This window comes from Bubalus bubalis, chromosome 7 (assembly GCF_019923935.1).
Source record: "Bubalus bubalis isolate 160015118507 breed Murrah chromosome 7, NDDB_SH_1, whole genome shotgun sequence".
NCBI classification, from domain to species: Eukaryota; Metazoa; Chordata; class Mammalia; order Artiodactyla; family Bovidae; genus Bubalus; species Bubalus bubalis.
The window spans coordinates 1-133840 of NC_059163.1; the positions used below are offsets into that span (position 1 = coordinate 1).

Sequence of the window (133840 nt, forward strand, 5' to 3'; positions counted from 1 at the left end):
CAGAAGGGATGCAAAGCATTCTCATCCTGTGGTTCTCATCTGACTGCTGCACTATATTCCAAGGGACTCTGAGCTTCATGTATCTTCAGCCCAAATCAAACCATTCCCTTGACACAGACAAAATGGCCCCTGTCTTCTACACAATAGTCATTCCTATGTTGAATCCCATGATCTACAGCCTGAGGAACCAAGAGGTAAAAAATGCCTTGAGGAAAGCCTTTGAAAAATGTTATTTCCTGTCTCTAATAAACATTAAAATGTATCTTGTAACACTGACTGTCTTGGAACTATGCCACACGCAGATGTGTTGTTTTTATTATCTTTGATAGGTTAATTTTATTTCTACCATTTTTATATGAGCAAAATGACTTTTCACATGTGTTCTATTTTTCATATAATTTATAAGTAAGATAAAAGGTTTAAAAGATTATAACGCACATTTTTAACAAATTGCTACTATTTGCATCTGTGACACTTGATAGTTTTGGCCTGGATAATTTCTATTTAACTGATAATAAGATTTAGCCGCTGCTTTCAAAAATGCTTCTATTTTATACATTGTGGAGACAGAAAAAGGGAGGTGGTAAAGTAAATTTCTTGTCCATCCCCATGTCATTCCATGCAGTAGCTGTTCCTCAACTGCACCCTGTCTGCTAAAAATCATTCCTCTCTGCTTCTGACTCCCACTAGATTCACTGTCGGTCACTCTCTGTAATTCCATGGTTCTCGTGTTGTTTGAAAAGATGTCATTTTTAGACATGCAGATCTGGAAATCAGGGTCAGCTTTTGGAAAGTCATACTCTCTTTTTGTATCAAAACAAAAATGCAGACATACCGCTATATTCCCTCAGCAAAGCTTAAGATCCTTTTATATTTAGGGATTTGAAGAAATTACAATGGTTTGACAGGAAGCGGTAGTTTAAACCAAGTTATAAACATGATTGCTGTCAGATGTCAGGAATATTGTTCTATGTTGGGGTGGTTGTAAAGTGATGCAATCTAAGACCCACTTAAACCATCAACTGGAATTTATTTTTTTAATTCAGATTCAAATGTTTGGTGTCTACCATGGGGGTGATATTGTGAGCTATTCTCATAGGGCAAAATCAAAAACCATTCCTGATATGCTGAATAGTCTGCTATTTTGGAAATACTGGCAAAAAATTGATTGTATAAGTTATTTAGAAACAGTTTAGCTTATTTTATCCAAGTTATCTTAGTAACATTTTATTGTTAAATTAGGTTTCACATTTATGTGAAGACATCTATATTGCCATGTTAAATTATTATGTTAAACTTTATTTTAATATATGCATCACCTAACCTCAACACCATTATTGAAGCAGCAACAAAGGTGTTTTAAGTGGATGTAAACTGTACAAATTCTGAAGAGAAGCAATGAATTGCAATCCTGATTTTCAAGTTCTTAAATCAACTTATTTTGGGGTCAGGGAGTACAGTTGCAGAGAAATTAACCTTGGAAATCATGATTGTCAATTGACAAAGATAAAACTCAAGAGAGGAGAACATCTTTGTTGTTGCTATTTTTAAAATAATTCCAAAAGTATAATTTAAATAGTTAAAAGCAAAGCAGCGAGCTTCTATAGTAAACTACAGATTAAGGGCTGAACCTGAGATTGGCAATGTGAGAAGGGTTTAAAGGTTAGTGAATCTTTCTAAAGAAATCTGGTGCCCCTTCTGGATGGCACACTGGATTCAGGGGAGGTTGCTGCAAAACCACATGTTTACCAAAGAAACTTCAGATACATTTGAAGAGCTCTTAGAGCAGAAAGGATGATAGCCTGGGAGACTAAGAAAAGCTAAAGTAAAACCAAAGTTCTAACATTTAAACGATACTGTAAAGAAATATATTAGTTTCATCAGTCTACATTAACAAAGTACCACACACTCATTGACTTAGAACAACAAAAATTTATTTTCTCGCAGTTCTGGAGCCTACAAGTCTGAAGTCAAGGTATTATTGGAACCAGGCTCTCTATGAAGCTCTAGGGGAGGTTCCTTCCTTGTTTTTTCCAGCTTCTCATGATCCCAGGCATTCCTTGTCTTGTAAGCATCTTTCCAGTCTCTGCTGTCTTCTCATGGTCATCTTCCCTCTACATCTGTGTCCAAATTTCTTCATTCTTGTAAGGACATCACTTACACTGGACTAACGGTCCACCTTACTTCAGTATGACTTCATATTAACAATTGCATCTTCAACAACCCTATATCCAAATAATAACCCTATAACCCAATGATTCTATAACCAAACTCTGAAGTTCTTCAGGTTAGGAACTTAACACATCTTTTGGGGGAACAATTTCACTCATAATAAGTGCATGTAAGTGTGTGCGTGCTCAGTTGTGTTCAACTCTGTGTGACCCTATGGACTGTAACCCACCAGGCTCCTCTGTCCATGGGGTTTTCCAGGCAAGAATACTAGAGTAAGTTGCCATTTTCTTCTCCAGGGGATGTTCCCGCAGGGATTGAAATCATGTCTCTTGCCTTGCAGATGATTCTTTGCTGCTGAGCCCTTGGGGAAACCCCACTAATAAGTAAGGACAGTTAAAGATGTGCTGGCTCAAATGTGCAGACAAAAAACAGCTGAGATTTCCTAAGCTTAAGAGACTTGTAAGTACCTAAAAAGGCTAGCGAAATGGCCTAGATGACGGGTCAAAAGGGATCCAAAACCAGTTAATGTGACAACTGGAGTCTTAAAGGTCATAACAAGACCAAGGATTCATCAAGTAGTTAGGACAAAGGGATATATAACCTAATATCTAATATAGATCGGAAGCTTGAGTTTTTCTCCTTCTGGTTAAGACAGAAGACAAGATGCCCTTCTCTCAATACCAGAATAGTTTCTGAAGAGACTTGATCATTCTCAGATAAAAATTATCCTGGTGAGTGGTAAGATGCAGAGGTGAAGTGCCAAGGATATGTTTATGGAAAGTATTATAAGGGCAAATATAGCACTATGGCTAAGTGAACTCCCAAGATGCAGTAACTTAATAAAGTAATTTATTCCTTTCTCAGGCAGCAGTATGAGTTAAGGGGTTTGGGAAAGGCAATTAGACCCTCAATATGTGGTTTCCATCTTTGTCTAAAAAGTGGTCATTTCAGTGGCAACAGTTTTAAGTGGGAAGGAAGAGAAAAAAGTCCATATCTAATGGCTTTAACATAGAGAAGGTGGTCTCTAGGTTTCAGGCACTACTTTCTACTGACGGCTCATTGCCAGGACTTGACAGCATTCTGTCTCCCACTGACGGGGGCGATGGGGACGTGGTGAGCAGCTGGATGACAAAGGTTTTACTTATAAAATAAAACATAAAACAGTGGACACTGAGGTCTATGTCTGCCATAAGGATCACAGAAATGTGATCTTAAAGGGTCAAGTTATAATGATCTCTGTCCGTATGATTGTTTCTTGAGCAGCCTATCGTTTCATACTTGACACCAACTTGTTAGAAGCAAACTCGGGTGATTTGAAAACATTAAAAAAAATGTTAATGTAGTTTCCAATACTAATCAAATAGTACTTTTTCTTCCTGCTCAGAACCTTAAAGTTATGAAAAAGAACCCTCCTCCCACCATCTGCTTTTTCTCAGAACCAATCTGAGGGAATGTGGCTTGTGGGCAATTGGTAAATTAGCCTGAGTAACAATACTTTCTGTGCTTAAATGAATCCATCTTTCCCGTGATACTACCACAAGTAACTGTTACTTCTCAGAGTCTTTCTACACACGTTCAGTTGTGCAGCCCTTTTAACTGGATTAGCCCTTAAACAAGAATAAACTGATTCATGAGAAATTACTTCTGCTTCTGATTTGCTTTTATGCTGGTATTATTAGCAAGAGTCAACAAGGACAAAAAATGTATTCCACTTATATTAAGAATGAAGGTAGATTAAGTGGACACCAATCAACATAAATTGAATTGCAAACGTGTAATCAGATCCCAATGGATACCAGTTTGAGCTGTGCTGATCACATTTTAACACATGTCCAGTGCAATGACATTTGGTTTCACACAGATTCTTATCTGGTTGATCCACTCTAGTTATTAAAAGCTTGACTTAAGGAGCTAAATACGGACCTAAGAATGTAATGTTAGTGACAAGAATTTGGAATCAAACAATACCTTCATCATAGCAATCAAATGTTTAATAGGACATTCTTCTGATCAAAAGTTAGATTTTAAATGACAAAAATCCATACTGCTTCATCTTTTTAAACTATAAGAAGGACATGATAGGCTTTACTCATAAATTTTTCACCTATTTAAATTAATGAAGAGAAAAACAACTAGCCAAAATCCAAACCAAAGAGTAGAATTACGGTGAGTCAACAGATTGCTTGAAACACAAATAGTGTTAATTATAGAGCAATACATACTGAGAGCTAACCTTCTGATTGATTCATGACACTAGTTGAAGATTATGAATACATTTTTGTTTTCAAAAGTCCATGTATGTATGAATGTTATTGAAAGGTTTTTTGGTAAATGAGGATCCACCAACTTTTATACTCATGGAAAAGTGATGAAGTCTTAATTTTTTCTCATGAAATTATGTATTACTTATAAAACAAGTGAAAAGCAATTATATATAGAAAATATCCTAAAGAAAGCATATTAAACTCTTACAAAGATACCTCCAAATTAACATGTGCTTGCTGCTGCTGCTGCTGCTGCTGCTGCTGCTAAGCCGCTTCAGTCGTGTCCAACTCTGTGCGACCCCACAGACAGCAGCCCACCAGGTTCCCCCGTCCCTGGGATTCTCCAGGCAAGAATACTGGAGTGGGTTGCTATTTCCTTCTCCAACATGTGCTTATGCAAATGTATTTATGAGTTATCCAATGACTACACCTAGCACAATTTTACATACACTGTGACTAACAGTAATAGGTCAGGGTTAGTATGTTTGCATATGTAGATAAAGGAGGCTTAGTCCTGAGAGTCCATTCACGGGGTAAACCATCACTGTGTTAGACTGGACCTCTTAGTACATTTAAATGTTGCCTGTATACAGTCTATTTTAAACAGGGAATTTATATGCCTGGACATTTATAGCAGGAAGCAGCATACACGGAATTAGGTACTGCAGGTTCACTGCCTCAAGTCTGCTTTGACGATTGCTCTGTTGACCACCTCTTTCACATCTTTGTTTCTCAAACTGTAGATTATGGGATTCAGCATGGGAATCACTGTGGTCTAAAACACAGCCACCATCTTCCCCTGCTCCACAGACTCTTCAGTGGGCCTCCTGAGATACATGAAGAGGAGAGCCCCATAAAACATGGTAACAGCTGTCAGGTGGGACCCACACGTGGAGAATGCCTTCCTCCTGCCATCGGCAGAGCACATGTGCAGCACGGCCGCTATGATGAGTGTATAGGAAATGAGAACCACTGAGAGGGAATATGTGAAATTTATCCCAGCAATAACAATCATGGTGCATTCTTTAATGTGGACCCCTCCACAGGCAATCTTGATAAGAGCAGGGTCAGCACAATAGAAGTGGTTGATTTCAAAGTTTTCACAGAAGCACAGGCCATATGTCCACAGTGTGCAGATTAGGCTAACAGAGAATCCATAGATGTATGTCACAGAGATGAGATGAGCACAGACAGTCCTGGACATTTTACTGCCATAAAGCAGAGGGTTGCAGACAGCCATGTAGCGATCAAAGGCCATCACAGCCAAGATATATACTTCCACGTGGACAAGGGCTGTGAAGAAGTAACACTGCACCAAACACCCCCACATAGGAAATGGTTTTTGTTTGATAGTAAGTTTTCCAGCATCTTCAGAGTGACATTGGAGGAGAACCACACATCCACAAAAGACAAATGACTCAAGAAAAAGTACATGGAGCTGTATACCTGTGGCGGATTCATTTTGATGTTTGGCAAAACTAATACAATTATGCAAAGTTTAAAAATAAAATAAAATTTAAAAAAAAAAATTAATTAATTAAAAAAAAAGAAAAAAAATAATCATACCAATGTTCCCTATCAGAGTGATCGTGTAAACTACTAGAAACACCACAAAAAAGAGAACTTGAAGCTCCTGATGACTGGTCAACCTCAGAAGAACAAATTCTGTCACATCTGTGAAATTTGGCATTGCCTTCACTTAGACCCAGTCTTCATTGCCTATGGACAAATTAAAAGAAATGAATGGATTTATTTTATTCTTGAAAATTTTGAGTCATGTTTATCAGTATTCTACTTCATATAATATAAAAATCAATGTAGACTTTGCACAAAGTTTAATATGAGTATATAATCACATTTATTTCCTTTAATAGGACTTATAGGTAATTATTACAATATTTATTAGTTTCTTAACTCTAGAACAGACAATTACATTCATATACTACTAGTATTAGACACTTATTTTTGCTAAATTATTTCAATGATGCTAACATAATAGAGTGCTAATAGAAGTAAAGCTAGACTGAGAGTCATCAGAGAATGACCAAATCGATTTCAACAAATTGTCTTATAGGAAATGACTTGAGACTCATAAATGTAAATATTCAATAAGTTCAGACAACTACTTTGTACTGAACAGGGAAGTAATAAGAGTGAATCATTGAAATTCTATTTCCATTGAATACTATTTGTGTGTATGATGGTAGCCTCTCATTTTCTATACTAATACAAATGCACATGTAATATTAACTTACTCATTTCCCTATGACTGGAAGATATCCTTTTTGAAAAATGTATTTATTTATTTTTGGCTGTGCTTGGGCGCCTCTTGGTTGGGGTGTGTGGGCTTCTCACTGCAGCGGCTTCTCCTGCTTTGGAGCACTGACTCCAGGTGAGCAGGCTTCAATGGTCGTGGCTCACAGGTTCTAGAGCGCAGGCTCAGTAGTCGTGGCTCTCGGGCTTAGCTGTTCCATGGCATGTGGAATCTTCCTACAACCAGGGATCGAACTTATGTCTCCTACATTGGTAGGCATATTCTTATCTACTGAGCCACCAGGGAAGTCCAGAAGATATCTTCTTATATACTGGATTTTATGGGATGATTGTCTTAAACCTTGGTCTTACAATCTAGTCATTGACATAGTTTTCTACATTATGCCAGCATATGATGTAAAAAGCTTTAAACTTATGAAAACCCTAGTCATGTTTTATTTTATTTAGCTATATATTTCACTTGCTTGATTACTGCTGCTTGCAGGATGAGGTAAGCAGTATTTAACAACACAGACTGTATCAGTTTAACAGTTATCTCAGAAAAGTAAACCGCAAGTAGATCAATCACCATATCAAAATTATATCAATAGATAAGTTCTATATACATATAAAATTCAGGTGCCATGCTTTTAAAATTATTGTCTTATTTCAGATTCTACTGCTTTTCAGCAACAATCCATTTTATGTATAATTATTTATTTTCAAATGCAATGTCATTGCAATTAAAATGTCCACAAGGAATGTCTTCTCTGTTTAATACACTTCCCCAGATAAGTCTTCTGAGAAGTAAACTGCTCTGAGTACTTAGGGATGCATCTGTAGGATTAACATCATCTCAGGAATTTAAGATCCCCATAATAATATTGCTTGAAGGGAATATTATGACATAAAATGGGCTGTAGTTCTAATTCTTATAAGAATTCCTTTACAAACATCAAAATCAATGTTATATCAAATATATTTGCTATATTATATTTATTATTTATTACATTATATCTAGAAGTAGTCTAAGTTTTGTAATATGAAATTGAACAAGCTACACGGGATTTTGGTTTGCATCATAATTGATTCTTTTTGAAAAGGAGTGAATGAAAAATACAGAAATGAGACAATCTAGGGAATGGAACCACTGTGAGATGAAAATGGAGCATGCTGATAAACACAGAAATAAGAAGAGGCAGGATGCACACAGAGTGGTCAAAGATCTCTTTGAGGATGTGACTTTTCAGTTACGGGCAAGTAGCCAGTTATGTAAAAGTATTGAGGAAAAAGAAAATAAAAATACAAAAAGTTAGAAGAGGAACTATTTTAAAAAGTGTATAAACTCTGATTGTATCATGGCTCCCTCCAACTAGTAGCAACTCACAATTTGGAAGTTGATTAATCTCTGTAAACACTCTTCCTACCCCTGAAATTATTCATATGGGAATTAAATACACCATAGAGAAAATGATCTGGGCACGTAACATAGTCACTGATATTTCAGTTCTGGTCTGGGTTCACCTGTACCCTATATTTTCATGATCATAGATCTTCTGGCTTCTAAGTGCGGATAAACTAAACCAGATGAGAGTTACTGATTTTGACTGGGAGATAGAGCTAAGACCAAGAATTTTCGTATATAAAAACTCTTACCTCTGCTTGGTGAACCCATAATTACCTAATTAACAGAGTTTGATTTAGATTATTGGTACAACTAATTATAAAGGATGAGATCATTAGATAGCATCACCAACTCAGACATGAGTCTGAGCAAACTCTAGGACATAGTGAAGGACAGAGGAGCCTGGCATTCTGTAGTCCATGGAGTCTCAAATAGCCAAATATGACTTAGTGACTGAACAACAACAGCAACTAAATATATATAAAAAATAATCAAGGCACCTAAGAAACATAAAGTAATACTACTTCTCCAATTTCCCTTCCTGTGTGATATGTGGGTTTTCCTCTACTTTTCATAATCATTAGCTCTGTGATAGTAGAGTTTGTCTCATTCATTTTAGAACACTTCAAACTGACTACATTATATTACTGACTACGTTATATATTGTAGACATTCAGGGATATTCACACGTTTTTTAAGCATCCTGATCTCCAGATCAGCTTCATAGAATGCATTACTGTGTCCATAACTAATAAAATCTCTATTTAAAAAATTGTTCTAGTGGCAACAGTCTCAGTTTTAAGGTAAGATAATAGCTAACTTTTGTTGAATCCTTACACAATCTTTTATAAATAAAGGTCCCATGAGAGAGGTTCTAATTAGCATATCTTTCTGAAAAATGAGAAAACTGAAGCACTGACAGACTAAGAGGCTCTCCTTGGATCCAACATCTGCAAACTGGCCAGATGGAAATGCAAACCAATTAACTGAACTCTAGGGGTACACTCAATAACTTTATATCACTACTGCCTCTTTGATAACTTTTTCTAATATTCTATTTCTCTACATTTAAAATGCAGTTTGATTATCATCCAAAAAAGGGGAAAAGTTATCCTTTTGATAATTCATGCTTGATGAACCAGAAGAGCTTGACATGGCTATAGAGCCTGAAAAACAGAGTTCTTGGACCACCATTATCTATGCCTCTCAAGGTTAAGTGATCCCATAGTCCTAGGGCCAGATGACCAAAGTAACTTCTCATAGACAGCCACTTTATTAGACAACTGTGCATCATCTCTTAAAGCAATTAAGCATATAGAATGTATAATTTATAAATTTTAAAAAATCACTTTCATTAACTTTTCAGGAATTTTACACACACACACACACGATACAGCAAAGGTATAATTATTTCTTCAATATAGTGAAAGACAGGGAAGCATGGCATGCTACAGTCCATGGGATGGCAAAGAGTAGGACACAACTTAGTGACTGAACTGAGAATAACAATCATTCCCAATGACACAATACTTTCAATTCCATTCAGATACATTTTAAAACACAATGTGAAAATCACTGGGTTTGTAGGGAAGACATAAAAGGCAAAACCTAAAGAGCAAAAATTCTTGTAAGTCCCTATGGTAGCAAGATATTCTTATGAATTTTTATATCAACTATTAATATAAATAATAATATTTCCCAAGTATATAATTCCAGACAATAAAACACTGTGATAACAAATAGGTCCACAAGTAAGGTCTTAGTCTCTTCTTCAAAAAAGGGCTAAAAATTAAAGATGTGACTGCATTAATCTCTATTGCAAAGAGTATAAAATTTGCAGACCTGCCTTGAGCAGCAACAAGAAAACGATGATAATTCCTCACTATTTATAATAGAATCTTGAACACTGCACACATTGAGAGCATCTCCCCAAGGAACTATCCAGATAATGATGAAACACATTATAATTAAAATTATAGAAACATCTCAGGAGTAAGGGAAGTTAAGGACGTTTAATCAGAAGAATATCTTCTGATAACATTATGTGACCAGTATCCTTAATATCATGGGTATAATCTCTCCCATCTTTACATGGTATAATATCTGCCTCAGGAAGCACTTGCACCTCAGGAAACATTCTTGGTTTGCATTATACAATGTTGCTCAGTCACTTTGTTTTCTATTGTGCTTTTAGTTCTAATAAGCATTATCTTTCAGGCCAAACACAGCAATGCACACCCTATGCATCTCATGGCTGTTGAAGAGATCCCAGGTGCCTCAAAAGTACAGATCACATAGAAACATCTAGGGAGAATGAGTACAAGTAGAGGTCATCAGTGGAGAAGTTGACTGTAGTAGAACAATTTATCAGTGAACTTGGGCTCTTTTTGGAGTCAGTAGAGCATCAACTTCGATGTCAGATCGGAAATAAAATCTTCACTCTGCACCATAATTAACTGCCTGTCTTTGGAAAAGTAAGGATTCTCAGTTTCAAAGTTCATGTGTAGAAAAAGAAAACTGCTGTCTCACAGTGAGGTATGCGGATCGCAGACAACATTGGGAAATTCCTAGCACAATGCCTGTCTCTGATGAGGCAGTCAAAAAATTGAAATGGGCTGTGAAGTTTCACCTATTAACAGTTCACAAGATCTCGCCACCTATTTGTGATCGTGATCACTATTATCTCTGTGTTGAAGGGTAAAATAAAAAAAAAATTTTTTTAAAACCTATGTAAAATAATTCTGAGGTTCAGTTTCTTCACAAAATATGGATAGTAGGGGCTTCCCTGATGGCTCAGACTGAAAAGAATCTGCCTGTAATGCAGGAGACCCAGGTTTGATCCCTGAGTCCTGAAGATCCTCTGGAAAAAGGAATGGCTATCCACTCCAGTATTCTTGGTGCTTCTCTGGTAGCTCAGACATCAAAGATAGCTAGCAGATTAAATAATCTGAATGGAAACCAAGATTGTTCATAAATTCCCATTTGTACTACCTCAATTTTGCTGGAAAATCATGGACAGAATGATACTCAGGCCAAGTTTTCCTCTTCAGTGCCCAAGGATCCCAGACTCCTCCTTAGTTCCTTCTCACCTTTTATGGAGAAGCTACATAAGGCAAATTCATTGGCACCAGATTATTATAACTTAACTTGCACTCCCTCGAGAAAAAGGGAATTTAAAACAAGAAAGCATTGTGTGTGTGTGTGTGTGTGTGTGTCTGTATGTATGTGTGTGTGTGTTAAAGAGGGAGAGAGCAAGGAAGAGAGTCAAGGTTAAATACATTTTATACTAGAGATGCTTAACTATAAAAAAATTTATATATATATATATATATATAGGTATGAATGAGATCTATTTTTTAAAGTGCTTTACAGAACTATCCTGAATTTTCTGCAAATAGCAAAATTGCTTTAAATTCTCCAAAAGAATCAAGATTTGGAGAGATTATGAGCCAGAAGTGATCTTGGAGGTCAGATAATTCATCCTAAAAATTAACTGGATGAATGACACAAAATGAGTGGTTCAAGGTCACCCACAAATTGTTTTGAAAATTGGAAACTAAAACCAGGAACATAACTTAACCAAAAACCTTGACATCATCATTCTTCATGCAACACTGAAACAAATCTCAAAAAAGTAAAGAAAGTGGTTCATTGAAAAAAAAAAAAAAGAGAGAGAGATGACAAATATTATCCAAATCCATTTGCCAAATTCACTTGCTAAATTCAGACTTAAATTGGAGAAGGTAGGGACAACCACTAGACCATTCAGCTATGACCTAAGTCAAATCCCTTACAATCATACAGGGGAAGTGACAAATAGATTCAAGGGATTAGATCTGCTAGACAGAGTGCCTAAAGAAGTATGAACGGAGGTTCATGACATTGTACAGAAGGCAGGGATCAAGATGATACCCAAGAAAAAGAAGTGCAAAAAACACAAAATGGTTGTTTGAGAAGGCCTCACAAATAGCTGAAAAAAGAAGAGAAGTGAAAATCAAAGGAGAAAAGGAAAGATCAGTTCAGCTCAGTTCAGTTCAGTCACTCAGTCATGTCCGACTCTTTGCGACCCCATGAATTGCAGCACGCCAGGCCTCCCTGTCCATCACCAACTCCCGGAGTTCACTCAGACTCATGTCCATTGAGTCAGTGATGCCATCCAGCCATCTCATCCTCTATCGTCCCCTTCTCCTCCTGCCCCCAATCCCTCCCAGCATCAGAGTCTTTTCCAATGAGTCAACTCTTCGCATGAGGTGGCCAAAGTACTGCAGTTTCAGCTTTAGCATCATTCCTTCCAAAGAAAACCTAGGGCTGATCTCCTTCAGAATGGACTGGTTGGATCTCCTTGCAGTCCAAGGGACTCTCAAGAGTCTTCTCCAACACCACAGTTCAAAAGCATCAATTCTTCTGCGCTCAGCTTTCTTCACAGTCCAACTCTCACATCCATACATGACCACAGGAAAAACCATAGCCTTGACTAGATGGACCTTTGTTGGCAAAGTAATGTCTCTGCTTTTGAATATGCTATCTAGGTTTGCCATAACTTTTCTTCCAAGGAGTAAGCATCTTTTAATTTCATGGCTGCAGTCACCATCTGCAGTGATTTTGGAGCCCAAAAAAATAAAGTCCCTCACTGCTTCCACTGTTTCCCCATCTATTTGCCAAGAAGTGATGGGACCAGATGCCATGATCTTCGTTTTCTGAATGTTGAGTTTTAAGCCAACTTTTTCACTCTCTTCTTTCACCTTCATTAAGAGGCTTTTTAGTTCCTCTTCACTTTCTGCCATAAGGGTGGTGTCATCTGCATATCTGAGGTTATTGATATTTCTCCCAGCAATCTAGATTCCAGCTTGTGTTTCTTCCAGCCCAGCATTTCTCACGATGTTCTCTGCACATAAGTTATAAGCAGGGTGATAATATACTGCCTTGACGTACTCCTTTTCCTATTTGGAACCAGTCTTTTGTTCCATGTCCAGTTCTAACTGTTGCTTCCTGACCTGCATACAAATTTCTCAAGAGGCAGGTCAGGTGGTCTGGTATTCCCATCTCTTTCAGAATGTCCCACAGTTTATTGTGATCCACACAGTCAAAGGCTTTTGCATAGTCAACAAAGCAGAAATAGATGTTTTTCTGGCACTCTCCTGCTTTTTTGATGATTCAGCAGATGTTGGCAATTTGGTCTCTGTTTCTTCTGCCTTTTCTAAAACCAGCTTGAACATCTGGAAGTTCACGGTTCATGTATTGCTGAAGCCTGGCTTGGAGAATTTTGAGCATTACTTTACTAGCATGTGAGATGAGTGCAATTGTGCAGTAGTTTGAGCATTCTTTGGCATTGCCTTTTCTTTGGGATTGGAATGAAAACTGACCTTTTCCAGTCCTGTGGCCACTGCTGAGTTTTCCAAATTTGCTGGCATATGGAGTGCAGCGCTTTCACAGCATCATCTTTCAGGATTTGAAAGAGCTCAACTGGAATTCCATCACCTCCACTAGCTTTCTTCGTAGTGGTACTTTCTAAGGCCCACTTGACTTCACATTCCAGGATGTCTGGCTCTAGGTGAGTGATCACACCATCGTGATTATCTGGATCATGAAGATCTTTTTTGTACAGTTCTTCTGTGTGTTCTTGCCACCTCTTCTTAATGTCTTCTGCTTCTGTTAGGTCCATATCATTTCTGTCCTTTATCGAGCCCATCTTTGCATGAAATGTTCCCTTGGTATCTCTAATTTCTTGAAGAAATCTCTAGTCTTTCCCATTCTATTGTTTTCCTCTATTTCTTTGCATTGACGGCTGAGGAAGGCTTTCTTATCTCTTCTTGCTATTCTTTGGAACTCTGCATTCAGATGCTTATATCTTTCCTTTTCTCCTTTGCTTTTTGCTTCTCTTCTTTTCACAGCTATTTGTAAGGCCTCCCCAGACAGCCATTTTGCTTTTTTGCATTTCTTTTCCATGGAGATGGTCTTGATCCTTGTCTCCTGTACAATGTCACAAACTTCAGTCCATAGTTCATCAGGCACTCTATCTATCAGATCTAGTCCCTTAAATCTATTTCTCACTTCCATTGTATAATCATAAGGGATTTGATTTAGGTCATACCTGAATGGTCTAGTGGTTTTCCCTACTTTCTTCAGTTTCAGTCTGAATTTGGCAATAAGGAGTTCATGATCTGAGCCACAGTCAGCTCCTGGTCTTGTTTTTGTTGACTGTATAGAGCTTCTCCATCTTTGGCTGCAAAGAATATAATCAATCTGATTTCCGTGTTGACCATCTGGTGATGTCCATGTGTAGAATCTTCTCTTGTGTTGTTGGAAGAGGGTATTTGCTATGGCCTGTGCATTTTCTTGGCAAAACTCTATTAATCTTTGCCCTGCTTCATTCTGTATTCCAAGGATAAATTTGCCTGTTACTCCAGGTGTTTCTTGACGTCCTACTTTTTATTCCAGTCCCCTATAATGAAAAGGACATCTTTTTGGGTGTTAGTTCTAAAAGGTCTTGTAGGTCTTCATAGAACCATTCAACTTCAGCTTCTTCAGCGTTACTGGTTGGGGAGGGCCTAGAGGAGCTATTCCACGTTCAAGGTCAGAAGGGGTGGTGATGAGGAGATACCCCTCATCCAAGGTAAGGAACAGTGGCTGCACTTTGCTGGAGCAGCTGTGAAGAGATACCCTGCATCCAAGGTAAGAGAAACCCAAGTAAGATGGTAGGTGTTGCAAGAGGGCATCAGAGGGCAGACACACTGAAACCATACTCACAGAAAACTAGTCAATCTAATCACACTAGGACCACAGCCTTGCCTAACTCAATGAAACTAGGCCATGCCCGTGGGGCCACCCAAGATGGGCAGGTCATGGTGGAGAGGTCTGACAGAATGTGGTCCACTGGAGAAGGGAATAGTAAACCACTTCAGTATTCTTGCCTTGAGAACCCCATGAACAGTATGAAAGGGCAAAATGATAGGATACTGAAAGAGGAACTCCCCAGGTCAGTAGATGCCCAGTATGCTACTGAAGATCAGTGGAGAAATAACTCCAGAAAGAATGAAGGGATGGAGCCAAAGCAAAAACAATACCCAGTTGTGGATGTGACTGGTGATAGAAGCAAGGTCTGATGCTGTAAAGAGCAATATTGCATAGGAACCTGGAATGTCAGGTCCATGAATCAAGGCAAATTATAAGTGGTCAAACAAGAGATGGCAAGAGTGAATGTCTGCTGGGAGCCAGCATGGGAGTTCCCACCCATGACAAAGGTCATGTGGAGAGGATCTGACATGCAAAGGCGAATCAGAACTCGAGAGGCCCCCTGATCCTGCCCGAGCATCTACCCCAAAACCAAAATCTTTCTGTTTTACTATTTCATGACTTTCACCAACTCCTCTGACATTAACAGGGGGCTATCCCCGACCACCTTTCTCTGTAAAAAAGTCAATTTAAAACTCTAGTTAATAAGTCTCCTGGGCATAATAGGAGTGTTTCCATTCAAACCCCTCTGATGACTTTCTAGCTTGTCGGACAGGTTTGTTCAGATTCACAGCCTCCCAACCACGAGAGGCACGGGAAGCTTAAGATATTCTAACAATGCAGAGCTTCTCAGACACTTAAAATTGTTAAATAGAACTAGTAGAGGATTTCTTTGTTGAGCTAATGCTTGCTGCCAAGTTTCCATATCCCTTACCTACTGTGTCCCTGGGAGTGTATTGGTTAATATAGTTGGTGTATAGAAATGCAAGTAGTAGTTTTAATGTTTGTAACCTTGGACCCTTGAGTTAATTCTTTTCTGTTATAGCCCACCACGCTTTTGCCCTATAGGAATGCAACTTTATCTAATGCTTTCGGAGGGTGGCACCTGACTTTAGAATAATCACCTTTAGAGAAAAATAAGTTTTCTGAAGAAAGGGTCATAAAATGTTAACAGGCCTCCTGGCCAAAAGATGATGTAAATCACCTAAAGCTTTTGCATATGATAAGTTTGCAGAAAAAAAGCCTGGCTTCGATAAGGATCAAGGACTGCTGACATTGCATGACTCTTCCCCCATTATCCTCTATGCACAACTTAAGGTATAAAAACTACTTTGGAAAATAAAGTGCGGGCCTTGCTTACTGAAGCTCTTTCTCTTTCCTTTTCTTTTTCAGGCTGATTTCCCTGGAGTGCAGGGGCTCTCTGCATTCAGTTTCCTGCCTGAGCTTCTAAGACCCACTCAAGAAGGTGCCTAAGGTGGGGCACCTTCCGCGATTCGAGAGGGCGCCTGCGGCCTACGTGAACAGAGCAAGTCCCGTGCTGGGGCTTTATTGGCTTTCTGCATAAACCAAGGAATATAAGCCTCTTTTCTCTCCTCTATTTTCTTAACTGCAAAATTATTTCCTTATCTCTTTATCTATTCTTTTGCCAACGCCGTCTTCCGGAGGGAATCCCTGGATCCAACTGGGGCTGGTCCCCAGTAAACATCGACATTCTAGGAATCAGCAAACTACAATGGACTGGAATGGTTGAATTTAACTCAGATGATCATTATATCTACTACTACGGGCAGGAATCCCTCAGAAGAAATGGAGTAGCCATCAAGGTCAACAAAAGAATTTGAAATACAGTACTTGGATGCAATCTCAAAACGACAGAATGATCTCTGTTCATTTCCAAGGCAAACCATTCAAAGGAAAGATATACCCATTCAAATGCAGAGTTCCAAACAATAGCAAGGAGAGATAAGAAAACATTCCTCAGCCTTCCTTGGCAAAGAAATAGAGGAAAAAAATAGAATGGGAAAGACTAGATATCACTTCAAGAAAATTAGAGATACCAAGAAAATGTTTCATGCAAAGAGGAGCATGATAAAGGACAGAAGTGGTATGGACCTAACAGAAGCAGAAGATATTGAAAAGAGGTGGCAAGAATACACAGAAGAGCTGTACAAAAAAGATCTTCATGACCCAGATAACCACGATGGTGTGATCACTCACCTAGAACCAGATATCCTGGAAGGCGAAGTCAAGTGGGCCTTAGGAAGCATCACTGTGAACAAAGCTAGTGGAGGTGATGGAATTCCAGTTGAGCTATTCCAAATCTTAAAAGATGATGCTATGAAAGTGCTGCACTTAGCATGCCAGCAAATTTGGAAAACTCATCAGTGGCCACGGAACTGGAAAATGTCAGTTTTCATTCCAATCACAAAGAAAGGCAATGCCTAAGAATGCTCAAACTACCGCACAAGTGCACTCATCTCATTTGCGAGTTAAGTAATGCTCAAAATTCTCCAAGCCAGGCTTCAGCAGTACATGAACTTCCAGATGTTCAAGTTGGTTTTAGAAAAGGCAGAGGAACCAGAGATCAAATTGCCAACATCTGTTGGAAAAACATTGAAAAAAAAACAAGAAAGTTCCAGGAAAAAAATCTATTTCTGCTTTAATGACTATGCCAAAGCCTTTCACTGTGTGGATCACAATAAACTGTGGGAAAATTCTGAAAGAGATGGGAATACCAGACCACTTGACCTGCCTCTTGAGAAATCTATATGTAGGTCAGAAAGCAACAGTTAGAACAACAGTCTGGTTCCAAATCGGGAAAGGAGTCTGTCAAGGCTATCTTGTCACCCTGCTTATTTAACTGATATGCAGAGTACATCATGAGAAACACTGGGCTGGATGAAGCACAAGCTGGAATCAAGATTGCTGGGAGGAATATCAACATCCTCAGATATGCAAATGATACCACCCTTACGGCAGAAAGTGAAGAAGAACTAAAGAGCCTCTTGATGAAAGTGAAAGAGGAGAGTGAGAAGGTTGGCTTAAAGCTCAACATTCAGAAAACTAAGGTTATGTCATCTAGTCCCATCACTTCATAGCAACAAGATGGGGAAACAGTGGAAACAGTGATAGACTTTATTTTTGGAGCTCCAGAATCACTGCAGATGGTGACTGCAGCCATGAATGTAAAAGACACTTACCCTTTGGAAGGAAAGTTATTACCAACCTAGACAGCATATTAAAAAGCAGAGACGTTACTTTTCCAGCAAAGGTCCATCTAGTCAAGGCTATCATTTTTCCAGTAGTTATGTATGGATGTGAGAGTTGGACTATAAAGAAAGCTGAAAAAATAAAAAATAAAGAAAGCTGAGTGCCGAAGAATTGTTGCTTTTTAACTGTGGTGTTGGAGAAGACTCTTGAGAGTCCCTTGGACAGAAAGGAGATCCAACCAGTCCATCCTAAAGGAAATCAATCCTGAATATTCATTGGAAGGGCTAATGTTGAAGCTGAAACTCCAATACTTTGGCCACCTAATTTGAAGAACTGACTCATTTGAAAAGACCCTGATGCTGGGAAAGACTGAAGGTGGGAGGAGAAGGGGACAACAGAGGATGAGATGGTTGAATGGCATCACCAACTCAGTGGACATGAGTTTGAGTAAACTCCAGGAGTTGGTGATGAACATGGAGGCCTGACGTGCTGCAGTCTATGGGTTGCAAAGTGTCGGCCACGACTAAGTGACTGAACTGAACTGAGTAGAATTTACTGATAAAAACATGGGCTATGGCATGAACTTGTTGAATTCCCATTCTGGCTTTAACAATTTTGATCCATGCACTCTGGACAATGTTTCTTAATATTTCTGGGCTTCATCTTTTTTTTTTTTTTTTTTTTGGTCAAAATGGATTCCTTATATGGGTAGGTTCATTTTGAGGATTATGCAACAGAAAGTATGCACTATGGAACGTACAGTTCTCCATACATGTCTGTGTGTGTTTGTGTGCATGCTCAGTCATTTCTGACACTTTGTACATTCATGGACTGGGCAGTCATCAATAAATGGTAGCTACGAGTCATTAGGAGACGGCAATGGCACCCCACTCCAGTACTCTTGCCTGGAAAATCCCATGGGCGGAGGAGCCTGGTGGGCTGCTGTCTATGGGATCGCACAGAGTCGGACACAACTGAAGTGACTTCACTTTCACTTTTTGCTTTCCTGCATTGCAGAAGGAAATGGCAACCCACTCCAGTGTTCTTGCCTGGAGAATCCCAGGGACGGGGGAGCCTGGTGGGCTGCTGTCTATGGGATCGCACAGAGTCAGACACAACTGAAGTGACTTAGCAGTAGCAGCATGAGTCATTAAGTAAAGAATCATAGAGAATGGCATTCAATATATTCCTTACCATCCACCTAAATGACTCAAAGAATTATATAAGTAATAGTACCTAAAATAGTAAATATCCACATTTTTCTCATCATTGGTATTTGCTTTTTCTTTCTTGTCATTTATGAATCATAAGTCTAGTTTTGGCACATGATTGCCCAAATAAGAAAGCAGAGTTTTGATGGTTATAAATAAATGTATAATACAGAAGTCTACATACCTTTGAAGGAAGAGCCATTTTAGAAAGAGCATCAGTGTCATGGCTCTTCTGCTGAATAATGCAGGCAGGATTTATATATTTGTAGATTAATGCCATTTCCTTAAGAGATTATACATATAGGTGAGTATTAAGTAATTGCTTTGTTAGACAGTATTTTGCACTAAATGAGTTCTCTGGAGAAATAACAATTGGGTACAATGCAGATTTGCCATGGGGCCCAACTGGTTTCTAGTGCTTTTCTTTTTTAGATTCCGTGTCAATATTTTCCTTCACACATTAGGAAGTCTACATCATAATATTGATGTCTGCCATCGATACTCATGCTATATTCTGTTACCCATAACATTTGCTTAATCCAATTTAACACAATTTCTTCCACACAATTATCATAACTTTGTGCCACAACCTATTACCATCTCACTTTGGGTTATGGGTTGAAAAGTTTATTTAATATCCACATATCAAAATCTTGACTTCCAGTACTTCTGAATATGACTGAATTTGTAGATATAGTTTTTAAAGAGGAAATTAAATTGGAATCGGTTCAAATAGTGCATCCTAACCCAAGATGACTGGTATCTTTTTTAAGAAAGGAGATTAGAACACAAAAATGCACACAGGAAACACTGTGAGAGACACAGGAGGTGATGGGTGTCTATAAGCCAGATAGAAGCTTCAGAATGAAACCAACCCTACTAACATTTTGATCTTGAATTACTATCCTCCAAACTGGAAGGAAATCAGTCTCTTTTGTTTAAGCCACCCCAGTCTGTGGTACTTAGTTATAGCTGCTGCTGCTGCTGTTGCTGCTGCTAAGTCGCTTCAGTCGTGTCCGACTCTGTGAGACCCCATAGACGGCAGCCCACCCAGCTCTCCCGTCCCTGGGATTCTCCAGGCAAGAACACTGGAGTGGGTTGCCTTTTCCTTCTCCAAAGCATGAAAGTGAAAAGTGAAAGTGAAGTCTCTCAGTCATGTCCGACTCCTAGCGATCCCGTGGACTGCAGCCCACCAGGCTCCTCCATCCATGGGACCTTCCCCGAAAGAGTACTGGAGTGGGTTGCCATTGCAGCCCTCGCAAACTAGTATGTTCTGCCTTCAGTAGACAAAGAGACTGCTTTCATATTCAAAGGAGGTTTTGCTTCTTTGAAGAGTAGTATCATTTTAAATATATTTCAAACGTTTACAGTACACATTCAAAATGTGCACAAAACATAAGTTAACAATTTATTGAATTTTTTCAAAGTAAAAATGCCTTTATGACCAAACTTCTACACCAAGTAGAAGACCAACACTACATCAGACAAACTTCTCCTCTTCTCTCTGAGTCAGTATTACTCAAGTTAGAGGAATCTTTACTTTTAGCACTCTACAAAGTTTGTGTCTTTTTCTGAATTTTACACAAGTGCAATCTAACAGAACACATTCTTTCATGTATAGTCTTCTGGTGAAAACTGTTGATATCTGAACATTATGTTAATGATTGCTTTAGCTTGTTTGGGCTGTTATAGTAATTATAACATAAGCATTTATTTATCACTGTTCTGAAAGCTGGAAGTTTAAGATTGGATTGGGTTATGATGAAAGCATTCTTCCTGGTTTGTAGATGGCTGTCTTTTTGCTGTGCCCACACATCACATGGGGCAAGGAAGTGCCCTGGGCTCTTTTATGAGGGCAATAATCCAGTTCATGGGCTTTCCTAGTAGCTCAGAAAGTAAAGAATATTCCTGCAGTGCAGGAGTCCTGAGTATGATCCTTGTGTAGGGAATGTTCCCTGGATCAGGAAATGGCAACCCACTCTAGTATTCTTGCCTGGAGAACCACATGGACAGAGGAGCCTGGCGGGTTACAGTCCATGGGGTCACAGAGTCGGACATGACTAAGCATGAGCAGGCACTAATTCAGTTCATGAGGGCAAAGCAAAGCCTTCATGACCTAATGACTTCCCTAAAGCCCCCGCATTCTAAATAGCAATGGTTCTTTTATTACTGTAAGTGTAGAGATCAAGCTGACAACATTCACTGAATCATGGAGAAATCAAAGGTGTCCCCAAAAAAATCTACTTCTGGATTGTACTCCAATTATACCAAAAAATCTGGAACAAACAACCTCATTAAAAATGTATAAATCTGAACACCTGGCCAAAGAAAATATAAAGATAGTAAATCAGCATATCAAAAATACTCAAAATCATATATCATAAGGAAATTACAAACTAAAACAACAGTGAAGTAGCACTGCACACCTATTAGATCCAGTAAACTCAAAAAAGGGGGGCACAGGGTGGGACTTCTCTGGTGGCTCAGTGGTAAAGAATCTGCCTGATAATGCAAAACACTCAAGTTCGATCCCTTACCCAGGAAGATCCCACATGCCACAGAGAAACTTAACTGGATTTTTCCTCAGCTAAACAAGGCTCACCTGTGACCTGAACACTACATGTCTAGTACTTAGTAAACAGCTTTGAAAAAATGTCCAGACAAAAATTATCACACAATTATACACAGGAGCTCTACTTCTAATAGCTAAAAACTTTCAAATATCAGGATGTCTTCGGTAGATGACTATGTAAGCAAACTGGGATACATCCAAAGTGAAGGGGAGCAAATGCTACCCCAAAATATACCCCTTCAGTGTGAGAATTAGTTGGACTTAATTAACTTTTTTTTTAAAGAGGGCACATGATCACCTCTGAAGCCCAAGTTCAAGATGGCTCTTCTGAGTCACATTTACAAGAGAAATCTCATTTCTAAGGAATTCTCTGTATATATCAGATAGAAGGATGACAGTCTTGTGAAACTCTTTTTTTTATCAATAGGGAAAGCTAACATGTAAATCTGTACAACAACCATACCCTTCCTTTCCTTTGGTTTTATTTTTTAATATTTATTTGTTTTTTTATTTGGCTGAGCCAGGTTGACCTTCATTGAGGCAAGCCAGATATTTAGCTACAGCATGCAAACTCTTTGTTGTGGCATGGGAGATCTAGTTCTCTGATCAGGGATGGAACCTGGGCTTCCTTCTTAAGGAGTGTCCAGTCTTAGCCACTGGACCACCAGGAAGCCCCTGTTTTGTTTTTAGATGAAGACGGTATCTAAGGTGATATCTTGGGCCATTTCAGTCACTGACTCAGTTTCCTGAGTTTCTCCAAAGCATGTACAAGGTGCACATTATTAAACTGGTTTGCAAAACAAGTAAAGGTAGTTCATACTACAACACTGTATGCTTACAAATATGTAAATGGTAAATGGCATGTTATTTATTTTTAATTACTATGGGGGAAAAGAATGTAGTATTGATACATGTTACAAAATGAATAAACATTAAAAACATCTTTAGTGAAAAAAATCCACATAGAAAAGGCCACCCAGATCCCATATTCACCATGTCTTCTTTACATCCACCAAGTTTGTCCAAATGTCTGAAAATCTCAGTAACAGTCTAAAAAAAAATTGGATGAGGATGGGAAAAAAGATACATTCATACAATTGGGCAATTGCTGAAAGTGGAAGTGGGGCTGTGGATTACATTATAATGTAGAAACTATATGACTTCCTGATTTTGGAGATTATGTGCTGGTTCCACAGGAGAATGCACCCGTTTTGGGTAAAACACATGGAGTATTTAAGGTGATGTGGCAAATGTGAGTTTTTCTTTTACCATTATTAAGAGTTTCCTGCACATTTTAAGTTACTGCAAAGTAAATTATTTTTCAAAACAACCATATCAATACCACAAAAGGAAATCAGATCAGACAGGCTTGAAACTTTCTTATAGAGGCCAAGACTTACCCAGACGAAGTTCAAGGGAAGTTGTGATGTTCATTGCCCTTGAAGGAGTCCAAATGGAATTTACAAATAAAATTTCCCGCATAACTTCACAAAAAGTTGTTAGAATACATTCAGAAAAGTTGAATACTTTGGGATCAATTTACAATCATATAAAATACTATAATTTACCATCTGAATCAATATACGAAAATCAGTTGTGTTTCTATACACTAATAACAATCAGAAACAAAAATTAAGAAAAAAACTTAACCAAGGACATAAAAGACCAGTAGTCAGAAAACTAGAAAGCACTGATAAAGAAACGAAAGAAAACACAAATATTCCATGCTCATGCACTGGAAGAATGAGTTATTAAAATGTCCATTCCAACAAAAGCCATCAGCAAATGCACTGCAATCAAAATATAATATCCAACGGCATTTTTCATAGAAATATTCATAGAATATTCCTAATAATATTCTGCAACAACTAGGGACCCTGAACAGCCAAAAAGACTCTGAAAAAGAAGAATGAACCTGGAGGCATCTTCCTCTCTGACTTCAAACTACATCATGGAGCTGCAGTAACCACAACAGTGAGGGACTGGCACAAACACAGGCACAGGGACTCGAGGAAAGAATAGAGAGCCCAGGAATAAAGCCACATGTTTGTGGACAGTTCATGAAAAGCCAAGAACGTGTGAAGAGGAAAGGACAGTCCTTTCAAGAAACAGTGACAGGAAAACTGGCCACCTACACCAAAGAACATCACTGGCCATCCTCTAGATCATACAGAAATCTAACTAAAAACCCACCGTTTTGCACATGGAGCTCTTTCCTTCCTGAGTCCTCTGAGATGGACCTCCAGTCAGCATTCAGCTGGACACAGGAAACGTCTACTTCGTCCTCATTTTTCCCTCTTGCGGTGTTGCTGGTGGGCACTGAGGCAACCCCGCTCCTCTCAGCCTGGACGCAGCCCCGTTATCCAGAAGCCTGAGCCCTGGTGGTCCTGAGGAGACAAAGCTCCCGCCAGTTGGTCACCGAGCCCAGTCTGAAGGCAAAGCGTCCTGTGCCCACGGGTCAGAGCGGGGGTTGGCGCCCCCTGCGGGCCACCAGAGAAGAGTGGGCAGCCCCGCGCTCACAGACCTCAGAGGGCTCACCCAGAAGCAGCTCTGCTGTGAGCGCTCAGACTGAAAGCCCAAACTGAAACGGAGCCAAAAATCTCCAAGACACTGCTCAACACACGGCCAGGGAACAATTGATTAAAAACCATACGGAATGAAAGGAACATAAACACAAACTTTGCAACGGACACCACATTTCAATTAAAAACTATAAACATTTTAGAAAACAACAAAAGATCTACATGGCCTTGAGACTGGTGATGAGTTCTAAAACACAACAAAAAAGCCAATATACAAAATGTTTTAAATAAATTAATTAAAACACTGACTTTTAAAAGTGTATACATTCACTCCCTTACTCAAGAAAACCAAAGGACAAAGTGTTAGGGGAACCACTAACCAAAACCACCCGCCCATCCTTGCCAGGCACCAGAGAAACCACTTGCAGGAGTCATCTTACAACAGGAGGTCCTGGGTAAGGAACAAGGAACTAACAAGCTACCACCAACCAGAAGAATTCAGGAAAGGTCAAAGGAGATAGGAGACTCCAATCTGTAGGTCTTACCAGCCTCCCAGGATCTTCCTTGCCATAATCCACCTTGGATGAGTGATGCATATGCCACCAGGAAGGACCCCAATTCAGAATGACTGGCCAGAGACAAACCAGAAACTAATCCAATGCCCATAAAGCCTGAGACTGTGAGCCACGTGGCAGAGCAGTTCTCTCAGCTTCCCTCACCCTCCCGCCCTCCACCCAGGCAGCCCTTCCCAATAAAATCTCTTGCTTTGACAGCACACATCTCCTCAGACAATTCATTTCCAAGTGTCAGATAAGAGCCTGCTCTCAGGCCATGGAAGGGGTCCCCGCTTCCTGCATCAAAACCACAAACCAGGAGAAAATATCTTCCAAATGTGTATCTGTGCAGAAGGAAATGGCACCTACTCCAGTATTCTTGTCTGGGCAATCCCATGGACAGAGGAGCCTGGCGGGCTACAGTCCAACAGCAGGGCATTTTTGAAAAGAGGAAACAGTCCCAGGAAATTTGAGGAGCTTACCAAAGGCCCCAAAGCTTTCGATGGCACAGCCAGAACTGTGGCTGAGCACCCCCAGCTCCCAGGCCTCTTGATACTGGCCTCTCTCATCAGATACAGGTGTGGCAAACTAGAATCTAAAACACGGCTGAGGGCTTCCCTGGTAGCTGAGTATTAAAAATCTTCATGCCAATGCGGAAGACGCAGGTTGGATCCCTGTGCATGCTGTGGAGCAGCTAAGCCCACGCACCGCAACCACTGAGCCTGTGTTCTAGATCCCGGAAGCTGCAACTACTGAGCCCATGAGCCCCAGATCCTGTGTCCCACAACAACAGGAGCCACCAGTGAGAAGACCACACACCACAACCAGCGTAGCCCCTGCTCTCCATAACTAGACAAAAGCCCACACGATGAAGACCCAGCACAGCCAAACATTAATAATTTTTTTAAAACAATGCATATCTGATAATTTGTACTCAAATTATACCAAGAACTCTAGAGCAAACAAACCCATTAATAATTAGTAAAGACTGAAACAGAAACCTGAACACAGAGGGTACACTGATAGTAAACAACCATGAAAAAACATACTCAAGATCCTGGTGGGATGCGTGCACAGCCACCTTTGGAAGACAGCCTGACAGTTTTTTCCAAAGCTAAACAGACTCATCTTAGGATGCAATGCTACACCTCTTGTATTTAGACAACAGCTTTGAAAAACTGTTCAAACAAAAACAAGCATAAAATAATGCACAGTAGCTCTATTCTGGGTTAAAAATTGGTTAAAAACTGAAAGACATCAGAATGTTCTTCTGTAAATGAATTCATAAGCAAATTAGGGCACATGTACATCAAGGGGAGCAGAATATGCCACCCCAAGTTGTGTCTTTTTGATATCAGGATCATTCTGTACTGACATTTAAAAAACAGCAGATTCAGGACAATGTTTGAAAATGCCCTTTTAGGAATTAAATTTATATTTATTAGGGAAATCTCCATTTGTAAGGCTGTCTCCACCTGAGTACCAGAAATGGAAGGATAACGAAGTCTTAAGAGAAGCGAGTCCATGGAGATGGCTTGGATGTAAATCTGCATACTATCCAGACCCTTGTTTACTGTGTTTTCCTTCCAAACCTCCCAAATCATTCCGTCTCTCCCACCAATATCTTTCTTTTGTTCTTAGCTAAAAACAGCATATAAGTTACAGGCTTGGGCCATTTCAGGTTTTCCTAGGTACCTTACAAGCATATAGGGGGTAGGCATGGTAATAAGCTTCTGTTTTCCTCCAGTTCATCTGCCCTTCATTGCAGGGGAAGGTCTCAATGAGGAAAAGAGAAATATAAAGGGAACATTATTTTTCCTCCAACACACATGAATAGTATTCAGAAATATAATGGAATTAACCGTCAAACCAAGCAAAAACCATGGATGAATCTTACATGTATATTGCTAAGTGAAAGAATCCAGTCTACACACTAATGACACCATTTATACGACATTCTGAAAAAGGCAAAACAGACTTAGAACAAGATTATGAGGTAGGAGGTTCAATATTCCATCTGATACATTACAGATGAGATGGTTGGATGGCATCACCGACTCCATGGACGTGAGTTTGAGTAAGCTCCAGGATTTGGTGATGGACAGGGAAGCTTGGTGTGCTGCAGTCCATGGGGTCGCAAACAGTCAGACACGACTGAGCGACTGAACTGAACTGACATTACAGATGAATATCTACCACTGTGCATTTGTGTAAACCCATAGAACTTTAGACCTCAGTTAGTAAATCATAATCTATTCAAATTTAGTTATTTAGGATATTAGAGTGTCACAGAATGGAACACAGAATGCAGCAGAGTCTAAATGACTCAGAAATGCATGGAAAAAACTGACTCTTTGTTGGTGGCAAGGACGGCATAGGCTGACAAAAGTAAACTTTGGAAATGAACATAATCTGCTGGTCAAAGGCAATCTATACCATAGATAAACAGTGCACTCTGAATCCTTTCCCAAGGGAAACAGGAGCTAACAGTACTGAAACTACTGTACCAATAATCACATGGAACAAGCACTGAATACAATCCATGACAAGTGGTGGAAGCCAGGCTTCTTACCACTGGAATGGGAAGTTACAGATAAACAAAAAGATTACAATATCCATGTCACAATGGACCAGGTTGGAGACATCTTCATAAATTACCTTTAGCTGAATACTTTTAATGATAAGCTGGAATGCATGTATATATTTCCATTAGGTTTAAATGTCAGCTGAGTACATTAGGTCCTATATGTCTGTTTTTAATATCATTCTCTAATAAAAGGGGAACAGGAAACTTCCCTGGTGGTCCAGTGGTAAAGAATCTGCCTACCAATGCAGGGAACACGAGTTCAATCCCCAGTCCTAGAAGATTCCACATGCCCAGGGGCAACTAAGCCTAGGTGTCACAACTGCTGGAGCCTGCAGGCTCTAGAGCCCAAGCTCCGGAACAAGAGGAGCCATCGCAATGAGAAGCCCAGGCACAGCAAACAGAGAGTAGCCTGTGCTCACTGCAACTAGAGAAACTCTGAATACAGCCACAAAGACTCAGCATAGCCAAAAATAAATTAATTAAAAAAAAATAAAAGAAGTTCTTTGAAGAAATGACTGAGACTAGGACTAAGACTAATTATATGAGCCAGAATAATCTTAAAGTATGAGAAAGTAAAGAAACACAAAGCAAAGAAACCCACAAAGAGAAATGTTAAATGAAAACAAGAGGCAATGGAAGTAGCTCTCAAAAGCCAAAACAAGAACAAGTAACCTAATGTACTGCTGGATTGTCACCAAAAGTTTAAATGAACTGTTAAGTTTTCCAAACTGATAAACATAAATGATTACATAGTTTTATCTGTATACACCAGCAAGTAATAATCAGAAAAGGAATTTAAAAAACAATTCCCTTTCAATAATATCAACATTAATAAAACAATTTCAAATAGATTTAATAGGATGCCAAGACTGGCACACTGGAAATTATACATGATTGCTGAAAAAAAAATCCTAAATAAATGTAAAGATATTCCAGTGATTGAAACACTTAAGATGGCAATAATGTGTAATGCAGCTTCAATCTGAAATGAAGATTCAATACAAAGATTCACTATGAATTTTAAAAGGTCTTTAGGAAGAAATACACAAGCTGACCCTAACATACAATTAAAGGAATTAAAAGGGACTCCAAAGAGCAAAAACAATCACATGAGTCTACAGTGCAAAGGTCCTCTGTGTGTGTGCTAAGTAGCTTCAGTTGTGTCTGAATTTGTGACCCTATGGACTATAGCTCACCAGGCTCCTCTGCACAGGGCATTATCCAAACAAGAATACTAGAGTGGGTTGCCATGCCCTCCTCCAAGGGATCGTCCCAACCCAAGGATCAAACTCTTACCTCTTCTGCATTAGCAGGTAGGTTTTCACCACTAGCGCCACCTAGGGCAAAGGTGCCTAAATGGAGATTGGAAGTGAAACTGAAGTCGTGTCTGACTCTTTGTGACCCCATGGACTGTAGTCTACCAGGCTCCTCCCTCCATGGGATTCTCCAGGCAAGAGTACTGGAGTGGGTTTCAATTTCCTTCTCCAGGGGGTCTTCCCAACCCAGGGATCTAACCCGGGTCTCCTGAATTCCAGGCAGATGCTTTAACCTCTGAGCCAAGATTAGGGAAACCCAGTTAAGAGAAGGGACTCAGTCAGGATCAGGAAAGATCCTGATAATTCATTCCTGGAACCCAAGCCTCTTGATGGGGAGGGGAAATATCCCCCAGGCCTACTCTAAGGCCTAGATTACAGACCAGATTAAAACAAAAACATGTCATTGCTGGTTTTCAGTCAAACAGACAGGTATAATGAAGGAAGCAACCCCTAGCCTTGCAGGATTCGTCTGGGACCTAGTCTGGGAAATTCTTACACATCAAGACACGTATCTGAACTGGATTTCCACAAAGAAGAGTATCCCATGCAAAGGACAACCCCGCAGAGTTCTGTGCCCATCAGACACAGGAAGAGACTGGCTGCAGGCTCCCAACAGCTCAGCATTTACAAGTGACCTCCCGGGGCCTTTGCCAGACTGCAGGGGCACCTCTGGGTTTTCAGCTTCCTTCCCTTTTCTGACTCTTTTCTCGAAAAACGCACACCTCTTAGAATGCCACAGTGGTAGGAAAAAAGGCCTTCAATTTTTAGACCTCAATTTACAAAAAACTGAGAAGTTCTAGGGGTTTTGTTTTTAAATTAAAGGACCACATAATTTAGAACTTTTAAACGTTCTAATTATTCAGTTCCAAGACACCAAACTCATTGCACAGAGTCTCCCCATGGAAAGGACCCTGTCAGCAGGACGGCCACTGATTCCACAATGAAAGAGCAGGAAACTGCCGTCCTCCCCTCTCTTATGCCCGGGTAACCAGGGTTTTTTAATCCATGCCAGGCTAAGGTGCAATCCTTCCCTTTCCCATTCCATCAGGTGGCCAAGGGCCGGCAGGACGGCAAAGGTGCAGGAGGCAGGGCTGGGCCGGCCGGCCAGAATGGGGGTTGGGGGTCCCAGCAGGTGACAGCACCATGCAGGATAATTCCCTTGGACTTCCCACAGGCTAAAGGTGACTCAGACCAACCGCTCTCAGGTTCTGCTTGCAGAGACCTCGCTGGATGCAGTAGAACCGTGAGAGACTGAGCTTTTTGCGATGGAGTAGGTTCGGGAATGTCCTCAAAGCCTTTATTCCAAAGGCGAGCCCTTCCTGCGACCGCCAGGTTAGGGTTAAGGTTAGGGTTAGGAAGCTTCGGGACTGTGCCAAGGGAGGGTGTAATACGAGTTTCCCTGCTCCACCCTCCGCTTACCTGCGGTCCCCTTATCTGTGGTCCGCACCCGACCCTGCTCCGCACACAAAAGGGGCGCTCCCAGCCGCCTGGCTCAGGCTCCCAAGACCCCTGCCAGCACGCTGGGACCCAAGCTAAGAGCTGGGGAGAGGCGCACCAGGTGCGCTCCGCCCTGACGCCCACTTCCGGAAGAGGCCCCGGGCCTCGCTGCTGCGCCCAGGTGAGCCACAGCCAGTGCGAGCAAATCCAGCCCCGCCTGGGCCGCGCGTCCAGGTGGAGCCGCAGATTCCCCACCAGGGCGCCTGGGGCCTGGAGGCCCCTCTCCTGCAAGAGCCAGGGAGAAAGTGCAGCCCCTGCAACGCCGCTAGCGCCCCCCCCCCCCCCCCCACCGATCCCCAACTCCCGGTGCAAGGAGACCAGGCCAGGCTGGACTCACCAAGATCAATGCCACCAAGAGGACTGCCTAGCGGACCTGACTTGGGCCAGGGGGTGCTGCAAGCCCCTGTAAACAACTCAAATTTTCAAATGCAAAAAGAACTTGGATAGACCCTTCTCCAAATAAAACACAAATGGTCAACAAGCATGTAAGAAGTTGAGGTAGATGGTGAAAATATGTGTACAACAATGTGATTGTAGTTAGTGCCATAGAACTGTACACATGAAATGGTTTCCATGCTCAATGTTTTGTATTTTTAATTGCAATGAAAAATGAAAGAAGCAGTAATACAGGTTACAACATGGATGAACACTGAAGACATTAGGTCAAGTAAGTCACAGAAAAGGCCAACCAGGTCATAATCATCCTGTGTGCTTTTAATCCACAAGATTAATGGGGATCACTATGTCTTGGGTGCTGTGGAAGACATGGTCATAGTGGAAATTGGAATATCTGGAATCTAGTTTTCCACATCAAGCCAGCAAACAACTGTTAGAATACATGGATTCGGTAACTCTGCCAGGTACAAAAATCAATACACAAAAATCTGTTGTCATTCTATACACTAATAAGGTGCCATTAGAAAGAGAAATTAAGCACTTCCCTGGTCAGTGGTTGAGAATCCGCCTACCAACGCATGGGAAGATTCCACACGTCACAGGGCAACGAAGCGCCTGTGCCGCAAACACCAGCACCTGCACGCTGGCGCACACGCGTCTCACCTATTTAGGTGGAGCACACGCGTCTCACCTATTTAGGTGGAGCACACGCGTCTCACCTATTTAGGTGGAGCACACGCGTCTCACCTATTTAGGTGGAGCACACGCGTCTCACCTATTTAGGTGGAGCACACGCGTCTCACCTATTTAGGTGGAGCACACGCGTCTCACCTATTTAGGTGGAGCACACGCGTCTCACCTATTTAGGTGGAGCACACGCGTCTCACCTATTTAGGTGGAGCACACGCGTCTCACCTATTTAGGTGGAGCACACGCGTCTCACCTATTTAGGTGGAGCACACGCGTCTCACCTATTTAGGTGGAGCACACGCGTCTCACCTATTTAGGTGGAGCACACGCGTCTCACCTATTTAGGTGGAGCACACGCGTCTCACCTAGGTGCACCCCTCACACAGCTGCAGCACGCACGCACACAAAACCCAGCACAGCCAGCAGATAAACAAAATGTTTTAAAAGAAAGAGAAACTAGGAAAACAATCCTATTTACAACTGTATCGAAAAATACCTTGGAATAAATTTAATGCAGAGGACTTCCCTGGTGGTCTAGTGGTTGACACTCCATGCTTCCAATGCAGGGGGCCTGGCTTCCATCCCTGGTCAGGTAACTAGGTCCCACATGCTGCAACTAAGACCCAGTGCAGCCAAATAAATAAATAAAAATAGATATTAAAAAAAAAAACAAACAAAAAAAAACTCAAAGCCCACAGGGCCTCCAGGCTGGGAAGAAGGCTTTTTAAAACTAAATAAATAACTTTAACTGAGGCCGTGAAAGCACACTGAAAGCTCTACGACAGGGATGAAAGAAACTTCACAGACACATAAATGAAAACTATCCTGTGCTTAGGGACACAAAGACAATTGTTAAAATACTGTCAGGAACCCAAGTTCAGTCGCTCAGTTGTGTCCGACTCTTCGCGACTCCATGGGCTGCAGCACGCCAGGCCTCCCTGTCCATCACCAATTCCCGGAGCCTACTCAAACTCACATCCATCGAGTCAGTGATGCCATCCAACCATCTCATCCTCTGTTGTCCCCTTCTCCTCCTGCCTTCAATCTTGCCCAGCATCAGGGTCTTTTCAAAAGAGTCTGTTTTTCACATCAGGTGGCCAAAGTATCAGAGTTTCAGCTTCAGCATCAGTCCTTCCAATGAATACTCAGGACTGATTTCCTTTAGGATGGACTGGTTGGATCTCCTTGCAGTCCAAGGGACTCTCAAGAGTCTTCTCCAACACCACAGTTCAAAAGCATCAATTCTTCAGCACTCAGCTTTTTTTAGAGTCCAACTCTCACATCCATACATGACTACTGGGAAAATGATAGCTTTGACTAGACAGACCTTTGTTGGCAAAGTTATGTATCTGCTTTTTAATATGCTATCTAAATTGGTCATAACTTTTCTTCCAAGGAGCAAGCATCTTTTAATTTCATGGCTGCAGTTACCATCTGCAGTGATTTTGGAGCCCAAGAAAATAAAGTCGCTCACTGTTTCCATTGTTTCCCCATCTATTTGCCATGAAATGATGGGACCAGATGCCATGATCTTAGCTTTCAGAATGTTGAGTTTTAAGTCAACTTTTTCACTTTCCTCTTTCACGTTCATCAAGAGGCTCTTCAATTCCTCTTCACTTTCTGACATAAGGGTGGTGTCATCTGCATATCTGAGGTTATTGATGTTTCTCCCAGCAATATTGATTTCAGCTTGTGCTTCATCCAGCCCAGCATTTCTCACAATGTACTCTGCGTATAAGTTAAATAAGCAGAGTGACAATATACAGCCCTGACGTACTCCTTTCCCGATTTGGAACCAGTCTGTTGTTCCATGTCCGGTTCTAACTGTTGCTTCTTTACCTTCACACAGGTTTCTCAGCAGACAGGTCAGGGACCCAAAGAAATATTCAGATGCAAAGCAAGCTTCGTCAAAGCTCCAGTGGCATTTTCCACAGAAATAGAACAAACATTCTGAACACTTGTGTGGAAACACAAAGGACGCTGAATAGCCAAAGGCATCGAGAAAAGAGAGCAGACTGGAGGCATCTCCCTCGCAGACTTCACATGACATGATGCAGCTAGTTCACCAAGAAAATGTGGAATCGGCACAAAAATGGACACAGGGGCCCAAGGAACAGAACACAGAGCCCAACAACAGCGCTGGTCACATCCTCTCCCAATTTCTAGTAATGTCCCTACATTCAAGATTTTTCTTTTTGTACCCCCCAAATTCTATCTCTCAGATCTGCATTTATGCCAAATAATAAATATCTGGTAAGTTACAATTATATTAAACATTCCTGCCAAAACTTTTCTCATCTCCAAGAATTAGAACACGATGAAGCAAGAAGAATGGTTGTGATTTTAAATGATTTCTAGACCCTCTTAAAAAAATTAAACTGAGAACTTCTAGCACCTTTCAGTTCAGTTCAGTTGCTCAGTTGTGTTCAACTCTTTGTGACCCCATGGGTCGCAGCACACCAGGCTTCCCTGTCCATCACCAACTCCCAGAGGTTGCTCAAACTCATGTCCATCGAGTCAGTGATGCCATCCAACCATCTCAACCTCTGTCATCCTCTTCTCCTCCTGAAAGAGGCTACACGAGTATGTACAGGCTGATACATACTTAAGTAGATAGCAACAAGTTGGTAAAGTGTAAACAAAGATGAAGCATTTATCTTTTTCTCTATATCTGATGCTTCCAGAACTTGGCTTCTCCAGTTGGCTCTCCTACAGGTTTGATGGTTTATTGTGACCAGATTTCAAGTAATTATACTAATCATTGCTTTGATTTGTTCTCCTTGTTTTAAAATTTTTAATGCTTTCTATCTCTCTCTCCTGAAGCATGGTTTGATTAATGTTACTAGCTGTAAGACTTATGCTATCTATTTTATAAGACTGTCACTTGAATTTTGCAATGTGTAACCAGACTTCCAGCAAAATGAATGATGATTAAAAGTCTTGAGGCAGTTGATACATTTATATCTATATGTATATAGATGTTTATAGTTAAATGTTTAGAGATATTTAGAGCTTTTCTGGGTGGCTCAGCAGTAAAGAATTCACCTGCAATGCAGGAGATGCAATTTCAATCCCTGGGTTGGGAAGATCCCTTGGAGGAGGAAATGGCAACTTACTCTAGTATTCTTGCCTGGGAAATCCCATGGACAGAGGAGCCTGGTAGGCTACAGGCCATGGGGTCACAAAAGTTCAGACATGACTTAGCAACAAAACAACAACATAGAGATATTTATATCTTTATGTATCAGTTCAGTTCAGTCCCTCAGTCGTGTCTGACTCTTTGCGACCCCATGAATCGCAGCATGCGGGGCCTCCCTATCCATCACCAACTCCCAAAGTTTACCCAAACTCATGTCCATCAAATCAGTGATGCCATCCAGCCATCTCATCCTCTGTCGTCCCCTTCCCCTCCTGCCCCCAAACCCTCCCAGCACCAGAGTCTTTTCCAATGAGTCAACTCTTCACATGAGGTGGCCAAAGTATTGGAGTTTCAGGTTCAGCATCAGTCCTTCCAATGAACACCCAGGACTGATCTCCTTTAGTGTGGGCTGGTTGGATCTCCTTGCAGTCCAAGGAACTCTCAAGAGTCTTCTCCAACACCACAGTTCAAAAGCATCAATTCTTTGGTGCTCAGCTATGTTCACAGTCCAATTCTCACATCCATACATGACCAGTGGGAAAACCATAGCCTTGACTAGATGGACCTTTGTTGGCAAAGTAATGTCTCTGCTTTTGAATATGCTATCTAGGTTGGTCATAACTTTCCTTCCAAGGAGTAAGTGTCTTTTAAATTCGTGGCTGAAATCACCATCTGCAGTGATTTTGGAGCCCCAAAAAATAAAGTCTGACACTGTTTCCACTGTTTCCCCATCTATTTCCCATGAAGTGATGGGACCAGATGCCATGATCTTCGTTTTCTGAATGTTGAGCTTTAAGCCAACTTTTTCGCTCTCCACTTCCACTTTCATCAAGAGGCTCTTTAGTTCTTCTTCAGTTTCTGCCATAAGGGTGGTGTCATCTGCATATCTGAGGTTATTGATATTTCTCCCAGCAATCTTGATTCCAGCTTGTGCTTCTTCCAGCCCAGCGTTCCTCATGATGTACTCTGCATACAAGTTAAACAAGCAGGGTGACAATATACAGCTTTGACATACTCCTTTTCCTATTTGGAACCAGTCTGTTGTTCCATGTCCAGTTCTAACTGTTGTTTCCTGACCTGCATATAGGTTTCTCAAGAGGCAGGTCAGGTGGTCTGGTATTCCCATCTCTTTCAGAGTTTTCCACAGTTTATTGTGGTCCACACAGTCAAAGGCTTTGGCATAGTCAATAAAACTTGATGTATAGAGATACTTATATCTTTTTGTAGGTGAAATATCTAGGGTGAGGAATAAAGCAGGTTGAGATTAATATATACACACTTACGTATAGAAGAATAGATTATCCACAAGGGCCTACTGTAAACAACGGGAACCCTAATCAACACTCTGAAATAACATATAGGGGCAAAGACTCCACAATAGACTGGATGTGGGTCTTTGTAAACCTTACTCTTGTTGCTGTATACCAGCAACAAACACAACATTGCAAATGAACTATAATCCAGCATGAAATAACTACTATACTGACAAATAAAATGAAACACTTACTATGTTCCCCCCAGGCATCAGTCGCCTGGGCGGGGGCCACATCTCAGGAACTTGAGCAGCACTATCCTGGGGACCAAGGCTGTGCCAGCAACTGAGCCCCTGATAGACCTTCAATAAGGCTTCTGTTGCAGGAGCACCAACAGTTATCTATGAGAGCATCCTGCTACCTGTGGCTATTCCCTGCAACAGCAACCTGAAATTTATTGCTTATGAGTTCTTAATATTCCAGCTTCCCAGGTGGTGCTAGTGGTAAAGAACTCGCCTGCCAATGCAGGAGACATAAGAGATTCAGTTTCAATACCTTGATTGGGAAGGTCCCCTGGAGGAGGGCATAGCAACCCACTCCAGTATTCTTGCCTGGAGAATCCCAGGAACAGAGGATCCTGGTGGGCTACAGACCATAGGGTCATGAAGAATCAGACATGACTAAAGAGATTCAGCACACACTTAATATTCACAAAAATTGCTGGGCTCTCAATGATACCTGCTCTCCAAAAAAATTCCAGGTGTAACTAACCAAAAAATGTAAAACAGGGCAAAATATCACAAGATAATATCAATAGATATATCATACAGTATCACTTATCAGTATGAAGGAGAAATCAATCCAGATGAGCTCATTTATATTTTAAATAAACACATAGTCTTAGGAAATAAACTTATGGTGACCAAAAGAAAATAGTGGGACAAAGAAATAAATAAGGAGGTTAGGATTAAATTACACTAACAAATATATATATAATACAGGGTGGAAAGGAGGTTCAAGAGGTAGGAGATGTACGTATACTTGCAGCTGACTCACGATGTTGACTGGCAGAAAACAACACTACATTGTAAAGCAATTATCCTCCAATTAAAAATAATAAAAATAATCAAATAAAATAGCGTACCTAATCAACACAAGAGAAGACTCTACACATGGACATCACCAGATGGCCAACACCGAAATCAGATTGATTATATTCTTCCCAGCCAAAGATGGAGAAGCTCTATACAGTCAGCAAAAACAAGACCAGGAGCTGACTGTGGCTCAGATCATGAACTCCTGATTGCCAAATTCAGACTTAAATTGAAGAAAGTAGGGAAAACCACTAGACCATTCAGGTATGACCTAAATGAAATCCCTTACGATTATACAGTGGAAGTGACACATAGATTCAAGGGATTAGATCTGGTAGACAGAGTGCCTGATGAACTATGGACGGAGGTTCACGACATTGTACAGGAGACAGGAAGCAAGACCATCCCCAAGAAAAAGAAATGCAAAAAAAGCAAAATGGCTGTCTGAGGAGGCCTTACAAATAGCTGTGAAAAGAAGAGAAGCAAAAAGCAAAGGAGAAACGGAAAGATATACCCATTTGAATGCAGAGTTCGAAAGAATAGCAAGGAGAGATTAAAAAAAAAAAAAAAAGCCTTCCTCAGTGATCAATGCAAAGAAATAGAGGAAAACAATAGAATGGGAAAGACCAGAGATCTCTTCAAGAAAATTAGAGATACCAAGGCAACATATCATGCAAAGATGGGCTCAATAAAGGAGAGAAATGCTATGGACCTAACAGAAGCAGAAGATATTAAGAAGAGGTGGCAAGAATACACAGAAGAACTATACAAAAAAGATTTTAATGACCCAGATAACCATGATGGTATGATCACTCACCTGGAGCCAGACATTCTGGATTCTAAGGGGAAGTGGGCCTTAGGAAGCATCACTATGAACAAAGCTAGTGGAGGTGATGGAATTCCAGTTGAGCTATTTCAAATCCTGAAAGATGATGCTGTGAAAGTGCTGCACTCAATATGCCAGCAAATTTGGAACACTCAGCAGTGGCCACAGGACTGGAAAAGGTCAGTTTTCATTCCAATCCCAAAGAAAGGCAATGCCAAAGAATGCTCAAACTACCACACAAGGAAAGTTATGACCAACCTAGACAGCATATTAAAAAGAAGAGACATCACTTTGCCAACAAAGGTCCATCTAGTCAAAGCTATGGTTTTTCCAGTAGTCATGTATTGATGTGAGAGTTAGACAATAAAGAAAGTGGAGCGCCAAAGAACTGATGCTTTTAAACTGTGGTGTTGGAGAAGACTCTTGAGAGTCCCCTGGACTATAAGGAGATCAAACCAGTCCATCCTAAAGGAGATCAGCCCTGAGTGTTCATTGGAAGGACTGATGCTGAGGCTGAAACTCCAATACTTTGGCCACCTGATGCACCTGCCCCAAACACAATATTGCAAGTCAAATTTACTCCAATAAAAATACACATTAACTTAAAAAGAAAAAGAAGTAATGAGACACAACCTTTTCTGGCTTCCCCTCATACATTCCACTCTACTTTACAACCAGGAACTAAGACTAACCCTAAGGCTCCAGTTACCATAGTAATAAGAGCAGGACATGAAGAAATGGTCTTGTGGCCATTTTCCAAAACAACATTACAACTTTTGTTCTTGGGCACTTCACATTCACAAGCACTGCTGGGCTCGACATGATCCCCGCATTTAAGAAATTTTCATGGCTTACTTCACTCTACAACAGGCTCTAGGTTCATCTACCTCACTACAACTGACTGAAATTCATTTCATTTTATGGCTGAGTAATATTCCATTGTCTGCAGACACACTGAAACCATACTCACAGAAAACTAGTCAATCTAATCACACTAGGACCACAGCCTTGTCTAACTCAATGAAACTAAGCCAGGCCCGTGGGGCAACGCAAGATTGGCAGGTCATGGTGGAGAGATCTGACAGAATGTGGTCCACTGGAGAAGGGAATGGCAAACCACTTCAGTATTCTTGCCTTGAGAACCCCATGAACAGTACAAAAAGGCAAAATGATAGGATACTGAAAGAGGAACTCCCCAGGTCAGTAGGTGCCCAATATGCTACTGGAGATCAGTGGAGAAATAACTCCAGAAAGAATGAAGGGATGGAGCCAAAGCAAAAAGAATACCCAGCTGTGGATGTGACTGGCGATAGAAGCAAGGTCCGATGCTGTAAAGAGCAATATTGCATAGGAACCTAGAATGTCAGGTCCATGAATCAAGGCAAATTGGGAGTGATCAAACAAGAGATGGCAAGAGTGAATGTCGGCATTTTAGGAATCAGCGAACTAAAATGGACTGGAATGGGTGAATTTAACTCAGATGACCATTATATCCACTACTGCGGGCAGGAATCCCTCAGAAGACATGGAGTAGCCATAATGGTCAACAAAAGAGTCCAAAATGCAGTACTTGGATGCAATCTCAAAAATGACAGAATGATCTCTGTTCATATCCAAGGCAAACTATTCAATATCACAGTAATCCAAGTCTATGCCCCAACCAGTAATGCTGAAGAAGCTGAAGTTGAACGGTTCTATGAAGACCTACAAGACCTTTTAGAACTAACACCCAAAAAAGATGCCCTTTTCATTATAGGGGACTGGAATGCAAAAGTAGGAAGTCAAGAAACACCTGGAGTAACAGGCAAATTTGGCCTTGGAATACAGAATGAAGCAGGGCAAAGACTAATAGAGTTTTGCCAAGAAAATGCACTGGTCATAACAAACACCCTCTTCCAACAACACAAGAGAAGACTCTATACATGGACATCACCAGATGGTCAACACTGAAATCAGATTGATTATATTCTTTGCAGCCAAAGATGGAGAAGCTCTATACAGTCAGCAAAAACAAGACCAGGAGCTGACTGTGGCTCAGATCATGAACTCCTTATTGCCAAATTCAGACTTAAATTGAAGAAGGTAGGGAAAACCACTAGACCATTCAGGTATGACCTAAATCAAATCCCTTATGATTATACAGTGGAAGTGAGAAATAGATTTAAGGGCCTAGATCTGATAGATAGAGCTCCTGATGAACTATGGAACGAGGTTCGTGACATTGTACAGGAGACAGGGATCAAGACCATCCCCGTGGAAAAGAAATGCAAAAAAGCAAAATGGCTGTCTGGGGAGGCCTTACAAATAGCTGTGAAAAGAAGAGAAGCAAAAAGCAAAGGAGAAAAGGAAATCTATAAGCATCTGAATGCAGAGTTCCAAAGAATAGCAAGAAGAGATAAGAAAGCCTTCCTCAGCGATCAGTGCAAAGAAATAGAGGAAAACAACACAATGGGAAAGACTAGAGATCTCTTCAAGAAAATTAGAGATACCAAGGGAACATTTCATGCAAAGATGGGCTTGATAAAGGACAGAAATGGTATGGACCTAACAGAAGCAGAAGATATTAAGAAGAGGTGGCAAGAATACACAGAAGAACTGTACAAAAAAGATCTTCACGACCCAGATAATCACGATGGTGTGATCACTGACCTAGAGCCAGACATCCTGGAATGTGAAGTCAAGTGGGCCTTAGGAAGCATCACTATGAACAAAGCTAGTGGAGGTGATGGAATTCCAGTTGAGCTATTTCAAATCCTGAAAGATGATGCTGTGAAAGTGCTGCACTCAATATGCCAGCAAATTTGGAAAACTCAGCAGTGGCCAGAGGACTAGAAAAGGTCAGTTTTTATTCAAATCCCAAAGAAAGGCAATTCCAAAGAATGCTCAAACTACCGCACAATTGCACTCATCTCACACGCTAGTAAAGTAATGCTCAAAATTCTCCAAGCCAGGCTTCAGCAATATGTGAACCATGAACTTCCTGATGTTCAAGCTGGTTTTAGAAAAGGCAGAGGAACCAGAAATCAAATTGCCAACATTTGCTGGATCATCAAAAAAGCAAGAGAGTTCCAGAAAAACATCTATTTCTGCTTTATTGACTATGCCAAAGACTTTGACTGTGTGGATCACAATAAACTGTGGAAAATTCTGAAAGAGATGAGAATACCAGACCACCTGACCTGCCTCTTGAGAAATTTGTATGCAGGTCAGGAAGCATCAGTTAGAACTGGACATGGAACAACAGACTGGTTTCAAATAGGAAAAGGAGTACGTCAAGGCTGTGTCTTGTCATCCTGCTTATTTAACTTCTATGCAGAGTACATCATGAGAAACGCTGGGCTGGAAGAAGCACAAGCTGGAATCAAGATTGCTGGGAGAAATATCAATAACCTCAGATATGCAAATGACACCACCCTTATGGCAGAAAGTGAAGAGGAACTCAAAAGCCTCTTGATGAAAGTGAAAGTGGAGAGTGAAAAAGTTGGCTTAAAGCTCAACATTCAGAAAATGAAGATCATGGCATCCGGTCCCATCACTTCATGGAAATAGATGGGGAAACAGTGGAAACAGTGTCAGACTTTATTTTTTGGGGCTCCGAAATCACTGCAGATGGTGACTGCAGCCATGAAATTAAAAGACACTTACTCCTTGGAAGCAAAGTTATGACCAGCCTAGATAGCATATTCACCAACCCAGATAGCATATTCAAAAGCAGAGACATTACTTTGCCAACAAAGGTCCGTCTAGTCAAGGCTATGGTTTTTCCTGTGGTCATGTATGGATGTGAGAGTTGGACTGTGAAGAAGGCTGAGCGCTGAAGAATTGATGCTTTTGAACTGTGGTGTTGGAGAAGACTCTTGAGAGTCCCTTGGACTTCAAGGAGATCCAACCAGTCCATTCTGAAGGAGATCAGCCCTGGGATTTCTTTGGAAAGAATGATCCTAAAGCTGAAACTCCAGTACTTTGGCCACCTCATGTGAAGAGTTGACTCATTGGAAAAGACCCTGATGCTGGGAGGGATTGGGGGCAGGAGGGGAAGGGGATGACAGAGGATGAGATGGCTGGATGGCATCACTGACTCGATGGACATGAGTCTGGGTGAACTCTGGGAGTTGGTGATGGACAGGGAGGCCTGGCGTGCTGCGATTCATGGGGTCGCAAAGATTCGGACACGACTGAGCGACTGAACTGAACTGAACTGGACTGAATATTCCATTGTAAATATGTATCCCAAATTCTTTATCCATTCATCTGTTGACCAACATCTAGGTTGCTTTCATATCCTGGCTATTATAAATAGTGCTGCAATGAACACTGGGGTACATGTGTCTTTTTCAATATGGCATCTATAATAATGGTACTAATGAACCTATTTGCAGGGCAGGAATAGAGAACAGACACAGATGTAGAGGACAGAAGTGTAGACACAGCAGGGGAAGGGGTGGGTGGGACAAAATGAGAGTAGCCTGGAAACATATACGTTACTATAATGGGAGATAGATAGCTAAAGGGACGTTGCTGTATAACACAGGGAGCTCAGCTGGCACTGTGACTAGAGGGGTTGGACGGGGTGGGGGGTGAGAAGGAGGTTCAAGAGGGAGGGGACATATGTCTACTTATAGCTGATTCACGCTGTTGTGTGACAGAAACCAAAACAACACTTATTCTCCAATTAAAATAAATTTTAAAAAAGAAATTTTCATGGGAAACAAATCAACAATAATTAAAAAGTGGGCAGACTATCAAGATGAAAATTTCAACAATCAGTCCTACTCACAGTGTTTAAAAAATAATCTATAAAAAACGTGCTGAGCATTGTGAATCCTTACAGACAAGCAAATCAAAACCGCAATAAGGGATCCCTCTGCACCAGTGTGAAAGACCATCATGAAATAGCTACAAAGAAGAAATGGTGGAAAAGGCATGGAGGAAAGGAAACCCTTTTATGGTGCTGGTGGCAAATAAATGGGAAGAATCACTAGAGAGAGGAGTATGGAACTGCCTTTAAGATACAAAAAGAGAGCTACCCTGAAACACTGCAGACCCACTCCAAAGGGTATTTGAGAGAAAATCAGATTTTGAAAAATTACGTGTAGCCTAGTGTGCACTGGACTACAATTTATAATAGCCAACAAATGGAAGCAAACAAAATGTTTATGGAGAGATGAACGGATAAAGAACAAGTGACACGTGTATACAAGGCAATATGACTCAGCTGGGAAAAAGAATGATGAACTTGTGTGATTTTCAAGAACAAAGATAAAACTAGGGATCAAAATAAGTGAAGAAAGTCAAAATCAGAAGAAGAACTATCATAAGATATCACTTACAAATCTAAACATGCAAACCCATGAATTAATTGAAAAAACATAAGCAGACTCAGAGACTTAAAAAAACAAACATATGGAGAAAGAAGAGGGTAAGGGATAAATTCCAAAGGTTAGATGCCACAAATATAATTATTCCATATAAAATAATCCACAAGGACCTAGATATACCAACGGAGTACTATCAACACTCTAATAATCTATATGGAAAAAATCCAAATGTGAATAGATACATGTATCAGGCTCAGGGGGCAGTGGCTGGTCCATCCCACACCTGGAAGTGTCTGGACCTCAAGGCCCAGCAGACCCTAAGACCTGTGTGTGGGCCCCTGGGAGGCAGATGTGACAGAAGGGCCTCCTCTGTGGCCCTCTTCCTGCCCCGAACATTCAAAGTCCAGGCCATCAGTAGGGAGAGGCAGGGATGGGGGCTGTCCCATGTGGGAAGGGGACATGGGGCAGCTTGTGTACATGGACACCCTCACCAGGAATGTGGGCTGGTGAGACGAGGGCACCAGCAGGGGCAGACAGTGGGCCTGAGTAAGCAGGGCAGGACCAGGGATACACTGGAGTGGGCGCATCAAGCTTGGCCCATGCCGAGCATTGTACTCCATGACCTTTCCCTCTCCTGGTCACTGCAGAGGAGGACTGAGCAGGGCTGTTTGAGTGACTGCTCTCATCCCCAGGCATTGCTATTACTGGCCCTTCAGGGCTCTGAGTCAAGGCGCCTGAGACTGTGGGTCCAGCTGTGCCCACCAGGGAGGCTTGGAGGGGTTGGGCAGGAAGCACTGCTGTGGTCATCACCTCTGCAGAAGCTTCCAAGCCATTGTCCAGTGGGAGATCTTGCCCTGCATGTGGGTTTCATGTCCACAGCTCACATCAACTTCTAACAGCACAGCTTGTTTTTTAGACACAAAGCAAAATCCTAATAACCAGCAGTGGAAAACTCAGCAGTGGCCACAGGACTGGAAAAGGTCAGTTTTCATTCCAGTCCCAAAGAAAGGCAATACCAAAGAATGTTCAAACTACCACACAATTGCATTCATCTCACACACTTGCAAAGTAATGCTCAAAATTCTCCAAGCCAAGCTTGAACAGTACATGAACCAAGAACTTCCAGAAGTTCAAGCTGGATTTAGAAATGGCAGAAGAACCAGAGATCAAATTGCCAACATCCATTGGATCGTAGAAAAAGCAAGGGAATTCCAGAAAAACATCTACTTCTGCTTCATTGACTACACTAAAGCCTTTGACTATATGGATCACAACAAACTGGAAAATTCTTAAAGAGATGAGAATACCAGACCACCTTACCTGCCTCCTGAGAAATCTGTATGCAGGTCAAGAAGCAACAGTTAGAACCAGACATGGAACAACAGACTGGTTCCAAATTGGCAAAGGAGTACATCAAGGCTGTATATTGTCTCCCTGTTTATTTAACTTACATGCAGAGTACATCATGTGAAATGCAAGGCTTGGTGAAGCACATGCTAGAATCAAGATTGCTGGGAGAAATATCATTAACCTCAAATATGCAGATGACACCACCCTTATGGCAGAAACCGAAGAGGAACTGAAAAGCCTCTTGATGAAAGTGAAAGAAGAAAGTGAAAAAGCTGGCTTAAACCTCAACATTCTAAAAACTAAGATCATGGCATCCCGTTCCATTGCTTCATGGAAAATAGATGGGGAAACAGTAAGAGACTTCATTTTCTTGGGCCCCAAAGTCACTGCAGATGGTGACTGCAACCATGAAATCAAAAGACGCTTGCTCCTTGGAAGAAAAGTTATGACCAACATATACAGTATATTAAAAGGCAGATACATAACTTGGCCAACAAAGGTCCATCTAGTCAAAGCTATGGTTTTTCCAGTAGTCACGTATGAATGTGAAAGCTGGACTATAAAGAAAGCTGAGTGCCAAAGAACTGATGCTTCTGAACTGTGGTGTTGGAGAAGACTCTTGAGAGTCCCTTGGACTGCAAGCAGATCCAACCAGTCCATCCTAAAGGAAATCAGTCCTGAATATTCATTGGAAGGACTGATGCTGAAGCTGAAGCTCCAATACTTTGGCCACCTGATGCTAAGAGCTGATTCACTTGAAAAGACCCTGATGCAGGGAAAGATTGAAGGCAGGAGAAGGGGACAACAGAGGATGAGATGGTTGGATGGCATCACCGACTCGATGGACATGAGTTTGCGCAAGCTCCAGGAGTTGGTGGTGGACAGGGAAGCCTGGCATGCTGCAGCCCATGAGGTTGCAAAGAGTCGGACACTGAACTGAACTAATAACCAGTACATCCACTGCCTGTGAAAAAGCATATCTGGTCTATCTCTAGGTGCTGCTTCCGGGTCCCTCCTGACTGAACACCTGGCAGCCAGTGTCACTGAGTCCTGATTGTGTGCCAGGTGGTGTCGGTCGAGTGGGGGTCCAGGCCCACAAGAGGCCATGCTGTCTATGGAGCTAGTGCTGTGGCCATAGGTGTGCCCTCCACCCACCCCATGAGCAGAAACCACCATCCCCTCATGGATGAGGAGGCATAAGGTCAAGGAGGCTGTGTGTTTACACGGAAGATGTAAACATGGGTGCAAATGCAGAGTTGCCTATAGACACTGCTATGGAAACCCCTGATTCTTTCCTGAGAACATCAAGGAGGGGACATCAGGCCACAGAGCAAACAGTTCTGTGCAGGGAGCACAGGCAGGGGCCCAACCCACAAAAACCTATAACCGCTCCCAGAATGGCAAGGGGAAGAGGCTCTTCCACCTACTAGACATGGAGGGAAGGGGTGAGGTCTGCTGGGCTGCTCTCATCTTCGGGGGCCTGCTGGGAGGCTCACATGGCTCAGCACAGCCTTGTGCACTCACAGCTGAGCTGGGTCACGGCACACCAAAAGGAGGCACCAGGCCACCCCTGCACCCACCCCCCCACCCACCCCCACCCCCGCCAAGGTGCCTTATGTTTCTCGTTGCAACTTGGCTGGGAGGAGTGGGAGGGGACACTGCTGGCTGACTTTCTGATCTTTCCAGGGATCACACCAAGGGGTCCTCCTGGGAGTGAGGGAGCATGGCCAGGGCTCCCCATGCACTCCACGCTGACACCTACATGGACTGGGCATCCCCGGTGGGCTGGACCAATCCCTGGATCACTGCACCTTCTACCACATTGAAATATGCACTGTGTGCGGGCCTACAACCATGATGCTTGGAAGGGCGAGACTGATGGGAACTGTCCTGCCTACTGTGTAGCCTCCAGTGGCCTGCACTATAGACTCTCCAGTCCTGCTGTGGACACTTCCATCCCATTAACCCCCAAGAGGCCTGCTGGGAGGGGTGAGAACCCTGTCACAAAGAGGAGACAGGGCAGGCTCTAACCACAGCAGATATAGGCAAGGACCACGGTTGCCAGGGTATTTGTCCCCCCCAAAGCCCAGGACGTGAGTGTCTGAGCCACGAGAGCTCCAACTGGAGAGGTCCACCTCTGCCTGCAGTTTGGACTCACCTGGCGATCACAGCAGGGAGAGCCCATCCTTGGGTGATCTTCCAGCTCCCCTGGCCCTCCTTGGGATGGAGTTTCTCACCTACAGGCTAATCCTAGGAAAGGGCTTTAACACCGTGGGAGCCCTGTGGCCACCCTGTGTGCCCTGTGTGCCCCTGGAACCTGAGGAGCCCGCCGCACTGGGGCACCTCCAGCACTGGCACCCCCAGACCATTCACAGAAGCCAGAGGCCAGGCAGAGGGGAGGACCTGGCCCCTTCCTGATACATGGTAGCATGCCCATGTGCAGGAGGGCCCTGGGCCCAGCTTAACTACAACTGGGGTCTCCTACCCCTCCCCTGGCAGGGGGCCCTGCAGATTTCAGGGCCTGGAGATCCCTACTTCTGAACCTGACTGTGAGGTTGGGGCCCAACACCATCCTGGGGGTTTTTTGGAGGGTCCCAAGGCTTACTGAGCTGTATACTCAGGTGAAAGGACACAGATAAAATCAGCTGAGGACACAGGTCAGAAGTAGGGCTGGGCGTCCACTGGATGTGACCACTCAGGGTAGCCTGAGTCATGGCTGACCTTTGACGTCAGCCTCTGCTCAGGTCTCCAAAAGCCCCACTGTGCATCAAGCCATCAGCACAGACCAACATGGACCGAGGCCCAGGGAGCACGGACACTCCCATCAGACTCAGGTGACCTCCCGGAGCCGGGAGCAGAGGCCAGTCAGCATGAGCACAGGAGGGTCAGCCAGTGTCCGTGTGCCTCAGCCCGCAGCCACTGACCACATTGTCTTGCTCTGTTCATGACAAGAGCATGGCTGGTGGAGGAAAAACGGGGTGTGGGAACAAGGCCAGGTCATGATCAGGCTGGGTGAGAAAGTCTCTGGGAAGGGAGAATGCAGCTGCCCTCGCCTGGTGAGACAGGTGGTGACGTCCACCCTGTGGTCGGTCACACCTCCCCACGTCCCGGGGCGTGGCTGCTCCTTCCCAGGTCCTGAGGCAGGTTTACCCATTGCATGCAGCATGTCTGATGCCCACTCAAGCCCTGAAGGTGGGGATCGGTGTGAGTGGCCATCCCTGCACAACAGGGGGCCAACCCCAGGAGGATGTTGGGGTGAAGCACTTGGGAGCATCTGGAAGGAGCTCTCACCTGTCAGCACAGGTGGACTGAGGACCGGATGGAGGGTGAGCAAGTGGGGTAAGTGGGGGAGTCCAGGGAGGTCTGTGTCAGCCCTGAGGCTGGATGAGAAGTGTGGAGTTAGGGGCGATGGTGGTGAGGAGGTGCCTGGTTCCACCCCTAGGGCAGCTGGAAACCAAATCAGATCCAGCCAGACCCCAGCCCAGAAGAGAAAGGAAGCCAAGTCACTGCTAAAAACACCCATGTGGGGCATTCACCCTGTCTTCACTGAGGCAAGAATCCTGCAAATTTAATTGGACAGAGGGATGCAGTTGAGGTGGGAAAGTGGACACTTGGAGCCTAAAGGGTTTCCTGAGGGGAACAAGGCCATAGAGAGATGGGACGGACAAGGATGGAGGAGGACAGGGATGGATGGGGTCAGGGATGGACGGGGGTAGGGATGGACGGTGTCAGGGATGGACAGGGTCAGGGATGGGTGAGGGGCAGGGATGGACGGGGGCAGGGATGGATAGGGTCAGGGATGGATGGGGGCAGGGATGGACAGGGTCATGGACAGATGTGGGCTGCGCATGGGACGGGGTCAGGGATGGACAGGGGCAGGGATGGACAGGGTCACAGACGGATGAGAACATGAATGGACAGGGTCAGGGATGGATGGGGACATGGATGGACAGGGTCACAGATGGATGGGGGCTGGGCATGGGGCGGGGACAGCAATGCATGGGCTTGGACGGCAAGTGTCCAGAACTGGAGCACATCCATCTTTCTTCAAGCTGGACTATCCCCCCACCCCAAGGCTGGGCCTATAAATACCAGATACACTGAAATGGGATTTCCATCTGGCTGGTTCCCCGAGCCTGAACGTTGCTGGGGGAACGGTCACATTTTGAGGCTCTGGTGAAAACACTGCTTTCTCTGGGGGAGTGAGTTGGTGACTGGGCCCCAATCCGAGGATGCTCTACTCCTCTGGCTGTTACATCCCTTCCTGGGTATCAATGGGGCTCTGACCTCACTCCATGGAGGATGGGAGGGAGCAGTGTTGACTTCCTGGTCCAGCTGTGCCCTTGTCTCTTGGGGAGGATTTTCTTTGTCCAGATTCAAGGACCACACTCAACACCCCCAAACCAGGAACAATGACCTGTCCTGCGATATGGGATGCGTGCGGGGACTGGTGAATCAATTCTCAGATGACTGCACTCAAGTCCAGGGGGTAGGATAGGGGTTGGCCTACAGCCACTCACACTGTGGCTCCTGGATGGGGCCTGGAATGCCCTGGGGATGGGGCTGATGGGGGCAGCTGGCAATGACAGGGATGTTCAAGGTGCAGGAATCCTGGGTCCTGGGTTTGTCTCCCCAAGGAAGAGTGGGGTTTGTGCTCAGAGAGGAGGCGGCCAGAGATGATCCTGGATTTCAACAAGCACAGGCCCCACTCCCCCACCCCAGGATCCCACGTCGTACTACATGACGGGCTGGAACATGACATGCTTACTCTTAGTCCTGGAGCCTGAGGTCAAAGTGTAGGGGGCCCACTCCTCCCGCAGGTTCTCAGAATGGTCAGTTCCATGACCCTCCCAGCTCCTGGGGCTCCATCACCCCATCTCCACTGCTGCTGTCACATCACTTTGTCCCCCATGTGTCTGTGTCCAGACTTCCCCTTGTGAGGACCCCGCCCCACCCACATACACACACACTCTGAACATGGCTCATCAAGTGACCTCATCTCAACCTAGACAGCTCAGGAGTGACCCACCTGTACATGAGGTTCATTCATCTTCCTGGGGGCCTCTTGGGGTGACAAATGCTAACGGTCAACGCAGTTCACAGCGGCAAGCTCCAAGGCAGGAATCCAGGAGCACTGTGGGGTGGGGGGGTGGGGAGCAGTGTCCTGATTCGGGGAAGACAGATGGACAGGCAGAGGTGGGAGAGACCAAGGGGCAGTAACCACAGCCCTCTGGGGATGATGGATCTCAAGAGGGCCAGGCAGGAGCCTGCAGGACGGGGACATTGGAGGCAGGCAGCCTCGTCTGTAATGTGTGGGTCACTCAGGAGTGGATGTGTGGTGGCCTCTGTATGCTCCTAGGAAGGTGACCGGACATGGGTTCCTTTAAAGACTGGTCCCTGGGTTGCCTTCAGGGAGAAAGGCCTTGGTTGTGTCTGGGGATAGACTCATCAGTCTGCTGGGAAATTGAGGACCTGCGGAGCTGGACATGCCTCCTACCAGTCTTGCCTGATCTGGGATGGAGAGTGACTGCCCAGGACCTCCTGCCACAGACACGGCCCTTGGTTGGGAGAAGCCAGCATGTCCCTTGGCCCATCTCTGTAGCTCTTTGTGACCCCATGGACTGCAGCACACTAGGCTTCCCTATCCTTCACTATCTCCAGGAGGTTGCTCAAATTCATGCCCATCAAGGCAGTGATGCCATCCAACCATCTCATCCTCTGTTGTCCCCTTCTCCTCCTGCCTTCAGTCTTTCCCAGCATCAAGGTCTTTTACAATGAGTCAGTTCTTTGCATTGATGGCCAATGTGATGTAACTTTAGCTTCAGCATCAATCCTTCCAGTCAATGTTCAGGGTTGATTTCTTTTAGGATTTGATCTCCTTGCTGTCCAAGGGACTGGCTTGATCTCCTTGCTGTCTATGGGATTCTCAAGAGCCTTCTCCAACACCACAGTTTGAAGGCATCATTCTTCAGCACTCAGCCTTTTTTATTGTCCAGTTTTCACATCCATACATGACCAGTGGGAAAACAATAGCATTGACCGTATGGATCTTTGTCAGCAAAGTAATGTCTCTGTTTTTTAATATGCTGTCTAGGTTTGTCACAGCTTCTCTTCCAAGGAACAAGCATCTTTTAATTTCATGGCTGCAATCACCATCTGCAGTTATTTTGGAGCCTAAAAAAATTAAGTTTCTCACTGTTTCCATTGTTTCCCCATCTGTTTGCCGTGAAGTGATGCGACGGGATGCCATGATCTTAGTTTTTTTAATGTTGAGTTTTAAGTCAGCTTTTTCACACTCCTCTTTGACCTTCATCAAGAGGCTCTTTAATTCCCCTTTGCTTTCTGCCATTAGGGTGCTATCATCTGCATATCCAAGGTTATTGATATTTCTCCCAGAAACCTTTATTCCAGCTTGTGCTTCATCCAGCCCAGCACTTTGCATGACGTACTCTGCATATAAGTTAAATAAACAGGTGACGATATACAGCCTTGACGTACTCCTTTCCTGATTTGGCATGACATAAAGATGATGGAGTAGAAAGACAAGCGCTCATCTTCTCCTGGGAGAACTCCAAAATTGAAACTCACTGCTGAACCACCATCGAAAGAAGATTGTTGGATCCCACCAAAAAAAAAAAAAAAAGATACCCCACATCCAAGGGCAATGGAGAAGCCCCAACAAAACAATACGAGGGGCAAAAGACATTTTCTCCTTGGAAGAAAAGCTATGACAAATCTAGACGTCATATTAAAAGCAGAGACATTACTTTGCCAACAAAGGTCCATCTAGTCAAAGCTATGGTATTTCCAGTAGTCATGTACGAATGTGAGAGTTGGACTATAAAGAAAGCTGAGCACTGAAGAATTGATGCTTTTGAACTGTGGTGTTGGAGAAGACTCTTGAGAGTCCCTTGGACTATAAGGAGATCAAACCTGTCACTCTTAAAGGAAATCAACTCTGAATATTCATTGGAAGGACTGATGCTGAAGCTCCAATACTTTGGCCACCTGATGCGAAGAACTGACTCGTTGGGAAAGACCCTGATGCTGGGAAAGACTAAAAGCAGGAGGAGAAAGGGATGACAAAGGATGAGATGGTTGGAGGGCATCACCGACTCAATGGACATGAGTTCAAGCAAGCTCTGGGAGTTGGTGATGGACAGGGAAGCCTGGGGTGCTGCAGTCCATGGGGTCACAAAGACTCAGACACGACTGAGTGATTGAACTGAACTGCACTTTCCCAATTTGGAACCAGTTCATTGTTCCATGTCCGGTTCTAACTGTTCCTTCTTTACTTGCATACAGATTTCTCAGGAGGCAGGTAAGGTGGTCTGAGAGCCCCATCTCTTTAAGAATTTTCCGCAGTTTGTTTGCTCCACACAGTCAAAGGCTTTAGTGTAGTCAGCGAAGCAGATGTTTTCCCTTGCTTTTTCTATGATCCAACGGATGTTGGCAATGTTATCTCTGGTTCCTCTGCCTTCTCCAAATCCAGCTTGTACATCTGGAAGTTCTCAGTTCACATACTGTTGAAGCCTAGCTTGAAGGATTTTTGAGCATTACCTTGCCAGCAAGTGAAATGAGGGCAATTGTGCGATAGTTTGAACATTCTTTGGCATAGCCCTTCTTGAATGAAAACTGACCTTTTCCAACGCTGTGGGCACTGCTGAGTTCTCCACATGTGCTGGCACGCTGAGTGCAGCTCTTTCACAGCACCAACCTGGAGCGCACCGGAAGTGCAGTCTGAGCCCGGGGCCGCCTCTCCTGAAGCGGCTGGCTCCTGGTGCGTATTTCCGGCGCGACGGCGGACGCGGAAAGGACGCAGGGACTCTGTCAGGCCCTCCGGCTCTCGCCTGCTCGGCGGCGGTGGAGTCGAGAGCCTCTACTCCTGGGCGAGAAGTGACCCGGTGCCCGGGAATCCGGATCTCGGCGCGGAGGGTGGGCACGATGCGGCTGGGCTCCGGGACCTTCGCTGCCGGCTGCGTCGTGATCGAGGTCCTCGGCGTCGCGCTCTTCCTCCGGGGCTTCTTCCCGGCTCCCGTCTTTTCCGGAGCGGAGCGGCAAGCAGAGTCCCCGGCGCCCGAACCCTCTGCTGGTACGACTGCGCCCTCCTCCCCACAGCGTCTCTGCTCCCCGGGCCCTACTGTGCCCTTACGAGCCTCGCCTCTTCATCTTCTTCCCGGGGCTCCCGGGGGGTCTCTTCCATTCTGATCCCGACCTCCTAGGATCCCCTTCTTGCCGCTCCAGCCTCCTTTTCTGTATCCTGCAACTTGGTGGCCAGCACCAGTACCAGCCCCACTAAGATCTTCGTCCCTGGTCACCGCAAAGTAAGCTCTCTGTACCCGTAAAAAGTAAGACTCTGCCCAGCTGTACTCAATCCAGTGAACCACAACCCCCTTCCCTGAGCAGATGTTTGGGTCACTCCCTGTTCCAGGCATCCTTTTTGCTCAGTAAGACACAGCAGGTAAGATTCCTGCGACCTCTCGTGTTTTCTTCTGTGGCATTCCTCCAAGGGCCCGTTTTTTCCAGTAAAGACCTCCCTGCGTAGAGCCCTCAAATACCCAGCAATAAATATTAGGTAAAAGAACTCGCGTTTTGTAACTATGGAAAGACAGTTTGTGAATGCTCTCCCATCCGTTCCCTGCAGCACTGTTTGTATCAAGCTCCCTGATATCCCGTTGTAGGACTCGCAAGAAGGAACTCCCCAGTGTCAGTACATCCCACAATGCTAAGGACAATTCTCTCCTCGATACGGGGGCTCCTGAGCCTACTTGTCACCCATCCTCTGACCCCAGCGTTGTTTCCCAAGAACAGGCCCTTTCCTTTGGGTCAGAATGTGTAGATGTGACAGAGTATGTGCTGGAGAAGTAGGGAGAAACCAGATTATAAAGTTCCTGGATACTAAAAAAGAGTTTAAAATTCAATTTCCTTTTTCTTTTTCAAACACTTTAGGAGCCAGTTCCAACTGGACCGAGCTTCCACCACCTCTCTTCAGTAAAGTTGTTATTCTGCTGATAGATGCCTTGAGAGATGATTTTGTGTTTGGATCAAAAGGTGTGAAATTTATGCCCTACACAAATTATCTTGTGGAAAAAGGATCATCTCTCAGTTTTGTGGCTGAAGCAAAGCCACCTACAGTTACTATGCCTCGAATCAAGGTAAACAGTTTGACTTAATGTATTATAGATCATGGTTTGGCTCTTTGAGAGCTTTAGAAGAATGTTCTATTGTCTTTTACTTGGAGTCCCAGTTTTAGCTAAGTGGAAACTACTTTGGTGCTGTCCTCCTGGCTGGGGCAATAGAATGCTGATGAAGCCTTCCAGATAGACTGGAACTAAGACTCATGATTTATGCCCTCTGTCAGGTAGCCAGAGCTCATGCTTCATGGGAAGCATAACAGATTTAGAGCCAGATCTTCTCGGCCAGTCTAATCCAAGAGATACCATCTTCTTTGCTAGCCTGCTGCTTTTAATCATCAGTGAGTCAGTCAGAATTCTGAGAGGAGCCTCTAGGGTTATCTACTTCAACCTCTTGATTTTATGGATGAGGAAGCAAACTCAAATAAATTAAATGACTCATCCAGTATCTTAGTATATACAGTGACCAAATCAGCATGCCCTGGCCTCAGCAGATATCTCTGCTTTTACTGTATAAACCACCTTCAGGTGTTCAGCCTAGTGGGCGAGACTTGACATGCATAGTGCTTTACTCAAGAACTATAGAGAAAGGAAAGGATAAAGCTTTATTTATTGGCTCAAAAATTTTTTCTGAATCCCTTCATGGGATTCAGTGAAGAACAAGACAGCAACTATCCTAAACTCATGAAGCTTACTTTCTAATTGAGGGGACAGAAAATATGTAAGTATACAAATAAATAGTCACAGCAGTTTCAGTAAGTGGCAAGTGCTACGGAAGAAATTGAGGAGGAGAACATGAGGAGAGTGATGGGCAGTGGCAGAGGCCCCCTCTAGTTAGGTTGCTCAGGAACAGCTTCTCAGCGAGCAGACATTCTGCTGAAGAGTCCCTTGCAAGCTGAAAGAAAGGCATCCAGGCTCATGACCATCAGGATCATTGATTCTCTGTCTGTCCTGTCAGCAGAAGTGTGGAAGGAACTCATTCCTCTGTCATTTTGATAGGAAAAGTGTCATTAGGAATCTGGGCAGTTTTGCAAGGAAAAGTATCTGAGCATGCCTGCCCTAGGTTCTGTTCAGTCCTGCATATCGACCAGTGTGGTCCTCCTTTCTCCAGGTTGCTTCATTTCACCAAACCAGTGTTTTGTGTTGGGTCCTTGTAGGTTCTTGTTCCTCATCCTTCACCAGTGAGGAAATAGTATACAGGAACTCCATCCTGGAGTTAGGGGTTTACAGCTCTGGAATTGATAGGATCAGGTAAGGCACAAACTAAAGAGTGTGTCCCCTGCCCTGCTTCCACTTAAGGAAGGGACTTAGTTCATCTGGAGGTGCTGATACAATTGTCATGAAACACAGTTTTAAAATTTCAAGACTGATGTCTCTAGTGAAAAGTGAAAGTGAAGTCGCTCAGTCGTGTCCGACTCTTTGCGACCCCATGGACTGTAGCCTACCAGGCTCCTCTGTCCATGGGATTTTCCAGGCAAGAGTACTGGAGTGGGGTGCCATTTCCTTCTCCAGGGGATCTTCCTGACCCAGGGCTTGAACCCAGGTCTTCCGCCTTGCAGGCAGACGCTTTACTGTCTGAGCCACCAGGGAAGTTCCTAGCAGCATGTTCAAATTCTGTTCTGTGTTAAGATTATACAGTCAGTGAAAGTAAAAGTAGCTCAGTCGTGTCCGACTCTTTGTGACTCCATGGACCATACAGTCCATGGAATTCTCTAGGCCAGAATACTCGAGTGAGTAGCCTTTCCCTTCTCCAGGGGATCTTCCCAACCCAGGAATCAAACCAGGATCTCCTGCATTGCAGGTGGATTCTTTAGGAACTGAGCTATCAGGGCAGCCACGATTATACAGTAACTTCTTCTATGACGTTGTAGCTAACTCATGAATCCTTTCCTTTCGGGGGCATTTGCAGTTGTCATAATGAGCAGTTACCACTGGCTGCGGCGTGCCCATGGTGCGGGCACTGTTTTCTGCCCTCTGACCACAGCCCACGGACGAGGCTCCGTGACGTCGGCGCCACTCTCTTCGTTTCCTGGATGAGGAAGCAGGATTTAAGTGGTGAAAATCTCACAGCTGACATTAGAAACCGAGCATGAGCCTGTGCTTGTCTGCTTCCAGAGCCTCTGCTGGTCACACGTGTTCTCAGTGACACTGCAGAATGAGGTGGCCAGGCCAGATTCTCTTTCAGTCGTCCCTGCAGAGCCCTCCTTAATTCTCAAAAGACAAGAAACTACTGCTCCCAAGACCACAGCAGCCCCGGGAAGGCCTCCAAAGAGCTGACAGAAGGGCGCTAACTCAAAGTTCCGAGGCTCTCAGCTGTAACTTGGTTGCTGCTTGCGTGTGTCCTGGGTTGAAGGGGATCCCAGCTAGTCCCGCCCTTCTTGAAAATGTCCGTGTGAGCTCAGACTAGTGGGAGGAGGAGGGAAGTGTCTTATGAAAGCCCAGAGGGAGGGATGGACAGATTCGACCCTAAGTGGTAGAAGACATCATAAACAAAAGTCCACTGACGATAAAGGAGGGAAATCATTTACAGTTAACACAGCAAACAAGATGTAAATCCCAGGATATGTCAGGAAGGTCTGGTCAGAGGCGACAGTGTGCTGGCGGCTGGACAAAGGGTGTGACGCGTCCACAGGAAGAGACAAGGCCGTCAGCGGGAGTGCCTAACTCTGCTGGTGATCGGCTCAGAGGCGCCTGAACAGTCTGTCCAGCACACTGTAGACCCCAAAAGGCTAATTATAACACTCTTCACAAGAAGTGAGACGAACAGATCTCTTTACACTATTCATGTGACTGAATTAGACTCAGCCTGGACTACTCCCACCCTCATCCAGTCTGCTATGATCTCAGCCTGTAAAACCCTTGCCAGCACCTCTTCTCACCCAGAACCTGTCCGAACAGATAGGTCGCTCTGCTCCACTCCCAACAACCCCCCGCGGCTCACACTGTGTCTCCTAACTCAGGCCTCAGGGTGCGTGGTCCTGCCTTTGTTCTCTCTTCAGCCTCATCTAAGCCCGTTTCCCTGTCCTGTGTCTTTTATCCAGCAGATCACACGTTCCCCACGTGTGCCACCCCCTTTCACGGTGGGGTTTTCACAGTTTGCTGTGTTTTGCTCTGGAAAGCCCCACTCTGCCTCACCTAGACGACACCATGCCCTCACACCGCGGCTCCAATGGCACTTCCCAACGGGAAGCTTTTTAAAAGCAGTGGTCATTGAACCAGTCTTGGATAAATACACTGTACCTCCAAACTCTGGAGTACTGCAGCTGTTTAAAAAAAAAAAAGGTGAAATACCTGTATGCTTTCTGCAGAAAGATTTAAGTGAAAAAAGCAGGTTGCAGAATTATTTATATAGTTACCATTTTGATAAAATGTGTACTTTATATATTTGTGATTATATACATACAGAACAAAAGGATGAAAAGATATTCATTCAAAGTAACTGGTTGCCTTTAGAGAGCAGATTTTTAGGATGAAAAGGTCAAGTTTTAAAAAATAACCTCATTGATGCCAGCACAAGCCACGCTTCACCACCAAGAGGCCCAACACCTTCTTTTAGGTTCAGGCCCTCTGTCCCTGGGGCTGCACAAATAAAACTTAGTGGGAAAAGCGAAAAAAAAAAAAAAAAAAAAAAAAAAAACATAAAAAATAACCTCATTGAGACAGAATTTTCATACAGTACAGTATAACATAATTTGTTGAGATTTAACAGCTGTATACATCTGTGTAACTCCCACCTCAGCTCTGGGTTCTGATCCCCATCCCAGGAGTGGTGGCGGTTGTCACTGTTGTTTTGGTGGCTTGCTGAAGCTAGTTCTAGAGTCTGTTTCTCATGAGGTCCTGAGATGTACACTCAGAGATGTCTCTGCTCTTGTTTGTTTTTTTAAAGCTAGTCTTCCTGAGGGGCAGCCAGGTGAGCATGGCTGAGTGGTGACCCAATGACTGGTCAGAGGTTGTGCTTAAACACACATGTGATGTGGCCTCTGCCCTCGGCAAAGGGACCGGTGTGTGGTTTGGGCCACACACTCATCTTCAGTCAGTTTATGCATCTCCCTAACTCTTACTGTCTGAGCAAGTCTCAAACAGCTGGAAGGAACAGATAGCTCTCTCAGTTATCCGAACAGTGCTCTCTGTTCTCTCCTGGGTGTACCCTCACCCCATGTATGCACACAGCCTTCCAGATTCCAGGAATGTGTGGGAGCTCACAGAGGTCTGCAGCAATCATCCCATACCCCAGACTCCATTTCTGCGTTTTCTGTTCTGTGTTTCTACAACCAGCATTGAAGCCTCAGAGAGCCATGACGGCCTTCCCCATTTTCAGTTTGTCCCTGGCATGGGACTTTTCGATAGAGCACTGAATTGGGTGGGCCCCTCCTGGTACTCATGGCTAAGTGTGCAAGAGAGGAACTTGTTTTTCAGTCACTAAGTCATGCCTGACTCTTTTCAACCCTGTGGACTGCAACACACCAGGCTCATCTGTCCTCGACTATTTCCCAGGGTTTGCTCAGATTCATGTCTGTTGAGTCAGTGATGCTATCTAACCATCTCATCCTCTGCTGCCCCCTTCTCCTTTTGCTTTCAATCTTTCCCAGCATCAGAGTCTTTTCTAATGAGTTGGCTCTTTGCATCAGGTGGCCAAAGTGTTGGAGCCTCAGCATCAGTCCTTCCAGCGAATATTCAGGTTGATTTCCTTTAGGATTGACTGGTCTGATCTCCTTGCAGTCCAAGGGACTCTCAGAAGTCTTCTCCAGCACCACAGTTCGAAAGCATCAATTCTTCGGCTCTCAGTCTTCTTTATGGTCCAACTCTCATATCCATACAGGACTACTGGAAAAACCATAGCTCTGACTATATGGACCTTTGTTGGCAAAGTCACTGTCTGCAGTGATTTTGGAGCCCAAGAAAATAAAATCTACCACTGTGTACAGTTTTTCCCCTTCTATTTGCCATAAAGTGATGGGACTGGATGCCATGATCTTAGTTTTTTTAATGTTGAATTTCAAGCCAGCTTTTTCACTCTCTTTCACCTTCATCAAGAGGCTCTTTAGTTCCTCTTCACTTTCTGCCATTAGAGTGATATCATCTGCATATTTGAGGTTATTGATATTTTTCCTGGCAGTCTTGATTCCAGCTTGTGATTCATCCAGTCGGGCATTTCACATGATGTACTCTACATAGAAGTTAAATAAGCAGGTGACAATATATAGCCTTGGCGTACTCCTTTCCCAATTTTGAACCAGTCCAGGTTTCTCAGAAGGCTAGTAAGGTGGTACTCTCATCTCTTTAAGAATTTTCCACGGTTTTTTGTGATCCACACAGTCAAAGTCTTTTGTGTACTCAGTAAAGGAGTAGATGGGGTTTTTTTGTGTTTGTTTTTGTTTTTTTGGTTTGTTTGTTTGTTTTTGGAATTCTCTTGCTTTTCTCCATGATCCAGTGATTGTTGGCAATTTGATCTCTGGTTCCTCTGCCTTTTTTAAACCCGGCCTGTACATCTGAAAGTTCTCAGTTCATGTACTGCTGAAGGCTAGCTTGAAGGATTGTGAGTATAACCTTGCTAGCATGTGAAATGAACACAACTGTGCAGTAGTTTGAACATTCTTTGGCATTGACCTTCTTTGGGATTGGGATGAAAACTGACCCTTTCTAGTCCTATGGCCACTGCTGAGTTTTCCAAATTTGCAGGCATATTGAGTGCAGCACTTTAACAACATCATCTTTTAGGATTTTAAATAGCTCAGCTGGAATTCTGTCACCTCGGCCCATGATAAAACGCCACAAGTACTCACAGCTTCTACTGGAATTTGAAAGTTTGTTTTGAACAAGAATGTTTCGGTGTGTATATCCTTACTGAGTTTTTAAAGTCCTATAGTGGTTGTTTTTGACAGTTATATCCAGATTTATCGTTGCTCTTGGGGGAGAGGATTTGCCAAGTTCCTCACTCTCCAAGTCGAAGATTAATTCATTTTTGTTAATTTGCTGATAGAGAGGTCTTGGCAGAATTGTTACACTGTTCACATTGTCCAGATTCCTATTTATTTTTTATCACACAGGTCCCTGGATGCCAGTGTTGTGGGTTGCAAGCTCACTCCAGATCCCAAAGACCCGTGACCCATTTAGACTCTGCTCAAGTGCAGGGGTGGGGTGGGGGAGTGATTGACTTAATTCTGTATCAGAAAGTTGTGAGGACATGTTACACCCACCCACTTTTTCAATAATTACGGTGTGTTGGCAGTGGGTTGGGGGGGGGGGGGGGGCGCGGAATGTGTCCTACCAGCATCCCTGGGCCAGTTTACTGTGAGATAATTCTTGTTTAAAGGCTGCTTTCCTCCCTGGGTGAGTGGGAAGCTATTCTTTCTCAGGGGTGGACAATAGAATTGCTGGATTTTAGGGTCAGGAGTTTGCTTGTTGCATGAGGCAGATCTGAAGCTTAGGTGAGGACCAGTCAGTGGGTTTGGATATACAGAGTTCCCGCCCTTTGCCATCTGCTTCAGTTCTTAAAATCCATCACTGCCTTTTTGACCACAGCTATCATCTGGCTACCCCACAGCCGCCTCCTTTATCCTCTCATTAACTGAAATATGGTCAGTTCTTCACTACTTAGTTTGCTGGTTTTGCCCAGAATCTGTGCCCTGCTTTGTCTTAACACTGACCCAGCCTTCAGTACTGGGGTCACTTTAGCTTTATGCTTGCCTCTTTTAGTCATCAAGTCATTTCCGTCCCTGATCACCACACCACACTTGGACACCATGGGCAGATTCCATGGACTGACTCCTGAGTGCTCCCTCCTGCAGGCGTTGCTGACAGGGAGCCTCCCTGGCTTCATCGATGTCGTCAGGAACCTCAATTCTCCTACGTTGCTGGAAGACAATGTGATCACACGAGCCAAAGCTGCTGGGAAAAGAATCATCTTTTATGGAGATGAAACATGGGTGAAATTATTTCCAAAGCATTTTGTGGAATATGATGGAACAACCTCTTTTTTTGTATCAGATTATACAGAGGTCAGTTTTTAAGAAAAATATATCCAATGAGACAGCCTGGTACCCTGTTCTTAGCAAGGGGCAACATTGCATTGTATGTGGCTTTTAATAATACAATAAGAATAGTATGGAGAGATTGAAAAACTTGTTCCTTCCCATTATCAGCTCCAAGCCAGAAATATAAACCCTGACACAGGTGTGAGCTTAGTTCTCTGACCCTAAAGCCCAGATGGATACCTGTCAATGGGTACCAACAGTCAGGAAGGGCTTCCCAGGAGGAGTCCCTCGGCCTGAGTTTGACAGCATCTGTGCATGGCAGAGCCCGAGGTCTCCATGGTCTGCCAGGGATCATGCCTCACAGCTGTTTTATGGGGTTGGCAGCATGAGTGTGCTGGGTGAGCCTGGTCCCAAGAGGCATCGACCCCGGGCTGGGTGTGCAGCCTCCAAAGAGGAAAAGGGCATAATTAGACCCACAGTGAGAAAGCTGGCCCTTGGGGCAGAGGCACCACAAGTCTGAGCTGGCATTGGATGGGTCCACTTGCTTGGCCTTGTGGAGTGTCTGCCTCACTGAAGGTGACCTGTGTAGACAGCAGTTACTGCCCTTCCTGTGTATGACCACTCAAAAGTACTTCTCTTCATGGTAGATTCTTCAGTGAAAGGGAGAAGGGCCATCTGAGGAGTCAGGGCTCTCCAGGCTAATGGGTCTTTCGGGGGCTATTTGAGTGGGAACCACTGAGTGTGTGTCTCTTTCCTCCCTGAATAGCGTTCTTACAGGACACACATGCCCTCAGCTTCACTCCGCTGGTTTCTTGAACTCTGGGTACTGCTCTGTCTTACCCAGCTGCCCTTAGCCCTGTTGAACTTGGTCACCTGGTCAGCTTGGTTTATGCTCCAGTAGCGATCTTACAGAAATGTTTTATTTATTTATTTATTTATTTATTTAGTTTACGCTCCAGTAGTGATCTTACAGAATTGTTTTGTCAGAACAGCCCTTGTGCATTTAAATTATAATATGTTGTGTTTATAACTTAGAGACAGAAATATTAATGAAAGCTTGATCTAATGCAAACATTTTTTAAGACAGTTTTTATTTTGGAGGTTTGTTTTGTTTTGTGGTCTTTGCAAACTCCCACGAATCTGAGTACCTAAAAAAAACCACTAGAGTTGAAAATAACCATGTCACTTTTCATTGAAGAGTGAACACAAAGGAAATTAGGGAAGCTATTGATACGTGCTTTTTTCCCTTTAAAGGTGGATAATAATGTTACAAGGCACTTGGATAAAGTACTAAAAAGGCAGGATTGGGACATGTTAATCCTGCACTACCTCGGGCTGGACCACATCGGCCACATTTCTGGGCCCAGCAGCCCCCTGGTTGGGCACAAGCTCAGTGAGATGGACAGCATCCTGATGAAGATCCACACCGCACTGCTGGCAGAGGTGAGCCTGTCAAGGTGCCAGTGTTTCCTGGGGGAAATGGAGCTTCTGAAGTGAACTCGGGCGACCTTGCGTGAGCTTCATGCCCACCAGCACTCAGGCAACCTTCACCTACAGTAGCACCTGCCGTGTGCTGGGCGCTGTACCCAGCGGCCCTGCCGAAGAGTGGCTCTTAGTATCTCCACCTGTTCATCCAGATAATTTCTCCTGAATGCCTTGTGTCACTGTGCCTGTACAGACACTTGAGAGCTTAGCCTCTAGCCAGGAGGGAACACAGGGAGCGTAATCAGTGAGTCAGAGGTGTCCCAGACAGAAGTTGATACTGTAGCAGAACATAGGGCGGGAGGAGTGTACGTGTGAGAGAAAGGCCGAAAGTTTAAACTGCATAATCAGAGCAGTCTTTGAGGACATGTGAGTGGTGAGTAGAGGCTTGAAGCGGGTGGGAGTGCCAGTAAGCCATGTATGAAGGTATGTTCCAGGCAGAGAAGCAGCACGGGCAATTCGGAGCCTGTCGGGTCCATCCCAGGGGCAGCAGGAGCCACTGGCCACAGCCCTAGGGGCAGAGGGCAGCTGTGTGTGACAGATAAGAAGACTGCCCTGTGCTCTGTGACCTCCATTTAATCCCATTTGTCTTAAGACAGTACTGTTGTTAGTTTTGGGGGTGTTTTTGGCCGTGCGTGGCATCTAGTTACCTGACCACGGATCACACCCAAGCCCCCTGCAGTGGAAGGGCAGAGTCCTAACCACTGGACTGCCAGAAAGTGAAAGTGAACGTCGCCTAGTCGTGTCCGACTCTTTGTGACCCCATGGACTATTCAGTCCACAGAATTCTCCAGGCCAGAATACTGGAGTGGGTAGCCTTTCCCTTCTCCAGGGGATCTTCCCAACCCAGGGATCGAACCCAGGCCTCCTGCATTGCAGGCACATTCTTTACCAGCTGAGCCACCAGGGAAGCCCCTGGACTGCCAGTGAAGTCCCTATTTATGACATTACTTGACCTTGACCCTTTAATCTGACTGTAAGTTCATAGGTTGGAAAAAATAATAAAAGTAACTCATTTAGAAAGAGCTACTATTTACAAAGCAAAGCTGAAATCTGAAGTAGTTTTCTTAACAAGATCATGTGTTCTCCCCAGTCTGGGTACAGTTGAAATGCCTTCCCTTTGCCTCACAGGAGAGAGATCCTCTGTTGCCCAGTCTGCTGGTTCTCTGTGGTGATCATGGCATGTCTGAAGCTGGAGGCCATGGAGCCTCTTCCATGGAGGAAGTAAGCACTGCTCTGGTCTTGGTTAGCTCTGCATTCGAAAGGAAGCCTGGTGAGATTTGGGTGTTTAACAGTTTTAAACCTGTACTTTATTTCTTTGTTTTCTATACTTTGATTTTAATTTTAAAAACCATTTTTAGAAGCTGTATAAGTTTGAAAAACCCTGAATAATGAGAATGAAAATTAATGGGGCAAGGACCAGTCAGGATTTGGAATGTATGTTTCCTGCCCTGATTCCTAAAATACAGATGTTCCTTTTGTGAATTGTGTGGTATGAATGTCACTGCCTGGAAATCTAAATAATAAAAAGTGCCAGAGGCTTAGGGACATCTGAACTGCATGTATGAATTGAGAGAAACATAAAAAATTAAACTTAAGAAAAAGAATCTATTATTTGAGACTATGTTGAATAGATAGCAATGTTAGCTAGAGTCGTAGGGCCAGAGTAGAACTGTCTGAAAGCCCATTGTCAGCATTGCGACACACCTCAGCTCTCCAACCCAGGCGCACCGGGCCCCTCACTCAGCACAGGCCTGCACAAGACCCCTGCCTCCTCCCTTTAGGACATGCAGGCCGTCAGCTCACGGCTGTTTCCACGCTGGACACTGGTACTTTTCAGCACCATTGGCCCTGCTGACCCCTGGTCCTGGAACTTCCCACCTGTTTGGGTCCCCTCCACCTCTCACTCTGCTGTCCAGTCCTCTTGGCTGGCTCAGCAACCTTGCCCTAGCCTTTTTTCTGGACTGCCTCTGTTTGATTCTGCATTTACCCCTGAGATGATCGCATGCTCTTCCATGGTTTTAAGTGCCATGAATGGGCTCACACCTGTTGGATTTATCCTCCAGCTGTGCCTCTTTCTCGCCCTCCAAACTGTCAGCCCCACTTCCTACTGACGCCCTCTTGGATCTCCCACAAGGAGAGCAGATGAGACGCCCGCACCTGCAGTCAGCCCTCCCTGTGTCCCCATCAGCGGATGGTGCCATTCACACAGTTCTTCAGGTTGGAAACCTGGATGTCTGCCTTAGTCTGCCCTCTCCCTGCTCCTCACCTGTGCCAGTCTGTCCCAGGCTCCCATACATATCACCTTTTATAAGCTGAACCTCGGATAAAGTAAAAACCCCATGTGAGGCTTCTTGCCTCCCTCACAGCCTTGTCTGGAGGCACATCCCCATTCCTCATCGTATCCTGGCCTCTCCCACACGTCCTCCAGGTGTTAAGCTCTTCCTCACATGCCCTGACCCGTCCTCAGCCCCTCAGCCTGCTCATACGCTCGTCCTTGGTCACCTTCCCTGAAGTCGTCTCTCACAGCACCCGTCCACTCCACCATCATCCTTATCATGGTTTATAACCACAGAATGAACTGTGTGACTCATGAACATCTGCCTTCTCACTGTGAGTTAGAGTGGGGCAGGGCCAGGTCTGTTTTATGCATCACTGTATGCCTTGGGCCTCAGCATTGCCTGGTGTTTAATGGATACTGAAAATATTGAATGAACGCATCTTCCACTTGAGCAGGGACTGGCTGGGGAAGAAGCTCCACCTGTTTCCTTTTGTCTGTTTACAGCACTACCTCCTGTTAGACGTCTGACTCCAAAGGCGTCGGTATTGGCTCCCCTGAGCCTTTACTGGGTGCCCAGCTGGAGCCTGCCTTCCAGTGAGTGTGCACAGCACCCACGGGAGCACTGGCCTCTGACACATGCACACCCGGAGCAGGGTCCCGTGGGGCTCGTCTACCTCAGTGAGAGCCCCGGGCCAGATGCACCCTCTGCATCCGTCTGTACCCCCCTCCTGCAGACGCCACTGAGCACCCGCAGTCAGCTGGGCGCTCTGCTGGCGCTGTACAGGGAGCTTATAGTCTGAGGAAGAGCAGGGACAGGGAGGCTGGCCTGTTGTCATTAATATTATAGGAATCTTAGGGTTATTTTTAACTTAACTGCTGATGTTTCAAGGCTCAGATGGGCATTTAGGGATATCCTCCCTGGGAAGTCTGACACGTCTTTAGGAAGGGCCAGGGTGGCTGTGCCTAGGGACTGCCTGCGTGGGCTGCTCACATGGCTGACCTCAGTGCCCTCAGTAAGCTCTTCCTTGTTTTGTTGACTTGTTTGTTTGCTTTGAGAGTAGCTGTAGTCTGTGTTCTTATCAAGCTTATTTTTTGAGCCAGGACTCCACACCTGCCGTTTAGTTCATTCAGAGCTGGTTAGCCATCGTTAGTGTCAATTTTGGGATATAGCGTCACCTCTTTACTGGTCACCTCCACTTCCTCCAACCCACTGTCATCCCCATCCTCAGCCACCACCAAGCACTAATCTTCCTGTCTCTACAGATTTGCCTTTTCTGGACGTTCCATACACATAGAGCCCTGTAATAAACGGTCTTATGTGACTGCGGTGCTGCAGAAGACTCCTGAGAGGCCCTTGGACTGCAAGGAGATCAAACCAGTCAATCTTAAAGGAAATCAACCCCGAATATTCATTGGAAGGACTGATGCTGAAGCTCCAACACTTTGGTCACCTGATGGGAAGAGCCAGCTCACTGGAAAAGACCCCGATGCTGGGAAGGATTGAGGGCAGGAGAAGGCGCAACAGAGGACGAGATGGTTTGATGGCATCACCAATTCAATGGACATGAACTTGGGCAAACTCCGGGAAATGGTGAAGGACAGGTAAGCCTGGTGTGCTGCAGTCCGTGGGGTCACAAAGAATCAGACACTACTTGGCAACTGAACAAAACAACAACAATAAATGGTCTTGTGTGACCAACTTCTTTTACTGGGATAATGTTTTCCGGGTTCATTCATCCTGTAGCAGGTGTCAGGACTTCATTCCTTTCTTTTGCTGAATAGTATTCCATTGTATATATGTTCTACATTTGTTTATCCACCCATCAACCGATAGATGTTTGGGTTGTTTCCACTTTTTGGAAACATTCCATGCCATTTCTATATGTTGTAGGCTGACAATGTATATACATGGTTTGATACATACATACAGTTTTATATAATTGTTTTGGAATTTAAGAGAAAAATACATTTTATGCTATCTTTTATGCAGTCCATGGGGTCGCTAAGAGTCAGCCATGACTGAGCGACTTTACTTTCACTTTTCACTTTCATGCATTGGAGAAGGAAATGGCAACCCACTCCAGTGTTCTTGCCTGGAGAATCCCAGGGACGGGGGAGCCTGGTGGGCTGCCGTCTACGGGGTCGCACAGAGTCGGACACGACTGAAGCGACTTAGCAGCAGCATAACTATATAGTTACCTTTACTGATACTCTTTACCTTTTTTTTTTTAAGTGGATCCAGGTTACCATCTGGAGTCAGTAGCTTTCAGTGTGAAGAACTTCCTTTAGTATTTCTTGTAAGGCAGGTTTATTGTTGTTCAGTCGCTAAGTCGTGTCCCACGCTTTGTGACCCCATAGACTGCAGTACGGAGAAGGAAATGGCAACCCACTCCAGTATTCTTGCCTTGAGAATCCCAGGGACAGAGGAGCCTGGTGGGCTGCCATCTACAGGGTGGCACAGAGTCGGACACGACTGAAGCGACTTAACAGCAGCAGCAGACTGCAGTACACCAGGCTTCCCTGTTGTTCAGTATCTCCCCAAGTTTGCTCAAACTCATGTCCATTGATTCGGTGATGCCATGCAACTTTCTAATCCTCTGCTTCCCTCTTCTCCTTTTGCCTTCAATCTTTCCAAACAGCAGGGTCTTTTCTAATGAGTTGGCTCTTTGCATCAGGTAGCCAAAGTGTTGGAGCTTCAGCATCAGTCCTTCCAATGAATGTTCAAGGTTGATTTCTTTTAGGATTGACTGATTTGATCTCCTTACAGTCCAAGCAACTCTCAAGAGTCATCTCCAGCACCACAGTTCAAAAGCATCAATTCTTTGGCACTCAGCCTTTATGGTCCACCTCTCACATACGTATATGACTACTGGAAAAACTGTAGCTTTGACTATGTGGGTCTTTGTAGGCAAAGTGATGTCTTTGCTTTTTAATACACTGTCTAGGTTTGTCATAGCTTTCCTTCCAAGGAGTAAGCACCTTTTTAATTTCATGGCTGCAGTCACCATCCACAGTGATTTTAGAGCCCAAGAAAATAAAATCCACTTTTTCCTCATCTGTTTACCATGAACTGATGGGACCATAGGCCATGATCTTAGTTTTTTGAGTCCTGAGTTTGTTAATACTGAATTTTTTGTTTTGCTTTTTCCGTCTCAGGATGTCTTCATTTCCCCTTGCTTTCTGAAAGGCAGTTTTGCTGGGTATAGCATTCTGGTTCTTTCAGCTCTTTGCACATGCTGTCCTGCTGCCTTCTGGCCTCTGTGGTTCTGATGAGAAATCAACCATTAATCTAATTAGTTTCACTTCACTCCTTGTAGTTTGTATTTGTCCAACTTGGAGTTCATTGAGCTTCTTGGATGTGTAAATTAATGTTTCTTGTCAAATTTGGGAGATTTTCTGTTTCTCGGATTGTATAATTGTTTATTGTATAATTATTTAATTTTTATCAATCTGTCTTTGCTGATTCTTCTGCCAGTTGAAAATCTGCTATTGAGCCTTCATAGTAAATTCTTCATTTCAGTTATACTTCTCACCTTCAAAGTTTCCATCTAATTCCTAACCGTTTATTGATAACCTCTGAAGGATGGGACCCTGCCATCATACCTGCCTTTACTACCTCCCTAGGCAAGGAGATCTGCCTGTTCCCTGTAGTTCTTTGACCACATTTGCAGTGACTGCTTGGAAGACTTTGTCTGTTAACTCTGACATATGGACCCTTCCCAAGACGCTTGTACAGCCTGCTTTTTTTTCTCTCTCTTTCAGCTATACTTTCCTGTTTCTTTGTATAATTGCATGTAGTTTTTGATGAAAACCAAACATTAAATGCTATATTGCAGTAACTCTAGCCCTCCTCACAGGGCCTGTTGTCATTGTTTTATTTTTGTTGTTCAGTTGCTCAGTCATGTCTGAGTCTTTGTGACCCCACGGACTGCAGCACGCCAGGCTTCCCTGTCCTTCACCATCTTCCGGAGCTTGCTCAAACTCATGTCCATTGAGTCGATGATGCCATCCCACCATCTCATCCTCTGTCGTCCCCTTCTCCTCCTGCCTTCAAACTCTCAACTTCAGGGTCTTTTCTAATGAGTCAGCTGTTTGCATTAGGTGGCCAAAGTATTGGAGCTTCAGCTTTAGTATCAGCCCGTCCAATGCACATTCAGGGCTGATTTCCTTTAGGATTGACTGGTTTGATCTCCTTATAGTCCAAGGGGCTCTCAAGAGTCTTGTCCAACACCACAGTTCAAAAGCATCAATTCTTCTGCACTCAGCTTTCTTTATAGTCCAACTCTCATATCCATACATGACCACTGGAAAAACCATAGCTTTGACTAGGCGGACCTTTGTCAGCATAGTAATGTCTCTGTTTTTTAATATGCTATCTAGGTTTGTCATAGCTTTTCTTCCAAGGAGCAAGCGTCTTTTAATTTCATGGCTGCAGTTACCATCTGCAGTGATTTTGAAGCCCCAAAAAATAAAGTCTCTTACTGTTTCTATTGTTTTCCCATCTATTTGCCACGAAGTGATGGGACCAGATGCCATGATCTTAGTTTTTTGAATGTTGAGTTTTAAACCAGCTTTTTCACGCTTCTCTTTCACACTCATCAAGAGGTTGTTAGGGCTTGCCTGGTGGCTCAGGGGTTAAAGTGTCTGCCTGCAAGGCAGGTTCGATCAACACAGGTTCGATCCCTGGATCGGGAAGATCCCTTGGGGAAGGAAATGGCAACCCACTCCAGCATTCTCACCTGGAGAATCCCATGGACGGAGGATGCTGGTAGACTACAGTCCACAGAGTCGCAAAGAGTCGGACACGACTGAGCGACTTCACTTTCACTTTTGCTTTCTGCCATAAGGGTAGTGTCATCTGCATATCTGAGATTATTGACATTTCTCCCGACAATCTTTTGATTCCAACTTGTACTTAATCAGCCCAGCATATAAGTTAAATAAGCAAGGTGACAATAAACAGCCTTGATGTACTCCTTTCCCAATTTGGAACCAGTCTGCTGTTCCATATCTGGTTCTAACTGTTGTTTCTTGACTTGCATACAGGTTTGTCAGGAGGCAGGTAAGGTGGTCTGGTATTCTCATCTCTTTAAGAATTTTCCACAGTTTGTTGTGATCCACACAATCAAGGACTTTGGCATAATCAATGAAGCAGCTGTTTTTTTCTGGAATTCTCTTGCTTTTTCTATGATCCAGCAGATGTTGGCAATTTGATCTCTGGTTCCTCTGCCTTTTCTAAATCCAGCTTGAACATCTGGAAGTTCTTGGTTCATGTACTGTTGAAGCCTAGCTTGGTTGATTTATTGAGTACTTTGACTAGACCGCTCCAATGAAACCTTGACCCCCACACATGCAATCTCTGGCATCATCCCTGTGAGGGCACTGCAGCCTGGGAATTGGCGGAGCCAGCAGAGCTCTATGATGGTCACTTTCCATGGCGACCCTGAAATGTTGCCTCTCTTGCTGTCAGACCCACCCAGCTGTTGGCTCCACTCACTGCAGGCTGACTGCACCCTCGTTTTTGACAGTTGATAATCAGTGTTCTCCGCGGCCTGATCTCATCACGTTTGGGCAACTTTGCAAGAGTCTTTCTCAAGGCCAGTCTTTAAAGTTGTTCTGATACCAGGGGAGCCCTTCTTGGCTGATACACTTGCAGCCGGCCTGTGGTTCAGCTTGTTGCTCTCAGGAAGCTGCCAGCTTCCTCTTAGTTACTTACCTCCAAAACCTCCATAGTTTTCAAGAGCACCCTTAGGCTTGAATTGCTCACATTCTTCTTAAAATAATTTCAGTTGTTGTTGACATGTCTCTAGGTCTCCTCTGACTTACAAGTCTCCATCCCCATCCTGTTTTATCGTGATTATTTGTTGAGGAATTTGGTTAGTTGTCCTGTGGAGTCTCTTTCTGCATTGTCAGTTAACATGTCCTCTGTTCACCTGGTAAATCCCACCTGACCTGGAGGCATGAGTAGATTCAGATCCTGTGGTTTTTATTGTTTTAGGCCAGGTTGTGGTTAGTAGGAAGCACACAGGGTGATTTGATTAACATTACTTGTAGAAGGTCAGATTTAAGAATGACTACCATCACACATGTCCTAGAGCCTGTCACCTAAACCGTTTTCTTTTTTCTAGGTGATGTCAGACATCCAACTCGCGTTCAACAGACTGATTTGGCTGCAACGCTCTCAATAGGCCTGGGTCTGCCGATTCCGAAGAGCAACACCGGCAGTCTTATGTTCCCCGTTGTAGAAGGAAGACCAATGCGGGAACAGCTGAGGTTTTTACATTTAAATACAGTACAGCTTAGCAAGTTGTTGCAGGAGAATGTTCCATCATATAACAAAGGTAAGCCAGTTAGCAGCTGCCAGTATGTGCGTCCTGCTGTATGCATCCATGGTGCTGGGTGTTGTCCTGCTGCTCTCGTGATGGGCACTGCAGTGGTCCTTGTGCGTTACTTCTTATTAGTCAGTTCTTCTCATCAGGTGGCCAAAGTATTGGAGCTTCAGCTTCAGCATCATTCCTTCCAATGAATATTCAGGACTGATTTCCTTTAGGATTGACTGGTTGGGTCTCCTTGCAGTCCAAGGGACTCTCAAGAGTCTTCTCCAACACCACAGTTCACAAGCATCAGTTCTTCAGTGCTCAGCTTTCTTTATGGTCCAACTCTGTCATCCATACATGACCACTGGAAAAACAGTAGCTTTGACTAGACAGACCTTTGTTGGCAAAGTTATGTTTCTGTTTTTTAATATGCTGTCTAGGTTGGTCATAGATTTTCTTCCAAGGAGCAAGGGGCAAAATCGCATTTAGAATCAAACCCCATATCTGCCAGAGGCGCTTGGAGGGCTCAGACAAAACCTTGGGTGCACCAGGACCGAGAGACCCCACAGAGACTGAGCCAGACCTTCTTTTGAGTGCGTCTCCTGTGGAGGCATGGATCAGCAGTGGCCTGCTGCAGGGGCAGGGGCTCTGACCACAGCAGATGTGGGTCATGGAGCATGTGGCATAAGCCCTGTTGGAGGAGGTCGCCATTGGCCCCACTATAGAGCTGCCGAGCAGACGACCCACAGCTGCAGAACAATTAAACCAAAGAAATGCTCGCACTGTTAAGAAAGTTCTAGGACCTACGACAGGTTTCCCAATCTGGGGATCTGGCAAAGGGACTGAGAACCCCCAGGCAATTTGACTTTAGAGGCCAGTGCAGTTTGATTACAGAACTTGCACAGGACTGGGGAAACAGACTCTTGGCACAAACAAAACCTTGTGTGTACCAGGAGCAAGGATGAAGAAACAATGTCCCCACAAGAGACTGAGCCAACCCTGTCTGTGAGTGTGCAGGCATCTCCGGCAGAGGCCTGGTCTGATGCAGGGTCGGGGCACTGAATCCAACAGTGGTGCTCAAACCCTTTTGAAGGAAGAGTCTTCATTGTCTTCACTCAGTCGCTCAGCTCAGTTCAGTCGCTCAGTCGTGTTCGACTCTTTGCGACCCCATGGACTGCAGCATGCCAGGCCTCTCTGTCCATCACCAACTCCCAGAGTTTACTCAAACTCATGTCCATCAAGTCAGTGATGCCATCCAGCCATCTCATCCTCTGTCGTCCCCTTCTCCTCCTGCCCCCAACCCCTCCCAGCATCAGAGTCTTTTCCAATGAGTCAACTCTTCGCATCAGGTGGCCAAAGTACTGGAGTTTCAGCTTTAGCATCATTCCTTCCAAAGAAATCCCAGGGCCGATCTCCTTCAGAATGGACTGGTTGGATCTCCTTGCAGTCCAAGGGACTCTCAAGAGTCTTCTCCAACACCACACTTCAAAAGCATCAATTCTTCGGCGCTCAGCCTTCTTCACAGTCCAACTCTCACATCCATACATGACCACAGGAAAAACCATAGCCTTGACTAGACGAAACTTTGTTGGCAAAGTAATGTCTCTGCTTTTGAATATGCTATCTAGGTTGGTCATAACTTTCCTTCCAAGGAGTAAGCGTCTTTTAATTTCATGGCTGCAGTCACCATCTGTAGTGATTTTGGAGCCCAGAAAAATAAAGTCTGACACCGTTTCCACTGTTTCCCCATCTATTTCCCAAGAAGTGTTGGGACCACCTGCCATGATCTTCGTTTTCTGAATGTTTGAGCTTTAAGCCAACTTTTTCACTCTCCACTTTGACTTTCATCAAGAGGCTTTTGAGTTCCTCTTTACTTTCTGCCATAAGGGTGGTGTCATCTGCATATCTGAGGTTATTGATATTTCTCTTGGCAATCTTGATTCCAGTTTGTGTTTCTTCCAGTCCAGCGTTTCTCATGATGCACTCTGCATAGAAGTTAAATAAGCAGGGTGACAAGGTACAGCCTTGATGAACTCCTTTTCCTATTTGGAACCAGTCTGCTGTTCCATGTCCAGTTCTAACTGTTGCTTCCTGACCTGCATACAAATTTCTCAAGAGGCAGATCAGGCGGTCTGGTATTCCCATCTCTTCCAGAATTTTCCACAGTTTGTTGTGATCCACACAGTCAAAGGCTTTGGCATAGTCAATGAAGCAGAAATAGATGTTTTTCTGGAACTCTTTTGCTTTTTCCATGATCCAGCGGATGTTGGCAATTTGATCTCTGGTTCCTCTGCCTTTTCTAAAACCACCTGGAGTAACAGGCAAATTTGGCCTTGGAATACGGAATGAAGCAGGGCAAAGGCTAATAGAGTTTTGCCAAGAAAATGCACCGGTCATAACAAACACCCTCTTCCAACAACACAAGAGAAGACTCTATACATGGACATCACCAGATGGTCAACACCGAAATCAGATTGATTATATTCTTTGCAGCCAAAGATGGAGAAGCTCTATACAGTCAGCAAAAACAAGACCAGGAGCTGACTGTGGCTCAGACCATGAACTCCTTATTGCCAAATTCAGACTTAAATTGAAGAAAGTAGGGAAAACCACTAGACCATTCAGGTATGACCTAAATCAAATCCCTTATGATTATACAGTGGAAGTGAGAAATAGATTTAAGGGCCTAGATCTGATAGATAGAGTGCCTCATGAACTATGGAATGAGGGTTAGGGTTAGGGTTAGTTCGTGACATTGTACAGGAGACAGGGATCAAGACCATTCCCATAGAAAAGAAATGCAAAAAAGCAAAATGGCTGTCTGGGGAGGCCTTACAAATAGCTGTGAAAAGAAGAGAAGCGAAAAGCAAAGGAGAAAAGGAAAAATATAAACATCTGAATGCAGTGTTCCAAAGAATAGCAAGAAGAGATAAGAAAGCCTTTTTCAGCGATCACTGCAGAGAAATAGAGGAAAACAACAGAATGGGAAAGACTAGGGATCTCTTCAAGAAAATCAGAGATACCAAAGGAACATTTCATGCAAAGATGAGCTCAATAAAGGACAGAAATGGTATGGATCTAACGGAAGCAGAAGATATTAAGAAGAGATGGCAAGAATACACAGAAGAACTGTACAGAAAAGATCTTCACGACCCAGATAATCATGATGGTGTGATCACTGACCTAGAGCCAGGCATCCTGGAATGTGAAGTCAAGTGGGCCTTAGAAAGCATCACTACGAACAAAGCTAGTGGAGATGATGGAATTCCAGTTGAGCTATTCCAAATCCTGAAAGATGATGCTGTCAAAGTGCTGCAGTCAATATGCCAGCAAATTTGGAAAACTCAGCAGTGGCCAGAGGACTAGAAAAGGTCAGTTTTCATTCCCATCCCAAAATAATAAAGTCTGCCAATCTTCATTACTCCTACAGTAGTTTGGCTTCAGGCCAAACAACAGGGAGGGAACACAGCCCCGCCCATCAACAGAAAATTGGATTAAAGATTTACTGAGCACGGCCCCACCCATCAGAACAAGACCCAGTTTTCCCCAAAGTCAGTGTCTCCTGTCAGGAAGCTTCCACAAGCCTCTTATTATTATCTATCAGAGGGCAGACGAATGAGAACCACAAGCACAGAAAACTAACCAAACATTACTTTGCCATGACAAAGGTCCGTCTAGTCAAAGCTTTGGTTTTTCCAGTAGTCATGTATGGATGTGAGAGTTGGACTATAAAGAAAGCTGAGCGCCAAAGAATTGATGCTTTTGAACTGTGGTATTGGAGAAGACTCTTGAGAGTCCCTTGGACTACAAGGAGACCCAACCAGTCCATTGTAATGGAAATCAGTCCTGAATATTCATTGGAGGGACTGATGCTGAAGCTGAAGCTCCAGTATTTTGGCCACCTAATGCAAAGACCTGACTCATTGGAAAAGACCGTGATGCTGGGAAAGATTGAAGGCAGGAGGAGAAGGGGACAACAGAGGATGAGCTGAATGGATGGCATCACTGACTCGATGGACATGAGTTTGAGCAAGCTCCAAGAGTTGGTGATGGACAGGGAGGCCTGGCATGCTGCAGTCCATGGGGTCGCAAAGAGTCGGACACGACTGAGTGACTGAACTGAACCAAACTGATCACGTGGACCATAGCCTTGTCCAACTCAATAAAACTATGAGCCACGCCATGTAGGCCAGCCAAAACAGATGGGTCGTAGTGGAGAGTTCTGACAAAACAGTCCAGTGGAGAACGGAATGTCAAACCACTTCAGTATTCTTGCTTTGAGAACCCCATGAACAGTATGAAAATGTCATAAATTTATTTATTTAGCAAATGCTGAATTTTCTCACTATGTTCCTCTTCAGCCAGGGGCTGTTGAGAGCACTAGAGGCACAGCAGGAGAGCTCTGCCCTCATGGAGCTTCTCATCCAGAGAGGGAAAAAGAGAAAGATGGCCAGGAAAGGGTGCCAGGTGGTGATGGGCACCTTAGGAAAAGGCTGAACCAGGGAAGGGTGGGCATGCAGGTGAGTGAGGGCCATGGGGCACATGGCCTGGGAGGGAGCCTTGTGCCAGGCAGGGTCCTGTGGTGAGGACGTGCCCACACAGTCAAGGAGTGACCAGGGGCCAGCGTGGCTGGAGCAGTGAACCGAGGGGAGCCAGAAGGAGATGAGGGCCGAGGGCCTTGTAGGCGTTCCAGTGGCTCTTGCTTCCATTCTGAGTAAGTGGAGAGCTCCTGCAGGGTGTCATGCAGAGCCTGGAATCTTCCCCTTGCGTTTTCAGAGGCCGTCTCAGGTGCCCGTGCCGAGGGCTCTCTGCTGCACCGTAGGAGGGTGCGGTGGATGGTGTGAGACCCTCCTCTGTAGGAGGGCGAGGTGCTCAGTGCAGGTGGAGGGCGAGGGCCCAGGCAGCAGAATCCAGGACAGAGGGGTGCTTCTGGGTCTGCTTTGAAGGCAGTGCAAAGAGGACTAGCCAGTGGCATAAAAAGCAACTTTGGTTTTCAGCTGAACACTGTAAGGAAGCAGTGACCATCACTGAGGTGGGCAAGGCTGTGTAAAGAGCAAGTTTGTAAGGCAGGGCGCTTGTGTATGTGCTGGAGGGCCAGGGTGGGACTGGTGTTGACAAAGCCAAGTAAAGAAAGAACTTCAAGAAGGAGGGAGTGAGTGAATGTGTTGAATAGGGTTCAAGGTAAAATAAAGTGAGGAACTGAGGAGAATTCCCCGGCATTCCAGTGGCTAGGACCCCTCACTTCCACTGCAGGAGCACAGGTTGAATCCCTTATCGGGGAACTAAGATCTTGCGAGCCGCAGGGCGTGGGCAAAAGTAAAATGAGGAATTGAGAACTGACCACTTCTCTTGTAGGTGAGATCTCAGCAGCTTTGTTGACAGAGTAGGTCACATGCCTGGCTGGCGTGGGTGCAGATACGGGCTGTCGTCGGAGCCGAATGGGCGCCAAGAGGGGGGTATTCTTGTTTTTGAGCTGGGAGGAAGAACACGGTATTTATAGCTTGGTAGGGATGACACCGACTGGATGGACATGAGTTTGCACAAGCTCCGGGAGTTGGTGATGGACAGGGAGGCCTGGTGCTGCAGTCCATGGGGTCGCAAAGAGTCAGACACGACTGAGCGACTGACCTGAACTGAGGGATGACACAGAACAGAAGGATCATGGCTTTAGAGATTTCATTCTGGCCCATCCAGGTATGTCAAGGCTGGTGTTTAACGCTGGGGCTGGGCTTGTTTGGATGCCGAGAAGGTCACTTCCCGGTTTGAGGCAACATTCAATGGGATGTGGGCGTGTTTTCCTACTTGAAGTAGTGGGGTACCGCCAAGTAGAGTGAGTGCCATGAGTTTGTGCTGAGATATAATCTGACCTTGGGTTGGGTGTGGAAGACACATCCTTCCAGCAGGGAGTGGTTGGGAACCAGACATCCTGAATGGCAAGAGGACTTGGGGAGCGTCAGCTCTTAGATCATGAGACCCCCCTGTGGGTAGCTCTGTCAGAGATGAGGCCTGGCTGCGTGCATGTTTCAGTCTGGACCAGAAGCAAATAACTTGCAAATCAGTTGCTGCTGGCACCATGCATCCCTTCTCATATACCAAGAACTAATAAAGAGGAAACCAAAAACGGGATAGCGAACTGAGCGCTGCAGTGGATGTGGCCATAATGAGCCTGCGAGACGAACTGAGGCCAGTCCCCGGGGTGAGAAGGCCACCCAGGGCCTCGCACCTCCAGGGTGCCCATCGTCTGCCCCGTCGGTGACAGCGTTTCCTGAAACAGAGCTGGGCACGTGTCTGACGGTGAGACAGGTCTCGAGGCCTGCTGTGACGTCCAGCCAAGTCTGAAGCAGCGCGCTCACCTGACTGTCATTCGGTCGTAGTGGGGGCTTTGCTCGCCTCAGGGCCTTTGCATGTGCTGTTCCTGTGCATGCTGCTCTCCCTGCTCACCTGGGTGGTTCCTGGGCGTCCATCACATTTTCAGTTCACTGAAATGTCAGACCGCCCTTGTCCCCCACACTTAACCTCAGTCTTATGTCAGTTCCCTTTGTGTTACCAGAGTCTCTCGCTATTCCCTCTACTTTCCCTCCACAGCATTTCTCACTGTGCGTGGTTTTGCACGTGTGTGACAACGCAGCTGGACCACAGGCCCACACTGGCAGGACCTGAACCTGATGCACCTAGCATGTAGTCAGTGCTCAGTTTTTGTTTGGGTGCGTGCATAGGTCCCCCATTTCTCTGTGACTCCAGGCAGTAGGGTCCCAACACGGATGCACCCATGTCTGTGACTTCGGGGTGGTAGAGGGTAGCAAGTAAGGGAGACAGCTTGGATCCAGACTTAGCCCAGCTCTCACTGCCAGCCCATGAGCTGGTGTCTGAGTCGCCTCCTCTCTGAAATACGCATGTAGTCATTCCAGTCCCACTGGTCCTGGGGAGAGGACCGAGTGGGCTTGGGGTCATGCCTGCCCCCAGCACTTGGTGCAGGTCCCCTGGCTCCAGTGGCAGTGGGGGGGCTGCAGACATCTGAGCCCACACTCGGTTGTGCAGCAAGGATGCCAGCCTGTGATTGGGGAAGGCTGGAGTGGGCACGCTGCTGGTGGTTTGGGCCAAGGCCCCTGAAAGGCATGGTGCAGACCACCTTGAAACAGTTCTGCTTTTAAGTTGGAAAAGCATGTTAAGTACCAGGGAGCCTCAGAAAAGAAGTTCTTGCTCTGCCGGCCAATCGAGTCACAACTGAGTCTGGTTCAGCCCTGAAAGGAAGCAGGCAGCCCCCGGCCTTGGGCAGCCTGCCACCACCGTCCCAGGGGGAGCCCACCGCAGCCAGGGCTGGGGCCCACTGATGGGCTGTTTCGCCGCCCTGGCTTTGCATCAGCCATGGATCATCTAGCAGGTGGGGCACGTCAGCCTTGTGGCAGGAGGGACTGGGAGACTGCATCCCTTCCCAGAGAGGGTCTGTGAAGAAGGGGAGCAAGTAAAAGGGGAGCTGACAGTGAAACGCAGGGGTGCCCACCGGCCTTGGGGAAAGGGCCGCAGTGGCGCAGGCATCAGGCACTTCCTGTCCCGTCATCACACAGAGCCTGAGGGTTGGGGGGAATTCTGTAGAACTGAGGGCCTCGTAGTACTCTGCTTTTATGGCTGTCACACTCGTGCACCATGAGGAAGAAGAGTGGAGAGAGAGGACAGGGAGGAGGCGGCAAGCAGGAGGCCGAGAAGGAGGGGCTTCTGTCCGTGCGAGTGGGGCAGTGGAAGGAAGGACGGGGTGGGGACAGGCCGGCGTCACCGCGGTGGGGGTTTTCCTGAGGGGCGGCCACCCCTCTCGGGAGTTCGTCTTGATGAGTGTCAGGCTCTGCCACATGCCATCAGTAGCAGGACTCGCAGATTACACGTGTGTGTGCGTGTCGGTGATTTGTGTGTGTGGCCTTTCTTCTTAGAGCCTGGATTTGAGCAGTTTAAAGTGTCGGAAAGATCGCACAGAAACTGGATCAGATTGTACTTGGAGGAAAATAACTCAGAAGTCGTTTTCAACCTGGGAGCCAAGGTTCGCAGGCAGTACCTGGACGCACTGAGGACGCTGAAGCTGTCGCTGAGCAGACGAGCGGCCCAGTATGACGTCTACTCCATGGCGGTGGGGACCGTCCTGGTCCTGGAGGTACGGTTCCCCGGGCAGGGTCGCTGCGTCGCTGGGCGGACAGCTCCGCCAGCGTTTGGTAGTCAAAGGACATGGAGATTCGGTGTTTCTGGAAGGGGACAGGAGCGCGCCCTGTTTGCGCCGTCGTGGACACCCGCTGTTCCTGTTCCAGGCCCTCGTCCTGCTCCTGTTCAGTGTCCCGCAGGCGCTGAGCAGCAGGGCTGAGCTGGACATCCCCCTGCTGTCGCCTGTGTGCTCTCTGCTCTTCTACCTGCTGCTCCTGGCGCTCGCAGCGCTCCACGGCGTCGTGTGCACCGCCGCCGACAGCTCGTGCTTCCTGTGCGGCCTCCCGTGGCTGGCTGCGGGCGGAGCGATGACGCTGGTCGCCGCACTGCTCTGCGCGGGCGTGTCTGCTCTCACCAGGGTTTTTGCCGGTGGGAAGTGTCTGAGTCAGGTAGGACTGGCTTTCCAGGTGGGCTGCTCTTGTTGCTGCACTGATGAGATGTGGGTTAGACCCCTAGTGTGTAGCAGGCACGGTGCTGGTGGGAGCTGAGGGAAGGGCCCACACTTGGTGGGAGCTGACAGGACACACTCTCAGCGACGAGCCTCCCAGGCCCTGACCATCCCAACTTCACACACTCACCTGTGTTGTCAGGCCTCATGCCTTCTTTCTGAGCTGGAAGGACGGGGTCCCTGGGACTGTGACCAGGGGCCTCTCTAGAGTGGCTGCACAGAGGAGCAAGCAGCTGACTGATGGAGATCGAGAAGAAACTCAGACCTCATCCTCATTCTGCCTCGGAAAATGCCGTTTCCTGTTCTAGACTTCCTTGCAGCTTTTGGCCTCTGACGCCTTCTTTCATCAGCTGGTTGTGGTGGCGGGCTGGTGAGAGAGACACGGGCAGTCCTGGTTGGTTCACAGTGCCCAGGGCCTGAGGGACCCAGGGCAATGACTCCAGGCCCCAGAGGGCAGCTCCTGGTCATGGGGCCATAGACACCCACCCCTCCTCATGTGCTGGTGGCTGAGGGAACATGTATGTTGTCATTTCCCACACATTTCCATACCTACTCAAGCGTGGGGTTTCCCAGAGGAGTTGATTCTCCAGGGCTTGACCAGGTTCACCACGTCGCCATCATGTACTAGGTGCACGCAGGTAACGGAATGAATGCCAGCAGTATTAAGTGAGAGCCATTGAGTCCTCATCTTAACTTAAAATGCTTTATATTAGTCTATTTAAGGGCTAGTACTATGATACCCTACCATTGTAACGGAAACTCTCTGGACTTCAGCAAGTTCATGGAAAAGCTAGACGTCTGGCTTGGTGGAGTATGCCCTTGGGGTTCCTTGGTCTCGAGTGGTCGAGTGGTGGGCCGTGGCTGTGAGAGGCAAGGATGGGGTGTGAAGGACGGGCTGAGAGCTCTGGCACTGCCGAGAAGCGGGGTCCAGACGTCTTCAGTCTCCTTGTCCCTCAGCTGCAGGCTTGCCGTCCAGGGCAGGGTCGCCGTGCTGTCCCCACGTCCTCTGGTTCACCGGGGGGGGGGGGGGGGGGGGGGTGAAGTGGGTGCGGGGCGTGAGGAGCAGCAAGTTATCTCCTGTGAGTGAGCACTGTACGCTCGTGCAGCAAGAAGGAGAACTGTTCAGATTCTTCCTTACAAAATGCATTTTCCTTTTCACAGAATCCACCTCAGTCCACCTCAAGGTGGTCAGAGTTAGATCTTCTCAGCTTCTTGGGAACCGTGGGCCATGTGTTGAGTCTGGGCGCAAGCAGCTTCATCGAAGAGGAGCACCAGACCTGGTACTTCCTTGTCAACACACTGTGTTTAGCTCTGTGCCACCAGATCTACAGAAACTGCTTTCTGGGAGACGACCATGCCCCTCAGCGTTGCCCACACACGGGAGAGGAGTTTGACGGGGTCGCGGTGGCCCTGCAGGGCAAGCGTGCTGGCCCTGAGGGGTGGGAGCTCAGCCGAGCGCCCGCAGACACCTCCTCCCTGGAAGCCCTCAGAGGCCCTGAGCGGTGGATGGTGCTGGCGAGCCCCTGGCTGGTTCTGGCCTGCTGCCGGCTGCTGCGGTCCCTGAACCAGACCGGTGTGCAGTGGGCCCACCGGCCCGACCTGGGGCACTGGCTCACCAGGTGAGGGCATGAGTTGTGGCCTTGGGCCAGACGCTCCAAACACCTGTTTTTCCTACTCAGGATAGAAATGGTATTTGAAATCTGAAGAAATAGAAGACTGACCCATGAATTGAGTTGAAAGGTGAATTTATTTGAGGCTAGCCTGGTAGTTTGGTTTTTCATTGCCAAATCACTGTAAGTGTTCCTGTTTGAAAACCAGTGAGTTTTATAATGATCACTGCAGCAGGATATAGTTCTTCACTCGCTGCCCTGTGCCCCATGGTGCGGGGCTGGGGTGACAGGCTGACCAGGAGCCCTGTGCCCCCACCCCTCTCTGTCCCCCTGCCTCCCCCACACCCCACCCCCAGAGGGGCAGCTGCCTTGGCTGGAGCCTGGAGGTGTGTCTTCAGCTGCTTCTGCGGCCTCTCACAGGTGGCCAGGTGACCCAGTGGAAAGTATGGCAAATATAGAGGACTGAAGTGAAGAGAAGAAACTAGGGTAGAAAAGACCAAGATTTGGCTGTATCATCAATTTTACTGTCAACGAAGTCTTAAAAAACAACTAAAGTAAGAGCACAGCAAGATGAAAAAATATTTCCAAGAGAGACCAACAGAGGTCACTGTCGTGTCACTGGGGAGAGCCTCTTGAGAACTGTTGGCAGAACGCAAGACTCACAACTGTAGTAGACACACTCCTAAGGGAGGGAGTCCCAGAGGAAAGAGCAGGGAAAGGCGCGCTCCCACTGGTGATTTGGGAGCGTCAAATCACAAAGTGCAGTTTTATACCTGGTGAGGGCTTGGTGAGCATCAGTGCATCCTGGGACCACATACTGGCACAGTCCTTTTGGATAAGTCCCGCTGGAACTGTACACCAAAGGCCGTAAGACTTATTCCTCTGGCCAAATAATTCTTACGGTAAATTTCTCCCCAGTGGTAACAGCACTAGCAAATCTTTGGCAACCACGGTCACCCCAGGTAGCAATTTTCAGGTGCCTGCTGTGTGCCCACTCATTCCGTTTTCACAGCAGCCTTGAAAAGAGTGTCCTGGCCTGTCCCCGTGTGGAGTGCAAAAGCAGAGGGGAGCTGAGGCGTGGCAGGCAGAGCCAGAGCGTGTGAGGGCGAGAGCGCGGGAGCAGCACAATGACCTTCTAATTCTCCTGGGGCGTGACAGCGCTGCAGGAGGGCTTGGTGGTTTCCACCCCCAGATGCACTAGCAGGCGAGCGTGCAAGGGCACCCCCACTGCCCCTGCCCCTCTCCAGGCTGTGCCCACGCCTCAGTCTGGACCCTCCCTCAGCACACTGGCCCCCTGCGCCTTTCCATCAGGGCATGACTCTCCCAGTCCATTTGTGAGGAGGCTGCAGTTTCGGTGATTCCTGCTCCAGGACAGAGCCTTCAAGAGGCACCCAGAGACACCCGAAATTGCCTCCTCTATGCTCTGCTTTCCATCCAGTGAGCCAGGGTCCGCATAAAGCACAGCTTGCAGAGCAGCAGTGGCGGCCCCAGTGTAACCCTGTCGCCGCCCCCAGGACCCACCTGGCACTGGCCTCCTCTCCCCTGCGTCTTGCCTAGTATTTTCTCCGTGTGGGGTGTGTGTATCTTGACTCACCCACTTCACAGGTATTGAGTGTTTGGGCTTCATGACCACGAGCTGCAGTGAACTAAACGGGAAAGCCCTGCCGCCCAGGACAGCTCACCGAGGTAGCAGGGCGCAGGCAAAGGCCACAGAGACACAGCCATGTGCCCGGCCTCTCTGCGGGGCACCTGCGAGGGGGCAGACACTCCATGTGATTCCCTCTGCACTGACAAGTGAATGGAAGATGATGGTGCCAGGACATGTCTCCTTTGCCCAGAACCTCCTCACCTGTGGTTGAGGAAAGCGAGGCAGCCCCAGAAAGGAGAGCCAGCAGGCAGTGTTGCCCTGACCCATGCAGAGCTGATGGTGGGGACCAGTTGGGAATGAGCAGTGAGAGTTTGGGTTAACAGCCCTTTATTTGTTCCATTCTTAGAAAGCCACATGTGTAGATCCATAACATCACTAGTTGTCCTTGGTAGTAATTTCGTGCATCTTACATTTCATTCCAGCTCTGATCATAAGGCTGAACTCTCTGTTCTGGCCGCACTTTCCCTCACCATGATTTTTGTGTTGGTTCAGAAGAGGTGCTCCCTCACATCAAAAGTGGCCATGGCGTTTGGCCTGCTGGGCATCTATTGCTACCGGGCGGCCATTGGAAATGTGCTGTTCCCATGGCAACCAGACAACAAAGACATTTCAAAGTAAGTGTACCAGCAGACACAAGCACTTGGTTTTAGACCTGTTGTAAGTTTTATGTACTAACAATGCCATGCAGGCTTGAGAACATTAGAGTTGGGCTTTTGTGAATTGTGATTTTATCAATAGTTACTGAGAACACTTCAGTGAGCCAGTTCTGTTAGCCTCTTTTTTTGGTAGGAGAGAGACAAATAACTTGGAAGTAAGGTCACCAGGGTGGGTTTTTTTTTGTTTTTTTAATAAGGGATTGTTTAAAAATAAAGAATTTAAAGTATTTCATTTTGCTCCACTAAGAAGTAACTAGTAATGAGGATAATAATGAGTGGATACTCCTAGCGGTTGGGGGTGAAGCATGGCAGAAAGCCCAACTTTCCCATAATTTACATGAGCTCCTGCAGCTGGCTCCTGCAAATTGTCAATACCACTTTCTGCACGTCACAGGGCTTTCTCTGTTTTTAACAGTCACAGGGTTGGGGTGAGCAGACCCTATTTTGGAAGGCTGTTCATTAAATGTGTTAAGAATCTTGATCTTGTCCAACCCTCTGACTTGGGTGTACTCTTACAGAATTCATCTCAAGATACAACCAGACATGAAGCAAGAGACTGGGATATGGGTGTTCTCTGAAGCATTATTTATGGTTGCACATAGTAAAAAATGAGGTGCTTGGCCAGCAGTTTTGGATGAGTCTCTGAGGTCTATGGTTTCAGGTCTTTAATCCGTTTTGAATTTATGTTTGTGTGTGGTATGAGAGAGTTGTCCGGTTTGATTCATTTGCGTGTAGCTTTCTAGTTTTCCCAGCACCACTCACTGAACAGACTGTCTTCCCTCCATTGTATATTGTTGCTTCCTATGTCGTCAGTTAATTCCCCACGTAAGTGTGGGTTCATCTTGGGTCTACATTCCATTCCATCAGTCTATGTGTGTGTGATGTGTGTGTTTGTGCCTGTTCCATACTGTTTAGATTAGTGTAGCTATGGAGTATGGTTTAAAGTTAAGGGTTGTGATACCTCCAGCTTTGTTCTTTCTCAAGATTGTTTTGGCTAGTTGAAATCTTTTGTGTTTCCTTACAAGTTTTAAAATTTTAGAATTACCTGTTCTAGTTCTGTGAAAAATGCCATTTGTATTTTGATAAGGATTACATGAATATGTAGACTGCCTTGAGTAGATGATTGTTTTAACAATATTAACTTTTCCAATCCGGGAACGTGGTATGTCTAAACATGTCTTTACATCAGTTTATGCTGTCTTCAGTTTCTTTCATGAGTATCTTACAGTTTTCTGAGTACAGTTCTTTTATCTCCTACTTAGATTTATTTCTAAGTGTTTTATTACTTTGATGTGGTCGTCCGTGGGATTGTTTTCTTACTTTTTATTTATGATAATTTGTTGTTAGTTATAGAAATGTAGAATATTTCTGTATATTAATTTTGTATTTTTCAGCTGTACTGAACTCACTGATGGGCTCTCGTGGCATTTTGGATTTTCTGTGTATTATATCATGGCATCTGCAAACAGTGACAGTTGTATTTCTTCCTTTCCAGTTTGGAGCCCTTTTATTTATTTTTCTTATCTGACTGCTATGGCTAGGACTTCCAATTTTATGCTGAATAAAAGTGGTGAGTGGACATCCTTGTCTTGTTCTTAGTCTAGATCCTTCCACCACTGAGTATGATGTTAGCTGTGGGCTTATCACACATGGCCTTTATTATGTTGAGGTATGCTCCCTCTATACCCACTTTCTGGAGAATTTTTTAAATCATAAATGGATGTTGAATTTTATCAGAAGCTTTTTACACCATCTGTTGAGGAGGATCATGTGGTTTTTATTCTTCAGTTTGTTAACTTGGTATATAACTTTGATTGATTTTTGGATATTGAACCATCTTTGCATCCCTGGGATAAATCCCACTTCATCACAGTGTATGATCCTTTTAATGTTTTGTTGAATTTGTTTTGCTACTATTTTGTTGACGATTTATTATCTGCGTTCATCATTGATGTTGGCTTATAATTTTTTGTGTGCAATATCTTTGTCTGGTTTTGATATCAGGGTTATGCTGGCCTCATAATGTGACTTTGGAAGCATTCCTTCCTCTGCAATTTTTTTGGAATAGTTTGAGAAGGATAGGTTTTCTCTAAATGTTTGGTGTTGCTTTGCTAGTCAAAGAAAGAAAAGCAAGTGTTGCCCTCTCTGAAAGCATGTCAGGGTGAGTTCTGAGAGCTGTGGCCAGATTGTCTGGGTGGCTGAGAGGCACAGGGGGCACTCCTGGGAACAGGGCCTGTCACCTGGTGTGGGGGATCGAGATGGTGCTGAGGGCCTGGCTGAGGTGACAGCCCAGTGGCAGGCCTTAACCTGCGGAAGGAAGGTCAGGTAGGGTGGGCGTGGTGGGGAGACACCTTAAAGGCCGTTTACCTCAAAGTCGGAGTTCTGTGCAGATGTCAAGACTGAATGTCACATGTGAGGGCATGCAATTCAGAGCTGTTTGTTTAAATCTCAAAGTGTATGTTGCTTATATGTAGGATCTAAAAAATGATACAAATGAACTTATTTACAAATCAAAGGGTGATACATGAGTAAATTCCGCTTTCCTCTTGGATGCGCCTTATTTCAGCATCACTCACGTCAAGATATGGATCTCTTCCTTACCTTTCGTGGAGACGACAGTATGTACTTTGTTGGTGTCCAAAACATAGACCAGCACACCCTTTCGTCAGCCCGCACTGCCTGGCTCCCATTGTTTCTGTGAAATGCTTCCACTCCCCACCCCATTTATCCTGATTCTCGATGCATCCTGGTTCCAGGTCCATCCTGATTCTAGACTCCCTCCTGGTTCTATGTCTGCCCTGATTCTAAAGCTGTCCCGATTCTAGATTTCCCTAAAAGCTGTTTCTCTCCTTTCAGTGCCCGCAGGTGCTGCTGTCCATCGGTGTTCTGGAACCCTCTACATTTAACTCCTGACTTTCTTCTCCACTCTGAAGCCCGGACCTGGCTGGGGTGGAAGGCCTGGTTTCAGTGGTTCTGGATGTCCAGGCACAGCTGGGTGGTCAGGGCAAGAGGGGCCCCTTAAGGACGTCCGTGGTGCTCCCCTTCCTGTTCACTGTCAGCCTGCCCAGCGTCCTCCTTGATACAGGTCCCAGCCCCTTTCTTCTTGAAATGTCTCTGCTTACTTGGGCCTTTGCGGATTTCTCCCTCTTTGACCTTATCCTACTCCAGCAGTTTTTCAAATTAACTATGCAAAGCAGGTGGACAGATCTTTTGGCCACAAGTGATGGTTCTGATCTTTCACCCAGGTGATCCTTGGCCACGTGAGCACGATTTCCTGTCAGCCAGCTCTGTCAGAGAAGTGCACACATAAAGGACAGGCCTGCCGGCCTCTGGGGGTCCTGGGGGTCTGATGTGCACAGGCAGACACCCCTACTTCCACACAGCCCCCCACAGTGAGTGGGTCCTGAAGCTTGTCAGCTCAGCTCAGTAGACACATACGTGGGAAAATACATATTTGATTTTTTTGTAGCTGGTGCTAATGAATCTGACTTGTTTTGCTTTCTTTAGGGGCATTACCGAGGCTCGTTTTGTTTATGTCTTTGTCCTTGGCATTCTGTTCACGGGCACCAAAGACTTGCTTAAATCTCAAATCATTGCTGCAGACTTCACGGCCAGGACTGTGGGCCTCTGGGAGATATACAGCGGCTTAGTTCTCCTGGCAGCACTGCTCCTCAGACCCCACAATCTTCCCGTCTTGGTGCTGAGCCTCGCAATCCAGACCATCATGACTCAGTTCATCTGGAGGCCCCTGAGGCATGACGTAGCTGAGGTCACTGTGATGCATTACTGGTTTGGTCAAGCATTCTTCTATTTTCAGGTAGGTTTTCATCATTATCATGGGTAGAAGACTATTAATTTTTATGTTGTTTATCTTTTAGTTTTTCTTTAAGAAAATTTTACCATAAGCCAGGAAGTTTAGTGAAAGAACTATTGGCATGGCAAGGTGACTTATGCTTAAATCATGCATATGTTTATCAAATAAAGTACAGTTAGTTATTTAAGACAGGCACGCTTGGTGCCAGCATGCAGCTGCTCTGTGGGTCTACTTCCTACGGGCGGTCAGGGGAGTGAAGTGCTTGGCTCTGTCAGCTTGGCTGGTGACTGCTCTCCCTGCTCCCTGGCTCTCAGCACTGGGCGCTGCTGGGGCTCCCGCTTGGCTGTTACTCTCTTGGGACCCGTGCTTGTCGCATCTCCTCTTCAGTGTTGAGGAGCCCATAGAGGCAGACCCAGCCACCTCCAGGGTAGACCTCAGGGTGCAACTGTGTACTCGGGACTGCACTGGACAGGTGGACAGAGCATCCAGCTCCTGGCCCTGGAGGGACCAAGTTCCACCTCAGCCTTCAGCTCACCAGAGTCTCCCACTTGCCCCCGGTGGCGCAGCAGACCCTGCCGCCTCTTCAGGAAGGTGCCCATAGGCTCCCTGTGAACTGAACAGTTCTGCCCAACGCTGAGGCCTCAGTGTCAGGAAGACTGACTGCAGTCACGCCCCCAAGCAAGGAGACAGTCTCTGACGTTCTGTTTGCTTCTCTGCCGCATGTGGCCTCATCCCACAGCAGGACACGAAGCTTCCATGACAGTTTGTGATATTGGCACATCTCAGGCACTGCCCAGAGGCAGCCAGAGCACATGTGTCTGACAGCCACGGGTGCACCTGCAGCAGGCACTGTCAGACAAGCTGCAGGTCCCCAAGGAGCAAAACCAACGCCGGTCAGCCCTCACACGGCAGGCCCTATGACATGTCAGACGAGTGGGCAGCTGTGTGGCCTTAGGAGCACAGTGGGCCCCCGGGGCCTCTCTCATCTCCCCTCCCACAGCCCTTCCCTTGGGATGTCCTTTTCTCACTGTTGGGTTTCCTGGCAGGAGGCTCACAGGCTCACTGACCCTTTCCCCAGCCCTCAGCTCACCGACTCCTCATGGTACAGGGTCAGGAGCATGGTGCCCAGTTGGTATCCACAGCCCTCCATGGGCCCCTCAGTCTCTCTCTGCCTCTAGACCACCCCTTCTCCCCCAACCCACACACACAGCATCAGACTGTTGAGGACCTAGTGACCTAACGCAAGGGAAGCCCCAGAGTGTGCGGGCCACACCTTAGGCCAGCCCTCCCTGACCGCGGAGTCAGCTTTGGCAGCACCTCCAGCGACCGCCTGGGGTCAGAGCCACTTTTCTGTCGTCAGCCTGCCTCCCTTCGCCATGATGTTTGAGATTCTTGTTCTTCCTTCTCCTCTCAGCAGCTCCGAGGTCTCCTCAGTCTCTAGGGAGGGAATCATACAGTCAGGGAGAGCCCAGACGGACGTGAGCAGAGAGGGTCATGGGGAAGCTGCAGAAAGGAGGTTGTTGTCAAGGGATGAGCCAGCGGTGGACAGTGAACGCACGGGGAGTAGGCATGGCCTGAGATGTTTGGGGGTCGGCACCACCACCCAGTGATGGCCCAGGATGGCATACAGCCAGCGGAGGAGGCAGTGGGCTTCACCTAGCTTGGACCCATGTCCTTGGGCCATCAGGTAAAAAGTTCCTGGGAAGGGCCTTCACTGTGCTGGGACTTCACTGTGCTGGGACAGACATTTGTGCTGTCAGGCCTGTAAACAGCGCGAGTGTCTTAGAAAAGGCCACCAGCGTCAGTGAAGACTGAAAGGTGGGGGGCCAAACTTCGGGAGAGCCTCGCTTGGATTCAAATCCCCGCCCTCCCTGGTGGGACGAGCTGTCCTGTTAGTGGCCAGGATCTTGGGCCTGAGACTCCCTGACAGCAATGTCCTGCTGCTCCTGTAAGCCATGTGGCAACACCGCCCTTAACCCCTCAGACAGGGTCCCCAAGGAGGGAGGAGGGAGGTTGGTATTGTCTGCCTGAAGTTGACAGATAGAAGTTTGGGGCTTTTCACACTCCATCAGCAGACTTACATTGTATAGTTTCTCAAAGGTAAAAAACATTCCACTTGCTCCCCAAGCCTGGGAGTGAGGCAGGCAGGTAGAGGGCCGACATCCAGGGTCAGCCCCAGAGCCGGGAGTGAACGGGCAGCGGGCTCCTGGGGCCATGTCCCCACACCGGCTCTCGTGGGCCCTCGTGGCCGTGGTGCAGGACCAGCCGCGTCAGCACTGCTTCTGCCCTCGTCCAGGGAAACTCCAACAGCATCGCCACTGTGGACATCTCAGCAGGCTTCGTGGGCCTGGATGCCTACATGGAGATCCCAGCCATGTTCCTGACGGCATTTGCGACATACTCGGGGCCTGTGCTGTGGGCCAGCCACCTGGTGAACTTCCTGACCTCAGAAGCCAGCAGGTGAGGCTCCTCATCTTTAATCTGATGGCGGGTTGACTCCTGCTCCCAATAACTCAGAGGTCTTTTTCATCAGTTTTCTTTTCCTTAAATAAGAATGAACAGTCCACAGTGCGTGGCCAGCGTGGGGTGTGGGGCAGGTCTGTGAAGGGACAGCTCAGACCTCCCTGCTGGCTTCTTCTAGATCATACCAAATTGGGTCTCCAGATGGACAGGATGGAAAGCCCCTTCTCATCTCATCTAGCTGCTGGGGACCTGGTGGGCGCCCAGGGAGGGGGTGTCCACTGGGGATAAGAAAGTAGGAGTTCTCTCGTTCTCACAGGAGCTAGTTCTCACCTCCAGGGTCCCTGCTGGAGAGGGGAGCCTGGACGGTCCCAAGGGGCTCCCCATGGGGCTGTGACTCTGTCAGCCTGTCCTGCCCCCATGGAAGCCGGCGGTCACCAGCCCCAAAGGCTCCTTCCTATCAGACTGACGGGCCAGCCCACCATGCTGTCCTGCCCAGCATGACCATCCATCCATCCTTCCCCTCCCCGTTTACTCCACAGAGTTCCCACCGCCTCACATTACATGCTTCCTTCCTTGTTTCTACACCACTCCCCTCGGAAAGGGACTTCGTGAGGAAGGGCCTCCAGCTTCCGTCCACATGCTCACCTGGGTGCCCAGGCCACTTGGCAGTGTGCGGCCTGAGTGGTGTGTGGCAGCCTGCCACTGGGCCGCCCTCATCAGTCAGACAGGGTGCTGGTGTTGCTGCCGTGGGCTGTGGACCCCTGTGAGGTGCTGGAGTGGGAGGAGTGCAGTGTCTGTATGTCAGGGCTCCCTCAGCGCCTCTGAACCCCTCACATGCTCCCCTTCACACACTGGGCGGTTGTGATGGTCAGGAAGGCCCCAGGAGGACCCTTCCAGCCCAGGGGAAGGTGAGCTTCCTGTCTCTGCCTGCCTCGGCGCCCCCACTTCTCTACCCCAGAGAGTAACGCCTTACTGGGGTGACTGCTGACCCGACGTCTGAACCCCACTTCTTTGGCCTCCATCACGGGTTCTTCTCAGTCCCATAGGTTCACCCCCAGACCAGGTCCTGAGACACAGGCCTCAGGGAGCCTTGCCCTCCACCCCCACACTCGTGTCCCTGTGGACATTCAAGGTGAAGGTGAGCATCAGTGTGAGGCTGGCGGGACTCGAGTCGGACTTTGGGGAGGCTCCTGCCGAGGAGAGAGCTCCTGCTCTGAGGTCGCAGGCTTCCCGAGGACGGGAAGTCCCTTCAGGTGGCCTTTGGGACGTCTGTGGACAGACGTCCCCCAATTCGCAGCCACTGCTGGTCTGGTCGTCCGCGCCTGAGAGCCGGGTGCCTGCCGGCGGCCGTGGAAGGACATGGGGTGGGTGTGTGGCCTGGGATGCCCTTCCATTATTCATACTGCACGTGAACCCTCCCTGGCTATGAGATCGCCCCTGAGCTGTGGGTTTGGTTGGGAAAGGAAGCTGGCAGGTCCCTTCACACATCTGGACCGGGAGCAGGTGAGGTGTGCACTCCCTGCCCTGGAGGGCTGCCTGCTGTGGTACCTGCTCGGCACACACCACGTCTGTGACTGCAGGCCAGCCAAGCAGGTGGACGGGGCAGGTGAAGGCCGGGCTATGAGAGCCCAGTTTTCTGTGAAGAGCAGCTTCCCTGGAGCTAAAATCACGGCTTGATTTTCCTGGCCCTTGACATCTGTTACACTTGTATTGGGGAGAAAAAAAAGATGTTAGCATGTTTTTTAAGTGAGTTGAAAGCATTTTAGTCAGTTGGGGAGTGTTGTATATGTTTTCCCTAATTAAGGAATGTTCTCTTTTATTTTAGAAAAGGTTTTTCTCCTTCATTTTCAGTCAAGTTTCATGCATTGTTTCTGTCTTTATTTTTCCAGTAAAATCAGAAAACTATAATCAGACTAAAGTGGTAGAAAAAGAAAATGTCTTTTCTTTTTTGATTCCTGGGTCAGGAAGATCCCCTGGAGAAGGAATGGCAGCCCACTCCAGTATTCATGCCTGGAGAATCACATGGACAGAGGATCCTGGGGCGCTGCTGTCCATAGGGTCGCAAAGAGTTGGACACAACTGAGCAGCTAACGCTTTTTTTTTTTTTTAAGAGGGAGATGATTTTTCTAAATTTTTTATTTTTTGTATTTTTGGCTGTGTCTGGTCTTAGTTGAGGTACATGAGCTCTTCACTGCAGCGTGCGGGCTCCTCTCTGACTGTGGCACATGGGCTCTGTAGTTTTCTGCAGGCAGGCTCTCCAGTTGAGGTGCGGGGTCTTCCTACCCTGCAGCATGTAGGATTTTAGTTCCCCAACCAGGGATCTAAGCCATGTCCCCTACATTGGAAGTCTACATTCTCAACCACTGGGCCACCAAGGAAGCTCTGAAAATGTATTTCTAATGGCTCAAAAACTAGGCCATGGGTAGACCGTGCACCTCTACTGAGGAGCTGGCATCTGTTCTGGAGCTTAGCAGTGGGGACAGACAGCCTAGCTGCAGGGCCTCCATTCATCCCCTCAATTGCAAATTATCTTATGCTGAGGTTTTACAGGAACTGCCTCCTCACTGGGGCTGTCACTGTGGAAGGAACCCAGTCAGAGTCTCCACATGGGTCACGTTCCCCATCCATGACGTTGAAACCCAAGCAAGGCAGTGTCCTGAGTTTCCCTACCTCCCTGTCGGGTCGAGAGGGCCATGGGGTCGGCAGGCGCCCTCTGAGCACAGATGCCCTGGCACCCCAAGAGGGCAGCGGAACCGAGGCCTGTCCACCAGGCCCATCTCCAGGGGTTTCCTAGGCTGGGTGTTGGGGCCGAGGCCCCAAGAGGGGAGAAGGCGATGCCTCAGGCCCAGCTCTCCCAGAACCCCTGCCTGAGGGACTGGATCCCAAGTGGAACACAAGGCTGGGCTTGAGGACTCACTCCAGGGCTTGTGCTCTGGTGATTACATGTGTATTCATGACTTACACGATCCAGAGTGGCATGCTCTAATGCATGTTTCCCTTTTTGTTGACAGCGGCTCGGCACTGAGTCATGCTTGCTTCTGCTACGCGCTCATTTGTTCTATTCCAGTTTCTGTCTATATCATTTTGGTGACGTCCCTGCGTTATCACTTATTTATATGGAGTGTGTTTTCTCCAAAACTTCTCTATGAGGGAATGCATCTACTCATCACAGCTGCTGTCTGTATATTCTTCACAGCCATGGACCAAACCAACACAAAGTCTTAGACGGAGCTATTAAGACACTGGAAAAATTATATATTTTTAAACTCTTTTGTTTACTTCATGGGTTTGTGTCATGAAGGATATCTGTTTAAATGCAAGATTATTCTTTAAAAAAAAGATGTTAATTCTATAAGGTTGATGAATAGCTTCAATTTCTTTGATTACTATACTTGAATTTAGATTGAGTAGTAAGTAGTTTAAAAAGCTCATTTTAAAATACTTGGTTTGGATATGCATCATATTTCCCTGTTGACAATCACTCTGGGAACTTCTGAGCTTTAAATTTCCTCTGGATAAGTTACCCGAATATATGTGTTTAAATTGAAGAATACAGTTTCCAGATTTGTTAGTGTCCAGGGATTCTGTGGGACGAGGCTCACACGCTGCCAGGGTCCCCTTGCAAAGCTCAGGGCCTTTATGATCCAGGAACCACCAGGGGTCCCAGAAGCTTGGGTTTATGTGGGCTATACCTGTCAGCATTTATGGCATTTAAAATTAAAACTAAGACATTTAAAATAAATATATTCAATTAAAAATAAAGATATAAATCATTTGCGACACCAAGTACTGTAGCCCACCAGGCTCCTCTGTCATGGGATTCTCCGGCAAGAATACTGGAGTGGGTTGCCATTCCCTTCTCCAGGGGATCTTCCCGACCCAGGGATCGAACCTGGGTCTCTCACATTGCAGGCAGATTGTTTACCATCTGAACCACCAGGGAAGCCCCTATTGCATGTTAATATACCATTTTAAAGAAAAATAAAGGAACCAGTGCTGAATATTCATTGGAAGGACTGATGCTGAAGCTGAAGCTCCAATACTTTGGCCACCTGACTTGAATTGCTGACTCATTGGAAAAGACCCTGATCCTGGGAAAAATTGAAGACAGGAGGAGAAGGGGGCAACAGAAGATGAGAGGCTTGGTTGGCATCACCGACTCAATGGACTTGAGTTTGAGCAAACTCCAGGAGATAGTAAAGGACAGGGAAGCCTGGCGTGCTGCAATCCATGAGGTTACAAGAGTCAGACATGACTGAGCAACTGAACAACAACCAGGATGGAGGCTTGTTACAAGGAGAACCAGCCCGGTTATTAGAGAGCTGGAACTTTCAGGCCTGCCCCCTGATTCCTGGTGAGTCAATCACTATTGACCAGTGACTTAGTCAATCATGACTATATAATGAATCCTCCCATTAAAAAAAAAAAAAGTGCTTTCTTACCCTTTTTGAGAATTCCCAAGTCAGGGAACCAGGAAGGTTCTATGTGCCAGCGTGCTGGGCCCTCAGCTCCACAAAAAAAAAGAAGGCCTTTGTTCAGGACTTTGCCCTGCCTGTCTGTTCATCTGCTTCTTAATTCATATCCGTTAATTTTCTTTCATAGTAAGTCACTAAACTAGTGAGTAAACATGTTTCCCTGAACCCTGCCAGCTATTCTATCCAATTAGGGGGATGCCAGAGGACAGGCTCTTGGACGCCTCTGAGGACAGTCAGTTAGTCAGAGGCATGGGCAGCAACCTGGCCCTGGGTTTGGTGTTGTCGAAAGTGGAGGCTGGGATCTGATTCTATCTCTGGGTTGATAGCATCAGGACTGAGTGGGATTCGTGGATTCCATACTGCCACAGAGAGCTGCTTGGTCAGGAGAAGCCTCCACATGCAGTCATTGGAACTGGGTCCAGCAACTCTTCTCAGTATGAGACCATTGAGTAAGGCTAAAAATGTGTACCCCTATGTTAGTAGCAGCACTGTTCACAATAGCCAAGACACGGAAGCAATCTGAATGTCCACCAAGAGATGAATGAATCAAGAGGATGTGGCACATATACACAATGGAATATTACTCAGCCATAAAAAGAAATGAATTTGACTCCATTCTAGTGAGGTGGAAAGAACCTAAAGACTTATACAGAGTGAAGTAAGTCAGAAAAATAAAAACAAATATTGTATATTAATGCATATATACAGAATCTAGAAAAATAGTACTGGTGAACCTATTTGCAGGGAAGGAATGGAAATGCAAATATAGAGATGGACTTGTGGACACGGTGGGGGAAGGAGAGAGTGGGACGAATGGAGAAAGTGGCATCAACATATATACACTATCATGAGCATTGGTGAGAAGTTGCTGTAAAACACAGGGAGCCCAGTCTGGCACTCTGATGACCTAGAGGCGTGGGATGGGAGAGGGGAGGGAGACTCAACAGGGAGGTGAGATACATATCACTGGAGAAGGGAATGGCAAACAACTTCAGCATTCTTGCCTTGAGAACAGTATGAAAAGGCAAAAAGATAGGACACTGAAAGATGAACTCCTCAGGTCAGTAGGTGCCCAATATGCTACTGGAGATCAGTGGAGAAATGACTCCAAAAAGAATGAATAGATGGAGCCAAAGCAAAAACAACACCCAGCTGTGGATGTGACTGGTGATGGAAGCAAGGTCTGATGCTATAAAGAGCAATATTGCATAGGAACCTGGAATGTTAAGTCCATGAATCAAGGCAAATTGGAAGTGATCAAACAAGAGATGGCAAGATTGAATGTCGACATTTTAGGAGTCAGCAAACTAAAATGGACTTGAATGGGTGAATTTAACTCAGATAGCCATTATATCTACTACTGTGAGCAAGAATCCGTTAGAAGAAATGGAGTAGCCATCATAGTTAACAAGAGTCCAAAATGCAGTACTTAGATGCAGTCTCAAAAACGACAGAATGATCTCTTCGTTTCCATGACAAACCATTCAGTATCATGATAATCCAAAGCTATGTCCCAACCAGTAATGCTGAAGAAGCTGAACGATTCTATGAAGACCTACAAGACCTTTTAGAACTAACACCCAAAAAAGATGTCCTTTTCATTATAGGGGACTGGAATGCAAAAGTAGGAAGTCAAGAAACACCTGGAGTAACAGGCAAATTTGGCCTTGGAGTACAGAATGAAGCAGGGCAAAGGCTAATAGGGTTTTGCCAAGAGAATGCACTGGTCATAGCAAACACCCTCTTCCAACAACACAAGAGAAGACTCTACACATGGACATCACCAGATGGTCAACACCGAAATCAGACTGATTATATTCTTTGCAGCCAAAGATGGAGAAGCTGTATACAGTCAGCAAAAACAAGACCAGGAGCTGACTGTGGCTCAGATCATGAACTCCTGATTGCCAAATTCAGACTTAAATTGAAGAAGGTAGGGAAAACCACTAGACCATTCAGGTATGACCTAAATGAAATCCCTTATGATTATACAGTGGAAGTGACACATAGACTCAAGGGATTAGATCTGGTAGACAGAGTGCCTGAAGAACAATGGACAGAGGTTCGTGACATTGTACAGGAGACAGGAAGCAAGACCATCCCCAAGAAAAAGAAATGCAAAAAAGCAAAATGGCTGTCGCAGGAGGCCTTACAAATAGCTGTGAAAAGAAGAGAAGTGAAAAGCAAAAGAGAAAAGGAAAGATATACCCATTTGAATGCATAGTTCCAAAGAATAGCAAGGAGAGATAAGAAAGCCTTCCTCATTGATCAGTGCAAAGAAATAGAGGAAAACAGTAGAATGGGAAAGACTAGAGATCTCTTCAAGAAAATTTGAGATACCAAGGGAACATTTCATGCAAAGATGAGTTCAATAAAGGACAGAAATGGCATGTACCAAACAGAAGCAGAAGATATTAAGAAGGGGTGGCAGGAATACATAGAAGAGCTGTACAAAACAGATCTTCATGACCCAGATAATCAGGATGGTGTGATCACTGACCTAGAGCCAGACATCCTGGGATGTGAAGTCAAGTGGCCCTTAGGAAGCATCACTATGAACAAAGCTAGTGGAAGTGATGGAATTCCAGTTGAGCTATTTCAAATCCTGAAAGATGATGCTGTGAAAGCACTGCACTCAATACGCCAGCAAATTTGGAAAACTCAGCAGTGGCCACAGGACTGGAAAAGGTCAGCTTTCATTCCAGCCCCAAAGAAAGGCAATGCCAAAGAATGCTCAAACTAGTGCACAATTGCACTCATCTCACACACTAGTAAAGTAATTCTCCAAGCCAGTCTTCAGCAATATGTAAACCGTGAACTTCCAGACGTTCAAGCTGATTTTAGAAAAGGCAGAGGAACCAGAGATCAAATTGCCAACATCCACTGGATCATCGAAAAAGCAAGAGTTCCAGAAAAACATCTGCTTTATTGACTATGCCAAAGCCTTTGACTGTGTGGCTCACAATAAACTTTGGAAAATTCTGAAAGAGATGGGAATGAATGCCAGACCACCTGACCTGCCTCTTGAGAAGCCTATATGCAGGTCAGGAAGCAACAGTTAGAACTGGACATGGAACAACAGACGATCCAAATAGGAAAAGGAATATATCAAGACTGTATATTGTCACCCTGCTTATTTAACTTATATGCAGAGTACATCATGAGAAACACTGGGCTGGATGAAGCACAAGCTGGAATCAAGGTTGCAGGAAGAAATATCAGCAACTTCAGATATGCAGATGACACCACCCTTATGGCAGTGTCATAAGGGTGACACCTTTTGACAAAATGTCATAAGTGAAGAAGAACTAAAGAAAGTGAAGAAGAACTAAAGAGCCTCTTGATGAAAGTGAAAGTGGAGAGTGAAAAGTTGGCTTAAAGCTCAACATTCAGAAAACTAAGATGATGGCATCCGGTCCCATCACTTCATGGCAAATATATGGGGAAACAGTGGAAACAGTGGCTGACTGTATTTTGGGGGACTCCAAAATCACTGCAGATGGTGATTGCAGCAATGACATTAAAAGATGCTTGCTCCTTGGAAGTAAAGTTATGACCAACCTAGACAGCATATTAAAAAGCAGAGACATTACAACAAAGGTCCATCTAGTCAAGGCTATGGTTTTTCCAGTAGTCACGTATGGATGTGAGAGTTGGACTATAAAGAAAGCTGAGTGCCAAAGAATTGATGCTTTTAAACTGTGGTGTTGGAGAAGACTCTTGAGAGTCCCTTGGACTGCAAGGAGATCCAACCAGTCCATCGTAAAAGAAATCAGTCCTGAATATTCATTGGAAGGACTGATGCTGAAGCTGAAGCTCCAATACTTTGGCCACCTGATGTGAAGAGCTGACTCATTGGAAAAGACCCTGATGCTGGGAAAGATTGAAGGAGGGAGGAGAAGGGGACGACAGAGGATGAGATGGCTGGATGGCATCACTGACTCAATGGACATGAGTTTGAGCAAGCTCTAGGAGTTGGTGATGGACAGGGAGGCCTGGCGTGCTGCAGTCCATGGGGTTGCAACCAACTAAGTCAGACACAACTGAGCAACTGAATTGAACTGATATATATATATATATATATATATATATATATATATATATAAAATTATGGCTGATTCAAGTTGTTATACAGCAGAAACCAACACAACATTTTAAATATTTAAAACAGACATTTTTTTAAAAAGAATGAAATGATGTTATTTGCAGCAACATGGATGAAACTAGAGATTATCATGCTAAGTGAGGTAAGTCAGACAAAGACAAATACCATATGATATCACTTACATGTGGAATCTAAAATATGACACAAATGAACTTACTTACAAAACAGAAATAGACTCACAGACATAAAGAACAGACTTGTGGTTGCCGAGTGGGGGCACGTGGGTGGAGGAGGGATGGACTGGCTGTTTGAGATTAGCAGATTCAAACTCCTATATATAGGATGAAGAAACAACAAGGTCCTACTGTAGAACACAGGGAAGTGTATTCGATATCCTATGATAAACCGTAGTGGAAAAGCATATAAAGAAAGAATATGTATAACGGAATCACTTTGCTGTACAGCAGAAATTAACACAGTGTTGTAAGTCAACGATATTTCAATTTTTAGAAAACATGCAGGCAACACTATAATGTGCACAGACACATACTTTTGTTGTGGAAGCACAAAAGCACTCCAGGTGTGACCCACGACGAGCAAGAGGTAAGGGTAACCCAGATGGTGAGGGGGTGTCACCTTGCACCAAGGCCACAGAAGCAGGGCCCAGAACCAAGGCCATTTCCAGAACTTACTGAAACCCTTTGTAACCATTGCCAAAAGTACCCTCGATCATCACTTAACAGGCTTCCTAACTCCAAAATAGGCAAAGAGGCCCAATCCAGTAGTCACCATATAATGCCCTAACCCATCACTTAATGCCACCCTTCCAGCAGGAATTTTTTTTTTGTCTTGAGGCAATAAAAATTGGCTACTAACCCATGAAAAGGGCTTCCCTCATAACTCCGTTGGTAAAGAATCTGACTGCAATGGAGGAGACCCCAGTTCGATTCCTGGGTCAGGAAGATCCACTGGAGAAGGGCTAGGCTACCCACTCCAGTATTCTTGGGCTTTCCTTGTGGCTCAGCTAGTAAAGAATTCGCCTGTGAGGCGGGAGACCTGGCTTCCATCCCTGGGTTGGAAAGACCCCCTAGAGAAGGGAAAGGCTACCCACTCCAGTATTCTGGCCTGGAGAATTCCATGGACTGTAGAGTCCATGGGGTCGCAAAGAGTCAGACACGACTGAGCACCTTTCACTTCACAACCCATGAAAAGCATCAGCTCTCCCTGGCCTGTCAGGAGGTCGGCTGCTGTGCTCTCAGGGCCCTCATTGTCTCTGCTGTCTGCTCTCAATAAACTCAGTCCTTTCTTAAATGCTCTGTGTCTGTAAACTCTTTTCCAACCTGAGCTTGGACTGCCATGACACTAAGTTAGACCAGTCTGCAGCAACTCACCACCGCAGCTATCAAGTCTTTGAATGGCGGCCGGTCTACTTTGAGATGTGCCTTATGTATAATATACAACCAGATTTCTGCACTTAGTATGGAAAAGATATACAAAAATCTCTTTACCCTCCCGTCTCCCAAGAGTGGCACTTGCGTTTGCATCAGGGCAAGTGACAGGATGGAGCATGGGGCACCCTCTGAAATTCCCGACATCCAGTCCCCGGGGTGGCCACTGAATGAACACAGAGATGAATTAGCATAGGCTGAATTGACAGCCCTGGTGACCGGCATAGGGGCGGGGCCCTTCAATGAAGAACAAGAAGAGGCTGAGTTTTGGCAAAAGTCTGAGTTTAGGGTCCTAAGGGACCCTGAGGAGGGCAGTGAGCAGGCTGTTTGCTGAAAGCACAGAGGTCTGCAGAGAGCTGGAGGTTGCTACATTGCCAAACCTGGGCTCACAAAACTCCTACAAATGCCACTTGAAAAAAGAGCCTTGGTCCCACTTGTGGCTAGAACAAGGCAAGGGGTCCAGGCACAGTGAAGAACTGAGTTCAGACCCCTGTTCTCACACCAGCTCCATCCCAGGCACACAGCCCATTCCCTAAGCTTAGGTTTTCCTACCTTTGAAGTGCTGTTTCCAGGATTAAGGGAGGCAGCAATCTTAAAGTGCTTGTCACACAGGGCCTGGCCCATAAAGAGCTCGCAACACAAACTAGCCATTGGTCAGATGACACCACACTGACAGAGATGGTGGTGGGCATAGGATTCAGGCTGGTGTGGGCTTGGGCAAGGCTAATTGGTTGCTCAGGTGAGGGTGGGGTTTCAGGAAACTCCTGGAGCTTTTCTCTGCCTCCAGGAAGGGTTGGTGATGGCAAGAGGTGAAGAAGGCAGGAGGTGGCAGAGCTTACAGCTCTGGGCGGCTCCACGGTGGTAGACGAAGGAGAACTGAAGTCTTGCATTTAAGGAAAAATAACCTGAGCTACGCTCAAAGGCAGAAGGGGCTCCTGGGGCTAGCCCGCTGCACGGGAGCAGGGGGCACTGCCTCCAAGGCCGATGGTTCAGACGGCCCTGCAGGTGCACTTGGAAGAGGCTCCCAGCAAAGATGATGTCCCAGCAGGGCCAGGACACGAGATGGGGGTGAGGGTCCAGGGATGGACACAGGTGTTGAGGGGACTGTGTGAGCCAAGGCTGGGAGGAGAAGGAGCAGGTGGAGAAAAAGTCCTTAAAATGAGCAAAGTTGAGGCCACTGCTGAGTCTACGCTGCCCCAGGCAGAGAGACCCCTTGAGAGAACATAGTCTTGGGCCTTTCACTGGATGAGAGTGGAGTCTCCAGCGGAACTCTAGCCTCTGACACAGAGGCCACACCTACCCCCACCTCCCCAAGCTGCTGAGAAGAGGAAGTAACGTGCCAGGCGGGATTTATGAAATAACACAGTCACTGGCGCTCTTATATGCAAACGTTTGCAAATATGCCGAATGTTCAGAAATTTTCCCCCTTTGGGTGATTAATCTCACTGTTTCAGCTTTTTTTTAATGTTCATCTGACAGATGGCAAGGGCACCACCAGCTTCACCCCTGCGCCCTGGCTCAGAGAAGGGGTGCCCTCCCCGGGTATCCTCAGCAGCTGGCCCCAGGCAGGAAGGAGGGCACAGACCACGCACCAGAGTTCTGTACCAGGTTCAAAAGTGTTCAATGCAGTCCCCCAAATTCTTATTCACCTAGAACATGACCTTATCTGCAAATAGGGTCTTTACAGATCACTCTGGACTAGAGAGGGACCAAAAGCCAACAAAGTCCTTATAAGAAGCAGAGAGGGCACACAGAGAGAGCCGGAGGACACCAAAAGTGGGATCAGGTATAACGTGGTATGTATGTCCATGGGCCAGGTATGCCTGGTACTGCTGGCTCCCAGAGCCTAGAGGGAGGAAGAGAATGAGTTCTTTAGGGCTTCAAGAAGGAGCCAACCCTGCCAACTACCTGACCTTAGACTTCTGGCCTCCAGACTGTGAGATAATATATATTTGTTGTTTTGATCCATGAAGTGTGACAGCAGTCCAGGAAACTAAGACAAGCTCCTACAATGTCCAGGTCAATTAGATGGTCCAGGTCCCTGAGATAATACAGGCCCCTGAGATGGTCCAGGTCACCAAGATGGTCCAGGTCACTGAGATGGTCCAGGTCCCTGCAATGGTCCAGGTCCCTGAGATGGTCAAGGCCCCTGAGATGGTCCAGGCCTCTGAGATGGTCCATGATCCTGAGATGGTCCCAGCCTCTGAGATGGTTCCAGACTCTGAGATGGTCCCGTCCACTGAGATGGTCCAGGCCCCTGAGATGCTCCACGCCTTGATATGGTCCACCCCCTGAGATGGTCCAGGCGCCTGAGATAGTACAGGTCCCTGAGATGGTCCAGGCCTCTGAGATGATCCCGGGCTCTGAGATGGTCCAGGCCTCTGAGATGGTCGATGCCCTGAGATAGTCCAGGCCCCTGAGATGGTCCAGGCCTCTGAGATTGTCCCAGCCCCTGAGATGGTCCATGCCATGAGATTGTCCATGCCCCTGAATGGTCCAGGCCCTGAGATGGTCCAGGTCACTGAGATGGTCCAGGTCCCTGATTTGGTCCCAGCATCTGAGATGGTCCTGGCCCCTGAGATGCTCCATGCCCTGAGATGGTCCATACCCCTGAGATGGTCCAGGCCCTGAGATAGTCCAGGTCCCTGAGATGTTCCGGGGCCCTGAGATGGGCCAGGTCCCGGATGTGGTCCCAGCCACTGAGATGGTCCTAGCCCCTGAGATGCTCCATGCCCTGAGATGGTCCATACCCCTGAGATGGTCCAGGTCACCAAGATGGTCCAGATCCCTGCAATGGTCCAGGTCCCTGAGATGGTCCATGATCCTGAGATGGTCCCAGCCTCTGAGATGGTTCCAGACTCTGAGATGGTCCCAGCCTCTGAGATGGTCCAGGCCCCTGAGATGCTCCACACCTTGATATGGTCCACCCCCTGAGATGGTCCAGGCGCCTGAGATGGTCCAGGTCCCTGAGATGGTCCAAGTCCCTGATATGATCCAGGCCCCTGAGATGGTCCAGGCCTCTGAGATAGTCAAGGTCCCTAGATGGTCCAGGTCCTGAGATGGCCCAGGATCCTGAGATGGTCCCAGAACCTGAGATGGTCCCAGCCCCTGAGATGTTCCCAGCCTCTGAGATGGTCCCAGCCTCTGAGATGGTCAAGGCCCCTGTATGGTCGAGACCCTGAGATGGTCCAGGCCCCTGAGATGGTCCAGGTCCCTGAGATGATCCAGGCCCCTGAGATGGTCCAGGCCCCTGAGATGCTCCATGCTCCTGAGATGGTCCCAGCCTCTGAGATGGTTCCAGACTCTGAGATGGTCCAGGTCACTGAGATGGTCCACACACCTGACATGCTCCCAGCCTCTGAGATGTTCCCAGCCTCTGAGATGGTCCAGGCCCCTGAGATGGTTCAGGTCCTGAGATGGTTCAGGTCCTGAGATGGTCCAGGCTCCTGAGGTGGTCCTGGCCTCTGAGATGGTCCCAGCCTCTGAGATGGTCCAGGCCCCTGGGATAGTCCAGGTCACCAAGATGGTCCAGGCCCCTGAGATGGTCCAGGTGCCCTAGATGGTCCCGGCCTCTGAGATGGTCCTGAACTCTGAGATGGTCCAGGCCTCTGAGGTGGTCCAGGCCCCTGAGATGGTCCAGGTCACCGTGATGGTCCAGGCCTCTGAGATGGTCCAGGCGCCTGATGGTCCAGACCCTGCGATGGTTCAGGTCCCTGAGATGGTCCAGATCCCTGAGATGGTCCAGGCCCCTGAAATGGTCCACTGCCTGAGATGGTCCAGGCCCCTGAGATGGTCCCAGCCTCTGAGATGGTCCATGCCCTTGATTGGTCCACGCCCTGAGATGGTTCGTGCCCCTGAGATGGTCCAGGCCCTGAGATGTCCAGGTCCCTGAGATGGTCCAGGCCCCTGAGATGGTCCAGGTCCCTGAGATGGTCCAGGCCCCTGAGATGGTCCAGGTCCCTGAGATGGTCCAGCCCCCTGAGATGGTGCAGGTCCCTGAGATGGTCCAGGTCACCAAGATGGTCCATGCCCTGAGATGGTCCAGGCCCCTGAGATGGTCCAAACCCTGAGTTGGTCCAGGTCACTGAGATGGTCCAGGTCCCTGAGATGTCCTGGCCCCTGAGATGGTCTAGGTCCCTGAAATCATCCAGGTCACCGAGATGGCCCAGATCCCTGCGATGGTCCAGGTCTCTGAGATGGTCCAGGCCCCTGAGATGGTCCAGGCCTCTGAGAGGGTCCAGCCCCCTGAGATGGTCCAGGTCCCCGAGATGGTCCAGGTCACCAAGATGGTCCATGCCCTGAGATGGTCCAAACCCTGAGTTGGTCCAGGTCACTAAGATGGTCCAGGTCCCTGAGATGTCCTGGCCCCTGAGATGGTCCAGGTCACCGAGATGGTCCAGGTCACCGAGATGGTCCAGATCCCTGAGATGGTCCAGATCCCTGAGATGGTCCAGGCCCCTGAGATGGTACAGGCCTCTGAGAGGGTCCAGGCCTCTGAGATGGTCCATGCTCCTGAGATGGTCCAAGCCTCTGAGATGGTTCCAGACTCTGAGATGGTCCAGGCCCCTGAGATGGTCCAGGCCCCTGAGATGCTCCAGGTCCATGAGATGGTCCCAGCCCCTGAGATGATCCAGGTCACCGAGATGGTCCATTCCCTGAGACAGTCCCAGCCTCTGAGATGGTCCAGGCCCCTGAGATGTTACATGCCCTGAGATGGTCCATGTCCCTGAGATTGTCCAGGCCCTGAGATGGTCCAGGCCCCTGAGATGGTCCAGGTCCCTGAGATGCTTCAGGTCACCGAGATGGTCTAGGTCCCTGAGATGGTCCTGGTCCCTGAGATGATCCATGCCCCTGAGATAGTCCTGGCCTCTGAGATGGTCCAGGCCTCTGAGATGGTCCTGACCTCTGAGATGGTCCAGGCCCCTGAGACGGTCCAGGCCTCTGAGATGGTCCCATCCCCTGAGATTGTCCGGTTCCCTGAGATGGCCCAGGTCCCTGAAATGGTCGAGGCCCTGAGATGGTCCAGGTTACTTAGGTGGTCCACACCCCTGAGATGGTCCCATCCTCTGAGATGGTCCAGGCACCTGGAATGGTCTATGCCCTGAGATGGTCCAGGGCCCTGAATTGATCCAGACCCTGAGATGGTCCAGGTCCATGAGATGGTCCCAGCCCCTGAGATGATCCAGGCCCCTGAGGTAGTCAAGGCCTCTGAGATGGTCCAGGCCTCTGAGATGGTCCATGCTCCTGAGATGGTCCAAGCCTCTGAGATGGTTCCAGACTCTGAGATGGTCCAGGTCACTGAGATGGTCCAGGCCCCTGAGATGGTCCAGGTCCATGAGATGGTCCCAGCCCCTGAGATGATCCAGGCCCCTGAGATGGTTCAGGCCTCTGAGATGGTCCAGGCCTCTGAAATGTTCCTGGCCTACATCCTGGTACTCCATATCATCTTCCCTGCTCAGCGACACCCGTGGGTTTGCCTCCCCACTGTACACCCTCCTCCTGACATGTCCATGGTGCACACCAGCTTCAGTCTCCACACCTACTTATTCTCTGGGCCCCAGACAAGAGCCCCCTGTGTCCCACAGAGAAGGCTGAAAGGTCAGACTGGGTCAGGTCCATGAGGTTTTACTTTTTCTTCAGAAAAGGTAGTTCTTGAAAGTTCCTGGGAAGGACAACAATCCGACACATGTTTTAGAAGAAAGTTTTATCAGAAGTGGAGCTGATAAAGGACCCAGGCCGGTGTTGTAGGAATAGTGTGAGCACACAGCAGGTGCACAGGTCAAAGCTGGGCCTGGGTGTCGGGAGAAGGGCCCCCTCCTGCAGCCACAGGTGGCACAGGGAAGGGCCACAGTGGCCTCCATCCCTGACTGGCCTGTTTGGCGCTCCTGCCCTTGATGTAGCCCAGGTGGCTTGACCACACAGTCTGCTGGACCAGGACCAGAGTCACCCAGAGACAGAGAGGAAGTGACCGTTGTGTGGAAAGTGTTTTGCTCTAACACAGACTTCATCAATTCAAAAGGAACAGGATTTCTGTTGGCATTCTGCAGAGGAGCGATGGTAGATGAAAAGGCAGAGACAGAACTTCTCTAGAGGAAACTCACCTGTGTGAGGATGACCCTCCAGATGTGGAGATTTTGAGAAAACCATTAAAAACAGTGACAGGAACCCCCAGGCTTTCTCCCACCATCCCCAGGAAGTCCTTAGAATTCAAACTGGGGGTGTAAGGATGTATGGGCACTACTTTTCAAAGTTAGATTTTTATTTTCCATTTTGGTGAGTTTTTTCCTGTAATTACTGTGCTGAAAAGTGGCAAATTAAACAAAGATATCATATCATCCAGAAAATGAACCACCTAACATTAGGCTGCTGGCTCCCTCTCCTATAAAAAGAAGTTCACAGGTATATAATTTCTACTTATTTATGTGCCAGAATTCATTTTGCTTAGAGTCTCTTATTTATTTTCATTCATATTTTGGTGAGAAAATGGTGCTTTGAGGCAATAACATTGAGAGCTTGCAAGGGGCCTGTGCCCAGAGCAGGGCTCCCTGGAGGTCACTCAGAGGTCTCTGCAACACTGCTGCCCTGGAGCCTGGGAACTTGACCTGCGCACTCCCACCAACGCTGGCCCCAACCTCAACGCTGCCCTGGTGTGGCTGGCTGTGCTGTGCTGGCATCTTGGTGAGGAGCCATCCCACCAGCGTATCCCACCCGGATATGACAGGGTGTGCAGGCTGACATGCAGCTCAGCACCCACAAAATCCTCCAAGGAGTGCTCCCCACGAGCATGCTCCACGATGCCTCAGCCAGGCGTACCAGCCCACAGCCAGGCCACTCCACTGACACATGGCACCTAGAGCTCCTGGTGTCCCAGGCAGGCCACTGGCCTGGCCCTCAGACACCAGGAGTCAGTGTGTGTGTGTGTGTGTGTGTGTGTGTGTGTGTGTGTGTGTGTGTGTTCATGCACTGGTGCATGTGCCTGCAAACGTTATGTCTGGGAGTGTAAACACAGGTATATGTGTGCACAGATGCATGTGTTCATTTGTGTGCATTCCTATGTGCTGGCACACTCATGTAATGTGTGCACATGATCATATGTGCATGCATCTGTCACAAATGTATTCCTGCATGTACAATCATATGTATGTGCATATACTCATACCCACGCATATGCACACATGTGCACGTGTGGTTTTGTGTACACTGCATGCACATGTATGCATGTACACGTATGTGCATGTGTGTGCATTTGCACATATTTGAGGTTCCCACCTGTATGGCATCATGACACTAACCAAGAGTAAAAACATTGATAACCAGCAGTTTGATCTTCACCACAAGCATCATTTACTAACTTTTTAAATGAAATTATTGCTTAATTATATCAGTCAAAAATTCAGTTTTGAAGTCGAGATTTGTGTGGCCAGGAGCACCTCCTCTGCCTGAGGAAGGCATGTGAGCCCTGGCACCCTAGGAGCACTTGTTCATCAACATTAAGAAAACAGGTTTGTCTGGTGACTGTGTCATGTGTTGTTAATTAAGTCATTCTTTTAAATGTAAACAAACTTTATGTCTAAAATAACTTACAAAGAGCATTAAACAAAGTAAAAACACAAAAATGTGTTTATTTAATTTTGGTATTTCACCATGATATAAACTCTTGGTTTGGCCTCCACCAGACCAAGAGTTTATTATTATTCTGAAAAGTAGAATAAGACCCATATTTCAAGAACGCTCCAAGAGCTGGCATTATTTTCCAAGGAGCATAAGAATCAATTCTAAACAACTAATATAAATTTTCAAAAAGGAGAAAAAGCATGAGTGAGCTGGCTAACTCCCAGGGCTCTGGAGCCATCACAAGCCATTAGAAGGAAGCGAGGTGGTGAGTCTCCACTGCCTCCCTGAGTGCTAGTCTTCAGAACAATTTGAGTGAAGGGATATTGAAGATTTTATTTCTTTAGCAAACTTTCAAAAATAAAGCCCTGGGATCCCATATCATTATATCAGCCTCTATAAAGCGGACTTAACCATATTCTGGAGTTAGAAACACATCTTTAAAAATCTCATCTAGCTTCTTGGTCACATGTACATTTGACAGGGGGAAGCCACTGTCTGTACCCCCAGATGCCCTCAGTTGCCCCATCCCATTCTGCCTTCTGTCCCATCCCAATGAAAGTCTGAAACTTGAGAGAGGTCATTGATTTTGCCTGCATGTTTGAAAGACAAATCGTGTAAGACAGAACCTCAGGAAACCGGAAGGATACAGGAAGGTCTGACATCAGATGTCCACGCTGTTCAAGAGTTTGCTCCGTTCCAGTGTTCCCTGCCCAGCAGCCTTCCGCAAGAGCTCACCTTGTGCCCACTCACTGGGCACACCCTGGCTTGGCTGCCTCCTCATGTGGTTCTGGGAACTCAGCCTTGCAGCTGCCCCTGAGGTCTGTGCTCCATGAGTGGCGAGCAGCCCTGCCTTATTGATTTGATCTAGGTAGATGGGGAAAAGCTTTTCAAAAGTCTCTTTTGCTGCCACTTATCACTTTTTCTGCTTAGGTTGATGGCCAGTGGGCTGGTGGTGTGGGGGCCGGGGCGGGGGGTCAGGTGATAAGGACCATCAGGGGAACTAGTTGGGCTGAGCCCTCAGCCTGGCTGAATCTCAAGGCCTAGTATGGACCACTATGTGAAGAGGTCTGGGTATGAGGACCTGGGAGATTGGCCCGGAATGATTCTTTTTTCTTGGATGGCATCAACATAACAAGGAGAAGTCACTGCCCAAGGCCCCTTTGATCAGAATCCCCAAGTCTCTAAGTAATTGTCCCAGCATCAGCATAACAGCTTTGCCACCTCCACTGAATGGTGGCAGGTCTCCACTTCTCTGCGTGGATAGCGGGCCTCTCCTCTCTAGCAGCCTCTGCTGCAGCTGGGCAGCCCTGCCGGTCATGGTTAGATGCTGGACTCGGTCACCTGGGGTACAGAGGAACTCTGGCCTTGGGCAGGGCAGCTGGTCTCATCCCAGAGCCCACACCTGGAAACCACATCTCCAACACCAAGTCTGCCTGTTTTTCCACAATTAGAAGTGGACCCCTATACACTTTAGAGAGATTACACATTATTTCCTTAGCTTTTCTCACTTCAAGTGTCCTGTGCTGTGCTCACCCTAGCAGAGCACAGGGTGAATCCTCAACTCCTTTTGCAGGACGGTCACACCATTTGGGCCAAAGTGGGACTCTGCTTACAGCATGTTCAGAATTAGCAGCACACCTGCCTGGCGCCACAATTCCAGCACACGGTTGCTGGATCACCTTTCCCCAAGATCCAGAGCCTACCTGGATCCCAGTCAGAACCACAGGACTGGGCAGAAACACATTTCACCACTGTTCGGAACACGTTTCACGTTGTGTTTAAATAGGCACACACAAGTTTATCCTAATGATTTAAAAGTATGATCTTCACATCAATTAAGGCTATTTAAGGGGTATATTTCAAATGAAATGCTATAATATCCAAAATTACCAGATTACTGAATTAACCAACAGGATAATAATCTTTGCCAGAAAAACTATGACTGTGATTTCCAAAATAGGATTGGATTGTTCATATGTATTAACCAAAATAAGCTCAGTTTTACCATAAAAACCCAATCTCCAGTTTCCAGAAAAAGAAATGTATGGGACCTGATATACAGACAGAAATTTAGCCTCAGAAAGAGGTTGGACTTAGCCAACCATCTAGCATAATACAACTGTTCAAACTCATATCTGTCAACCAAATTCAATCATTTTCCCCCAAAATTGATTTGTGTGTTGACATTCTCTAACCCCAATTTGATGAATATCTCCAATAACATAGCAATTAATTTAATAAAGGAACTCACCAATTTTAAATCGCAATAAATGTACCAAACATTTTCACTGTTTATGGAGAGCTTTACAGTAAGAAAGTTATCAACAAAAGCAGGCACATCCGTGTACAAAGTGTTGCTGTGGGTGCTTCTTCACGTCTTCCATTCCGACAGTATCAGCCGCTCCGTCTTTCTGTCCTCTCAGTCAGCGTTCTTCCCGCTCGCTGGGTGAGCTTTCACCCGGGCCTGGGCCTCGGGGGCGCCCAGGGAACGGACTTGCCAAAGAGAAGTGCGGTGGGGGCGAGCCAACCCCAAAACATTTATTGTAAACTTTAAAATGGAGTCCGGATACGAGCAGACACAGAAAAGAAGAGAAACCTCCCAAACACAGAAATAATAGTACTGGAGGACCAGTCTCGCGGCGGGGAGCCCCAGAGGCGCTGGGCCAGACCGCCCTGAAGCTGCGGCGCCACGGAGAGGCTTGGCTTTGCGCCCCGCCAGCCCCCCACCTCCCTCGCCGCCGCGGCAGGGCAGGGAGACGGGCACGGCCGTCCGCACAGGCCCAGGGGCTCAGCAGGCCCGGCCCGGCTCCCAGGGGCGCGCCGCCTCGCAGGGCGGGCGGCAGCAGTAGGGGTAGGAGGCGTTGAGGTCGGGGTCCGAGGGCGCGTACCCCGGCAGCTCCACAGACGGGTGCCCCCCGCAGCACACCTCCACGCCCGCCTCGTCAAACGCGTGGAAGACGCCCACGTTGATGTAGGAGACCGCGTGGTGCGTCGCGAAGCCCTCGCAGTCCCCCGGGGCGGCGAAGTCCGACTCCTCCGGAGACAGGATGGAAGCCTCGCTGGGCCGCGGCTGCAGCCTCCGCCCCCGCCGGCCCCGCCGGCCCCGCCGCGACCGGGAGGCGGGCGGCTGCGCGCGGAGCCCCGGGCCGCCGCGGGGCCGCGCCAGGGCCCGTCCTCCCTTCCGCCGGCCGCGCCGGCCTCGCCGGGCCTGCGACGACTTGTAGTTCTTGACCAGCAGGAGACTGAGCAGGCCCAGGAGGCACTCGAGCGAGTTGAAGACGGTGGAGAGCACCAGGCCGCGCTGGTAGTCCTTCAGCTGGCGGCACTTGGCGGAGGTGGCGCTGTCCAGGGTGCCGCGGGTGCGCGGCGCGCCGGGTGCCGGGCCGGGGCCGGCGGCTGCAGGGCCCGGGGCCGGGCCGGGGGCCGCGGCCGGCGCGCGCGGCGGCAGGCAGTAGTGGGAATACTTGCGCTCCACCAGGGACACGGTGTCGCCGTCGATCACGGCGCCCGCGAAGGCGCTGAGGACCCCGAGCATGAAGACGAGGACGCCGAGCAGGAGCAGGTTCTGGCTGCTCACCGGCCCCGAGGGCCCGGCGGCGCCCCCCGGGTCGCCCGGCGCGGCCTCCGCAGCCCCCGCGGAGCCGGCGGCGACCCCTAGCCCCGGGCCCGGGCCCGGCCCCGCGAGGGGCGCGTCCCGGGGCCCGCAGCAGAGCAGGGCGGCGCCGAGCAGCGAGAGGCCGGCGGCCAGCAGCAGCCCCGAATAGAAGGCGCCGGCGGCCGCCCCCAGCCGGAACGGCTCCCCGCGCAGCTCCGAGCCCAGCGAGAAGCACTTGAGGCCGACGGCGGCGGCGCTGAGCGCGCAGGCGAGCAGGAGGCAGGAGGAGAGCGCGGCGCAGGCCCCGCGGACGCTCCACTTCATCCTCCGCGCCCGAGCCGGCCCGCACCCCGCGCGCCCGCCGCCGCCCGCCGCCGCCCCCGCCGCCTGCGCCTCCTCCCGGCGCCGCGCGGCCGGACCGCCGGCCTCCTCCTCATCCTCCCGCGTCCTCCCGGGCCCGCGCCGCCGCCGCCGCCGCCGCCGCAGTCGGAGCCCGCATCCTCCACCTCCCGCCGCCGCCGCCGCGGCCCCGCGCAGGGAACCGATGCGGCGCGGAGGACCGCAGGGCGCGCGCGCCCCCTCCCCAGCCCGCGGCGCCCCTCCCAGGACGCTCAGCTCCCCCCACCGCCCGCGGCCCTGCGCGCCCGGCCCAGGCACCGCCCTCCCCCGCCCCCCCCAACCCGCGTCGCCCCTAGGACACCCCTCGGACACCCCCGCAAGGAGAAGCCCCCCGCGCCGCGTCTCTCCGCCTTTTTCCCCCGAGTAGCGCCCCGGCCTCTCTGGGCACGCCGCTCCCCACCCCTGGGCGCCCGCCCCTGACGCCCCCAGGCCCCACCCCAGCGCCTCCCACCTCTCGGGCCCCCGCGGGGGCGCTCCGCAGGCCACAGGGCTGGGGTCTCACTCCTCGCCCCCCGCCTGTCAGAGATCAGGAAGCCTGAGGAAGTTGGCTTGGAGTGCGGGAACAGAGGACCCTCGAGCTGAGGGCTACGGGGAACGCCTGAGTGTGGGCGGGGAGGGGCGAGTCCGGGAAGAAGGGAAGAAAGAAGACCCCGGAGCAGGGGTTTGCGTGCGGGGGGTGGCGGGCGGGACGGAAGGCAAGAGAGGAGCCCGGGCAGGGGTGAGCCGGCTACTCGCGGGAGGAGGGCGGGAGTCCGGCTGCGGGGTGGAGGGGAGGGCTCGGAGGAGGCGCTCGGGTGCCGGGACCCTCGGGCGCCGCCGGGGAGCGCGGGGCCCAGTGCGGGGGCGGGGGCGGGTGAGGCCTCGGGGAGCCCTGGAGGAGTCTCGTCCGAGCCCTCAGGGATTCTCAGGGATCATGCGGGACTTCCCCGCAGATGCGGGTGCGAGTGAGTTAATTCATCGGAAGGCGGCTCACGGCCTGAGAGCAACGCGGGAGACTGCGGGGGGGAGGGGGGGTGCCGCGTGGGGGAGGGTAAATCGCCTCCTTCCGACCGACGCGGCGCTCTCGGTGGGAGAGGAAGGCGTGGGGCCGAGCACAGCGTGGAGATGGCCTTGCCCGGGCCTCTCGGGCACCCAGCCTGCTGAAACGAGGCCTGGGAACGCGTCTCCGGCAAGCCCTCTGAGGTCCCACCGCGCCGAGCGCCCTCGGTTCTTTCCACACCGGCTCTGCCGCTTCTGCAGCGAGGCCCGGGGACCGATGACTCACCCTGCCGGCTAATTACAGCGTTAAATAACTTCGCACTGGATCCCGGGGAAGCGGGCGGCGCAGCAGCTAGGGAACGCGATGCGGGAGGAGGGGCCGGGGGAGATGCAGGGGTGCTTTGAGAACACACCCCCGTTCCTGCCGCCCGCTCGGCAAGTTCTGGCCCGTGGAGGCTCCCCCAGAGCTCACAGCGTCGGGCCCTTTCCCACACAATGTCCTGCGGTGGCCGGTGAGCAGGGGCACCAGCCCCCAGGGGGCCCTCCCGTCTGGAGGAAGCCTCATCCGCATTCGCCAGGCAGCCCGCGCAAGGGGACCCTCGCCCACGTTTCATGGAAACCATCTGCCCAGTGAATATATGCGAAGGCCTTTCGTGCGTCTCTCTGGACAGTTGCGTGGGACGGACGTGAACGGCGGTGGCTGCGCGGAGAAGGAGCAGGTTTCGCTGTATTTTTAGCAGGGAGTGCAGATTTTAGAGCGTCAGCTGAACCTTCTCGTTCAGTCCTCTCCTCATGCAGGACGACTTGCCAGAAAAGTAGGGATAGTGAGCTTTCTTTCACATTTATGGGGTATAGGTTTTAAAGGACAGTGTGTAAATCAGCTTGTATAATAATCGTGGCACCCACGCGTGTGAGCGGAGTTGCCATGAGCTGACTTCCAATGATTATTTCTGTTTCCAGGGAGACGAGGTTTGCAGCCACCTCCGTGGAGGATGGAGCAGCTTCTCCATTCCCTACGCTGTGCTGCGGCAGCCAGATTGATGAGGCTTTGCTGGAGGAAGTGAGCTGCCTTGGCTGGTTCTGAGCCCGGCCTGGATGGAGGCCTGAGTCGGCCTGCGCACGCTGCGGGCTGCCGTGCAGCAGCCTCTCAAGTCCGAGGACCCAGGCTGGCTAGTGGTTTAGGATTTTTCCAGGATCTGGCCTCCTCTCTCCTCCAGAGCCTGCTTCTGCCAGCACTTCACTCGACCCCTGACCACCATTCCTTAAATGAGTGGTGCCTCTTACCAAAGCAAGCCCTTGGCATATGCTGTTCCCGTTTCTGCTTTATGTTCCCCGGGCCACATCCTCACCTAGCTTCTGCTGTCTCCTTTCTTAGACCTTAGCTTCAGCTCCCTTAATTGCCCTCTCTTCTGTTGGGTGCCCACTGTCCTTTGAACAGTGAAAAGAGTGCTCCCAAAGACTTTCCCGTTTAGTCCTGGCAACGAACCCTGAGGCAGGTGGCTCTGCTCTCCTCACAGAGGTGTTCCATCCCAAACCCAGACTCTGCCCACCTCCCTGGTCCCCACCTCCCTGCACCCCTGCCTCCCTGCACCCCACTGCCTCCCTGCCCCTCAGCTCCTGGCCAAAGTTCCCCATAACAGGCAGGATCTCCCAGTGGTCTAAATGTCTGTCTTCCCAACCATACTGGGGGCTCAGTGCAACCAGGGTCCATGTCCAGCTTGTCCCCACCCCCTCCCCATCAGGACTCCCCATCAGGCCCCATCCTGGCCATGTGGAATGGACAAGTGAGCAGATGAATGAATGGGTAAACTGCTGCCAACCTGGGGTTGCTCTGTCCTGTGACAGCATCTAATGTCAGTCCAGTTTTGCTCACAAGGAGAACAGGGCCAAGTAACACAGACCAGGCCCGCAGGACGGCGAGGACCACCTCCCTGCTGCAGTGAGGGAGGGCACTCTGGCCAGGAGCCAGAAGCAGCACGTGTGGAGCCCTGCAGGCAGTGACCAGCAGGTGTCCTGTCATGAAGGGCCTTGAGCTGTGCAAGTTCGGACTTTGTCCTGAGGGTGAGGAGACCTTAGAAGGGCCCGGTACTGTGGGGTGTTCTAGACGCACTGCTGTGAGAAAACTGGGCTGGGGGCTGGAAGCATGTAGGGGTCGGGGCAGGTGGAGGGTCCTGCCCCATCACGGTGCTCATAGAACATACTCTTGGGCTCCTGTCCCAAAGCCTGGCAGATGGCCGACTGGCCATCTCTTTTGGCTGCTCCGCTGGAATGCGGACAGTGGTCAGCTATCTTGATGAGTGTGTCTGTATCCCCTCTGTGTCTGCAGGAGGAAGGGACAGCAGTCTGCAGGCCCTGCCACACAAAGCTCCCAGGGACCCTGTAACCGCGCCACTCTCACCTCTGCAACCCATGCATAGTTTGAAAGTTAATTCCACTGCTTTTTTTTTTAATGGCTGTGCTGGGTCTTTGTTGCTGCTCGTGGGCTTTCTCCAGTTGTGGCAAGCGGGGCCTACTCTCTAGGTGTGGTGTTGGGGGCTCACTGCTGTGGTTTTCAGGGTGCAGAGCACGGGCTCTAGTGCTCGCGGGCTTCGGCAGTTGCGGCTCAGGCTTGGTAGTTGTGGCTCATGGGCTGTGTTGTCCCGAGGTGTGTAGGATCTTCTCAGACCAGGACTCGAACCCATGTCCCCTGCATTGGCAGGTGGATTCTTTACCGCTGAGCCACCAGAGAGGCCCTCCCCTGCTTTCTGGCAGAGTCCTTTCCCCCAGCCCCCAACAGGCTCACCTGTGAAGCTTGTCCCCCCCACAGCCCCTGGCACAGTGGGGTCCAGGGGGTGACTTGAGGGCTGTGGTGAACTCTGAGGCAGGGAGCTCATGCCAGAAAAAAGCAGCACCCTCATGAGAAATGACTCTACGTGGGGAGGGGTGGGTGGCAAGGAGTGATTTTAAGAATCACAAAGCCTACCACATACCAAGCGAACTCACAGGGACCCTTGTGGCGCCTCTGTGTGGGACACATCACTGTCACAATCTAAAAGCAGAACCAGAGAGGACAGTGGTTTTAAAACGTCGTGTGTTTTTTGTTGTTGTTGTTATAGCAGTAATCATGCGTCAAGTGAAGACTGTTTTTCCTATTAACGTTAAATTTCAATATTTGCATATTTATTAGCATGTAAAATCCAATTTCCTACAGTGTTTACTTCAATTAATTTGGCTGATTCTAATTATTTTTTCTAATTTGTTTTTCATTTTACTTTTCAGTATTTCCTCCTTTATCTTTTTAACTGGCTAAGTGCTCAGATTTTTCTTTCATTATTAATTCTAAGCCCCTTTTTTAGGGAATAATCAGTATAGATCTTCCTGTACAAGTGCGGCCATCTCCGCACAGGTGATGGTTAATCTGAAGACCTCAGTCTCACAAATCAGAGCCTGTGAATTCTTGGAGACACAGAATGTACCTTATCATTTTATAAGTTTTTGTCTTATAAAATATAATAGAGCCACAGAAAAACCCATAAAACATGCATGTAACGGTTTAATGACATAAACGAGCATCTGTGTCCTTGCCACCAAATCAGGAAACAGAACACTGCAGACTCAAGGGTGCAGCTCACCTCAGCCTCCCCCAGAGGTCCTGCTGACCTCATCGAACTGCTTCCTTCTGTTTACTTGTACTTTAATCACCTAAGTATACATCCCTGAACATTTTAGTTTGGCTTTGCCCGTTTTTTTTTTTTTATTATACAAGTGGAATCATAGAGCCTGACTGTTGCACATCTTGTTTCTTTCGTCCAACTTGATGCCTCCTGCTGTGTCTCTAGTTTATCTCTGTCAAAGCTGGTACTAAGCCATTGTGTAAATGTGCCACAGTTGATCCACGTTACTGTTGATGAGCATTGGATTGTTTCTAGTTTGGGAGATTATGAATAAAGCTGTTGTGAACTTTCTTATGCTTGTGCACTGATGCACTTGAGGGTGGATTTTATCTGATCATGAGTAATATAATGTATATGCTGAGCTTTTTGTGCCCATTTTTATTGAGATACAATTTATGTGCAATAACAATCACTGATTTTAAGTGTTTGACTCAGTGACTTTAGACAACCGTACACGTTGGTGTGAGTCTCCACCACAGCACGACACAGGAATAGTCCAAACACCCCCAAAGTTCCCCTTTCCGGCAATGCTCTGCTCCACTCAAGGCCCTACAGAACTGCTCATCTGCTTTCTCGTGCTATAGTTTTGGTCAACTATAAAATTTCAGATACTTGCAGTCATAAAGTATATTGTCTTTCATGTTTGGTTTCTTTCACTTGACAATGCTTCGTTTTTATTGTTGAGAAGAATTCCACCAAAATTTATTTATAATTCATAAAATGATGGACTTTAGTTTGTCCATATGGAGTTATTATGAATTAATATGTTAATGCACGTTAATAACGTGCATGCACAAGTTAATAACATTAATTAACAAATCAACAAGTTAATCAACACGTTAATTAATAACCTTCATGCACAAGTCTTTTGTGAAGGTGTGTTTTAATTTTTCTTGGAGTGGAATTTCTAGGTTTTGTCTTAAGTTTATATTAATTTTATAAGAAGCTGACCAGTTGTTTTCCACAGTGGCTGTACTGTCCTGCATTCCCCTGCGCTGTGTATGAAAGTTCCCCACACGCCATCCCTTCACCAAACCTTGGTGTTACCAGCAGTCTTCTTAGTAATGTTGACCATATGATTTTGATTGGAATCATATTGAACCTGTAGATTAATTTGAGCATAACTGATATGTTAGCAATATTGAATCTTCTGCTCCAGGAACACAGTTTATCTCTACATTTACTTAGATCTTCATTAATTTCTCTCAATATTTTATAGTTTTCAGTATAAAGGACTTGCACACATTTTGTTAAATCTACCTTTAAGTATTTTATATACTTAATCTTTTTTTAATTATTACTTTAAATAACCTTTTGTTGTCCAATTGTTTGTTACAAGGATATGGAGATATATTTGACTTTTAAGTTGCCTTTTAAACCTGCAACCTTGCTAGATTGACTTATACTACCAGCTATTTTATAGATTTCTTAACATTTTCTATATAAACAATCATATCACAGGTAAGTAGAAACAATTTTAATGCTTCCTTCCCCACCTGCATGCCTTTTATTTCTATTTCTTACTTTATTGTATGGGCTAGACCCTATTTCCTATGCATAGTAGCAAATAGAAGTTACAGGAGTAAAAATCCTTGCCTTATTCCTGATTTTTTAAGCTGTGCCATGGCATGTGGGGTCTTAGTTCTCTGACCAGGGGCAGCTTGGGGTCCTAATCACTAGACAGCCAGGGAAGTTCCTATTGTTCCTGATTTTAGTGGGAAATCATTTTTATCTTTCATCCTTAAGTATGATGTATGTTCTAGCTTCTGAGGAGAAAATTTTCACTGGGTTGAAATCTATTTCTAGTTCTGAGAGTCTTTTTTTTTTTAATCATGAACAAGTGATGAGTTTTCTCAACTTCTTGTTGTTGCTGCTGTTGTATTTGCTGAGATTATTATATGGTTTTTCCTTTTCAGTCTGTTAGTGTGGTAAATTACACTCATTGTATTCTTGAGCTAAATTCCACTTGGTTTTTCTCACGCAAGTAGCATCTGGTACCTATTATCAGGAATACAAATACTTCTGCTCACTATATCTTGGTTTAGGCATCACCAGGGAAAACACGATGGCACCCCACTCCAGTGCTCTTGCCTGGAAAATCCCATGGACGGAGGAGCCTGGTGGGCTGCAGTCCATGGGGTCGCTAAGAGTCGGGCACGACTGAGCGACTTCACTTTCATGCATTGGAGAAGGGAATGGCAACCCACTCCAGTGTTCTTGCCTGGAGAATCCCAGGGACGGGGGAGCCTGGTGGGCTGCCGTCTCTGGGGTCGCACAGAGTCGGACACGACTGAGGCGATGCAGCAGCAGGGAAAACATGAAGTAGTCAAGCACTGGGTGGAGCAAGCTTTACTCACACAGGGAGTGACAGTGCGCGGGGGCAGCCGCACGGCGCTGGAGCTCCCGCGGCCGGAGGGCCCTGCCGGTTGCGTGTGGCCCAGAGCGCACACCGCTTGTGCTGCAGCACAGGACCCTGCCTCCCCCGGCGGGGAACAGATACGGGCTTGGTCAGGGGCCCATGGCGCACACACTGTTGGGCAGAAAAAAGGAACATACTGTGAGCCTGAAAGAGGGGAAAATATTCAAGCGATCAGCAAAGTGCAGTCTGAAACTCTTTACTTCTTGGTGAGGAGATGCTCCTGGGGCCCACTCTCGTGCTGCCAAGGCAGAGGTTAAAATGACTGCCTTTCCCAGCAGTCACAATGTTCCGTCCTTTTCATGCTGGGCTCGCGTGACTTGCTATTATTTTGTTGAAGATTTTTGCGGCTAGGCTAATAAGGGATATTATTTTTAGCTTCCTTGTAATATTTTGTCCTGTCTAGTGTCAGAGTGATGCTAACTTCACTAAATGAGTTGGGAAGTACTCCCTTGCCTTCTCTGTTCTGAAGAATCTGTGTAGAACTGGTATTATTTCTTCCTTCAGTGTTTGGTAGAATTCACTTGTGAAGCCATGTGGAGTTAAGGTTTTCTTTCTGGGATGATTTTAACTGTAAGTTCAATTTTTAAAAGCGGTTGTAGGGCTATTCAGGTTATATAATTTTCTTGAATAAGCATTAGTAATTTGTGTCTTTTGTCTATTACAATAAAATTTTCAGATTTGTTGGCATAAAGTTGTCCACAATATTCCCTTAAAAGTTGTGATTTTTATTGTATGTAAAATATATCTCAATAAAGCTGAAAGAGTAAAAGTTTTAAATTTTTTTAAGTTTTTTTTTATGTCTGTAGGATCTTTAGTGAAATTCCCTCTTTCATTCCTAATATTGATACTCTGCATTTTTTTTTCTAGGCAGTTACCAGACTGCAGTCGATCTTTTATTACAAATAATTAAATCTCCCCACAAGGTCTTAAACAGTATCAAACACCATTTCATATCTCTTAACACAGAGCAGACCAGGCATTCAGTACTGGAACCAAGTAAGAAGTGTTCAATTTCAAGCTTCTGATCACATCACATGGTGACCAAAGCCTGGGTCATTTTCTCATGTTATCCAACTGTGTATCTCACACTGGTTGTCCTCTGAGTGGAGACAAAAGTTTCTAGTTCATGTTCTAAGTGCAGGAAGTTGAGAGAGACAAACTCCAGTGAAAACACATCAATCTCAATTCAACTCAGTTAAAAAAAAAAAGCAAACTTAAATTATTTGTTTTGAGGAGACAAAGGGAAAGGAAGGCATGAGGCTAAGAGTAAAAACTGTGACAAAGACCAGACGCTACACATGGCATGTCGTGGTTCTGGAAACTACCTGTTGTATGATATTTTTAAATAAAGTGGCTTTTGTGGATTTTTTTTCTCTTTTGGTATTGTAAACATATGCTGTTTAATAGTACCTGAATTTAAGTTTCTTTTTTTTGCAAACAAAGCAAAATTGAAAGCCTTTAAGGCAAACGAACTCCTAAGGAAAAAAGAAAGTCATTTGTTATAAAACTGTGAGAATACCCAAGCAAGATCCCACTTAAGATTCATCAGCATGAACTTGAGAGCTTTTGTCCACTGTTCCTCAGAGTTAAACTGAGTTTTGATGTAATAGGAGCACCACTGCCTCCTATGTCTTCAATTTTGCCTTCCTCCACATCTGTCCTGCAGGTGAACACACCAGAACTCATTAGTAACTGAGATCTAAGTTAGGTCAGTTCAGGCAAATGGGCAGGGACTTGATCGTGGGACCATTCACGTCATTATCTATTAGCTCTTGGCAGGGACAGCAGTGTGTTTTGGATGTGCTTGAAGCCCAGCATCGAGAAGCCTGTCACAAGGGCCGCGCTGTCACTGCGGAGCGCAGGGACAGGAGACACACCCTACCAGATGAGAAGCCTGGAGCAGAGGGTAGGTGAGGGCGGCAGCACTCTGCACTGTTTTCCTAGGCAGGCCTCACTCGTGGGGAGGGGAGGCAGGCAGAAGAAAAGAAACGCTTTGTTTTGGGGTGATGGAAGCAGCTCAGCCTTACTCTCTTAAGTAAGGTGCCCATCTGTCTCTGGGCTCCTACAAAATTTGATCAAAGAAAGCATTCCTATATCTTTCCAAGGACATAAGGGAACACCTCCCTGAGACTGGAGAGCAGGCTTGAGCTCTGCACCAAGAAAGTCCCCCACACCATCAGAGTCAGCATTTTCTCCAGGGAGCAGGTGGTCACTCTGTCTTGCTTGCAGTGTTGGGTCCATCCTGCCCATCAGTGTTGTGGGATCTTGCTCCATTTTCAGCTTTCCCACGGGCACACTAGTTTTGCTTCCATTCTTACCGTCCCTTCCATTCTGCTCACTTTGGTCCTACTTCAGGTTCATTCAGCACTGGGGAATACTGACCTCAGATTTGTCTGTCAGAGACTCCAGATATGAATGGTTTCCAGAGGGAACAAGTCGACACCTCTGAGATTTCAGCCCCATCTTATTGGCCAGGGCGTGGAGCAGCAACACTGTCTGGTCCCAAGCAGCATTAATCTCATTCCATTCCACAGCAACACTGGGCCGCTGACCCAGTCTGAAGTTATTGATTGTACCAAACTGTCCACTATGCCAAATGTGGAAGGTTGCATTAAAGATATTAGTTCTCTTCAGCTTGTCCAGCTGCATCTGGGTATAACACATCTGGTTTTCTACACTCCAGCTCATTATCCAGTTCTAGCTGTTGTCTTTTAACTTCACTGTATTCCCTTTGATACTGAGCTTCCCCCTGATCCAATCTCTCAGCCTCAGCCTGGACCTTCTTGAGATTTTCCGCCACTATCTTCCGGTTCTTTTCCACATCTTCCAGCTCTTGGATCAGCCTCGCCTCCTCTAATGCCAGCTCCTTTAGCTCCAACCCAAGCTGTTCGCTGTCATCTTCATTCACTTGCTCTAAGATCTCCAAACAGCGTTTGTAGTTCTGACACTCATTTTCAGTGACGTTGAGCTGAGTGTCCAGCTGGTCTAAGCGAGTGTCTGTGCGGTCCTCACACAGGGGGTGATCCACAACCGTCTGGCCTGACATGATGTCAAAAAGGTCCCCAGTGACCTTTAGTCTTCAGCTGAGGTTCTCCATGGTGCCGCCATCGGATGCCTCCCCAATCAGACTGAAGCTTTTGGCACTTTCTGTGGACATCATCCTAGCTGGGGGGATGAATCTGCAAGAGACACCATCCTGGCGAGTTTCAATAAATGGCTCTTCTCCTGAGTTAGCCTCTTCCTCCTGGGTCTCTCCTGGTTTCAGCTGGGCTGTGGCAGGTAATGGAGCTGTGAGCTCCTGGATGGTGACAGGGTCCAGGATCTTGAAGCTCGTGTCCAGTTTCAGAGGCTGAGTGCAGCGCTGACACACGAGGGTCACCTGCGGTGCTCCAGCCTCAGGACCCGGGGCCCACCACCCCGATCCAGCCTCAGGACCCGGGGCCCACCACCCCGATCCAGCCTCAGGACCCGGGGCCCACCACCCCGATCCACCCTCAGGACCGGAGCCCACCACCCCGATCCAGCCTCAGGACCCGGGGCCCACCACCCCGATCCAGCCTCAGGACCGGAGCCCACCACCCCGATCCAGCCTCAGGACCCAGGGCCCACCACCCCGATCCACCCTCAGGACCGGAGCCCACCACCCCGATCCAGCCTCAGGACCCGGGGCCCACCACCCCGATCCAGCCTCAGGACCCGGGGCCCACCACCCCGATCCAGCCTCAGGACCGGAGCCCACCACTCCGATCCAGCCTCAGGACCCGGGGCCCACCACCCCGATCCAGCCTCAGGACCGGAGCCCACCACCCCGATCCAGCCTCAGGACCCGGGGCCCACCACCCCGATCCACCCTCAGGACCGGAGCCCACCACCGCGATCCAGCCTCAGGACCCGGGGCCCACCACCCCGATCCAGCCTCAGGACCCGGGGCCCACCACCCCGATCCAGCCTCAGGACCGGAGCCCACCACCCCGATCCAGCCTCAGGACCCGGAGCCCACCACCCCGATCCAGCCTCAGGACCCGGGGCCCACCACCCCGATCCCACCACCCCGATCCAGCCTCAGGACCCGGGGCCCACCACCCCGATCCACCCTCAGGACCGGAGCCCACCACCCCGATCCAGCCTCAGGACCCGGGGCCCACCACCCCGATTCAGCCTCAGGACCCGGGGCCCACCACCCCGATCCAGCCTCAGGACCGGAGCCCACCACCCGATCCAGCCTCAGGACCCGGAGCCCACCACCCCGATCCAGCCTCAGGACCCGGAGCCCACCACCCCAATCCCACCACCCCGATCCAGCCTCAGGACCTGGGGCCCACCACCCCGATCCAGCCTCAGGACCCGGGGCCCACCACCCCGATCCAGCCTCAGGACCCGGAGCCCACCACCCCGATCCCACCACCCCAATCCAGCCTCAGGACCCGGAGCCCACCACCCCGATCCAGCCTCAGGACCCGGGGCCCACCACCCCGATCCAGCCTCAGGACCGGAGCCCACCACCCCGATCCAGCCTCAGGACCCGGAGCCCACCACCCCGATCCAGCCTCAGGACCCGGAGCCCACCACCCCGATCCCACCACCCCGATCCAGCCTCAGGACCTGGGGCCCACCACCCCGATCCAGCCTCAGGACCCGGGGCCCACCACCCCGATCCCACCACCCCGATTAAGCCTCAGGACCCGGGGCCCACCACCCCGATCCCACCACCCCGATCCAGCCTCAGGACCCGGGGCCCACCACCCCGATCCACCCTCAGGACCGGAGCCCACCACCCCGATCCAGCCTCAGGACCCGGAGCCCACCACCCCGATCCCACCACCCCGATCCAGCCTCAGGACCTGGGGCCCACCACCCCGATCCCACCACCCCGATCCAGCCTCAGGACCCGGGGCCCACCACCCCGATCCCACCACCCCGATCCAGCCTCAGGACCTGGGGCCCACCACCCCGATCCAGCCTCAGGACCCGGAGCCCACCACCCCGATCCCACCACCCCGATCCAGCCTCAGGACCGGAGCCCACCACCCCGATCCACCCTCAGGACCGGAGCCCACCACCCCGATCCAGCCTCAGGACCTGGGGCCCACCACCCCGATCCAGCCTCAGGACCCGGGGCCCACCACCCCGATCCCACCACCCCGATCCAGCCTCAGGACCTGGGGCCCACCACCCCGATCCAGCCTCAGGACCCGGGGCCCACCACCCCGATCCAGCCTCAGGACCCGGAGCCCACCACCCCGATCCCACCACCCCGATCCAGCCTCAGGACCCGGGGCCCACCACCCCGATCCCACCACCCCGATCCAGCCTCAGGACCTGGGGCCCACCACCCCGATCCAGCCTCAGGACCCGGGGCCCACCACCCCAATCCCACCACCCCGATCCAGCCTCAGGACCCGGGGCCCACCACCCCGATCCCACCACCCCGATCCAGCCTCAGGACCTGGGGCCCACCACCCCGATCCCACCACCCCGATCCAGCCTCAGGACCCGGGGCCCACCACCCCGATCCCACCACCCCGATCCAGCCTCAGGACCCGGGGCCCACCACCCCGATCCAGCCTCAGGACCCGGGGCCCACCACCCCGATCCCACCACCCCGATCCAGCCTCAGGACCTGGGGCCCACCACCCCGATCCAGCCTCAGGACCTGGGGCCCACCACCCCGATCCAGCCTCAGGACCCGGAGCCCACCACCCCGATCCCACCACCCCGATCCAGCCTCAGGACCTGGGGCCCACGACCCCGATCCCACCACCCCGATCCAGCCTCAGGACCCGGGGCCCACCACCCCGATCCAGCCTCAGGACCCGGGGCCCACCACCCCGATCCAGCCTCAGGACCCGGGGCCCACCACCCCGATCCCACCACCCCGATCCAGCCTCAGGACCCGGGGCCCACCACCCCGATCCAGCCTCAGGACCCGGGGCCCACCACCCCGATCCCACCACCCCGATCCAGCCTCAGGACCTGGGGCCCACCACCCCGATCCAGCCTCAGGACCCGGAGCCCACCACCCCGATCCAGCCTCAGGACCCGGAGCCCACCACCCCGATCCACCACCCCGATCCAGCCTCAGGACCTGGGGCCCACCACCCCGATCCAGCCTCAGGACCCGGGGCCCACCACCCCGATCCCACCACCCCGATCCAGCCTCAGGACCTGGGGCCCACCACCCCGATCCAGCCTCAGGACCCGGAGCCCACCACCCCGATCCCACCACCCCGATCCAGCCTCAGGACCTGGGGCCCACCACCCCGATCCAGCCTCAGGACCCGGAGGCCACCACCCCGATCCAGCCTCAGGACCCGGGGCCCACCACCCCGATCCAGCCTCAGGACCCGGGGCCCACCACCCCGATCCACCCCTCAGGACCCGGGGCCCACCACCCCAATCTAGTCTACCACGGGGATACCACGGCCTCAGGTCTGTCTGCAAGCGGGCCTTCCAAGACTGCCATCGCCCAGCCTTCACTGCATTTTTTTTTTCTTGATCAGTTTGGCTAGAGGTTTGTCAGTTTTTGGTCATTTCCAGAAACTACATTCTAATTTATTTTCTTTATTTTTGGTTTTATATTCATTGATTCTGCTCTTTTATTTTCCCCTCTTTTTTCTGCTTACTTTGGCTTTAGTTTGCTCTTTCTTTTCTAGTTCTGACTTGAGACCTTTCTTATTTTGTTATCAGAGAAAGCAATGGCAACCCACTCCAGTACTCTTGCCTGGAAAATCCCATGGATGGAGGAGCCTGGTAGGCTGCAGTCCATGGGGTTGCGAAGACTTGGACATGACTGAGCGAGTTCACTTTCACTTTTCACTTTCATGCATTGGAGAAGGAAATGGCAACCCACTCCAGTGTTCTTGCCTGGAGACTCCCAGGAATGGGGGAGCCCTTATACAATCTTTTAATGCATTAATTTCCCTTTAAACATTGATAAGTGGCTTACATCGACAATGAGTGAATTGATTCCCTTAATTTGAACTTGAATTCATTTAAAAAATTCATTTTTTCTTTATATGCCCCCATAACTTTTTAAGGTGCTACCTGATGGAAGATACTAGAAGATAGTACTCAAACTGGAAGACAGGAGCTGAGGGAGCAGATGGGTGGTGGGTGGGTAGATAGGTGGATAAATAGGACATGTGGATAAGATAAAATACAAGAGGGACTTAGACCAATGGTGATAATGTGTCATGAACTGGGGAACAAGATTAACCCCACTCTGATCTGTGGTTAGAAAAGAAGTTAACTTCCTGTGCTGTGCTGCGATAATAATCAGACTCAGATGAGTGTGGCTTACAACAGTCAAAGTATCCCTCACTCATACTTCACCCGTCACAGGTCTGTCTTCTTCATTCTAGGACCCAAACAGCCCCTTTGGGGATGTGACGTGTTCAGCAAAGAGGGAGAAAAGGCAGTGGAGCCCCACGGCTGCTTAGAAGGGCCTTTCTTGCTTCCTCCCGAGGCAGGCTGGGACCTGGGCCCCTTCGCTTCCGCACGTGCACCTGACACACCTCCTCCAGCAACAAAATACAAACAAACTCATAGGAAAAAATAGCCGCATACCTGCTCAACTGGGCCAAATTCTGAGCAGACAGTCAGTCAGTTCAGTCACCCAGTCGCATCCTACTCTGTGACCCCATGAATTGCAGCACGCCAGGCCTCCCTGTCCATCACCAACTCCCGGATTTTACCCAAACTCATGTCCATCGAGTCGGTGATGCCATCCAGCCATCTCATCCTCTGTCATCCCCTTCTCCTTCTGCCCTCAATCTTTCCCAGCATCAGGGGCTTTCCCAATAAGTCAGTTATTCGCATCACGTGGCCAAAGTAGTAGAGCTTCAGCTTCAGCATCAGTCCTTCCAATGAATATTCAGGACTGATTTCCTTTAGGATGGACTGGTTGGATCTCCTTGCTGTCCAAGAGACTCTCAAGAGTCTTCTCCAACACCACAGTTCAAAAGCATCAATTCTTTGGTGCTCAGCCTTTTTTGTGGTCCAACTCTCACATCCATACATGACCACTGGAAAAACCACAGCTTTGACTAGATGGATGTTTGTCAACAAAGTGATGTCTCAGCTTTTTAATATGCTGTCTAAGTTGGTCATAGCTTTTCTTCCAAGGAACAAGCGTCTTTTAATCTCATGGCTGCAGTCACCATCTGCAGTGATTTTGGAGCTCAAAAAAATAAAGTCAGCCACTGTTTCCACTGTTTCCCCATTTATTTGCCACGAAGTGATGGGACCAGATGCCATGATCTTAGTTTTCTGAATGTTGAGTTTTAAGCCAGATTTTTCGCTCTCCTCTTTCACGTTCCTCAAGAGGCTCTTTAATTCCTCTTCATTTTCTGCCATAAGGGTGGTGTCATCTGCATATCTGAGGTTATTGATATTTCTCCCAGCAATCTTGATTCCAGCTTCTACTTCATCCAGCCAGGCATTTCACGTGATGTATTCTGCATAGAAAGGAGACAATATACAGCCTTGTCGTACTCTTTTCCCAATTTGGAACAAGTACGTTGTTCCATGTCCGGTTCTAACTATTGCTCTTGACCTGCATACAGATTTTTCAAGAGGTAGGTAAGGTGGTCTGGTATTCCCATCTCTTTAAGAATTCTCCAGTTTGTTGTGATCCACACAGCCAAAAGCTTTGGCATAGTCAATAAAACAGAAGTAGATGTTTTTCTGGAACTCTCTCGCTTTTTGAATGATCCAATGGATGTTGGCAATTTGAACTCTGGTTCCTCTGCCTTTTCTAAATCCAACTTGAACATCTGGAAGTTCTCGGTTCATATACTGCTGAAGCCTCACTTGGAGAATTTTGATCATTACTTTGCTAACATTTGAGATGAGTGCAATTGTGTGGTAGTTTGAGCATTCTCTGGCATTGCCTTTCTTTGGGATTGGAATGAAAATGGACCTTTTCCAGTCCTGTGGCCACTGCTGAGTTTTCCAAATTTGCTGGCATATTGAGTGCAGCACTTTCACAGCATCATCTTTCAGGATTTGAAATAGCTCAACTGGAATTTCATCACCTCCACTAGCTTTGTTCATAGTGATACTTCCTAAGGCCCACTTGACTTCAGACTCCAGAATGTCTGGCTCTAGGTGAGTGATCATACCATCATGGTTATCTGGGTCATTAAAATCTTTTTTGTACAGTTCTTATGTGTATTCTTGCCACCTCTTCTTAATATCTTCTGCTTCTGTTAGGTCCATACCATTTCTGTCCTTTATTGTGCCCATCTTTGCATAAAATGTTCCCTTGGTATCTCTAATTTTCCTGAAGAGATCTCTAGTCTTTCCCTTTCTATTGTCTTCCTCTATTTCTTTGCATTGATCACTTAGGAAGGCTTTCTTATGTCCCCTTACTATTCTTTGGAACTCTGCATTCGGATGGGTTTATCTTTCCTTCTCTCCTTTGCCTTTAGCGTTTCTTCTTTTCTCAGCTATTTGTAAGGCGTCCTCAGACAGCCATTTTTCTTTTTTGCATTTCTTTTTCTTGAGAACTTGTTTGTCTTCACTCCCCTCTGCTGCAGCAAGGACCCCAGTAAAGCCTTGCCTGAACTTCTTGTCTGGCCTCTGTTGGTAGGGGAAGGCCAAGCACCCTGGTATCACTCCCACATTCCATTAGCCAAAGCCACAGGTCAGTTGCCTGAGGTCAATTGCAGGGATGGAGCTGATGAAGTTTAATCCTCTTACCAGACCGTCAGCCACTGCTTTATGACCCCCGCTGGCAGTGGTATTTTATCCCAACTCCGTACTTGTTACCTAACTTGCAGTCAGTTTCTTCTGGGCAGACAAATCCTTTGAACCAGAATATTTGGTCACAGGACTTTTCAGTATCCTCTTGGCCCTTGCGTCTGTGGTCATCGCCTGAGTTTTCTGTCTCAGTCAGTCTCATATCCCCTCTGAAGTCAGGGCCCATCCTTTTAGCTTGTTCTCTGTTCATGCGGACACTGCCCATGGTGGCCCCACTCTGAGAGTCACACTCAGGCCCCAGAAACCACTGGTCTGTTTCTCTGGGGAGCCCTGGTTCATACAATAACAGTTGAACATCCCCTATAGGTTGAGAAAAGCTGCTCAAAGGGCTGCACCAACACCTGTTGAGGAGGGTGGGCTCCAGGTTCCCTTCACATTCTTGGCTCTTTCCTCCTGCGGCCTTGACCCTGCCCTCACACTTGCCTGTCCCAGGACAGCCAGGTCCGGGCAGCCACTGTACATGCTCAAGAGGAGGGAGTCGTGACTGACCGGCATGGCCCGGCTGCCTCCCTCTCACCAGCAGCAGCCGTCAGTGGCTCCAAGCTGATCCCTGCCAGCCTCTGGCCCTAGGATGAGGCTGTGGCTGGTTTAGGCCAGCTCCATCCACGAATGTCCTTCTCCTCTGTACCTTTTCTTATAAAGACAACACCTAATCCAGTAGAAAAGGAGTACAGCAAGGCTGTATATTGTCACCCTGCTTATTTAACTTATATGCAGAGTACATCATGAGAAATGCTGGGCCGGATGAAGCAAAAGCTGGAATCAAGATTGCCGGGAGAAATATCAATAACCTCAGATATGTAGATGACACCACCCTTATGGCAGAAAATGAAGAGGAATTAAAGAGCCTTCTGATGAACGTGAAAGAGGAGAGAGAAAAAGTTGGCTTAAAGCTCAACATTCAGAAAACTCAGATCATGGCATCTGGTCCCATCACTTTATGGCAAATAGATGAGGAAAGAGTGGCAGACTTTATGTTTTTGGGGGGCTCCAAAATTGCTGCAGATGGTGACTGCAGCCATGAAATTAAAAGTTGCTTGCTCCTTGGAAGAAAAGGTATGACCAACCTATGCTATGCTAAGTCACTTCAGTCGTATCCGACTCTGTGCAACCCCATAGACAGCAGCCCACCAGGCTCCCCCGTCCCTGGGATTCTCCAGGCAAGAACACTGGAGTGGGCTGCCATTTCCTTCTCCAATGCATGAAAGTAAAGTCGCTCAGTCATGTCCGACTCTTAGCGACCCCATGGATTGCAGCCTAATAGGCTCCTCCGTCCATGGGATTTTCCAAGCAAGAGTACTGGAGTGGGGTGCCATTGCCTTCTCCGATGTCCAACCTAGACAGCATATTAAAAAGCAGAGACATTACTTTGCCAACAAAGGTCCATCTAGTCAAGGCTATGGTTTTTCCAGTAGTCAGGAATGGATGTGAGAGGTGGACTATAAAGAAAGCTGAGCACCAAAGAAGGGATGCTTTTGAACTGTGGTGTTGGAGAAGACTCTTGAGAGTCCCTTGGACAGCAAGGAGATCCAACCAGTCCATCCTAAAGGAAATCAGTCCTGAATATTCATTGGAAGGACTGATGTTGAAGCTGAAACTCCAATACTTTGGCCACCTGATGCAAAGAGCTGACTCATTTGAAAAGATCCTGATGCTGGGAAAGATCGAGGGTGGGAGGAGAAGTGGATGACAGATGATGAGATGGTTAGATGGCATCACTGACTCAATGGACATGAGTTTGGGTGAACTCCAGGAGTTGGTGATGGACAGGGAGGCCTGGCGTGCTGCAGTCCATGGGGTCACAAAGAGTCAGACATGACTGAGTGACTGAACTGAACTGAATTCGGTAGACCTCATCTTAACTAGGTTACATCTGCAAAGACTGTAGGGGGCTTCGCTGATGACCCAGAGAGTAAAGAATTTTCTGCCAATGCAAGAGACCCAGGTTCAATCCCTAGGTTGGGAAGATCCCCTGGAGGAGGAAATGGCAACCCACTCCAGTATTCTTGCCTGGAGAATTCTATGGACACAGGAGCCTGGCAGGCCACAGTTCATGGGGTCACAAAGAGTCAGACACAACTGAGCGATTACCACTGTGAAGACTATTTCCAAATAGGTTCCCTTTCACAGATTCCAGGCTAAAAAAACAAAAGGCAGAAGTTGATCCACCAGGACCTTCTTTACAGTTTTAAAAAAGATCAAGCCCCATGGTGCCATGGGGATGCCTGCCCCTACTTCCCTGCCCCCAAAGCTCTCCTATGACCCCCCAACCCACCCCATGGAGGCGGAATGCCACTTGGTTGCAGTCATAGCCACAGGTCCTTCTCTGATTGAGTTAAGTGAAGCTATTAAAATTCTGTAAGCTTGAAGGATTCCATCTCTTCTGCCCTCTGCCCCTGGATCCATGTAGGTAACGGCCTGAGTGAGTGTGGGCTGCTCCCAGCTCTGGCCAGGGAGGCAGGCAGTGTTAGCAAGGCCTCCTGCCAGCACCCGAAGTCACGCCTTCTCTGTAGGGCTGGCAGCAAAGGTGACGCTCCCTCCATCTGAGCCCTCTGCTGTTCCAGGACTGGGGTGGAGAACTGACAGCGTTTCGATCAGTTCAGTTCAGTCACTCAGTCGTGTCCTACTCTGTGACCCCATGGACTGCAGCACGCCAGGCCTCCCCGTCGCTTCTAGAGCTTACTCAAACTCATGTCCATAGAGTTGGTGATGCCATCCAACCATCTCATCCTCTGTTGTCCCTTCTCTTCCTGCCCTCAATCTTTCCCAGCATCAGGGTCTTTTCAAATGAGCCAGTTCTTCACATCAGGTGGTCAAAGTATTGGAATTTCAGCTTCAGCATCAGTCCTTCCAATGAATATTCAAGATTGATTTCCTTTAGGATGAACTGGTTTGATCTACTTGCTGTCCAAGGGACTCTCAAGAGTCTTCTCCAACACCACAGTTCAGAAGCATCAGTTCTTCGGCACTCAGCTTTCTTTATGGTCCAACTCTCACATCCATACATGACTACTGGAAAAACCATAGCTTTGACTTGACAGACCTTTGTTGGCAAAGTAATGTCTCTGCTTTTTAATATGCTGTCCAGGTTGGTTATAGCTCTTCTTCCAAGGAGCAAGCATCTTTTAGGTTCATGGCTGCAATCACCGTCTGCAGCATTTACCTCCCTCAAAACCCAAACAGAAACATTCTAAGTGTCCATGAACAGGAGACTAAGTAAGTAAATCAGGGAAGCTCCACAAAATGGAATTGTGTGCAGCCCCTGCAAAGTGATGGAAGGCCAGAAATGACCCATGCCCTGGGTCTGGGTACAGAATCGCTGCCTTGGACATGTGTGCAGAGAGGAGGCAGTCTGGAGGGAGCGACATCGCCAGCAAGGGCAAAGCTCCTGGCACAGTATGGCTCTAGCGAGTGCAGCTGCGTCTCCACTAGACCCACCAGCCCCTCCAGGGAGGTGGCAGCATGATTCTCGGCGTTGCTGGCTCTCCAAGGATGTCACTTCTTACATGCTCAGTGTCAGTTGGAGAGCTGCCTCCTGTTCGGTGCTGACCCATGGGATCATTGCCTCAGACCCCGCTGTGGCCCCGCGGTTGTGCCCCAGGCCCTGCCTCCCGTCCACCTCAGCCCCCCAACCACCCGCCTGGTGCTGGGGGCAGGCACAGTCCCCCTTGGCTGCTTCCCCTGCCACTTCTGCCACCCTGGTGGGCAGGAGGCCACCCAGGTTTCTGAGTGGCCGCCCCTGCAGGCTGGGACATGCCTGCGGGCTGGGGCGCCCATGCCCCGTGGGGCAATCCGTAGCCAGTGGGGAGGGGAGGTTGGAGGGGAGGCCCCAACTGCATCTCCGTTCCTCTCCTCCCTCCTTCCTCAGCTGTGCCGGGGCCCGGGGCCAAGTGGTCGCACCTGCTGCCTGGCTAGCTGTGTCTCTGGCTCCTGGTGAATGAGGGTGTGCTCTCTGCCCAGCATGCTGACCCAGGACTGCGACTCTCCTGTGAGGTGTTTGCCCCGGGCTCTCCTCAGCGAATCAGCCACACAGGACAGGACCAGGTGCCCCAAATCTTGGTGGCCTAAACAGCTTCCATGTCTCATGGTCTGTGGGTCAAGTCATTTGGGCTGGGCTGAGCTGGGCACTTCTGCCAGTCTTGCCCATGGTCACATTGCAGCCATGGTCAGCTGGCAGGTGACTGAGGCTGGAAGGCCAGCCCCTGGCCCACCCGGGAGACTCAGCCACTCCATGGGCACCACCACTGCCCCTGCGGGTGGGCTCACAAAGGACCGCAGTCATCCTTAGTCTCCCTGGGGGCTCTGCAGACCCTGCAGGGCGGGGCCCGGGGTGTCCCGATCGTCTTCGGAGGAAGCAATCCTACCTCCTGCTGCTGTGCCTGCCCTCTGCGTACCACACAGCTCATGCTACTGCCCTCCAGCCACACCCCTGGAAGGGTGTAGGTCCCCACTCCATGCTGCAGGCTCCAGGGCATCAAGACCCAAGTCTACGCTACTCTGAAGATTATGGCAGCAGAGAGGGAAGAGGTTTCAGCTTCTGACACCACGGCCCAGACCAGCACAGACTCAGAGGGGCTCCCTCACCCCACCCACTCTTCCAGCTCCGCACCCGCTCCCTCCAGGCCCCCGAGGGTGACCTCTGTTCCCTCCATGTCCCCACCTCCCCTGCCCTGTGCACCACAGCTGAGCCACATACCTCCTGGTTCCATTTCCAAGAGGCTTGCTGGCCAGAGTCTGCCCTGGTGTCGGGCAGTGGGTGGGGGCAGGGGTGCATGTCCACCCCAGCCTGGGTCCGAGCCCCTGAAGCTCCCCTCTGCCCCCCACATTACCACTTCCCCCTCATCCCTCCAGTGACACATCCTGTGGAAGGACAAGGTCCTAATGGACGTGTCCATTTTCTGCACCACAGAGTAAATGATATTTCGGAACGCGAACTCCGATTTCCTCACCCTTTCCAGCCTCTTGCCTGGTTCATTTTAATTTCAGGGCACTTGCTCCTTATGAAACTGCATCCTCTCCACAGTTCGGGACAAGGACCTAGAATTCTCTCCATGCGATAGCTATCCAGACACGCCTTGTCAACAGCTCCCCGGGCGGACTTGCTGATAAAATCCCACACTGTGATGAGGTAAAATTAGCAGGAACCTGGTGAAGTGGCAATCCCACATCTCCTCAAACACTTTCCAAGTTCACCTGGAGAAGTTACCTGCTGTGCCTGATGGACCCTTGAACACCAAAAAAATTGAAGATCATGGCATCAAGTCCCGTCACTTCATGGAAAATAGATGGGGAAAAAAGGGAAACAGTGAGGGACTTTATTTTCTTGGGCTCCAAAATCACTGCAGATGGTGGCTGCAGCCATGAAATTAAAAGACATTTGCTCCTTGGAAGAAAAACCATGACCAACCCAAACACCATATTAAAAAACAGACATCACTTTGCTGACAAAGGTCCATCTAGTCAAAGCTATGGTTTTTCCAGTGGTCATGTATGGATGTGAGAGGTGGACCGTAAAGGAGGCTGAGCACCAAAGAACTGATGCTTTTGAACTGTGGTGTTGGAGAAGATTCTTGAGAGTCCCTTAGACAACAAGAAGATCCAACCAGTCCATCCTAAAGGAAATCAGTCCTGAGTATTCATTGGAAGGACTGATGCTGAAGCTGAAGCTCCAATACTTTGGCCACCTGATGTGAAGAGCCAACTCACTGGAAAAGACCCTGATGCTGGGAAAGATTGAGGGCAGGAGGAGAAGGGCAGGACAGAAGATGAGATGGTTGGATGGCATCATTGACTCAATGGACATGAGTTTGAGCAAGCTCCAGGAGATGGTGAAGGATAGGGAAGCCTGGCGTGCTGCAGTCCATGGGGTCACAGAGTCGGACACGACTGAGCGACTGAACAGCAACATGTGTGCACTGCACAGGCGCATCTCAAAGGTGACGCTCACAGGTGCACCCCACAGGAGCCTCTCAGACACCCCTCTCTGCACACCTTAAAGGCACCCCTAAATGGAACATATA

General features: G+C 47.6%; 2 protein-coding genes, 1 long non-coding RNA gene and 2 pseudogenes across 14 annotated transcripts; 1 reads left to right on the top strand and 4 right to left on the bottom strand.

Moving 5' to 3' along the window:
- Positions 1 to 4798: 4798 nt before the first annotated feature.
- On the bottom strand, positions 4799 to 5955 carry LOC112582897 (annotated as a pseudogene).
- A 13475-nt stretch (positions 5956 to 19430) lies between these two features.
- On the bottom strand, positions 19431 to 30399 carry LOC123334539. Its single transcript, XR_006552554.1, has 3 exons — positions 30218 to 30399; positions 24013 to 24206; positions 19431 to 19530 (listed from the first exon to the last, which is right to left on the bottom strand). It is a non-coding gene; the product is annotated as an uncharacterized LOC123334539 (long non-coding RNA).
- Positions 30400 to 52159: 21760 nt separating this feature from the next.
- On the top strand, positions 52160 to 93158 carry PIGG (phosphatidylinositol glycan anchor biosynthesis class G). 12 transcript variants are annotated; one of them, XM_025289552.3, is made up of 13 exons: positions 52160 to 52453; positions 53311 to 53516; positions 60284 to 60493; positions 61724 to 61912; positions 63083 to 63224; positions 70361 to 70573; positions 78472 to 78689; positions 78841 to 79122; positions 80343 to 80800; positions 82862 to 83053; positions 86603 to 86912; positions 89206 to 89369; positions 92384 to 93158. In XM_025289552.3, the coding sequence occupies exons 1-13, from the start codon at positions 52306 to 52308 to the stop codon at positions 92595 to 92597; spliced, it is 2946 nt and encodes a 981-aa protein (XP_025145337.3). In that variant the 5' UTR covers positions 52160 to 52305; the 3' UTR covers positions 92598 to 93158. The 12 variants fall into 12 exon arrangements, 8 of the variants coding, with proteins under 8 accessions (XP_025145337.3, XP_025145341.3, XP_044801458.2 ...); XM_025289556.3 differs by having other exon boundaries at positions 80343 to 80461; XR_006552114.2 differs by lacking the exon at positions 92384 to 93158 and adding an exon at positions 88324 to 88596 and having other exon boundaries at positions 89206 to 89341.
- A 15691-nt stretch (positions 93159 to 108849) lies between these two features.
- Positions 108850 to 111002, bottom strand: TMEM271 (transmembrane protein 271). Its single transcript, XM_025289559.3, has one exon. The coding sequence runs from the start codon at positions 110931 to 110933 to the stop codon at positions 109803 to 109805; it is 1131 nt and encodes a 376-aa protein (XP_025145344.1). The 5' UTR covers positions 110934 to 111002; the 3' UTR covers positions 108850 to 109802.
- A 9368-nt stretch (positions 111003 to 120370) lies between these two features.
- LOC123334377 lies at positions 120371 to 121416 on the bottom strand (annotated as a pseudogene).
- Positions 121417 to 133840: the final 12424 nt, after the last annotated feature.

Excerpts from the sequence above, each read along its gene's own strand:
- PIGG (XM_025289552.3), top strand. The coding sequence starts at position 52,306 with ATGCGGCTGGGCTCCGGGACCTTCGCTGCCGGCTGCGTCGTGATCGAG. Across the intron at positions 61,913-63,082 it reads ACACCGCACTGCTGGCAGAG|GAGAGAGATCCTCTGTTGCC; the intron begins GTGAGCCTGTCA and ends TTTGCCTCACAG. Across the intron at positions 63,225-70,360 it reads TGCATTCGAAAGGAAGCCTG|GTGATGTCAGACATCCAACT; the intron begins GTGAGATTTGGG and ends TCTTTTTTCTAG.
- TMEM271 (XM_025289559.3), bottom strand. The coding sequence starts at position 110,933 with ATGAAGTGGAGCGTCCGCGGGGCCTGCGCCGCGCTCTCCTCCTGCCTC.